The following is a 134477-nucleotide window of genomic DNA, read 5'->3' on the forward strand; positions in this document are numbered from 1 at the left end:
ATACCATCACAGTCAATTGATGTCTTGCTTTTACATTTATTCACAATATCTATTATTTTTCTCTCCTCCACTGCAGTGACAAACATGAGTTTGGATTCCTATTAATTAATGTTATTATCATCAACATTATTATTAATATATAATGAAATAATGAATAGAATATTAATAGTAAAAAATGTGCTTATGCTTTGAAAAAAATTCTCAAACCACTGAGATTCACAAAAAACAACAACACCAAGCTAAATACAAAGAGAGTAATCCAAGAAATGTAAAACCATCACAACGATAAATAATTTTCATAGATAACATATATTTAATTCATTTATTCTGTGCAATAATAACATTATCCCTGGTATATTTTATATCGCTACCAACATCATCATGCACAAATGTAAAATATTGTCACGGTTAATATATTGTTTTTATTTAATTGTCTTTGATATGTATTATTCTTATTATTGTTCATATTCATTGCTACTCTTTGATTACCGTTCACGCACTGCAGCGGCAATGCAAAATTTCCCATTGTTGAAAAAATAAAGAATCATCTTATTTCATCTCATCTGAAACAGAAAAATGTAAAACTGCAGGGTTGGCGGCCATTGTGCCATCCATCTGGTGTCTGGGCGTCACATCCCAAGCTACGGGCCACAGGATGGACCAGACTTCAGGACTCTTTTGGTAGCCCCACCTGCATCTGTGAAACTCACTCTTGACAAGACCCACAGACATGCAGAATCCCTCCAGGACTCACTGGGCATAGCTGGAAAACACTGGTTACTTGTATCTGTCATCTTGGTGGAGATCTAGACCACTGCTGCCATTGTAGATCCAAAAAGAAAAGAAAAAGACACCTATGATGATCACTGATTCTCAGAGAGCTTGGCGAGACAGAAATGTGAAACTGAGGTGTCAAAAAAACAAAAAGAAAAAAAAAAGTACAACATAGACAATGTGACTATTTTGGAGGGTGGGGGGCTGTTCATGTGTGATGCCCTCGTCCCGACTGTTTCTTCATCTGTCCATGATTTCAGATTATATCAGGAAATAAATGTCTGGATGAGGAAGAGGCTAAACTGTCGGTTGTATGTACAGAGATGAATCAGTTCCCGGATTTTATTCGAATAGAAATCTTCATTTTATCCCCTTTTATCGTCGTTTAACCGACCGGACTGTTCCTCGGCAACCGTGACGTCACAGCATCCGCCAATGGGAACGCGCGCGGGTGTGACGTTCGTATCGCGAGGTTATCACATTAGCTTGGTTAGTTAGCTAGCCGCGAAAGAGCTTGTCTTGTTTGTCCGCATTTTATTCTTGTTTTCAGACCCCCGTCGGAGCCCGGTAAGGACCGTGCACTGCTGAATTATCACGGACTTCTCACGCCCGCGAGGAACGGTAATCTCCGGAGCTTGTGCGCGCGCGGTGAGTTGTGTGAACGCGGCTAACCCGCCATGGCAGTTTGTTTTGGAAGCCTCGGAGAATTTCCCCCCCGTCTCGTTTCAGTCACGTCCGCCACCGCGAAACGCCGCCAAAGCTCCAGAAATAGCGTGTTATTAATTCAGTGGTGTTTGTCGGGAGAGCGGGTTTCCTCCATGTCCGTGTTGTGTTTTTAATCTGCGGCTGTGTGCGGTTTGTGGTCGTGCAGGTACAAAATGTGACCGAGCTGTGTCAGCCTTGCTCACGTTTTGCGGTTTTCCAATGGCTTCGTTCCCTTTTGCAGGATCCCAATGATGAGTTATGCTGAAAAGCCAGAGGACATCACGAAAGAAGAGTGGATGGACAAATTAAACAATGTGCACATACAGAGGGCGGACATGAACCGGCTCATTATGAATTACCTGGTCACAGGTGAGACAGTTCATTTCTATTCAATCCATCATCGGAATTACGATGGGACAACTTGTCATTAGTCTTCTTCATGATGAAATACTTAAGTTAAAATTCTTTCCTACTTTTTATTTGCATATTTATAGTAAACTATCTTTCTGTTGTGAACTGATGAATGGGACAATACAGTATGTTACTGGCTGCATTCAAGGCTTTGGAATACACTGATCTCTGTTTTAAAGACCCAACAACTTGGTTTTTTTGTTTGTTTGTTTGTTTTTAGTAATAAAGGCAAAAATAGCCCCTCGTCTTTTTTTCCACTATATTTGTAAAGTACACAGTTTTATGCACAAATAAAATAAAATGTATGAAAGGAACTGGCCACTTCTTGATGTCAGTCTCAGTATGAACATATATTACCAGTAATCTGGAAATGCATCGTAGTGTTACCTGCATTACAATAACGTGATTCAATTCTATTTAGTATTTATTCATCGTAACATTTGACAGTATTGATATTGAGCTTTTCTGATGTTTGTTTTTTTTCCACATTCTTGTGTAGAACAGGAGTTTGTTAATGTGTGACAGGTGAAAGTGTTTCTCATGTTTTGGCTGTGTGATCAGTTTAAAATCAAAGGTAACTGGAGAAAATCCACTGGTAATCTGGGAAGAAATAGTGAAATCACGTGATTATTATCTTTGTGTAATAGTCAGCATTTCTCCACATTGTGTGTGTGTTTTTTGTGCTTGAAGAGGGCTTCAAAGAGGCAGCGGAGAAGTTTCGGATGGAGTCTGGTATCGAGCCAAGCGTGGACCTGGACTCTTTGGATGAGAGGATAAAGATTCGAGAGATGATCCTGAAGGGCCAGATACAGGAAGCTATTGCACTTATCAACAGTCTACATCCAGAGCTGCTCGACACCAATCGATACTTGTATTTTCACCTGCAGGTACGTCTGAACCATTTGCTTTTGATTATACTGTGCTGTTCATTGGAGTGCAATCTCCTGCTTGAAATGAATAGCTCCTTTTTATAATCCAGCCTGCCATTGTGCATGATGAGATTATGCCTTTCCCAGTTAATTAGGGAATTGATGGGATATTAGATGGAGCTTGAAGCAAACATCAGCGCTTGTGTTTGGTTTTCCCTCTCGCAGCAGCAACATTTGATCGAGCTAATCAGGCTAAGAGAGACTGAGTCAGCGCTGGAGTTCGCTCAGACACAGCTGGCAGAGCAGGGCGAGGAGAGCCGGGAGTGTCTGACTGAGATGGAGCGAACGCTCGCTCTGCTGGCCTTCGACAACCCGGAGGAGTCGCCCTTTGGAGACCTGCTCAACATGATGCAGCGACAAAAGGTGGGCTGCTTTTATTTCCTAACCCGGTCCTCAAACTAAAGTCTCATTTCTTTTGTTCATGATGACATTTGTCAGAAGTTTTAGAATGTTAATTAAGAATATTTCATCACTTTAACTTCCTAATCACCCAATTTTTCTGCGTCATATCTTTCAATTTGCCCAATTCTTTTTTTTCTTTGTTGATTCTTCACCACTTGTGAAGTGATGATCACGTTCGACACACATTGACATTTCTTCTGATGATTTGCTATTAGGAAGTGTTCTAGTGCATGTTGCTATACACCACATGTGATCATTTGTGATAATGTCATTTCTGCCCCTGAAATGGATCAGTTCCCTGTCCACAAAAAGTCCAAAAGTTGGATCAGTCGAGCCAACAGGACTGTGAACATCACTGGAGTTAAGCTGAATGGCAACACACTGGTTTACTGTAAACCTTCCGTTATACCTCGTTATACTAACCACAGTGAAGTTACATCTATCTGGACGACAGCATTGGTGGTGTATTCCCAGTGTGCGTCAGTCAGTATCTGGAGACCACACTTCTTAACCTTCAGGACTTGAATCATCTGCTGGCCAGATATTACAACCTGCCTCCAGGAGTCCAGGCAATAAAGGATGTCATGGTTAGCTGTATGGCTGTATGACATTTCCTGCTCTTCTCTGCACAGCTGCAGTGACTTTAGGCCGTGAAACTTAACCAGAAAAGTGTGTTTCGGTCTGACTGTTGCGTGCATCTCTGCACAGGTGTGGAGCGAGGTCAACCAAGCTGTGCTGGACTATGAAAACAGGGAGTCGACGCCCAAACTGGCGAAACTCCTGAAGTTGCTTCTTTGGGCTCAAAATGAGCTGGACCAGAAGAAGGTCAAATATCCCAAAATGACTGACCTCAGCACGGGCACCATCGAGGACCCCAAGTGAACACAGCAGACGAGAGCAACCGCCTTCCACGTCCCCTTAATTTATTATCAGTCAGTGACTGTGTGACAACCAGGTAACATGTGTATAAACAAATGCTATGTTTTTTTTTCTTCTTTTTTTTTCTCATGTTTCATTCATAAGACACTTTACTCATTGTGCAAACTGTAAATTGCTGTATTTCAAAGTGACAGAAACTATTTAGTTTAATTAAAGATCTTGGGTTTTTAGATCTTGGTGACAACAAAGTTCAAATTGCTGTTTTATATTTTGTCTTTTTGAAACATAAACTGGTAGTATTATTTATTGTGACCGTTTTCCCAATGGAGGCTTTTATGTTGTCAGAGCGAGAGCTAATGATGTTGTAAATACTGTGTGGGGCTCAAACTGAGGAGCCCCAGGAAAGAGGGCGGTACAGCAGAGATATAATTGTCCTTTTTCACCGAAGGCTTGTCTAGATTGAGATAGTCTACTGCAGTAGAGTTTAAAATCAAAATTTCATAAACGAAATATGACTATTTTTAAAAAAAAAATTAAAAAAGGCATTTAAAAAAAAAAGAAAAAGGCTACACTTTAATGATTTTTATTTATGATGATCCAAGGCAATTTGCTATATGGTCCGCAACAATCTTTTCACGCCATGAAATTTGATTGTACGCGTAAGACGTGTCTATAACATGGGCTGCCTTGAAAATTCATCATTTCGCGTGCGTTTGAGACGGTGAAGAAAGTCCAGACAGACGGGTTTAAATCAGAGACGGCGTTAAGCCTCGGAGGCCTTTTTTCCCACTCTCCAGTGTGCACTGCCTTCAGTACGCTTGTCTGTGGCGTCCAGACACCGGGAAGTTTGGGCCCTATGAAATCCATCGACTTTCTTCTCTAATTCTGCATCGTTCTTTTATCCTTCTGAACTATTTAAGCTTATCTTGTCATCAGTGATCAGAATAAATCCCCAATGTGGTTTATTCTTCCTAAGTTTCAGGAGACGTTCAGATAATGCTCCAAACTAAATCCAACCGTTTCAATGTTGTAGTTTCTGGACTTGAATCTCAACATAAAGCTTTATTTTTATTTTTTTCTCTCTCCAGCATTTATTTCTGTTGCACTGCTTCTATATTGCTAATAGGTGTGAATGATCGCGTGTGAAGTTTTTGTTTATCCTGTGATGAACTGAACCAGTCCAGGGTATAACCGGCCTTCGCCCCGAGATATTCAGCTGGGATCGGCGCCTGCACCCCCCGCTCTCGATAAATTGACTACACAGGTGACCTCCAGTCACCGCTGTACCCGAGCGCCACCTGTACAAACCAACACGAGGCAGAAACTCTATGAAATGTGCTTCATTTCATTTGCCTTTCGGCACAGTTATAGAATTTGTTTGCGTTTCCCAGACGGACTCTAGTTTGATCTATATTTCATGAAGCATTTTCATATATATATTTTTTTTAAATATATATTTCTGAAAACATAGGGCCCTGAGTAACGTGCTGCGAGTCGCAGCGCAGCATGAGAGGAAAGATCTGCGTCACGAGATCGCAGCAAGCGACAGGGTTATCGGTTATGCGACTGAAATGGATTCAATAAAAATCTCCAAGACAAGGAGATCTTTCTACTCTGAAAGCAGTGATTCTCAGCTGGTCTGGGTTTGGACCCACCGTCGTCCCTCAACGACGAGCCACAACTTAAATCAGGAGAAGATTCGTTGAAATAAAATTGTGCAGTTTGAACCCGTGATTAATTCAAGCAACAAATCCTCCCTTTAGTAATTCCGCCTTTTTTTCTTGAATGAATTAAAGTTTCTCTCTACTGACCTGTACTTCCTCTTCAGATTTGATATCTTCCACCTTTCACCTGTCAACACTTCACTGCACAGAACGCTCTGATGTCCTCAATATCACGGTGTTTATCCTAACCGTCACGCTCGACTGGCTATGTAAGCAAGCGTCAACTTACTTTGTGATGAGCCGATGTTATGACGATTTTTATCTTGTGGTTTCTTTTAGCAGCCCACTTTAGTGTCGTGACCCACCAGTTGAGAATCACTGATCTGAAGCATCTTAAAGCTGATTTATGCCTTTCAAGAAGTTAGTCGTTCCACTTTACCTGCATGTGCTTAACTTTCTGTTTTCCACTGGGAAAACGCACTTGTGCTTCTTTTTTTTTGTTTTGTTTGTTTACTTTTATAAATATATAATATATAGATATAATTAAAAAAAATAACTTGCTGCTAGTTGTTCATCCTTAATTTATTCTAAGGTTGTATTGTCTTTATAGATATTGGCTTTGATGAATACTGAGACCCGGAAAGCTCACATCTTTTATTATTCCACATTTTTAAGATCAGATTTGCAGTTATTACAATAAAACTTTTGTGAACCATAAAAGAACTGGTGTTGCTTCGTTTATGTTTTCTTCTTCACACATACAAATACTTTAACACTAAATTCCCCAAGCTTGATTCAGAAATGCAATTATTCTCTCGAGGAATATGCAAATGGTTACGTCATGGCCGAGGAAGACCTCTACTGTTGGTACAGAAAATCACAACCAGGTTGAGTTTTGTTTCAACAAGTTTGACTTGTTTGGCTCGTCTGCCTGAGGATACGCTGTTCCTCTGAAGCAACACCTCTCAAGGGACAGTGGCACAGATCACTGCGAGGAGACCGGTGTGCACTGAATGGCTGGCAATCACACATCGATAGACAACAAGAGGGACGCAAATGGTTCTTTACAGGAGAAATATCGACCCAATTCGTCTGCCAGGAAGGACTCGGCGAATAAAGACCTGTGGCCGAGGTGAGTGCACAGGAGTAGATTTAGACGGAAACAAGGCTGCAGTTTAGTTTCCACTCCAGATTCCTGTGGGAGCATGGCTTGTAGCAACACTTCTGTCATTTTGTGTCTGTTCAAGTTCCTCTGATCCAATGTTATGTGATTGAAATACACTAAGTTGGCTTTCTGTGTACTGTACTCGCTTTAACGTGACATTCAAGGATGCATGTTTCTGCACGTTTTTAACCCTTTAGTAGTCTGACAGGATTCTGTGTGAATGTCTCATGGATGTCCTGTTTGGACGGATCCTCAGATTTGACATCAGTTTCCACTTAAAGGCCAACATGTTTGTTTGTTCTCGTGGTCCTGACAGTGACGGTTCATAATAATTTACCCGGAGCATTAACATGCACCTTTCAGCTTAGTGTCTCACATCATGCCGATGTACAGCACACGCTACATGAAGGTGTGGTGATTTTTGCATTTCTCATTTTGGGAACAACAAGACGGAAGTCTTTTATGTTCAGGTTGGACGGCATATTGTACAGTATGAGTGTCATGTTGGAGTCGAGCATCTGCTCTCACTATGAGTTGTGATGCAGCATTACTAAGAGTGCTCCTCATTTAATCAAATCAGCGAGACAAAGCTCCTCACTGAACCTGGTGTTCCTGTTTTTGTTTAGTTTTTTTGTTTGCAAATACTGACTGATCTGCTATCTTCACGATCAAAGTTAAATAAAACTCTTATGAAGAGCAGCTTGTTTTTAGGGGTAAAAGCCACAGGGGGCCACTGCAGATGCAGTGTGGTGACATGAGGCTCCGCAGGTTACAGCCCACTGACAAATGCAAATACTGCACACAGGATGTGTCTCATCCTGGTCCTGGAGGTTCCTCGTCCTGCATGAGTTTGACCTCTCACTTCTGTGAAACGCTTGGAGGTGACTTGCTCATTCAAGATTCGTCGTTTAACAGATTTAAATGTGTTTGTAGCTTTGGAGACACTGAAAACATGCAGGACCAGGATTAGACACCTCAGCACCACACTGACCTTTTGATTCTTTATGCATTATTTCTTCTCGGTAAAGCTTCTGAAAGACCTTCAAGACTTTGGAGACCTAAGAACTGATCTTATGATGAGTCTGGTTCAGACGCTTCTGGCTCTTCTAGTGAAGTCAAACTTCATCGTGTGAAAGTTTTACCCCTTTTTGTATTTCTATGCTCAAGGTAGTTCTTCAGAAACACTGCCTGCATGCAGGGGGCTGTTTTCCTCTTAGGCAGAATAAATTTGGGGGGCATCATCTTCCTGCTGCTTACCTGATGGGTCAGTATCGCACAGGACCCTAAAATGCACACATCTGTCTTTGTGTGTGCTTAAAACCACAGTATTAATATATATTCTATAATGTGTATTCATGATGGTTGGTATTGTTGCTCAACTGTTTGACCTGCTCGATAATGCTGACATTAGCGGTGTGGCCTTGTCTTCACATTCGTCCTGTTCGCGTTACATTCTTTGGAGACTGTCTGAGAAAATGTACTTCATTCAGAAACTGTATTTGTGTGTGTGTCTACTTGTCCTCACAGAGCTCTGGCTCAGAAATGGACAGTGATGCTGTTTATCGGCACCTGCCTGCTTTACTGTGCCAGGATGGCCATGCCGATCTGTGTGGTCACCATGGCCGTGGAGTTTCAGTGGAGTAAAATCGACTCTGGGCTGGCTCTGGGGGGGTTCTTCTGGGGATACTGCATCACACAGGTCCTGGGCGGACACGCCAGTGACAAGTAAGTAACTCTTTAAGCGTCTGTCTCAGTGGTTAGTACTGTTGGCTCACATCAACAATATTTCTGGCTTACGGTTACATAAACATGCAATTAACCTTGTAATTTTGTATCATGAAATCAATGTGGTGTATTTCATAGAGGCAATGATTAGGAAACTAAAATATCGAGCCGTAGGTTAAACCATACTAATCCTAAGCGTTAGAAATCCCCTTTTATCTCAATTTCAAAATAAAATCTGTGTCTGAATTCAGTCTGATCTGCCGGTGAAGCCACATCAGTCATTAAGACGGGAGGTTAGATTTTGTTTCCCACCCGCCCTGATTGTAATATCTCAGTGCATTTGTGAATCAAAGGTCTGTTTGTTGATTTGTTACCTGTCTTGTTGCTACTCAGGATTGGAGGAGAGCGGGTCCTGTTCATGTCCACAGTCTCCTGGACTCTGATCACACTTGCTACTCCTCCGCTCGTTCACCTCAGCTCACACACTCTGGCTCTCACGACTGTGGCCAGATTCCTGATGGGAGTCCTGCAGGGTGAGTGGTGGCCCTGGTTCCTGTTGCCCTGGAAGTAAAGGCTTAAAGCTTCTATTTTAGGGATGCATTTATCTGAACTTTCTTGCCTGAAGGTAGTTGACAAGACTAAAATCAGTGTGACGTAAAGACTCTACATAAGGGAAACTGAATGTTCTCTTTAGCCCGGCCTTGAGGGCGACAAACAGTGAGCAGCCAGAGCAGCATTGTGTCTAATCTGAGCTCAAGGTGCTGATTCATCATTTACATTTTTATACTGAAAAAGCAAGTAGAGATATCAGAATTCAGTAAAAATATTACTTTGTTAGACAACTAAATTTGAAGGTTTATATGCATACAGAGGACCTAGGCTTAGGTCATATCAAAATTAAAAGGTATATTTGTGTAAATCTTTAGCTTCTTTTAAGTATCATGCGCCTGTGCTTTATTTATTTATTTAGTTTTTAAATAAAGTGATATCTTGTTCTCCCAATACAGGTATAAACTGATCAAATCAAATCTAAATAATAAAATAAATCTCCTCTGTAGAGCAGCCCGCCAGTAAAATCCAATTTGACTGCAGTAAAATCAAACATGGGAAGTTGTGCTTTATTAAGAGTAGTTGCTAGGTAACCAGCGGGGATAACAGGAAGTGTGTGTGTGTGTGTGTGTGTGTGTGTGTGTGTGTGTGTGTGTGTGTGTGTGTGTGTGTGTGTGTGTGTGTGTGTGTGTGTGTGTGTGTGTGTGTGTGTGTGTGTGTGTATTTCACACTCAGATCTTGAATTAAACGTAGCTGTTTCTCCATATGTGAAATTAAGCCGAGCAGGACTCTGAAATGAATTTGTGCCAAATTAGCTGCCAAACATGAACAAATGTTCTAAAATCCTGCAGTAGTCCTCTGAATAGCGGCTCCATCACTGCCGCCGTAATCATTTTCTGTGTGGATATGTCTGGGCGGGCTCTGGATTGAGTTCAAATTTTGCTAAGATGAGGTGACGGAGTTGTCTGAGCTCACAGATGGAAGATAAATCCTCTCATGATGTCTTCCAGGTGTTTTCTTCCCATCTCTGGCCAGCCTGTGTTCACAGCGAGTGATGAAGGGGGACAGAGCCTTTTTAATGAGCACCATGCACAGTGGCTCCGCTCTCGGGTACACACACACACACACACACACACACACACACACACACACACACACACACACACACACACACACACACACACACACACACACACACACACACACACACACACACACACACACACACACACACACACACACACACACACACACACACACACCAGTTCATATTTAAACCCATATTGATTTCGGATGCCTTTCATTCTTCCAGAACATTGTTGGCTGGAGGGATTGGTTCCCTGATGCTCGACCGGTTTGGCTGGGAAAGTGTCTTCTATTGTACCGGTTTCATGTCTTCACTTTGGGTCCTCGTGGTCTGGCTGTGTTTCATAAAAGGTAAAGTGATCAGACCATAGTTTAGACAGGAAGAAGCACACAGCCTCGTCGCCTTCTGACTGAAAATGACATCCAGCTTAGAGGTCCACTGCGGCCTTTATTCATTAAATAAGCAAGAAAAATGACAACCATTGTTTTCATTTTAACAGAGAAAAGCCAAATGATGTCAATGGCGACAAATCAGAAAATATGGTCTTTCCTAAATTTTTGCAAGCCGTGGCTTGCACAATAAATATGTTATATTGACAGTACATGACAGACATAGTATCTAACGGATCAAATCTTTCTAATTCTAAACATTACTAAAACTTCAGAGTAGTTCCTGTGTCTCTTTTCAGGCAGCAATCGTTTTCTGTAGACTCCATTTAACGTCGTACCATCGCAGAATCTGAAGAAGATTATTGCTTAAAACTGTTGAGTTGTTTGTTTAGTGTTGTTAGGTGTATTAATAATAATCACATCAACATTACTGCTAAGTCGATGTGGATTGACCCAAGATTAAATTCTCCTGAAACATTTATCAAAACCTCTGACTTACCGGTATCAAACATTTGACCTTTGACCCAAAACCTGCCTCTAATGGAGCAAATGAGGCATTGTAAGAATCGCATAATGTTAAATTTACACTTTTATCACTTTTACAGAACAAAACATTCTTCAGGACAGGATCAGACAGAGAGCATCAAGCACAGTTGTAATGAAATGAAACCGTCGCTTCGTTCTGCATTCCTCAGTCCACTGTTCAATGTGCTTCAGGTCAAGTTCTCCCAGAGCAGAAGGAAGGAAAGATGAACCCTCAGCGCAGCGTGTCGAGGACTCCTTGGCTGAGTCTGTTTAAGAAGACACCTGTCTGGTACCACCGATTTCCTCTTTCATTCATTTAGAACCACATTTACATGTGCTGATAAATTCTGACCCCATCTCTCTCTCCCCCTCTCTCTCTCTCTCTCTCTCCCCCCCCCCCTCTCTCTCTCTCTCCCTCCCCCCCTCTCTCTCCCCCCCCCCCCCCTCTCTCTCCCTCTCTCTCTCTTTCGCTCTCTCCCTCTCCCCCCCTCTCTCTCTCTTTCTCTCTCTCTCTCTCTCTCTCCCTCTCCCCCCCCCCCCCTCTCTCTCTCTCTCTCTCTCTCTCTCTCTCAGGGCCATGGTGGTTGCTCATATGTGCATGTGCAGCACATCCTTTGTTTTATTATCATGGCTGCCGACATATTTCAACGAAACATTTCCACAAGCCGAGGTATTTCTGAACTAGCCCCCATTAATCAATCAATCATTGACTGACCCTCACTTTAGAGCCTTTAGACACTTCAGACACTGAACTAACTCGCTCTGTTTTTAATAACACCTCATTTGATTTGTTTGCTGTTTCAGGGATGGGTGTACAATATGGTTCCCTGGGTGATTGCCATACCGTCAGCAATATTTGGAGGATATTTCTCAGATTTCCTCCTCAGCCAAGGTATAACAGATGTGTATTTCTTCAAGCAATCCCAATTTGTTCAGTAAAACAAAGTTATGTTGACACCAGTTTTCTCTCTGCAGGTTGTGGTTTACCTTTTGTGAGAAAAACGACACAAGTAAGTGCAGGAATCCAGTCCTAGTGATGCATTGTTACTTGTGTGGTTGCTCGAGATGCCTGGAGTGCAGGGGGAGGTTTTACCCGATGTTACTGAAGAATTCTTCCAGGAATTCTTTTTACCAGCTGTTTCAAACATGTCATTACAAGCCTTACAAGTTTTCTTTCTTTGAAAAATGCGGAACAACGGTCTCCTCTGTAACGTTACGAGCTGTCATTGGAAGCTCTTATACACAAATATCCCATCTAGCCAATGCTGTGTATTTATTTAGCGATGTGAGTTTCTTAAGGAGTTTCAGTCGTATGTCTGAAGGTTTTGTGACATTGGTTTACTTTTTGCTCATAAGCTGTGCCTTCAAATGTCTCACCTGCCAATCTCTGCGTCCTCAGTTCGTTGCCATGGGTGTATCAAGTCTGTTTATAATCATTCTGGCTGGAGGAGTCTCCTTTTGCACTGCTGTGACAGTCGTCTCCATCTCTGTGGGCGCGTCAACATTCACCAGCAGGTATGTTTGATGATTTCATTCTCTGGTGTTTCATAGCAAACATAGCATGAACAAGAAGCAGGTGTAAATAGGAGTCTGAAGGCTATTGTTACCACACGACATAGAGTCGCACGAAATCTTACATTTGTTGTAAAAGTGTAACTATAAGTTAACGCTGCTGTTTCTGTTGCAGCGGCGTGTCTGTGAATGTTCAGGACCTCACTCCGTCATGCGCAGGCGCTCTCTACGGTACGTTACTCACAGGCAATCCTTCAGTTTCCCTCAAACAATCTGTTTCTTCCTTTCGTTTCACTCAAATGTTCTTTTCTGTGACAGGTTTTATGAACACAATGGGAGCTTTTTCGGGTACGTTTTGAAACTTTTGTTTATTTAGAAATCACATCAGAAACATGATCTCATATTTAAACACTGGTCGTGACCTTGAACGGTCTTTCCTCTGGTGTTTCACAGGACTGGTGTTGGTCTCGCTCTCAGGTTACCTCATCGAGGTCTCACACTCCTGGGCCACCATCTTCTCCCTCATCACTGTCGTGAACACTCTGGGTCTCGTAGTCTTCCTCATCTTTGGAGATGCCCATCGTGTCGACCTCGTTGATTACAACTCAGTAAATCTGATTTGACCTTCACAAATCTCCATCTATTTAAGTTCACTATGTCTTCTGTGTGCGTTTTGATAGGAACATTTTTAATACCTTTATTTTATTTTTTTAAACAGACCGTAATTTTTTGCAAGCAATACCAAAACTACTATGGTTTACAGTTCATTAGAAATTGTTTGTGTTGACAAGAATCTGAACTAGGTATTTTTGTGAAATACTTCGGATTTGAAATGAAGGAACTTCAGTATTCAGTAGTTTTAATTCCTGATTCCAGATTACTCTGATTGTTTATGCTTTGAGCTGCTTTGTAAAAATAACAATTGCATATTTAATGTGTTTGACTGTTTACATTTTTACATGTTAACAAGTGAATCGTAGCCAAAGTTTATAAACTCGAACAAACAATAAACTCAGGTAAAATATCAGGTAGGGATCTTTACACTGTAGAAAATTCACTTCTTACAAAGTATATACCACCAATTTGTAGTCCATTGGTCTTTTTTTTTGTCTAAATAACTCATTACACTTGATATAAAAGACAGTTATCTAATAAATATGATTTCTGGATGATGCCTGAACTCCTTTGGAGTTTAGTTTGCTAGAAAAAACAACAAATCAAGGAATGTATGGTTTTGTTTTGTTGAAAGATTATTCAATTACAAGCAAACAAATGTGGGCAATAAGCCTAAAAATAAATACTTGTGTGATGTCCAGAATCACAATTATTAGGCAAAGAAATGTTTCTTAAAGGGGAATTAACCTAATATGTAACGCATTAGATGATTTGGGGGTTTGTTTCTCAATTTCAGGAGCTTAAAAACAAGACCATGTCATGAGATATTATGATATTGAGATATTACGGCATTGATGTTGTGCTTACACTTATTAGATTACAGATGAGACTGAAAAGAACAATGATAAAAAATTAATAAAATTTAAAAAAGGTAAATTTAAGAGAAAACTACATGGATGGCTCAGCAATTTTAAAGTGTCACAATCTGTTTATCTCAGGGAGAAGTTGGGAGAGATGTGTGATTTCTACAATAGATCACATCTATATGGTATGTTTGTGAATTACGTCCCTCATCCCTCTGCTTAGAATGTTGACTTATTACTAATAGGTATATTTTTCAGTTATTTTTCCTAGAATCCTAGAATATTGAAATATTTTTGTCCCTTTGTGAGTTTATTTCATCATAAATTGTGTGGATGGGTTTTTATCAGCTCTTGTGCAGAGCTGTGGCCAACCCTGTTGTTTTTAAATGTGGTGTATAAAAAAACCTCACCAATATTAATGGTGCTGTTTTTTGTTTTTTTTCAGGAGATGACTAGATTTACCAGATACAACTTTATTTGCTCTTGGCAGTGAAATCACTAAGTACATGTGTAGTGTCGTTATTCTGCTCTGCAAATTGGCAGTTAAGGAAATGTGTTATGGTTGTCTGGTTAAAATTAACGTTTTGCAGTGAAAATTCTTTTCTTTAACAACAGTCATTAAGTTGGAATTGTGTTTTGTTTATTTGGACTTTGTTCCAAGCGTCCTGTACCTCCTGGAGGACTGGTTTTTGCCGTCCGGCCTCTCTGTCAGCAGGTTCAGTCTCGAGACCATGCGTCTCATTAGTTATTTTGGTGCCAAGTGTAAATAGAAATGAATGGGAATGTATTATGACCACATACATATTTATTAAACCAACTTTCTTTGATTTTGTCAAGTTTGGCTCTGGTCTTTATGAAATACCTGACATGATGTACATACAGTAATACCTGTTAGTATGTGATCTGGTCACAAATAAATACATTTTGAAATGAAATGTGTTATTTCATATGTTTGATAAGGTTTAGTTACATTACGTTTAGAGTGTGGTCCAAATCCATTTTGAAGAAACTATTCCTTGTTCATTAAAATGTCAATGTGATCAAATAGTGCAACACATACAAACTTATCAAATATAATTTTTCAAAAAAAACAACAGATTTTCAAAGATGTTGGAAGGTGAATTCAAGCTGGTAAACAGGTGTAACAAAATGTAAACAAGAAAAATCTGAGACTTTTCATCATTTACCTTCTGTTAACACCGTCCTTCAATCCATTCATCTTTTATATGACTTTACTGGGGACAATGTCGGCTCATGATGGGCAAAGACAGTTTGTAGGCGTCTTTCAAGGCCTTTATGGTCACTTTAGTTTAAACAGCTCACAGCAAACAGACAGAATAAATAAATCATACATTCCATATTATCAATGTTGACAAAATCAAAGTTGAGAACCAGAAGTGATTCTCCCTTTTCTACTAGGTCCCCCAACAGCCTGCTCATGGAGATAAAGCTGCAACTGCACTTTTCTTAAAGATGAAGTAAAACGGACTTTTACATACTTGGTTTGAGATGATGGCATCTTTCTCTTTTTTTTTTCTTTTACATTTTTATTTATTGAAATTTCACAGGTGAAATTGTACAATTTTACTGGTCAGTTGTGATGGTTTGTGGTTATTTCTTCTTTTTTTAAGATAAGAGAACAGAAACAACAACAAACAAAAAGAAAACAAGCATAACCAGACAAGATTAGTTGATGGCATCTTTCAGATAGATATCTTTTACTTTCCCTCCATCCATCTTGATGAACCTTGTACATGTAATTTGTTTGTGGATGTCTTTCTATGAAAGCTCTTTGTAAAACTTTGTTGTTATTCTTTATAGTTGTTGATGATTAATGCGTTACATTATATCATCATGTTCCACGAGGGGAGGTTTTAGACATCAGACCCAGCATGTAAATAACGTTGGGACTGATGCTGTGGTTGGTGCTGTGATTATGTTGGCGATGGTGTTGTGGTTGGGGGACTGATGCTGTGGTTGGTGCTGTGTTGATGTGATGCTGCACTGAAGCTTTGATTCTGAAGATGATGTTGTGACTGGTTGATGTTGTAGCTGTTGTTGGGGAGATGTTATGGTTGGGGGTGATGTTGGGGTTGTTGTTATGGTTGTTGTTGGGGGTGATGTGGTTGTTGTTATGGTTGTTGTTGGGGTGATGTTGTGGTTGTCGTTGAGGGTGATGTTGTTGTTGGGAGTGATGTGGTTGTTGTTGGGGTGATGTGGTTGTCGTTGAGGGTGATGTTGTGGTTGTTGTTAAGGTTGTTGTTGAGGGTGATGTTGTTGTTGGGGGTGATGTGGTTGTTGTTATGGTTGTTGTTGGGGTGATGTTGTGGTTGTCATTGAGGGTGATGTGGTTGTTGTTGTGGTTGTTGTTATGGTTGTTGCTGAGGGTGATGTTGTGGTTGTTGTTGTTATGGTTGTTGTTGGGGGTGATGTTATGGTTGGTGTTGGAGGTGATGCTGTGACCAGAGCCGCTCTGCAGACGCGTTAATGGGCGCAGCATTGAGCGTCTGACAGCGAGGAGCGCAGTGACGTCATGACGCTTCAGCTGAGAGGAGCGGGACGCGACAGAGACGCAAACCAGGACAAGGACGTTGAGGCTGATGTGAAGAAATGTATATTAGCATCGTGAAATCGGAGGAAATGTCTTTCTTTTTCTAGGCGTTTGACGGTGCAGCTGTGAGCGGACTGAGCGTCTGTCGGTCCGGACCGGACCGGACATCATCATCTGCGGCCCTTCATCAGCACCGCGGCGGCCGCACTGGACGGTATCTTTCGGCCTGCTGCTTCACCTCCACAGATCCACCTCAGAAAATCACACAGGACGAGGACGTTTCCAGTAAAAAAAAAAAGAAGACAGTTGCATGCTTAAATAAATAAATATTTTTTTTTATAAAAGCAGCTGCTGCATGACGACGCGCGCGAGACTCTTGACATTTAATTATGACATTAATACATCATAATTAAATCAAGAAGTAAAAAAAAACGCATTAGCGGACGTACCTTATTGTGCCATTTGTGTTATTGCTCATAATTCGTGAATCTGAATTGCAGTCTTTAGCAGCGTTGCAGTGTGATGGCGCGCGGGCCAGCCTGTTCATCCGTGCGTCTTTTTCTAATCCTCCCCCCAAAAATATGTTGTTTTGTGTTTGTGTTTTTGTTTGTATGACCAAAAAGCCAAGTGGACTCGACGTGGGAGAAAGGATGGCCGCTCCTCGTGTTCACGGCGGACCTTGATTTATTAGCCATACAATTAAGGCACGCGGTGAATGCCAAGAGAGGGATCACCTCTGCAGCCTGCATCCATCCGGAGGACGGAGAGATTTAACACATCTGCAGAGCCCCTTTTCTCCTCCACTCACAGCGAAAGCTCACAGAGCTGCAGTGCTTCTGTGGTTTCATCTACCGCATTCATGTAATCAGTGGTTATATTCTGCAGCATGCAAGCAGTCTAGTGTGTGACTGTTACATTTTAATAAGTAATGGTCATTAAAGATTCTTAAAAAAAATAAAAAATAAAATCATGCACCATTTATCCTATTTATCGAAATCTGTTGGAAAGAGACCAAAATTCTATGTATTCAATGCCTTATATCTACAAACTGTCTTTAATTTCATACACTATTCAGTACTGTCCTACAAGGTGATGTGTTGTTTTTTTTTTACAAAGTCTCATAAACATTCCTTCAATGTGTCTGTTGTCACTGTCAATAAATAGTGTCATGATTTTTCATGGTTTTATTTCTAAGTTAAATGGGTGCTCTCTTGCACTGAGGGTAAAAAATACTTTGCCAAAGAAATGGTGGTGGTGGGGGGGACACATTAGTATGTCCATCTGATTTAGTTAAAGAGAAAATATCTGCTTTAGTTTCAAAGTCATAAACCGCCAACTTAGTTCAATGTGTATCACAATTCTTTTTTCATAATATCATTGTTATGAACTCATAGTTGGATTTGAAGACATTAAGAATTAAGTTACCGAATATGGTCGCTCACTCTAAAGGGTGAAGGAGAGCTGAAACAGTAAGTGAGGTATGTAATCTGTGGACAGTTTTTATTCATTACTTTGTGATCATCTCTACCAACCACACTACACTGGACAAAGCAGTCGCTTGATGAGAGACATCCCAATAAGGTAAAGCACTTAAAAAAAAAAAAAAGCCATGTAATTCCTTCACACATTTTTAGAGCAGAGATGTATGAGTACATTATGAAAACCTGTACCATTCTGACGCTTCTGGTACAAACTATACTGACCTGTCACAAAACCCAGTCCTCTACCAACAGCACTCCGCAGCCTTCAGGCACGTTTGCATATTCACCCTCACAGAGTGGCTTTGATGCTGATGATACTTCACATGAAAAGAGACCGCTGGCATGCTGCATCTCTGATCTGTCAGCTGGGCTCTCACTGTTGTACTATATCCACTACTATGACCGACACCCTAGAATCTCTAGGACATAAATTAGTGACAGTGATCTTATTGAATGTTTCTTAGACGTTTCAAAGTCATGTGGGCTGGCTTGGACCTCCGGGCTTACAAGACTGACTCCCCTAATCCAAGCAATACCTACAAGGTTCAGGTGAGCGCTTGCAGCTCATAAGCTCAGTAAAGTTGGTACGTACACACACACCACCAGCTCCTTGGTCTTTGCCACGTTGAGCTGCAGATGGTTCTGCTCACACCAAGTGACAAGCTACTCCAGGTCCAGTCTGTCCGGGGTCTTCATAATGCGAGACGTCAGCGCCACCGGTCTGCAGTCCTCAGATCCACAGGGACGTTGTGTTTTTTGGTGCATGAATGGTGCAGGACGTCTTCCACAGCAGGGGGCCCTCTGGAGACTCAGGCTCATGCTGAAGACATGATGAAAGACTCCCTCTGTTGATGGACTGTCTATATTGTCATTCTACTCCAAACCTCTCATATTGTTCTGCTGGAGCCGCTTGGATCTTTATACACAAGATGGGTAAAGCAGTATAGTAAAATGACTATAAAACCTTAAAGTCATTACTTCAAGAAACAATGACAAAATAATGTATTACTGAAGTTATAAAACCAGATATGGACCAATTGTTTGTAGACTGAAAATATCATTTGAGAGCTTCAACTTTTTTTTTTAATCCTCAGATTCTCTACAACTCTCTAACGAACTAGACTTCAAGAATCAATTAGTTTTTTATAAACGGTCACTTTAAATAATTTTTGTTCAGGACATCTTGATCTCTGTGTGGATGAACCAGATGGAGAACATTTCTTCAACTGCTAAGTTTCACTAAACAAATGAGTTGATTTTGACTTGAAAGCAAAAAAAAAAATCGAATACGTTTGGGATGAAATTTCACAACTGTTACATTAATTTGAACATTCTGACAATGTTTTATGTCTTTATTGTCCAAACAGGAATTTCAGGCAAAGAAATCACTGACTTGATAAAGCAAAAGAAAGAAAAAGAAAAAGAAAAAAGACACAGCTCATAATAAGAAAAACACAAAGAACAGATAAGTATATCTTTAATAATGAACATGATCAAATCTAAGAATGTGATAGTGACCTCTGATACAATGGATATTTAATTCAAGGGTGACGTAAAACTTTTTTTTTTTTGCATAAATTTTCTATATTCCAATACCGTTTTATATAACTCTGATTGCTCCACAGTCATACGTACCTCTAGTTTCTTTCACTCTTGCACACACACGCATACACACAATACAGCAAGCGATTAAAAAAACAAACAAAAAAAACAAACAAAAAGTCACAAACATATACCATATAGGCTAGTCTCTGGGTTTTCATACACTTGACGATAAATCAGTTAAGTATAATGCTACAGTTAAACATTTTGAGGCGATCTCAGTTAGAAATGCCAGTACGTTAAAGCTTACATTGTCTGAGGATGAAGTGGACAGGTTATAGCAATGAAAATGTTGAGATTATAATGATATTAGGAAGGAAAAAAAAAAAAAAAAAAAAAAAAGAGAGAAAAAGAAAAACACCCCAACAACAGGCCTGGCTTGAGTTTTCAAAGCAGTTACATGCTACATCGCCTCCGGAGGTTCATCAACAGAGACCCCTGTTGGAGTAATAAGGAACAGAGGCAAACGCCTTCAGAACAAAAGGGCACAAAGCAGATTTTGTGTTGATATAACCTGAATGATTCAGCTTCTTCTACTTTTTTTTTTTTTTTTTTTTTTTTTTAAATATCCATCCTTTAAATAAGAGAAGGGGGGCACCTTTTAGAGTTTTTAGTCTCTAATCAGATTTTCCCTGAAACTCTCGCTGTAAAATCATCAGTTACAGTACTGAAAAAAACCAAGAAAAAAAAACAACAAAAAGAAACTAAGATTTTAACAATACTACTCGAAATTAATGTTAAGGCTCCACTCTGGAGAGACAAAAACCCACATTTTCTCAACATTATGATAACTTTATATCAGCCAGGTGATACGTTACTCAAAATATTTTTCTAACATTTACGCGTCCTAATGTCACAACCTTTCACGATTATGTCTATGCATACAGAAACCTTCAGTCCTCCCCTCGCATGGGAAAAAAGAAAAAGGGGGCATCCACAGAAGTTATTTTTTTGTCTTCTGATAATATAAAATACAACTGGCCACACACAGATAGCAGACATTTGTCAATAAAGTGTAGTTCACTCATTTAAGATTAACCAATACAAGCACTTAACATTTCTCCAACACACAAACCACAAAGTGAACAGTCACTGAATATCAGCAGCATGTTGTCAAGAGATTTTTCCAAACAGACGTGCAGATATTTATATTAAGTCAAGAATTTAATAAGTCCCAGGGTGGTGATAGAGATTTATAAGGCTAAAAAATACAGAAAAAACAAGAAAATAGATTATTATTGAAGCGATTCGTCTGATGGAACTGGCTTCATCCCTGCACGCATCTCAAAGATTGGGGGAACCGGGAGCCGGGGGGCTCGAAAGTTTGACATGGGCCAAGTCGACAAAATTAAATAGAAAAAAATATTAGTTTCAGCTCTGTTTTTAGCTTCAGTCCGTGTGTTTTCCATTTAAATCTAGATTTTAGCATGTCCGTCCAAACACAACCGCTGAAGTCGCCTTCAACAGTCTACTTCTGACGGTCCTGGGAATGAAAGGAGCAGAGACAGAGAGAGGATCAGATTTTAGGCTTCACTCTTACGAGGCGAAATAACAAGACTTGACTGTTCAAAAAAAATCTACTGAATACCATTTAATTCACTGCAACATCATTGTAAACAACGTCCTCAAGATTAAACATAGAACTTACACACTGCTCACAAACAGTTAAGGATATTTGGCTTTCAGGTGAAATTTCAAGATGAATTGAAAGATACACTTTAACCTTGGCAGGTGAACTTAATGTCATCTTCCCAAAACGTTTGAATGCTCATGTCCAACCGTTCAACGTTTCAGTACGACCAATGCCACTCAGCTCCAGGCACATTGAAAGGAGGTGAGATGCACCAAGCGTCACGTCAGACCAACGGAAACCGTTCACGTCAGCGTGGTCAGCGTGCGAGACCCCGAGATCCCGTAAGAGAATCTTAGGGATCAACTGAGTGGCCATAGAGGCTCCTAACTGTGTACCCTGGAACCTGAATGACCCGAGAACTCTTGATGCTCGAGAAGATATGACAGGTCATTGACACATTGGCATTTTTGTTGTGGTATACCCTCCACCGTTGGCTTTTGTTTCAATAAATTGTCTGAGATGAGGAAATCACTATGGCATGCTTATACTTAACTGCCCTACTTTCACAATATAAGATCACTGCAGAATGAACTTTTTACGATTTCCATAAATTTCACCCTAAAGCCTAATATCCTGAACTTTTTCTGAGTACTGTATAAATATACTGCTCTGACAATTTCAAGTAAATGTGAACATCATTACTTTTGAAACAGGCAGAACCGATGCACTGGAATATGTTTGATTGCACAGATGTAGCTAATAAAGAGACCAGTATGAGTAGATTCATACTGGTGCAATTTAAAATGTCATGACTGGGTAGTGTTCAAACTAAATTTATTATCCTGGATGACACGTTCCGATTTAAAAATCCTATTCAAACTAGAACGTTGACAACAACTTTGCATTGTTGAATTTTAATCTTTTAACAACATCATTATTGTAATCAAGCTGCCCAGCCCAGAGACAAAACAGCTTACCTGATCAATTCGGGAACGACTCTGTATCGAGGCAGGCTCATAGCTCTGTTGAGAAAAGACAGACACACACACACACACACAGCCTTAATGAACTGACATGAAATAATAACGCAAGCAAACACATACTATCACAAAAAGTTGATTATTTTCCACTGACGTGAGAGCAACGCGACAGAAAGGGAATATGGTTTTCAAGTAACAAAGGAAAGCAGGCGTGACAAACAGGCTCAGCTGCATGATGTGAAAATACAAATGATTTAAGTATGGCCGCCAGACAATTAATTGTACATGAGGTAACGTCTACTAATGGAATTTATTCTTGGAATTTTCAAGGGGAAAACTTACTGAGCTCAGAACTTGCATTATTAGTTTGGAAAATCTGACTAATTCACATTTGCTGTGTGCACGGGTGTTTGTATGAAATACAATGTCTTCGTAATAATAATAATCATAATAATCATAAAAAGAAATAAGAGCTGAACTTAATTCCAAAACATAAAACCTCAGTGATGAAATGAGTACCTTTTTCACCACCTCCTCTTCCTCCTGCTTCTTCTCGTAGTGGGAAAAGTCATCAAAGATGGAGGTGGTGTGTTTGTACTGGGCGATGATCTTGAGCACCTGTTTGGCCTTCTCCAGAGGAACCTCCTGGGTGTCACGTGAGTTGGTGACTGGCTTGTTGTCGTTGTTCTCCAGGCGGATGTGTCGCAGCTGGCTATTAGGCACGTCTTTTACAAACAACCAGTTCACGTCAAACTTGCCCTTCCACTTGTCCTGCGCCCACACGCCAGCGCTGGTACCGTAGTCCACCGGCGAGCGCATCTCCGCCACGCCGCAGAAATGGCCGCTGCCGTTGACGCTGAACAACAAGTAGACGGGACCCTTAGAGTTCATGGCTCTGAAGGCCGAGTCCAAACGCTTGTTTCCGTGCTCTGTGCTGCACCAGATGGAGTACTTGATGGAGCGGTGGATGTCGTCCTCGGAGTAGCTCTTGATGATGAACACTCGCCCGTTTTTCAGGTTCCAGTCGAACTCCCTGGGGTTGTAGCTGTGGGCCGCTCGCAGCTTCTCCAGCACGGGGTGGGAGTCCGCTCCAGGATCCAGGGGCACGCCGCCGCATCCCAGCCCTCCGTTACCAACACCGCCGCCACTGGAGGAGCCGCTGCTGTCCAAACTTCCGCCGCCATAGCAGAAGTTGCGGTTGCGCGGGGCCACCCATCGGGTCTGAGGTGTCGGAGCAGAGTTGTGGTTCTGGTAAGACTGCGGAGGCGGCGGTGGAGGACCCTGCATGGTCATCTGCTGTACAAGGGACTGAGCAGACTGCAGGGACTGCTGCAGGGGGGGCAGGAGGCTGGGAGCGTGGGAGTGAAGCTGGGGCTGGTGCTGTTGGTGTTGGTGGTGGTGATGGTGGTGATGGGGCAGAGGAGGGGCCATCTTGGCAGTCACTTTGTTATCCCATGTATCGATGTCGATGCTGTGTTTGATGGGAGGAGGAGGCAGCGCTCCTCCGACCATCGGAGGGCCAGGCTTGTTCTTGGTCTTTTGTTGTTGCGGCTTGGCAGGTTTACTGGCGATAGCAGCCCACGACGTTGGTTTTGGAGGGGGCATCCCAATCGGTGTGCCACCGTTGCCCGTGGCAACAGCCGGAGCTACGCTGCCACCGCCACCAATCACAGAGCCTGCACCCTTCACACCGGATCCGCTTCCTGTCACATCCCCGCCTATTTTTAGGCCCAGCATACCCTGTTCTAGGCTGTTCATGCCCGGGGCTTTGCTGAGGGTGTCGCTATGGAAACCTGTCTGTCCATCGGGGACTAAGGTGCCTCCGAGGGAGCTCGGGGGGTAACTATAGCTTCCACCATAGGCTGAGCTCTGAGTCTGCTGGCCCTGAGAGCCACTGGTGCCCCATGCTGAGAACGCTGGGTTCTCTGGGAAAAAGTTAAACCTGTGAGGGTAGATACTGCTGCTGAGCCCACCTGGCTGCCCAAACACTGTGTCAGGCATGAAGTGGTGGTCTCCATTGCTGAGGGGAGCATAGGGGGTCAGGTAGGGAATGGGTGGATCACCTCCTGTCGACCATGGGGCCTCACTGAGAGGGTATGGGAATCCAATAGAGGGGGCATAGTAACTGGACAGGTATGGGTCTGTCATGGATTGATAGCTGTTATTCTACAAAGAAAAACAAGTTGAAGATGATTATTAGGGGCAAAGACATATGGAAACCAACTAAAACAAAGTGGACTTGGAGTTACCAAAGGGTTTGATTTTTCCTACCTGGCTGGACTGGCCAGTGAGATAGGGCTCAAAGTCATTGTCATGGACTGTATCCTTCTGGTGGAGGGAGCCATTCTGGACTGAAACTGGAAAGGCTGCAACAAAACCAGACTGTCGTCAAAGCTGCGCGGCTGTGTGCACGCACATTTACAAACGTCACAATGAAGCTACATCTACCGTCAGTGTTATCAGATTTAAAACTGAACGGATGTATCTGACAGACATTGTTAATGTTGGACAACTGTTTTACATATCTGTGAAAAAATTTATGTAAAAGAAAATGGCATGTTTTTTCTTTTAAAGACACACACACACACACACACACACACACACACACACACACACACACACACACACACACACACACACACACACACACACACACACACACACACACACACACACACACACACACACACACACAAAGAAGTCAGATTAACAAAGCATCATGATGTTCATCAGTTCACTTCATAATCTCTCCAGCCATGTATAGATTATTTACTGCAAAATCATTTTGTATATAATACTTTGTGGTCCTCCAGAAAAGCATGAACAACTGGCAGGAGGCAGCAGGTGTGGCAGAGAACATAAACAGACTATTACCTGCACTAACGAGACAATTACACCAGTTGACTCCAAACCATCTCCATGTCCTCTAAACTACACCCACAAGTGTTCTGAGGTCTCTCTTTTCTCCTCCTGCCTGGCACCTCCACCTCCACCATCCTCTGTACAATATCTCCACAATCGCTCCAAAGCAAATGTTCAAACCATCTCATCCTGGCCTGTCTAATTAATCTCGAAGCTGCTCAACCTTAGCCATCCCCTTAATGTGTTCATTCTTTTAATTTTTAATTTCTGTCCATCTTGGTCACTTCCAATGAAAATGTAAGCCTCTTCATTTTTGCCACCTCCTGTTCAGCCTCTTCCGAATTGCTGCAGACAGCTGCAAAGGAGTATGTCAATCAAAATAACAGTAAACACTTTTTTATTTGAATCACTGTACCACCTTAATTTTGTGAAGGGAAAAATAGTATCATCTTGCACATGTCTTCAAAACAGCAGCATTGATAACTGTCACCACTACCTGATAGTAAATGTTCCCCAGGGAGTATGAAAACACAGTATGCAAAAACAGAATATAGCAAAACACAATGCTTGTCAAGTCTGCAACCGAGTATTGCAGATTACTTTGAGGTGTTTAACCTTTTGAAATAGACAAGGTATTTTCATAAGCTTGTTTGTTCTTCTACTGATGCAGATTTTATTATTAAAACTACAAAATTCATGGATCACATTATTTATGCAGAGGCATTCTTCAACACTTCACAGATTTCCTTCACAGCCAGAAGATTACACGCGTAAACGTAAATAAATAGATATTAGGGGGGTGGCACATATTGTGCTTTTAGTAACAGTTTCGCATCATGTATTTTTACAGATTTGCTGTTTTAGATTTAGAGTTCTCTCTCCTTTATCATAACTGAGCCAAATGAGTGTATAGTGGATATATAGAAAATGCTAAATTCATTATAATCTACAACATGCAGACAACAGAAAAGGCCACGATCTGAAAAATAATGCTTTGAAAGATGATAAATAGGGCATCATGTCCTAAGACCACCAATGAAGGGATCCTCTAAAATCTTACCTTTGCTTGCATCTTGTCCTTTAGATGTCTGCAGAAAGAAAAGGAGAGCTTGAGTGGGTCACGAATATTTTTCACAACATCCCACATTTGTACCCGAGCGTCACACGGAGATGTATTCATAACATGTACTCCGTGACCAATAACATTCACCGCCGTTTGTTTTTTTGTTTTTTGTTTGCAGATTGCCGCTGGAAGCTGTGATCCAGGCCTCGGTGTGGTACCAGCAGGGAGCAGTTCTCGAGCTAACCTCCTAGCTGACTTAGCAGGCAGCGGTGGCATCGCCTCCAGAGTGCTGGGCTGCACACACCGCACATCTCCCCTGGAGGAGGGTGGAAACGATCTAATGCCGGGAGCTTCCCCTGGCGGCTCACCTGAGGGTCAATGCTGGCGGCAGACATCATTCATCCACCAGGTGTTGAGTTAAACCGGAGCCCCGAGCAGACGATGTGAGCAGCAGACTCCGCCGTGTGGTTGAGGCTAATAGCCGGAGAAGCTGCCTCGGTGCTCCGCGGTACTTCGCTAACAGTTGAAGTCTGTTAGCAGCAGCTGTTCGCTGGAGTCTCCGCTCGCCGCGGACGGTTCGCTCGTCGTAGCCCTGCTGGAAGCACCGCGCTGCCCTGTCGACATTAATCCAGAGGGGCTTCAATCTGCTCCGACCCCCTCGCCGTTAAATTAAAATCCGACCAGCCTCAGTGGCCCTCTCACCCCAACGGCAGCTTCATCCGGGTGTCTGCTGCTGCCGGAACTGACGTCACTGACGTCGACGACGCGTCCGCGGCTGCCCATAGATACCGTAGAAATCCATAGATACAGTTAACCATGGATACTATAGATACCTACTGTTCATGGAAACCATAGAGACTGTCCATTACCCATGGATACCATAGATACTGTACCTACTATTACCCATGTATTTCATAGATACTGTACCTACTATTGCCCATGGATACTATAGATACTGTATCTACTATTACCCATGGATACCACAGATACCTACAGTTAGCCATAGTTACCTACCGTCATCCATGAACACTATTATCAATTAATACCATATATATACCTATCATCATTTGGAGATACCATAGAAACCTACAATTTTCCCTAAATACCATCCATACCACCAATACTGTTACTAATAGATGTCGTAGATATCCGTAGATACCGTTATCTCGGGAAACCATAGAGACCTACCGTTATCCATGGATACCATAGAGATCTACCGTTATCTCTGAAAACCATCGATACTACGGATGCCATTACTATTAGATACCACAGACAACATTAGCCCCCTAGTAGGGATTACCACTAATAGATACAACAGGCATCCCTACCAAAAGATATTATTCTACCATTACTCATAGATTACAACAGTTATCCAGTAATATATGTACTAGATACCATCACTTATAGGTATCATGAACACTATGATGTTGACACAAGAGTCAGTAAAACAGTTGAAATTGACACTGTGGATATAGATTAATGTTACTGCTCCATGCAGTCCGACATTTTTTTTGGTGCTGCATGGAGTTTGTTCAGGATTAATAAAGCAGTCCTCAGAGGAGAGGTGAAAAGTAACCATTAAGACAAAAACATTGGTTTCTGTTAAAGATAATTGATGGTTCATCAGCAGGCTAGACAAAAAGAGCAGCTCTGCAGGTCCCTGACTGTTTTAAAATACACTAAAGGTTACAAATAATGAGCTCAGTAATTTCAAATATGTCATTGATTTAGCTATAATTGTTAGTTACTAGTGTGCCTCATACCAACATATCTTTCACATACAATTCCCAACACTGTCCATAAATACTTTAGATGTTCTTAGATAGCTTAAATACATTTACCAGGGATGCAGTAACCTAAAGTTCCCATAAGCACCATGGATTCGTCAGACACAACCACCGACAACAGTAGTGTCAAACTCATCTTACTTCACGGTGTTAATGTTAAAATATATTCTGTTTCGTCTCTGATTTTCCCAAATCAAATAGAAACCACTTGAAGAAACCACAATGACTTGGAAAATACGGAATAGCTGTCACTTTTATTAAGAAGAAGATGAAAGAAACAGAAAAAGAAAAAGAACTTGCAGTTTATGTTCTCTATTATCTGGAATGGATTCTCCTGTGGGTCGTATCTACAGCAAATCCCAGGTAGCAGTACCAATAAAAAACACTAATACTTTTACTCATTAATACCATTGAAATAGAAAAACAAAACAGAAAAATAAAGGAGGTTGAAAGGTATAGCTATAACATCTCTACTTATAATGACTTGAAAATGAAAGAAAGATTTTTGTGCAAATTCCTCAAATCTGTCCTGGAGCACTCTGAACCAGGATTTACTTTTCTTTGTAAATATTTGATGATAGCAAATGTAAGCAACACTCCATTACAAGATGTTTTCTAGATATATTTTATACTACTGAAATATATCACACACACACACACACACACACACACACACACACACACACACACACACACACACACACACACACACACACACACACACACACACACACACACACACACACACACACACACACACACACACACACACACACACACACACACAGCAAGCTGTCACTTTTTAGTAATGAGTTGACATACATGAATAATTTATACATTTTCGAAAACATCAATAGCAACCACTTATTTACAGATTTAAAAGCACACTGTGAGGCTGTGGCTATGGCTCCGTTGGGAGTAGGTTGTCGTTCAAACAGAAGGTGGCAGGTTCAATCTCCCATCTCCTGCTGTTGAAGTGTCCTTGAGCAAGACAATGAAGCCCAACCTGATCCTATCCTGAGTGTGTTGCATATGAGTCTCCTCCATTAATATGGGTGTAAAACACTTTGGGGGCTAAATCCGCTCTATTTGAGAAAAATCCATCAACTTTAGCTGAACTTGAGTGTTTCATTATCAGACATGTAGAGGAAGAACCAGAGGACCAGTTTATTTAATAGATTCCTGAATTAACTCAAATCTTACGTGTATTAAGGCTTGGCCTAATACAGAATGTAACTTTTTTTCTCCTTCTTCCTCTGTGATATCCTGAGGTTTCCCTTCTTGAATCATCCCGGTGCTGAGTGAAGTTCAGTATCTGTGACGTGTGTTTCTTAGACAAACAGCTCAAGATGATACATCACAAGAGTCTGTGGAGTTGTTTGATCTTCTGCCCGCTTCCTTCTCAGCCAATCTCAGACTTTCCTTTTATTTATAGTCTAAACAAAAATATGAAAAAAAACCCCCCACACATTACGTATGACATGGTGGTTATCATCACATTGGTAGAAAAAAAAAAGAGGCAGGTTGTGATGCTGTGTACTTACCGTTGAATCATTGCACTAGAAGAGCAACTGAGAAGGTTTGGATGGATGATGAAATTCACCAATGAAATTAACTAAAATGAATAGGACAAAAAAAAAAAAAATCACATGATACACAAGGCAGTGTCACATAGTGTGTCAATGAAATGGGATGCTTGAATGCAAGGTGTGTGGACTCAGATCACTGCTGAGTTGGTAGAAATAAATGAGAAAGAGTTGGTATGGAATAAATGATATATTCCAGGTGAGAGAATTGAAATGAATGACATGTTTGGCTATCGTTGATTAGGAGGACACTTACAACTGTCTTCCTCCTCAGAGAAAGAGGTGGCTACGTAGCAGGCATAAACAAATCCCAGGAGCTGCAGAGATGAACACAAAAAATACCCAAACAAGTTAGCCTTTAACTTTTCAAAGAAGATGAGAACGATTTTACCAATTGTAAAACATTTCATGTTTCTTTCCAACGTAAATAAAAAAAAGAATAAAAAAAAAAGATGGTAGATAAATGGCACCATTTCTTTGCCAGCCTTGTGGACAATGGCCCACAACAAGTAAAAAAACAAAGTCGTCTTTTGCATTATGTATTGGTATAGTGGTTAGCACTCTCACCTCCCAGCGAGGTTAACCACGGTTTGAGTCTCGGCTTGAAGGTGTTTCATTTTTTGTAAGTGGGTTACCTGTCTGCACTCTGGTCTCTTCCCAGTGGTCAACAATATGGGTACCATCCCTTCACAGATATACCGATACACACATTCATCATAGACTGATGCAATGGGCTGATGTACTGTCAGAAACTCTTATTTTGCCTCCATTAGAACCACAAACTGAGTAAATCATAATACAGCAACTGAACGTGTGAATGAAAAGCTCCTATCAGTGTAATAATGTGAAACCATCCCTAAATGTTGTCAGCCTGTCTTCCAATTTACAGTTTCTGTTGCTAAGCAACCACCTCCTCCCATTCATGCAGATGCATATTTATCAATATTAAAACGATGCTTAATAGTGAATAAATACGCAGTTCAGTTTAACTTCTAAACGTCTTATGGAGAGAGGTCTGCCGAGGATTTTATTTGTCTAACGGACTGAACAGGAGCACAGACTCACAGAAAGGAGCAGCTGGGCGATGCAGTGCAGGATTTCTATGTACTGGTACTCCAGCCAGCAGCTCGTCACTGTGGTCAGCTCCGGGTTCTGCTGGTTCTGCCACCCGGTGGAGGGAAGGCTCTCGCTCTCACAGCCCGGCCCGTTGTCTTTCCACCAAGAGCGATGTGGGGATATTCCCAGTGAGAGGATGTCACTGTCCTGCAGACACACCACAGACAGGAAAATAACCTCTCAGGGTCCTGAAGATATTTCGGATGAATTAAGACTTTGTGAAGAGAGCAGCTCAAGGAGAACTGAGAAACCCGACAAAAAGCGAGGGAAAGATGTAACGTGAACATAATATGATTTTATCTTTTACTGTGCAGAGCCACAACAAACAGGTCATTTCTATAATTGTTTGCATATGATTTAATTTTATTTGTCAGCGGATGACAGATGAGATTGACACATCATATCTGTGTTCACAGCTCTGGTGTGGAGGAAGGGAAAACCTGTTGACATGTTTGAATGAAACTATTCCAACCATAATGCATATCTGTGTCATGTATCATGATTGTGAACTAGGGCAAGTTATTAGGATGAATTCGTCGAGTATTTCTCATGTAGTATCTTGAATTAACAAATGTTCTTGCAGCAAGTATAGGAGACAAATGGTAATTCTGAACAAATATTGGAACGTAACAGTGCTGCATAGCTAAAGGAAAACTCCCAGAAACAACTATCATACAGTAAAACGGTTAACTTTCTGTGTCACACACAATCAGTGGAAAATCATTACAAATGTCCAAAACAAACAAACAAAAGAACAACAAAAGAGAACAAAAACGTTTAGGATGTTTTATCATGTGTCTGTAATTGGAGGCCGATCCTGAGAGGAGCTTGTAGCTTGTATTTGAACTCTGTGTTTTGGAGCTGTGGCTGCGTGGGTCTCTAATTACCTCACACTTTAGTCTTACCTTTGAAAGCCCTCCCAAATCCAGGTAGAGACAGCTCACAAAGACATTCCAGCCGACCCACAACAATGTCCAGAGCAGGTACTGGGAGAACAAATGCGCACCATTAGAAGTTACTACAATGTTGTCATATTATTCGAGTATGTTCACAAATACACCAATGAGCTGGACAGGCTAACAAATAAACACTTGATGTCTGGTTTGGAAATTAATCTCACGCAAAAAAGTGGTTGCAAACAACACCGTGTCATTTAACACTGCCATTTCAATTCTGTTTTAAGATTTAAAAAAAGTTCTAAAGTTTCTGTTTGGTACCTCCAGTTGGCCTTTTCCACTCATTTTGCTAAACAAAGCAAAACCACCTGCTGGCTGTATATATGCAAACTGAAACCGACCTCAAATGTTATTGGTTCAATTCAACAAACATCTGTTCATATCAGCAAGTTGCAGGACCTTCCTCCACCTCGTAGTTGGCTCATGGTTCCATTAATATTTGTAATTACAAACAGCAAATGAACAACAGTACATAAACAGCAACAGTAAATTTGTTTGATTTGTGAAATCCAAAATATGTGGAGAGATTAGATTTTCATATGTTTGTCCCTACTATTCCTATTAATCTTTGTATTTATACTTTGATCTCTCGTGGAGCCTCTGTCATGAAATGTTAAGTGAAAACCAGTGCAGGAAGCCTCTCTTTACCATGATAACGTAGCGTGACCTGTACTGGACGGCTCCAAACAGGCCCAGGATGACCACGATGATGTGAAAGAAGTTGAGCATGATGGGAGCCCACTGGTAGCCCAGAAAGTCAAACACCTGCCTCTCCACCGCAGTGACCTGGAGGATCAACAGGAGCCAGAAGAGAATTTAGTCTTCATCAGACCAGTCTGATGTGCTGCGGTTTGGTCTTTGTCAGGGTTTTTTTTTTCTTTTTCTAGAAGGTTGTCAAGACAACTGAGCCACGAGGGACAAAGCATGCTGGGGGAAAAGACGGAGTTGGGTTATGGTGTTATGTCCTCTGAGGTCACTGCCCCCAGTCATGAAGAGGGGGCAGGGTGGGAAACAGAGGAGGAGGAGGACAAAGTGGGGGCAGCTCTGCTTTGTGATGTTAAAAGTGCTGGGTAGCTTCTGCTTTTCATTGGCACGTTCAGCTCTGACAAGCTAATTCTAAATATATTGAATCTAAAATACAGTCTTATCATGGCTGCTGTCAACAAGTTATTCCACTATCAAAGAATCTCTCATTTGTACAGTGTGTATGATGTCGAAGTGGTTGTGAAAAAAAAGGCCAATAAGACTCCCAAGCTCAAGGTGACATACTACTAATTCCTAATTCTCATTCCCATTATTGTCTAAAGAAAAAGCCTAAACACAAGAAAAAATATATATTCTTACAGTTGCAGGTATTAATAAAACCTAAACAACTCAAGGAGATGTAATGAGCAAGATCTGGGGTATTTATGATTTAAACTTAAATTTTTTATAAAAAGAGAAAGAAGAAGAAGAAGAAGAAGAAGGTGTCAAATAATTCAATGGATTTTGAAAATGTGAATGAGTGATTTGCAAAGACAACTCATTTCACATGTTTCTTGTGTTTATTTCCCCCCCCCCCCAAAAACCGTCTCCTGTTAAAAAAAAAAAAAGAAAAGAAAAGTTAAAGGAATTTTCACATACATAGTTTTAAAGTTGAGACCATATTAAAACCAAAAATGAACTTTCTTTCACAGCAAAGTACCTGCAGACATAGAAATGCTGATTTTAAGTGTTGCAATAAGTAAACAGAGCTGTGTTTGTGTCAATGCATCAAGTGTGATAGGAAAACATCTCACCAACTGCAGACAACACAGCAGGATCAGTGTGCACCGTGCAGAGCAGCACCCCATCTTCTTCTTCTTCTTCTTCTTCTTCTTCTTCTCTGAAATCACCAAGCCTGATGATGATGATGATGATGGTGAAGGTGGAGGTGTTGTAGAAAACAGCTGAATTTCTGTGTTTTTAAAAAATACGTTGAATCTTAAAACATGGGAAGCGTTACATCCTTTGCCAAACGTGAGAGGAAAAGCTGATTGCACTTTGCCTCGGAGGAAAACAGTGTCGGCCCCTGCGAGGGCACCAAGAGAAGGGGGAGGGTCGGCCTGTGTATGGCGGCCGCTTAGTGCCACAGCGAGCCAAGGGAAATCCTGAAGGACCAAAGCCATGTGTTAAGTTATCATAATACATGTGTGATAAATATAGGATGGTTGTGAATGTTGTTCTGTTAAATAACACTATTGTTCATCATTGTATATTTAATAGTTTATAGGCAGTTTTTGTGCTTGTATTAAGATGTTCACTGGTTCAAATCCCACCGTCAACAGGTGACCGCCGTGGGTCCATGAGCAAGGCCCTTAATCCCCTAAATAAAATGTTCAGTTTCTGTCGGGAAGGACATCCGATGTCAAACTTCACAGATCATTAGCGGCTTCAAACCTCTGGACATGAGCTGCTGTGAGGAGCAGCTGAAGTGCACCACAACTCTAAGTATTATAGTTTCATTTAAAAAATATTTCATTGAAATAACCTAAAATGGACATCACTAAACTACTTGAAATCATTCTCTGAAACAACTGGCTGCACAGTGCTTTTTGGGGGTTTAGCATGATATGTTCAGAGTGGTGAGCATTGTTACCTCACAGGAATAAAGTCCAGGTTCAAATCCCGGCTTTTTTAAATGTTAAAGTGTATTGTTCTCCCTGGGCCTCCATGGGTTTTCTCAACAAATTAGAGTCAAATTTCGACACTGACATTCCTCTTTAAGCTGTATTTACCTTGGAATCCTTCTAAAACCCTGTGCTGACTCCTCTGCCCCTGTCTGAATGAGGCACTGATCGACCGTCATACAGCAACACCGTCTTCTGCACCCTGATAGGTGGTTGTTCTTCCCCAATGCTCTGAAGGCACCAGCAGGTGGTGGTAGTGGTGGAGGCAAAGGCTTCAAAGGTATATGTGAGTGGCAAGGTTAAATCCAAAGCTCCACCAAAGAGAAAGACAAAACGGCCCCACTTTTAGTCTTTCAACATCTTTTTATAGAAAAATAGTTAGTGTTTATTACTTATACTGTGGTCTCAGGGGGAAAACAGACACTCTGAAAGGTTATTTTAGAGGTTCATATGAAGCTTGTTTATTACAAATTAATGGAGACTTCTGCTAAAAGTTGGACCTTTTGTGTTGTTTTGACAGTTTTATCTTGAGATGTCAGATCAATAAAATAGTCTCTTAAACCGACCAAGTTTCAGAAAAATCTTTCAAGTCATTGCCATTTAAGACCTCATAACAACTGTTTGTATGAATTTGTAATTTCCCCACTTAATTTATCCTATCTGACTTTTATTTTGACTGAACTCTTCAACATCTAAATGTGTCTTGTGTTTCTTTAGAATCCTTCTGAAAAACAATGTACCTCAAAAAAAATAAAAACAAAGCAAAGATATTTGAAGCAGGTGTTGAAAGACCCTCCTCGACCAGAGGCGGTCGATCCACCAGACCTACGGGTGCACTTCCCTTTCCTTCCGTGGGATGACGCTAGAATCAAAAAAACAAATTCATAATTGGGGGGGTCTCCAGCTCTGCCTGTGTCACATGGAAGCACAGTAGCCGAGCTGAGGGGATGCACGGAGAGATGGAGGGGGCTTGAGGGACTGTGGATGAGAAACCTGCGGCTCTTGGAGGTACAATCGGAGACCCAGTTGCTCCAGCAGGTCGGACTGGTCCCAGCCTCCCTCCCGGCTGAGGCGCAGAGGCGCGCGCGGACAGGGCGCACGGCACGAGGGGGTCAGCGGGCGCTCCAGAGGATGCCACATGCAATATGCTGCATTCCCGTTCCGTGAAGCCCCGGGAAGCTGATTTATCGCCTGTGAATGATTATGCTGGCGGGGAGCGCCGGGTCCGAGGGGAAGCAGAAACTGAAGGAAGCGACCGGGGTTGACGCTGCGCCCCCCCAAACCTGCGAGCTGAGTGAGTACAGGGAAGCTATAGCGCAATGCTCTGTGCCCGTGGCTGTGACAGGCTGGAGGGAGGTGGGCTGAGAGGGAGAGGAGGAGGAGGAGGAAAAGGAGAGGGGGTCATTCATATGTGCCTATAGATTGAGCTCGATAAGCCGCACAGGCAAAGTGCAGCACGGCATCCTTTATTCATCCAGCAAATGACGCGCAGCCTGTTTTTTTTCTTTGTGCTCGCCCTGCCTTCCCTTCATTTCCCCTGGCCATACATTTAACACATACAGACACGTGTGCACCCACCTCATCCTCACTGCAATGCCTTTTTTTCCTCACCCCCCCTGATTTACGATCAAAAATGACTGGATCCGACAGAGAAAGTTTATTGTGATCTGATGGGAGAGACGCGCAGGGAGCCTCCAAATCACGCGTTTTCTGGTGACTGAAGCATAAAGATCATTAACGTTAGACCTTCCCTTAACATTTGTAGCACCCCCCGCCCCCCTCCAATCCCCCCCCCCCCTCCTCCCTTTTCCTCACTCACAAATAGGGGGGTGTGGGGAACTGGCTTCGTCGTGTAAGTTGCCAGCTGACCTCAGGGACGCAGCATCCTTTACCATCCTCACTTTGATCTGGAAATTAATCGGAAACGCTTTGATGATTAGAGCAGAGAAGGAGAGAAAAAAAGAGGCTAAAAAAATCTCTCCTGTGCGCTACAGGCTTAATGAAACAAAACCGTGATAAAAGCTCACTGCATCAGCCTGATTCCCCCCCCCCCCCCCCCCCCCCATTTTCTGTGACCGCCTATAGCCTCCACCTGCATGGGCATTTTTAACCCCCCCTACCCATCATATACACACTCCCCTTCATCACCAAACGATTAAACCTCTCCCCCCCTCATCCCCAGTCCCCACCCTCAGAGGTTTTCCCTCTCAGCATCATTTGAGTGGTGGTTTGTAACCTGTTGTCACCCAGCATCACTGCAGTTTGAGGTGTCGGAGCCCAGAGGTGCAGCGAGCCGGGCGGCCAGCAGCACAACCGTCACCCACTGTGTGATTGATGCCTGCTGAGTGGGTGCCATCATGAGCCACACACACGACTCCAACCTCCCCAGATACACACTCAGACACATGCATCCCCGTCCACAGCGAGGCCGTCTTCCAGCAGTGTGAAAACACGATTACCTTTTTAACCTCCTGCATCTCCACCGCTGTTGTTTTTCTGATCACCTCGGAGAGCAATCACATGTGAGCACGAGAAACCATATTTATTCTTTTTAATTTGCTTTGGATTCGTGTTGTCAGATGGTGTTTGTATCAGAGGCAGCGCTGCACAGATAAAGGCAGCCTCTTCCACCCTGGCTTCGGCTTTCTTCCTCACAGGGGCATGGTTAATCGTTGTTGCAAGCAAACATTTGACCTAATTCACATTCTCACACAATAGCAGTCTCCTCTCTCTCTCTCTCTCTCTCTCTCTCTCTCTCTCTCTCTCTCTCTCTCTCTCTCTCTCTCTCTCTCTCTCTCTCTTCCCCCATCCATTCCTGTCTCTCTCCCTCCCTCTGCCCCTCACACACACACACACACACACACACACACACACACACACACACACACACACACACACACACACACACACACACACACACACACACACACACACACACACTGCTGTTATTTGTGTCACACAGAGGGTGAGGATTTTTTTTTTGCTCCACATGAACTCCCAGGTGGTTTATCAAAACCTGAGCAGATTGGCAGAGAGGCCACTGCTGGCTGGCTGGGGCTTGTTGGAGGGGAGCTCCAGTATATTATTAATAATGAACACACGTGCGAACCCAAGTGCGTGTTCCTAGAAAATTAAATGCCTACCGGTTGCTATCTATTGCTACCAGGTTTGAATGTGCTCCCTTAATACATGAATTTATACGAGGATTACATTGTAATTTCTTGGTTCACTTCATGGCCTCGTCAGGGGCCGTAAGCCAAAAAACATGGATGCTGTTTTTCTTTCTGTTTGAAAGAGTAGCATAGTGATCATTTGTTTGTTTTTTTTGTTTTAAAATGGAATTACATGACTTATAAAGCATGATCTTCAGATGAATGCAATTTTGATTAATGAAATGTGTGACACAAAAGATGTAATTGTTGTGATGAGATAAAAGTCAACAGGTGACCCTATGACTTGTCAGTTATCACAACAGTTCGATTTCATCTCATGGCCCTTTACATTCAAAAAATGTGTAGAGGGAAAAACAAGAAAAATACCATTTTTTTTACCGAGAAGAAACCTCCAATAGATCCAGACTCCATGGCGATGGCAGCTTTCTGTTGTACAGGTTGGAGTTAGTGAATGGTGAGAGAGAAAAGACAAGACAAAGAACAAGTTGTCGAGTTGCAGATACATTTCCTGTAATCAGTTAATGAATTGATTGATTATTTTAGCACTACAGCTGTTTTTGCTTTAATCCATTTTCCCATATATTTTGGAGTATGTGTTAAAGAAAACAAGCAAACTGATGGCGCTTATCAAACATTAACAGATACACCTTTCTCCTGTTTGTCCAGTCCACTGTTGCTTGCAGAGATAAAGACACACACACAAAAAAACACATAAAGACATTAGGTTCTGGTGCTTTATTTTTTTTTTTAATCCAACAGAACAGCTCAAAAAGTCCCCTTTGTAGCCTTTCATGCAAATCTTCAAACAAACACTGTTTTGTCACTGTTCCTGAATGTCAAGACGGAGCTTTCATGTGATATTTTAAGTAACCAAAGAGCTATATTTGAGTCTGGCAAAACATGATCAATGACGCTCCAGTTTCCTCGTTACATATGGCCTCCCCTCAGCGAGAGTCTCCTCCTGGTCTGTGAGGGCGGCACCTGGAGAATCTGCACCTCCAGCTGTTCTCTGGTAGTTTGTAGCCAGCACCACCGAGGCTGAGGGAGAGGGGGCTTTGTTAAGCAGCAAGGCGGCCGGTGGAGGGCCATTTCTTGGTCTTGCTCTGCGCGCGATGTCCAATTGGTTGGCTGAGACGAAGCAGCTCTAGGGCCAGAGATTACACTGCAGTGCTGAGGCGTCACTCTGGCTGAACACCGCAGGCGGAGGCAGGAGGGATGGAGGGGAAGAAGAATGGCGAAGGAGGTGTGGACACTCTCACTGACACGGGGACGTGAAAGGGAAGGAAAAGGAAGGGGAGGAAGGCCCGGAAAAACCTTACCGGGGAATGTGACAGCCTCTTCTCATCATTTGCTATCAGTGTCTTCAAACACCTGCCACAAGACTCCCACGCATGTCTTCCTCCCTCCTCTCTACTCCTTTTCTCTTCCTCCACACCTACACCTTTCCCCTTTCTTCTCTCTCATTAGCCTCTCCAGTTCCACACCTCGGCTCTGTTGCCACATCAGCACAGATATAATTACACTGTCGCTGTTGCATCTGTGAATTAAATGATCTTTGCCTCATACGGTGTTTTAAATCCGGCGTGATAGTCCCGGCTGCTCACGTAGAAAGCGCCGCCCTGGTTGAGGTGAAGCACCGCTGGATGATTTAGTGGCTTTAAAAGCAGGTCACAGTCAGTGGCTGCCGCTGCTACACCACACTAAATAGTTTTGATAGACATGCTGGGGAAACATGCTCCCTGTTGCAATCACTTTCCAGAGAAGTAATTATACTGGGTATCCGCAGGTGGAGAATGTGACTCATTCATAGATCATATTAATAATAATCAATGGAATTAGAAAACAAAGCGTTTGCTCTCTGGGTAGGAACTAATCTGAAGTTACAAAAAAAAGAAAAAAAATTACCCTCAAAAACAGCTCAAAATCACCAACACGTTCGTGTATAAGAAATTGGTGCAAATTGGTTTTCATGCTGTAAATACTTTGCTTCATGTCCGGATCTCAAGAGAAGGATATGCAAATTTAAGAAACTCCTACCATACAAAGCACTCTGCTTTCACACTTGCGCAAACAAAGCGGACCATCCAAGGAAGTGAACTCTCGTGTGAGAATGCCCTTACTTTGTTTGAGTTGCACAAAAAGCAATGCTGATATTCACATTGTCCAACTACTTTTGCAGGTTGGACCTCTTATACCCTCAGACTCTTCATCCTTTGACATTTGATAAGGTGATAAAAGCTTTGAGTTTGTGGTCCATATTGACATGCCAACATCACACGTAAGTAACCATTAGAAGACGGTTCACTTTGGTCATAAACGGACATACATGGCCGGCAACAATACTCAAGTAGACTGTGGCATTTAGATGCTCAATTGATTCTCTAGCGCCCAAATCTCCCTCTCGCCATTACACCACCTGAACCACTGAGACGAGGCAGGATGGATCCCTGCTTTCATGTTGTCTACGCCAATTTCTGACCCTATCATCTGAATGTCACAGTAGAAACCGAGACGCATCAGATCAGACTTTCTAAATGTCTGTTGTCCATTGGTGACTTGGTGAGCTTATGTCCATCTGGGGGTTCCTACTAGCTGCAGGGCCCTAGGCAGTCATTGCTTTGCTCCGTTGACATATTGTGGATTCAGAGAAGGTCTTCCTCATGCCTTGGATGTAACCAGTGATCATTTCAGTTATCGTTGCTTTTCAATCATCTCCAACCAGTCCATTCCTTTGTGACGTCTGTCCTCAACAGGGCATTTTGGTCCAGGGATGTTTTCTCTGTTTGTGCGTGAAAACCCTTATCGATCAACAATTTGTGAAATACTCAGATCGGTACATCGGACACCAACAACAAAGCCACATACAAAAGTCACTTAAACCACCTTTTGTCCCCATTAATATTCAGTTTCAATGTCAGCTGCTCAACTTGCCATGTCTACGGGCATAAATACATTTATCTACTGCCATGTGGCGGAATGAGTAGCGACTATTTTAAGTATTTTAATGGGTTTACCAAATGAAGTGGCTGGTGAGTAGGTTTGATGGTTCAAGGCAGACTGAAATAAAAAGGTAGATGTCAGTGGGGTGGATAGAAATATTTAATTTGATCCATTTTCCCTCAATAATATTTAAAATAGCTACATATGACTTTGCTTACAGTATCGTGATGTATTGTGTATTCAGTCTTAACTAATGTGACCGCCAATAATGTTCTGTATTATAACAGAATATAAGTTGTATATTAGTACTGTTGCCAACGTACACACGTCATGATGTCCAAACGAAGGTCTATGCATTGGACATCTTTCCCATCACTTCACAAGTTTGAGCCGAGCTGCCGTCTCATGATTGGCGAGCTCATTCATTCCACCCACGTTGTGACCCGGGGGTCACAGTAAAGGTACAGCGCCAATCTAGACTACAGCTCTGGAATAAACCAATATAACCATCACAATTCTATCATAACATCATCCTTTTTTTAAATCCTTTTACACATATGGAACTTTTGTCTGTAGTTTTTCAGTAGTAATGTTGAATCGGGCTCCAGGTAAATGGCCTTGAAGCACGAGAGAAACAATAATAGACACGAGCGTTGTAGAGTATAGTTTCTGAAGATTTCTGTACATCACACACATATTGAAGGAGGGACTAATCCACAACATGCAGTCCAGAATAGGGGGCCACAGCCATGCAGCAGGCCCAGCATGCACTCATCCAACCAAGTGAGAAATGTCTCAGCAGGCAGCAGATTTAAAATCTACTGTGAAAGGCAGAGGGATTAACAGTGTGGTGATAGCTTTAATCAGCATTGTGTGAACTCAGTTGGCATCAATGTATTAAAGTCTCAATCTGATTTTTTTCCAAAGAAAGATGATTACTTTCAACTAAAGTGTTTGCTTCTCCAAAGCAGTAAAACTCAGAATACAGATTATTCCTATGAATTGACACAACGACTAAATCTATTCTTTCTTATGCCATTCTGCATCAATCACAAATGACATTGTGGCTGTTTTCTGAGCTGAAAAAGCAAACAATACTTTGCGATCCACCTATCACCAACATGCACCTCAGCTTCTAACCTGTCAAAAGAACTAGACAAAAACAAACAAATGGATGAGTCCTGTGAAAGGTGTAATCACTGAAAAGTAAACCTAAAATGTTTATTTAAAACTTTGCAGATCAAGTCTGAATATTAAGTTACTCAAACATGGGAATTGATCTTAAAACAGATGATTGCTGATGTTTCGGGAATCCACAGGTGAGACGCGGCGTTTTGAGGTGCTTGTATCAATTATATTTTGATCAAATGTGAGACAGATTTATTTGACAGATCTGTTGAGGATATTGTAAGAGCCGCCATGCAAGGAGCTTATCCACCGTTGTAAAATTCTGGGGTCTAATACTTAGAGACCTCAGCAGGACAGTGCTGCCCCAGGGTTTAATCATATGACACTTTGGGTGAAAAAAAAAAGTAGAATAAATGGGGAATACATGGATCAGCCATGTCCCCGTAACTTATGATGCCTCACCTTGGCTGCTGAAACGTCTCTGACCCATGAAGACCCAGACTCGACCGGAGGTTGGAAGGTTTGCTAGTTTTTGTGGTCTGATCCTTTAAGACTTCGAAGCTGTGCTGTGGAATCAGAACGAATTTCACTTGTTTGTCCAGCACATCCCACAGATGCTCGATTGGATCGAGAGCTGGGGAATTTGAAGGCTACATCAACATTTGAATTTTGTGTTCTTCAAACCATTTTTCCTTGGCAGAATGCACTGTCCTGCTGAAACAGGCCTTCAGAGAATACTGTTTCCATTGTTGCGGACCATGTACTTGTGTATAAGCAGCTAGGCGCACGTAAGTGGCAAAAGAAAATCCACATGGATAATAGATTTTTTTCCTGATGAGCATCGCCCAAAGCATCGCACAGACTCCACCAACTCTTCTTCTTCCCATTGCACATCCTGGTTCCAGGTGTTCCCCAGCTCAGCGAGACACACTTCTGTCATTGTTCCAGTTTTGATGTTTGCGTGGGCTTTGTTGGTGTTTTTGGGGATAAATGAACATAAACACCCTGACTGGTCTCTCGCTGTGTAGCCCTATGCACAGCAAACTGTAATGCAATGTATGTTCTCAGAATGTTCAATAAGAATCCACGTTGACGTCAAGTTGAGAAAAAGCCACTCGTCTGTTAGATCGACCCACACAGACCAACTGCTTCCACTGCACACCACTGGTCCTGTTACCGGTTTACTGCTTTTCCTTCCTTGGACCATTTTGGAGAGATATTAAAAACTGCAGACTGTGAAAACTCCACAAGTGCTGCAGTTTTGGAGATGTTCTGACCCATTCGTCAAGCCATCACTATTTTATTCCTAATATATACCACCTAGTAACAGATGCATTGATGAACAGATAGAGTTATATACTTTACCTGTCAGTGGTCATAACACTGGACACTGTAGACATGTTTCATAACCGGTGAAACTTCCAGGTCCATTTAGGTGTTTCTCGAGGAAAAACTGAATAAAACAGATGATGTGGACAGTTTTTCTAAAATGTCAGTCTATTGGGGATTTGATGCTTGAGTATGAGGAAGAGTGGAGTAAATGGAACCAAACTACAGGGTGGAAGTGAAGAGCAGAGTGAAGAATGGCGGACACACTTGAGTTTAATCCTTCAATAACTTCTCTTCACTCTGATGCGGCGCTGAAGCTAAATTATCAGGGCCGCTTCAGATTGACGTGTTTGCTTCATGAGCAGCCCGGCTAAACGCTGTGGTTTCTCCTAAAAAGCCATCTTGAGGTGTTCAAGGCTCTGGCTGGCGCTCAGAGAGGATACACATAGCTCAGCAGACTACAGACAAACTGTTAAAGCAATTTGGTCGGTGAAGATTAAATTCTGTCTGGAAGGGAAGCATCTACGAGGAATCCAATACTAACGCACGCCGTTTAAAGAGGATGCACACATACAAAGCTCACACAGGATGAGATCCAACACAGAGGGTGTTGTTGGGAATGGGGGGAAAAAAAACCCCCAAAAAACCTGCTGCTATAAACCGAATAAATAAATGGAAATAGGGACAGACATGTAACTTTCAGCCGAAGCCGGTGCGACATTTCCTGCAGTCTGCAGCTCTGTTGTTGCTGATGGACAAGTGACAAACACACATTCACACACATGAAAACACATTGTCACTGTAGACAGATGGTGCGATTTGACTGAGATTAGGGCTTGTTTGTTTGGTCTTTTTGTTATCGCTCAGTGTTTTTCATTGTTTATTTGAAACATATTACTCTGCCAAATGTGAAACTGCCAGGCAAGCAGCGAGGAGCGAGGAGGAAGCAACAGAGATGTTTCTGTCTGCTTGCTCGGCTTTCGCACTTGTCTCCTTCAGTGTTTCAGGTTACTCTGCCTGCTGGCATGTTTGGGCTTCGCTGTGACTCATTGTACCTTCTCAATATGTACGCTTGTCCTCCTTGGGATGGTAAAAACGTAGGAAAATTGTGTTACCCATATGGAGTTGCAGCTGACTAACAGACCAGCACTTAAAAAAAAAGAAAGTCCAGAAATTGTGTTGTCACTGGTTCATTTTTGGTCATGAAATGTTTTAAATGAGTTGTTGGACAGCTGCTGTTGCTAACCCGGCCTGGATACCTGAAAATCTGCGCCGGGGAGCCGCTCTGCTGTTGATGTCTATGTAAGTGTGACACACAAAGCTCAGTAATCCCTCAAACAAGGTAAAGCAGAAGCACATGCCTGAGGCGTAATGTCTGTTCACTTCACCGCTTCAGCGCTGGATGGGAATTCACACCGTTCTTCTTTTCAAACCACTGCTCCCCCTCCTGCCTCCTGCATATTTTACTTCTGGTTCCACTGCTTTATTAACCTTTGAAATGTTTTGTAAAGGTCAGATAATTTTGTAATTAAGCGCCACTCTGCGCCTTCTCGTTGCAGATCCCAGTGAGACCGGGGCACTTCTCGGCGTGAATGAGTGTAAGGGTGTGTGTGTGAGTGTGTGAGAGCAAGTGAGCGTCAGCGCTCCCACATGGCCTCCATGCAGGACGGGCTGAACTTCACGGCTCCTCCCTACGGCAAGGTCCTGCTGCTGGGTGCTATCGCTGCTGCCTCAGCCTTTGTTGTTACGATCCTCATTGTGGTGCTCTGCGTGGGCTGCCAGAGGTGAGACACGCACACACGCATGCACTCGGCCAACAATTTTGATTAAGACACAACAGCATTCACACATGAACACATCAAAGAAAGAAATCTCCAACTTCGTCAATAAAACCAAGAGTACGAAAAGTGAAAAAAAAAAAAAAAAAAGGCCTAAAAAGTAAGATTCACACTTAATAATATCCACTGGACATCTAACAAAACTATAGTAGTAGTTATGTCACTCTAAAACATTCCAGTAATTACAGATTGTTGAAAATGCTATAAAAGTTGTTTTTCAGGAGATTGTGGAAAGAAATTAAAGGTCAATTAAAGTTATTCATTCAGTATGAATGAGACCAAAACGTTCGCTGTAAAGGCTCAAAGTCTAGCCAAGTATATGGATTCGGTTTGAAAATACGTCTAATATCAGATACAACCATCAAACAATTAGTTAATTTAATTTGACTCTACATCTTAACATTTGATACAGTTTTTACTTTTTCTGGTTGAAGTGGCATTTCGCCCTTTCTAATGCCACTAAACACCACCAGCTGCTATTTTCTGTCTCTGACATGTTAGCTGGAAGCAATGACACTGTGTTCAAAACCAGTGGTATTTGGTTTAAAACACAAACTTAACCTGCCTCGTTTCCAAAGACGAGGGTGGAAACTTTGCATTTGGTCCTCGCACCATTTCTTTTCGCTTACAGGCTTTGGTTTGTGCGAATGTCACTGCGTCTTCCATGTCTGGAGACATTCGAACATCACAGTGCTGAGAGATTCTCCTGGCACGTGTTTGACCTCAAATAGGTTTTTATCAGCTTTAAAGCTGAAAAGCTCCTCTCACCAGAGGCGACAGAGGCAGGGGCAGCGAGCGGTTAGCCGAGGGCCCCGTTAAGGAGATTCCCAATGTGTCGTTGGAGTTTGAGAGGGTTTAAAGTTGTGCTGCTGATGTCAGTGATGTGCACCATGTGTCAGAAATCTCTGGCAGGCCCCCCCTTCCAGCCAGTACACAGCCCCATTAGGATATTGCTGTTGACAGTATTGCAATAAAGACAGACATTAAATGATAGCTGAAGCTAAGAGATAGAAAATATACAGAAAAATTTAAAAGGAATATGGAGAGCAGTATACTGACGAGAGACCCTCCGTCCCTTCTCCTGCCTGTTGGTGCTTTATAAACAACAGGACTATTAACTAATAGTGTCTATTCTATTCTATTTTATTTTAAGCCATTCATTCAAATATTTTGAACATCTGAAAATGAATGATGAAAATAGCATGCACTCTTTTACATAAGGTATAAAAACACAACAGCCAAATTATACATTTGACCCAGAACGGTCTCTGTGTATAAGTGCAGTAGTACAAAAGGATAAATATTTTAAATTGGTCACTTTGGGGAAAGTCTTTCATTTAATTTTGAAACTTCAGGGTGTTTTAAATGCTGTCAATTGTGGAAACGAGTTAGTTTAGACTTGAGCAGTATGCTAAGGTTAATGTTTTATCGTCTGGTGCTGAACATGGGGTGTGGGGGTGGGGGTGTGTGTGTGTGTGTGGGGGGGGGAAACAAAACAAGTAAACCCAGTTTTGATTTATTGAATTGTTAATAATTAATTGTATTTTCTTTTAAACATGTCACATATTTTGGTGGTAATTAATTATCATCATATATTTCAACTCAATGGATTTGAATGATTCATCATCCAGCTTCATTATAACCAGTTCTGGTAGTATACAAAGTTTGAGGGCAGTTTGACAGAAAAATGTAGACACTAGTTTAGTGTAGAGAAGTACTTCATTACTGCCCTGCTTGAGTAAATGTACTGGGTTGCTCTCCATCACTGGCACGCCCGATGCAAATATACTCTGAATGCCGCTGTCACATATGCAGAGTCATAAGATGACTCAGCCACACATGTACCATGACTCAGATGCAAACTCTGACACACACAAACAAACTCACGCATGCATGCGCACAAACAAATGCATGCAAGCGAGCGTGCATTTCTTACATCTGTAAACATTGCATCAGGAGACGTTATATTAGATAACATTCGTTTCAAGCCTTCACCTTAAACATTTCAGGACTTCACTTTTGTCTCCACAATGATAAATTGTTTGTATGATGTGAGTGTGCAAACAGATTCCAGTCACACACACGAGCACACACACATTAAAGTGCATCGGTCCTGTATGACAGCTCTTGTGCTCTTGTATTAAACACAGAAAGGGGAAGACACACAATGTCCCCGGCGAGGGTGGAAAGCACCGCCTCATGGACATGGTAGGTATCAGACAACGCTCTCCTCCATGTTTTGTTTGCATTTCAGCTGAGGTAGCTGAAGCAACTCAACTCGCCAGGGAACAATATCGTTCAGAGGACAACCTCTTCAGTCTTAATTACTGTTTAACTGGGCCTGTGTGTGTGTGTGCTGTGCATGTGTGTGTGTTGCCAGGGTATACTCAGGCAGTCGAAGCTGCGGTCCATCAGTAAATCAGACACTGAGATGAACAAGATGAACTGCAATGGGAAAAGTGAGTGCGTCTTTCACATACTAATCCTGAACTGTGCTCTGTAAACACTGCCTCGCTGTTGTCAGGTAGAAACCCACGTTGTCTTTTTCGTTTTTTGGGGGGAAATCTTCTGGGCAGGACTGGTAGCAACGAGCTTTAAGATAACCAGATGTGCGATATAAGTTTCATTTTTCTCCAACAGCGACCAAGTATGAAATGCAAGAATCTAAACTTGAACAGCTCCTCAGCTTGCATGATGATACAGGGTTTGTTTACATTTAGTTTTTGTTTTTTTGATCAGAACAATGTCTGTTGGCAACATCTGACCTGAGACTCTTTGAGGAGCAGGTCTCGGTCGCTGAAAAAACTCGGGTGCAGTTCAATCAATGCCTGAAGTTAGTTTAGACAGAAGAAACAAAAGCAACCAAACAGACAAAGTGACTGGCTGGGTGGTCCTGTTTCATCCTGCACATGTTTGTTAGTGTGTGGAACAGAGTCCTTCCTGCTGCTGCCTGTTGAATTCTCAGTTTGTAAACATGTGACTACAGTTACCCTGCAAATATTGTTAGTCCAAGTTTAGATGTTCAAATGAGAAACAGCTTTTTGCGCTGCAGCTTTGTGCCGGTTGAGGCCGTGGAAGTGGACTTGGGAAGCGTAATGTATGAGTAGTTAGTTAGTTAGTTTGGAGGTTTTTAATTTTATTTGAGAAATCCTGATGAAAAGAAATAAGTGGAGGGTAAAACAGTTAGAGAGTTTGGGTATAGAGGCCCAATTATGCTTCCTATATGTAAATTAGTCTGTGCTTTTAAAACTGTTATCATTAGTCACTGCTTTTATTCTCCAGTGTGTCTCTTACATTGGTGCAGTAGTTAATCGTTACATCCAGTTGAGGACATGCATTGAGGAAACAGGTTCAAAACTCCTGCAAAAAACTGCAGTTTGTTTCCCTGGTAGGATTTCCACTTTATTTGGGAAGAAAAACAATGCTTAGAGTTAGTGGATTTATTATTTGTTCAGCAACAAGCATCGTCTTCTATAAGTTCACTCATATTTAACCGGGAACAAAGTGTTGGTTGTGATTTTTGTACAGTTTTCACTGAATTTAACATGTGATTGAAGCATGTCCTGTGTCAGGTTATTACATTTCTGTGACTCAATGTTGAAAATATAAGTGTAAACATAAATCTGAATAATATGCAACTTTTGTTTCTTTTCATCCCTGCTTTGGTTCAGACCACTGAACTGGACCACAAGTATGAACACATTGTAATTCGCTAACGTACTCACTAAGTGTTGCCTATTGTCACCGACTCAAACATCATCCGAATTCAGGTCTCTTCGTATCTGATCTGGCTCTAAATTCATGCAAAAATGGCTCTTTACTAAGATTTGAAGACTTATTAGAGGAGAAATTTACCCTAAAACAGAATTCACATTACATTTATAACTCTGTTTCATTCCTCTGGACTGTTCAGCCTTAATTTATGAACATGCATCTCTCTCTCAAAGACAGAAATCAGAGTGCCAAGACAAATCCTGGAGCTCCTTCACTGACAGTCAACAGGGAACTGCATTTGTGGGCACTGTGACAGCAGCCTGAGAGGGTTTGAAGAAATATAAGCATATGTCCTGCTTCATACTTGTCCTGCTTCCACTGCAGTGGAATGAAGCCAATTTGGATGCATATTCTCAAACATCGAAGTCAGTTCCCAGTTCACTGTCAGATTTTCACTCCTCTGAGCAGTGAGAGATTTTTTTGGTGTAGGTGTGTGTGGATTCTGTTTTACGGAGGGTAGCGGCAGCTCGGTTGGTGTAACAGCAGAGTTTAGGCGCCTTTCGGAGGCTTTGAGAGAAAAGGTCCAGCCTTCATGGACCTTCTGCTGCTGCCCAGCCGCCGGTCTAACTCTGACCTTCGTTCTCAAGGCAGGCAGCTTCCCCAGATCCCCTCTGGGACTGGAGAGGACGGCGAGCACACTTACTCTGAAGTGGGCCGGCGCTCCTCCACCTCACGTACTGACGATGCCCTGTACGCCATGGTAGGCAGGGCCGGGCAGACGGACACTCCGGCCCCTCCCGCCGTCCCTGCCAACACGCCGGCGCCTCCGGACCCAGACGGCGACGTGGAAGGAGGACTGACCGAACCCGAGGCGCAGGTCATGACCCCCCCCCACCCGCCGGAGACGGCCGAGTACGCCTGCGTCAGGAAGCTGAGGAAGGCCGACAAGGCGCCTCAGAAGAGGGACAGCGGGACAGACATGGGGGAGCCACCGGCGCCACCTCCACGACACGCCCCGCCATCACATCCAGCCCCTCCTCCACCACACCCCCACAGCACAAAGTTGCCCCGCAGAAACGTTGAGGCCTTTAATGTCCCGTCATTCCCAAAGGTCGGTGGAATCAATATTTCTCTGTTTGATGTGATAGGAAGAGTTTGACAACTTGATTTCTTCCAGAGAGTTAGATAAGAAGATTTCACACCTACATGCAAAGTTTCTCACTATGCTTTAAGAATGAAAACAAATGAAAACTGTGTAACTTTAACCCAAAACAAACTTTTCAGGGACGAGACTATCGCCGTACGGAGAGTAATCACTGGCTTTGTTTGCAGTTGGAGCAGACAGAACGTGTCATAATGGGCGTGTGCGGGGAACATATTACCTGGTTGTCTGGAAACTTCATAGAGCCCAACAAGGTGAAAACTCAGTTTACAGCTGTGTGACTGTGAAGGAAACGTGAGAAGGCTTTTAATTTCAGAGCTGCCAACTGGAGAGAGTTGAAATCGAGTGAAGATTTTATTGCATAAAGGAGGTTTAAGCAATAAAATGAGAGACTATGAGACAACAAAATCTTGTTCTGATGCTAGATTAGATATATTAGAGACATTAATTTGGGTTTCTTAAAGACAATCATAAACATTTTTCATAATACTCTAAAAATGTATGTTAAATGCTCAAATCTAATATAATATAATGAATGATATATATTTTCATTCAGTTCATGTAAACTGTAAATATTTTATAGCTGACAGATGTGATCAGATGACTCAGTATTGCCAGAATAGTTGTTACCTGCAGTGATGAAGACTTCAGATCCGGCTGGTTTGTTGATGTCTGTCGCTGCACTGTCTTCATAGTTTGCCGTCTTAGCTTATGAAGATAAGAAACGGAAAGAAAACTGAAGCTGATGTCTGATCAGCTGCTCCCTTTTATGGTTGCATACATTTGGAAAATTGCTGTTGGCAACAGTTACACTTCATGCTTTTCAATTACAGCAACAACACAGTTTTAACATTAAGAAATATATAACTAATTCAGGTTTCCCTAAGCAAATAAGGTGCTGCACTCTGTCTCTAAAGATTATTAACAAAAAAACAGGATAAGCATGAATGCTTGTTCAATTTTGCAAGTAAGAAGATTTGTAACAGATCCAGAAAGTCAGTGTTGTCCTCGGTCAGTCAAACCAGTTCAAACTTTTTCAGAATAAAATAAAAACAAACAAGATAACATAAATAGATTAGCAAGTTTTAGAGGTGCTAATGGGATTCTGTTATTTTGGGACAGAGCTGAGCAAGAGACACTTGAAAGCAGCACAAATCTTTTTTTATCTAACTCTCTGCGAGATATTCAAACAGCTGTTGTTTCTTAAAACTATTCCTTTATGAATGCACGGGATAAGTGTGTGAATGTGACACGGCCTTCCTCTTTCCATGATTTCTAAAGGTAATATGAAACCTCCTCTGTTGTATCAAGGGAAATATTAAATCAGATTATAGAAAAACAGTTTAATTTGTGATACACGGAACCAAAGATTATTCACTGGAGCTTCGGCACCGGAAAGAAACACGAGTCAGAGAAAAATGCAGATGTTGTATTTGGAGAAACTTCAGCAGGAACCGTGTGGTTTGTTTTCTGAGCTGAAGAGAAGCGAGAAAGTGATGACTGGAGGGTGAGAGGAAGCTCAAAGATAAGTCGGGTTGTTATTGTCTCCGGAGGTCCGACAGGAGCTGATGAGATCACACAAAGTGGAGTAAAAGTGAGCCGACGCTTCGTGTTGTCGAGTCAGCTCAGTCACGGACGGATTATGAAACAACTGGGCCCCGGGGCACAGTCATGGAAAAGCCCCCCCAACATTGGTCGAAGACTGAAAGAGACACAAAACAGCCACAGAGCATGCAGAGACGAGCCGCGGCGGCGACAGGGGGAATCACTTGTGTCATTCGGCGTCACGCGGGAGATTTTGCTATGAATCGTTCTCTTTTGCGTACATTTCACCTCCTTGATGGCGTTAAACGTCGTCATGGACGCATTTTGGGTTTCTTTAACTCACTTGTTGTCCTTTGTCCCTTTTTTTTCATCTTCATCATCCTCTTCTTTTTCTTCTGAGTTGCTGTCTTGGTTTTACGTCACTTTGAGGGTTTGTTGTTGCCCCTCACGTTTAGGCTCTGAAATTATGTTATGGATCTTTTCAACCTGTGATTAGTTTGAGTCTCCACTTGGATTTGTTGGTGTCCGTAGTTATTTGAAATCATTTTTTTTGTCATTTAGACTCAGATTTTAGTTTTGTTTTTATCTCCTCATCATAATTTTTCACATAATTACAATATATGTAGTTTGTGTTTTAATTTTTTTGAGAGGTCACTCTATGGCCTCAGTTTTGTGTCGTATTAGGGACATGTTCTGTTTATTCACGGTAATTTTGGGTCCGTTTGTAATATTTTATGACTCAGATTTTGGTTTTTAAGCATCCCCTTTGCAGAATTGTGTTACTTTAACGTCACATTTTGGTTCATTTGTGTCATGATTGCAGTTGTGTGGCAAATATTTGTAGACATTTACGTTCTTTGAAGTGAGTGTGACATATTTTTGTTATTATATTCCCACTTGTGTAATTCTGCACACTCCTGAGGCTATTTTATGTTTTTAGTGACGGTCATGGATCACTTTTTCATTGTTTTTTTTGTTTTTGCCATAATTTTGTCGCTTTGCCTCTCCTCTTTTAACCGTACTTCATTGCATCGGGGTCCGTTTCCTACACAAGCTGGGTGTTTTTGAGTAATGTTATTCTTATTATTTCCCTTGTGTGTCTTTTTGGGCTATACCAGTATATTTTATTTCTGTGATAAGAGCCTGAATACTCGCTTCATTATGCTTTTATAAACAATATGCTACATATTAAATACACTCAGTGGTCCCAGCATTAGTTATGCCTTGGTTTTAGCTGGTTTGACTCCTTTCTGCCTTCACATCTGTCAGCTTAGTGAACTCGTCATCATGTGCAAGAAACCAGTCTGAGATGTGTCAAAATGTATGAGACGTTGGACTGGAAGTAATGACGAGAAAAAGGAACCCTGTGGTCATGATAGGTTGTGTACATGGTCAAGAACAAGCCTAAGGAATGCTGTGATGTTCAACTCTTGAAGAAATGTGGATACCCTTGTTTATCCACCACAAACAGCATAAAAATAATCATGCAACAATCTTGTTTCAATATATATGAAATTTAAAAGAGGAACTTCAAATACAAGATGATGCAAACTATTATACATAAATTTCTGACAACAACAAAGACCTTGGAATAGACCTTCTGGCTGTAATTATATACTCTTTATACTTTGGGTAAACAGTTTTAAAGGAGAAGCCTAAGAAATAGAATTAGGGTCACGTCTACAATCATTTCATGGCCAATAGCAGTCGACATTACGAGACAGGATCTATCCATGTTTTTACATGTTGTTTACATCAAATTAGAATACAACATCGGAATTTTGCAGATAAAATTAGAGGCTCGTCATCCAAGTCAAGATTTTTCTCGTCTTCTGCTATTGTCCATCAAGGTGTCAGAAGTGGTGTTGTACTCTCCTTTGGCATTTACAGCCAGAGAACTGCTGCCTACTTTACACTTTCTTGTCACTTGTTACACCATACCTACGCTCTACATGAAAATCTCGGAAGATCGTCAGTTTTTGAAGCCATTAGTTTCTTGTTTAATTCTCTTTTAGAAAATGTTCTTGACCTTGTTTACAAGCCTTCATTTTTTGGTTTGGGAATATTTGTAATAAGAGGCTGTTGAACAGGGTTACATGTTCTGGACAATGACTGTCAATCAGATTGTTTTGCACACAAACATGCAGTTAGTGGTTCAGCCGGAGGACCTGGGCAGAATCTCTCTGATTTCCTGTGTGTTGCTACACGACTGTGCTCACATTGCTGTTTCCTCGTACGATTAGCTGCATTGAGCACAATGTTTTGATATGTTGGCACGTCTATAGATGTCTCATTGAGGTTCAGGCGGTGTTTATTTGTTCTCGGCGATAGTATTTGTGCTCTCAGCGGTGTCACCCCTTCCATATGCTCACAGCAGCAGGAGTGTGGGCAGACTGTCTGCTTTTTACTGCGGCGACGAGGCTCTGTGCACCCCTCCAGGTGACAGTGGGAGACCATTTGCTGCCCTGCGTGAGGTCAGCGAGGTCACTCTATCTGCTGCGACCCGAGTTCAGTAACACGCACAGTTCACGGGCTAACATGTGTAAGCAGTTTGCTCGCAGGCCTGCTCGCCACTGATTTTCCTGCGGATGACGCAACGTGCTGAAATTGAGTCATCCAGCATATAAGCACATGGTTCCTCACAGGCTCCACCTTCCAGGGAAAATCTATTCAGTGCTGCTGTATGAGCTCCATCCACTACATTTCTAACACTGCAGAGCTCCTTTAGAGGGGTTAAGTGATCTTCTATGGGTCCCGTTACGTCTCTATACAAAACGCAGTCTTTTACATTCATGAATGCTCATTTGTCATTGCGGCGCCATGCGTGAACACGTGACCGGCTCTGCCCAATATGTGATTTGTCGTTCTGTTGACAGGAAGTGATGTTTATGGGCAACGGGGAGCAGTACATCTGGAAGCCTCCGGAGGATGATGACATGCTCCTGCTCCAAAATAAAGCCCTGGGCCCTCTGGGTGCTCACACAGTGGAGAATATACAGCCGTCTGCTGCTGCGGTGAGACACTTGTGTTCAAGCCTGAGTTATTTGGTTAAACTGCTCTGCTTGAACCGCCGGTTCCCAACATTCAGCTCAAGATAATGCAACAAAACACAGTTTATAATATAACAATTTATGCATTTAGGCTTCACCAATGTCTCTCTTGAATACAATAAATCGTTTGAGCGCTCAGGTTAATCTAATACACACACACACACACACACACACACACACACACACACACACACACACACACACGCACACACAGAGTAAGGAAAATGGTTATATCTTGATTTTAGGTTAGTAATTATCCTAATTTAACCTTAACTAGAGAAAATTTACACATGCACAGGCAGAACACACAAACACCACATAGGAAGGTCTTCAAGTGTGACTTGAATTCTCATCACTGCAGAAAAATGGTAAAACTCTGTGATATGATATAATATTGATGTGAATTTTAAAAATACAATAATCGCAACAGTTCTGCCTGGCAGAGTAAAAACCTAAAACACTGAGAGACATAGACAGACTGACAACCAGAACACACTGACGCTGCCGAATATAAACCAAAGCCACCGGGTGACGACAATCACACAGTCAAGGCACAGGTGAAAGACATCAGGGTGGGGAACAACGATTGAACACGAGGAGGGGAAGTCAAGGAGCCTCAAGCGAGACACATTTAGAATCTCACAAAAAAGACACAATAGACAACACATGAACCACAACACAATTATTATAAAAATAAAAACATAAGTGATGGTCAAAAGCATTAATATATATAAAATATATTAATAGCAGCTGTTAAAATCAAACAAATCTCATAATGTGTTAGAGGCAGAGTTAAGCTGCCGGTCCGCTGATGAGAAGAATTGATCGGGTTGCACAATTAATATTTTCTATACAAGAATTGTATTGGTTAATGTAGAAAATATATAAAGCGCAATATAATGTGAATAGTTAATAGTTAGTCATTCATATCAATGACTTTCTTAAATGCAGATTTTAAGAGAAAATATTTTGTCTGTTGTAAATAAAAATCAGGAGGATGTGTATTTCTGGCTACCTGGAAAAGGTAACAGCTTGAGAAATAGGTTACTGTTTTTTTTTTTTTTCAACAGACTGAATGTTTTTTCATCCTCACAGTCAAAAGAGTCTCTGAGGATTTTCAGAAAAGCAGCAAGTTTTGTTAAATGTCCTGTTTTATCTTTCAGTGTGACGACCCTCTAATGATCGCGCATGAGAGACACGAGCCAGAGCTAAATATAATCATACAACGCCAGTCACCGTGATTTTTAATAGCTGAATTACATCATGTAGGTTACAGGTTCAGCATTTTATGCAATTTAATTCAGTGAAGTTTATAGATATCCCTGATAAATCTCCATCCTCTCTAGAATTAAACATGGCAAAATAAAATTGTTGTTTGAGCTTCTATTGATGATCTTGGTGGGCAGGAATAGTTAAATCAGCAGTTTAATAGTTTTATTTTAGTTATCTAAGAAGATAACATACAGTACGTGACTATTAAATGAGGAACTGGAGCCACGAGGTACATATTTTAGCTTAAAGAGTAAAGAGTGCAGGCGTGCGCGTCATAAGAGGGTGTCAGTGGCGGTCCAGTCGCTGATCTCCTGGTGTTTGTTTGACTGCAGGTGGCTGAGATGTACTCTAAAGTGTGTAAACCAGGAAAGAAGAAGAGAGCCATGCCGGGGTCTCCCCCAGCCAACCCTGGCTTCCGGACCTTGGGTCGAGGTGACCGGGACCGAGATCGGGACGGGGGTTTTAGTGTAGTGGTCAAACCCCAAACGTGGGCACCTCAGGAGGGCAAAGCAGTGGGAGGGCCCCTGGATGACCACTGCTACGAGTCCATCGGGACGGAGGAGTGCGACCTGGCCTACGACAACCTGGAGGGCGGAGGCGCCTGGAAGCGGGAGAGACCCCCCAACACGTGCGCCACCCTGCGACCACGAAGGAAGAAAGCCCAGCAGCCCCTCCAGCAGCAGCAGCCCCCTCCGCCACCGCCTACACAGCAGACCCCCAAGTTACAGCACCTGCCTGCCAAAGCCCTGCTGCTGCCAGGGGAGAACCTGTACGAGAGCATCGGCGACCTGAAGCAGGGCTCCGCCACCTCCTCCACCACCACCATCTTCACCTTCAACGATGGCATGGAGATGTACGTAACGGGGCTCTGAGGCTGCACTGTGACCCCCACCCCCGCCAACCCCCCACCCCCACCCCACGTGTCCTTCAAACAAGGAGCTGAGCTACAACCACAAGGAGTGACGGCTGAGCCCCTGTCATGCTCACCCACACATACTGTTTACATTCAAGTCATAACGTCAAGCCTTTCTCAGGCTCCAGAGGCCTTGAGGCAGTAATGTTGATCTGTTATGACCTGGGCTGAATACAAAGTCCAATCTATCAAACTTATAAGGAATCCAAAGGTAGTGAATAATGAGCACAAGACCTTTGCAGAGCAATCTGTAGGTAACAGTAGCACTTCTATTTTACTGATACATATGTGCAAAGCACAATAAAGTGAAAAAGAAAAGCTTAAATTCTTCCTCAATTCTAGCGGGTAAAAATAGTCATATATATTTATCTGGTCCGAGCAGGACTCCTGTTTAGGGAAAAGGCACAGCATTGTGTGTAATATTTTGGTAGCGCTTAGTCTGTTGTGAACAGGCCTTCCCTGTAGTTGGTCAAGATGTGATTCAGGATTTAAATGATATAAAGGAATGAATTACTAATCAAAATACTTGAAAGCTCAGGGACCAAGAGAAACGATTATGAGAGTATTATAACAAAAAATTGCACACATTTTTGCATTCCTCCTAATAAAAGCTTCGACTAATTTCGCCCATCTCCACACATTGGAAAGCCGATCGGATACTTCTGTCCATCACCTTTTGTTTCACATCACGCGGACTGAACACTGTCTCCACTGCCGTCTGTAAATGAAGTGTTTTACTTTGTTGATCCTGTTTCTGCACTTTGCCTGCTACAAGTTGCATGCTTAAAAAAGGAAGAAAAAAAAAGTGGGAAAAAAAAAAAAAATCCAACAAAAAAGTCAAGCACTGTCATGTGGTACCTCTATATGAATGTTTTATTTTCTATTGTCGTTGGTTGTTTATTTTTTAGTGCGTTGCTTTATTTCTCTGTAGCGCTCAAAGCCAGTTAGATTAAGGATGTCTTTGGCTCGGTGGGACTCCGTGCAGTGGAGAGGAGCGTTAATTTTCTCTCCCGCGCCTGCGACACACACATCACACACACACACAGTAAAGATGACATGAGACTAAAGAGAAACTGCTCGAGTCCTAAAAGGTGGAGACAGTCCACTCGACCCCCCCCCACTACCACCACCACCACCACCACCACCACCTCCCCCCACAACAGGCCTCACAGCCTCCTGCTGCTCAGTCCTCACATCTGTGGACTGTTCATCTGCGAAGTCCGTGCCTCTGTGGCCATTTGAATCTGCTTGGGTTTTCATCTTTAGTGCAGCGTGGAAAGCTACAGTGGAACCGATGTGTATTAGCAAAACGCCACGTCCCATCATCGCGCCATCGACGAACACTATCTCTGTTATCAGTGTTGAAAAATATCGCAGAAATGACAAAAAAAAAAAAGAAAAGGTGAAGCGAACGGTTTGCAAGCAGAGCCACGAGGATCCAACACACACAGACACACACACACACACACACAAACAGAAATGATTTCATTCGACCAAATATCCCCAGCAAACAATGTGATTATACTGTATGTTGATGCAATGTGTATGTACATGACAAAAGAGAAAGAAAAATAAATATATCATCAGTGTCAAGAAATCTATCTTTTTCTATTATGTTTAATTGTGGTTTTGGAATGACTTAATCTTGTGACACAAACTGCAAAACGAGCTGCAAATGTACAAATTTCAGTGTTATTCTGTTTGTTGTTTTTGAAGCCATGAAGCTACGGTGTGTTCTTGGAAAGCCCTGCTAAGTTAAATGTGGCAGCTAATGTTGTGTGTTTGCTATTCAGACTACAGGGTCTTGTACTCAAAAAGCGTGTAATTAAGTGCTAAGTGCAAAAGATTGTAATGTTTTATATCAAGAATACTATTCATGAAATGTCAGTCAAGTTTATACTTTTGTAATAAAGTGGCACTTTAAAAAAAGATCCTTATTCTCATAGTCTCGCTTATTAAATATGTGCAGAGAACAGGATTTATTTGACAAACCAAGTCGTTCCTCTGAGCTTAATAAGCTGCCTGTAGATTCACGTCTTTAGTCCCTGAAATAGAAGGAAAAAAAACCTCTGCATACCTACATACTACCATTTCAGGAGTTATATCGAGATACATGGAAATATTTTTCACAACTTTAACATCTGGAGCTGCTTTTTCTTTCAATTGTCCCTCATTTCTTTTGTGCACAACCTACAACCTCATTTCTCGAGGAGCGTGTTTGTGTGTGTGTGCGCGCGTGCGTGCGTGCACGTGTCGGAGTAGCAGGGTCTGCGTCTGAGTAGCTGTGAGGGGATGAAGGGGGGGAGGGAGTAAAAAAAAAAAAAATAGGTCACCCCTTAAAACAAAAAGCTTGCAGTCAACATCGCAACCGTCTGCTGAATTTTCATTGGCGCGCTTGTCTCCATGGTAACAGGTTAACCTTGAGGCAGTAGTCACATGGGCGAGCGAGTCTTCTGCTGTCTTGGAGAATACCGCGTGCGTCGTATGACATCCGTGATCAGTGTGTCACCCGCTCGCGAGCCGAGCAGCGCGCGGAGGGAGAGGAGGAAGAAGAGGGAGCCGATCCAAAACAAGGAGGAAGGTGTGAGGAGGATGATACGACGTCCACAGCTCATACGTGATGTGCTAGTCTCACTGTGAGGAGCATGAATGGCTGAATGAATACATGAATGAAGGGCAGGCACGTTCATTGAAGGTACACAAAGGTGAGGAGACACATGCTGCAACACGGAGACGAAGACCGACGAGGTGTGTGTGTGTGTGTGTGTGTGGGGGGGGGGGGGGGGTGTCATTTTTGCAGCCCCTGAAATCTCACCATTCTAAATGAGCAGTAACACAGTGAATTCAGTTGGCGAAATCCTCCAGCAGCCGCTCAGCATGTAAAAGCTCTGACTTGTGATTCAGGTGAGTCTCCTGCACCGCACTGAGCACTTCTCTCTCGGGGACACTGGTTATAAATCACACTGAACCAAGCTCAAGATGAACTACACTGACCCCTACAGGCCGGAGACAACATCACAGAGCGGAGCCTGTCTGTGAACTCTTCAGAACAAAGCTGATAAACTTGGTTTTCGTGCATAATGATGATCTTTACTTTACTTTATTAGGTTTTAACGTTGTTAGAGAGGAGAGCGATACGAGCAGATCTTGAAAATGTTAAAGTTACTGTACCATAATCCACACAGGAAAAAAAAAAAAAAAATTTAGACCCAGTTGATGTGCATCTCTAATACATTGTCAATACCTTTCTGAAGGAAATTCGTCATTAAACTCATGCAAACACGTATTTCCAGCATTTAAATTTGGCAGAACATCCCCGGGTTTGTTGACATATTGGGTCACGGAAACTCCAGAAGGTTCCAGAGACATTGTGTCACAAGATCCCGTTTGTACACTCGATCTCCCGAGATCTCCATTCGCACTGGGAAACAATTAACGATCAGTTTAACAACATTCAAGACTATTGTCGTGGCTTGAATACAATTTCTTTGAGAAAGTCTGGCTTTTTTTTGGGCTGAATCGGTCAAATAGTAATAGTTTTGCTTGAGCAACGCCACCTTCGATATCCCAGGAACCCTTGCACGCAGGCTTCCGAAGATGACGTCAGTCAGCAAAACATAAACACAGTCTGATAACTACAAATTCCAGTTTGTTTGTAAATATATTGACTTTGGTGTGATCGATTTAGGCAACTGCGAGTCGGAAATTGATGGAAATGAGTGGGAATGAGATTTTTTTTCAGGTAGTGTAACATTAACATTCCATGCACTTTTCCCCAAAAAATATTATCTGGAAAAGTGAAGTGCAATCTGGAAATTCACATTTCTCTTCAGAGTAATGTCGCTCAAACCCTGATCTTCTTTTTGTTGCCTTTAGTATGTTCCCAGAAGTCCCCCTCAAGCTGTGGCCTTGATGCTAATGCTGTTCAGCTTGCATTAAGACAGATAATGATTCTTGTTGTGTCACTGATCTTTTGGCGAGGAGCATTTCTGTGTCTCAGTGATGCTGCAATCCCAAAGGAAAAAAATCACTAAAGCACTTTTGGTTGTAATTGACTGTTGAATGGGAGGTGCCAATACTTTCACCTCCTCTTTAACATCTGCCTGAACCTTTGTGACCTCGCTGATAAAAAATCTAACATTCTCACACACACACACATAATCCACCAGCAGCTGTAGTGACTGGAAATTAAATCTGCAGTTGAATCATTAATTTATTGCATCATCTCAGTTTTCCTCAATGTGAAAAGAAAATTGCAATTTTACTCCAAATCACAAAAAAAACTCTCCTTTGTGATTCATCTTTAATATAAAATTTCTGACAACTACTCTACAGTAGAAGTAAGTGTACACTGTTATACAATATAAAAAAAAAAAAAAAAGTATTTTTGGAGCAGCAGAAAGTGTAAATGGATGTTCACAGCTTGTCCCCCTGAGGTCGGCCGCAGCAGCTGTTCATAAACTGAAAACGTTCTCATGTTGTGACGATATATGTGAATCCTGTGTGATTTCAAAGTCTCCTGAAACCATCAGCCTAAAAGTGCTCAAGAGTTGTGCCACTTCTTCCTTGTGAAACGGAGGAGAAAACTTTATTGCTTTGCAGAATCTCTGGACGATTATTATCATGAGTGAATAAATAATAAAAACTTTATTTCATCTTGAAGATGCTCGCTCAGGAAGCAGCTGTGATCTCCAGTCTGATTCTCTGTCAACTCTGATTTCCCTTTTCTGTCTTGAAATAAAACAGTTTGTGTGTTATTGTCCCACCATTGACACATTTGTCTTTTTCTGTTATTTTATCGGGGACCACAAATGGGGCGGGCTTTATGCTTCTGGTGTTGTTTGTTTGTTTGTTCGACCGAAATGTTAAAGTAAAAGAAATGTGATTGTTTTGTAGATGCTGTGTTTGTGTGTATGTACTTTGGAACTGTGAACAGTGAAGGTACTAAATAACATTCAAATTATTCAAAGTAAAGCTTTAAATGAAAGTGATTGTCGGCTGAAAGATTTGTGGCGGCCACCAGTCATTCTTCTTCTACTCACACAGGAAAACGGACGAATGTCCAGGAGACTCTCGGACTGTTCATCTAGCACCACCATGAGGCTGAAATCTGTTTCTTCATTAAAGCGTCTCCTTTCGAGAAACCATTTTCTGCTTCCCATAATGTCTCACCATTTCTTTGGCGTGTGCTGAATGACTTGGTTGTACTTTGGTTTGGTAACATGATGAAACGTGACCTGCTGCCCGGAGAATCACACTGAGCTCATTTCTCGCTCCCTGTTTACGCTCGCTCGTCCATCACTGTATCCTCAACTCGGACTCTAATCGCTGCAAACACGTCTGTGTGGAGTTTTCATGTTCTCCCTGTGTCTACAAGGCGCTCTGACTCCCCACGCTCCAAGGACACGTCTGTCAGGTTCATCAGTGACTCGGCCGGCTGCAGAAGCGAGTCTGTCCATGGGTGACGGTCTTTGTGATGGACCGGGGACATGTGCAGGGCGTCTGGATCGGATCCAGCTCATATAATGCCGGTATGGAACAGTAAATGGACTTCACTGATGGTGCATTTTCACCGCTTCAGCAGTTTCAGAGTGTTTTACACTGTCAGTCACATTTACCATTCTCACACACCAATGATGAAGATGCTCGACCTCCGTTAGGAGGGTTGATGAGTGTCATGTCCACTTTGACATGTGGACAAGGTCAAACCATGTGCTCCACCCACAAAAGGACATCCAGATGGTTGTTTCCTGATTTAGTTTGACCTAGATATTAATCTGTGTTTGAAACTGAAGAGCTGGATGTAAGAACAGCTGTTGCAACCCGGTCCTGCATCACATCCTTTTAGTGTGTTAATGTTATTGCATTGTTGTACCGCAAAGGCAATGGCACCGTTTTACGTCTGTGACTCTTCTCTATGAAAGTATTGGAAGAGGTCGGTGTATCCCGCGTGCACACGGCTGGACTGAGACTCGGTGGTTGAATAGGAGTACAAAATAGCATGTAGTGTACACAACGGCGGACATAGCAAAAGTTTTGTGAGTCAGTGCCTGAAGAGGAGGACACACAAGAGTGTAAATAGTCGAGTTGGGTTTTTTTTTTTCTTTCGCTTTCCTGAACCGATGTTTGAGTCAGTATGACACCTGCTCCTCGTCCTCCCCATCGCTCCAGCCGTCAGAGCCGTCCGTCCCAAAGTAACGGTCCCCGAAGTCTCCTGAAAGGACACAACAGAGACATCAGAAGGGGACGCGAAACCTAATAATATCCCCACTTTGAGCCTGAGCTCAGGGACGCTCTCTACAGAGTCTGCATGTTCGCCCTGTACATGTTGAGCTTCACTCTTATCGATATAAATAAAGAGAGTGTAGTGATGACAGAAATGACATAATCACCACTGAAAACAATAAAACAGGTTTTTTTATCTAAAGAATTACAGGAACCACAAGAAGCTTCAACATCAGTCGGCTGCCATTTAGTTCCTTTAGGAAAAAAATCTATGACAAGGCCGTGTAGTGGTTGGACAGTATTGTCTATTTCTCCTAATATGTTTGGTGGTAGTTTAACTGGGGGTGTCACACCTACGACCCCACCAGTGGGTCTCTGTTGCAGTTGGATGAACTTGCAATGTCCAACAATTTTTTTTTTTTTTACAAAAGAAACGTTACCAGACACCTTTCATAATCAATAACATTACCCGGGTGTTTCTGCTTTATTCACAAACTGCAGAAATTGTGTGTCTCGAGACACGACAGACTGCAGAGAAACTCTGCTGCTGAGATCAATTCATTTCAGCTCTTTCTGGAGATTTGGAAAAAAAAAGGTTTGATCATTTGTTGCGCATTTTGTAGTAATGAGGGTTTTTACACGTCATTGTGTTTTATGGCAGAAACGTTATTCAGTTTGTGTGTAACTGCCTAATTTCACTTCTTTTCCTTTGTAAATTTAAACTATTTCAGGTTCCACAAATATATATTTCATGAACTTGTCATAAAGCACTTCTTCAGATTAAAACAAAAGGGGAACATTTAGAGATGTTGTGGGGTACGCATGTTGTGATTTTTCTGTCTTGAGCAAATGCAAATTTAATTGAGATGCATGAGAACTCTGAACTAAAATGAGCTGTCACCCCTGGAAAAATAAACCTAAATTCCACTTCGGGTAAATACTTTTTTTGTAGTACAGATGCAGAAGGAGAAGAAGTATGATGATGATGATGGTGTGTGTATTTTCCTACCGATTCCAGGAATCACATGTAGAGAATCGTCCAGGCTTTTGTCCACCGCCGTGGTGATGATTTTGACCTTGGGGAAGGCGTAGGCCACAGAGTGGACACCGAGCTCCGCCATCAGCAGCGACACCAACATGATCTTCTCCTCCTGCACCTCGTGGTCCTGCTCGGACACACGCCAGAGGGACGGCGGTCAGGCGATACTGGACGCTCAATTAATGAGTGTAAAGTGACGTGAGAATCGATTTGGCATTTAGTTTCAGCAGATTTGACGCTGGTGAGCTCTAACCGTGACAAATGACGAACGTCTCAGGACATGAGATGAGCAATAAAACACAACAGCCTGACCTTTGGGGTGGGGTGTTGTATTGTAGCCTCACTGAGGGATGATTAGGTTAATCTCCACCTACCAAGTAGGTGTACAGTGAGAGCCTGTCACCGACGACGGCGGTCAGTCATGTCAGCAATCAAACATAGACTGAGATAATATTCTGCTGTCACCCGAACCTCTTTAACCCGACGGCTGCAATCTGCAGTTATTCGCAACAGAAATGCAGCTGAAAATCATTGCAACGCCTAAACGATGGTTTGCAGATGTCAAAGAAGGTAAAATGGCAGTACTCTTCGTTTCTAGGTGCTTTTCAATTCCATATATTCTACTGCAGCTTAACTTACCGCCTCATGCAGTCATAATAACTTGGAATAATAATCATAATAATATTAATAATAATAATAATAATGATGCTAAAATGTTGCAATGAGGCAACCAAAAATAAGAATAATGTCTCAACTGTGTATTTTTATGCGATTCTCCTTCTGCTTGAAGAAACAAAAAACAAATCTTAGAAGACATGTCAGACTTTGAGGAAGACTCGTCAGTGTATTTCACCATGTTGGTGACCGAGGACTGCCGTCGTGGTCGTACAGAGGGATAATGAGGTTAATCTCCACCCACCAGCAGGACTCGTACGGCCATCATGGCCGCAGCGCCGGTGGAGACCGTGCTGTCCATTAGGATGACATGATCCTCGCTGATGTCTTTGGGCAGTCGCAGGTAATGCAGCTGGCGAGGCCAGAGAGGAGGAGACCGGTTACCATGGTTACAGAAGCAGGAAGGGTAGTTACCACGGAGACACACATCATGTGGAAGAAATAAATAAAAAGACAAAAAAACCCAAACAATCAAGAACGCTTGTGTCCGTTTGATGTGATCTTCGAGACGTTGCACTGTGAAGACGTTTCTGTAATGTTACAGTTACTGACGACTTATCGGTAACTGACTGTGATTTTCTGTAGCCTTATGACATTTTCTTCTTGTTGTTGTTGTTGTAGTGACATAAGAAGAGATTCGAGAATGGAAACTGGATTCAATTAAACCAGATAGACTTGATATTTAATTCTGTTTCCCTGCACACGCCTCTGCACTTCACCGGTTTGATAATAATAATTTATCAATAACTTGGACTTTGACTCACTGTTCTGACTCACTTCGCTGACTGACTTACAGAACAGGACTAGAGATGAATATAATCCTCTAACATCTGAAGAACAGATTCACTATTGTCAGAAGAATATGCTTATTAGGCTCTGCTGAGAAAAACTCCACCCTGATCTATCTACCTTAAAAAAAACCAAAAAAAAACCCCCAATGTCTATTGTCATTTTTAGAGATAATTACTCCTTTCTTGTACCTCTGGCTCGCCGGAGTCGAGGTTCGTCTGGATGAGGATCTTTCCGATCCGGACGTCCTTGCACACGGCCCTCAGAGCGGGTTCCATGGTCTCTCCTGCCCGCAGGATGGACACGCCGGTGATCTGTGGGGACGACGCAGCAGAATGAGCGAAACGAGCGCAGAGACACGGAGATGAGAGGCAACAATAGCTTTGGGAAAGACAAACCCCACTCACCCCTTTACCGTTGTAACTGCGACCCTCGTACTCGTGGCCCTGAGGAGTCTGAACTACATATGACTGAGAGGAGAAGAACAAGAGTTTGTTCACTCAAACCTGCTCATTGTATGTTAATATAAAATATACTAATATAACTGTGCATTCAGTCATGTCATTATCAGGATTCATATATCTTCTTTTATATGAGTGCATATAGGTAAACAAGACATCCGGGAGGGAAGACAGGAGAACCAGGAACTCTTTCTAAGGAAACAGGTGATACGATTATCTTTAGGTGATAAGCACTCTGCCTAAAGGCTAGTCACTTGCTAGTCATGAAATTGCTGTTTAGGGCGAAATAAGTAAACCATAACAGTGAATTAAAGTCTCTGGTTCTCAAGCTTTGTTTTCTTGTGAGATCCATCAGATTTATGAAAGCTCTATGGACTCACTGTAGGGTTGCTCATTTTCCCAAACATTGCATTGAAGCCAAATACACCTCTTTCAAAAGGAGGAGCCTTGAGGTGTGCTCCATATTGTACAAAAGTGTGTTAATAGTGTTTCCTCTGAGCATTTGATCAAAAGTACAGATGAATACTATTTAGCGTGAACTCACCTGAGATGGTAGAAATGTCAGTGCGTGCTCTATGAGAAGACGCATTAATCTCTTTGAATAGAAAATGAACTCGTCTCGGCTGGTTTCTTTGTTCCTAGAGGAAAAAAAAACCAAAAACTTTTTTTTATAAACTTGTGCTGCGGTGCAGAGACACACGCACGCACGCACGCACGCACGCACGCACGCACGCACGCACGCACGCACGCACGCACGCACGCACGCACGCACAGGTACCTGATGATGGTGTGCAGGCCCCTGACCTGCGGCGTGCTCTCCAGCACGCTGAGCGTCTGAGGCAGCGGCTGCGTCTGCTGGCCAGAGGCCAGGAGCGCCCTGAAGCGGAGGGGAGGGTGTTCAGATCAGATGTTCATTTAAGAGTAAAACTTCAAGCACAAAGACAGACGAGGCACAGAGTGACGATCATTTGTGTACAATGAGTGGATGAAAAGTTTCCTAATCACAAGCAGAGGAACAAAGTCACATTAGGTATCAGCGTACCTGACACTGAGCTCACGCTGCATTAAAAAAAAAAAGGGTCAGAGAAAGGCTGAGAAATAACACAGAAGAAATTCTTCACAAGATCATCACCATTAACTGTGATTAATGACAGTATTGGGCCTCATGCAGGGGCAAACACACGCATTTTTATTCACCATATTTTATGCCTTATCTTTACATCTTTTGACCTGTTTAATGAGTTATATTTCACTCAGTTTGTTGTCTGTAATTCACTGAGTGTGGGATCAAACAAATGTATCTGTTGTTATCTTTCTGTCACTTTTGTGCAAAGGGACTGTGCAACTCTCTTAACTGTCTATATTGTGTTAACACAAAATTTAGAAACTGTATGACTCAGTCACTGATGCCTAATAAAAATATAAATATATTTTAATGTAAATAATCTTATTTGAATTGAAACAAGTTTGTTTAATATCCATGTCTTCTGCTAAAAATGTGTTTCCAGAGGGCTACTGGCACATTTTGGTTCCCATGTTTATTGATTTTAATTTTGCTGCAGAGCTCTGAAAACCTCATCACTGAGATTTCTAAGAAACATTTTGAATTTACTTCTGATCAACTTCTTTTTCCAGTTCAAGTCTCATGTTTTTCCTTCCAGAAGCAAAATAACAGGGAATTATTATGAGCATGAAGTCTATGAGACCAACTCAAAATTTATTGTGTTCACATCACACTCACCACAACTATTTGACAATTTTTTCTATTTATTTTTTTTTAATTGTTTTTGACCAGAAAAGTGTGAGCAAATGTAAATTTAGGCATCACTTCTCTAATCAGGTGCCTCAACGTTTTCCAAATAAAATTTTTCAAAATAAAGTTACAAAACGTGTGATTGAATCTGTATGTTACAGCTTTTGTACACAAGGTGGCGCCACCCTCTCTGGGTAACTCACCTCCTCCAGCTGGCTGTGCACATGCTGGACTATCAGATCGAGGGCCACCATGTTGCCGCCGCCTAGAAACAAACGTCAGTCAGACAAACTCGGACGCAGGTTCTGCTGTTTTTTCTTCTTCTGTGCAGCAGATTTAATCGTGTGTCAGAATTTACTTGATTAGGTTTATATATATTTTATTTTTTTTTTACCTCTGGGCACGACGATGTCTGCCAGCCTCATGGTGGGCTCGATGTACTGCTCAAAGGCCGGCTTCACAAACTTGTTGTACTGCTTGATGACGCCCTCAATGTCCCGTCCGCGCTCTGTGATGTCCCTGCGGAGCCGGCGGACGAGCCGAATGTCTGAGTCTGCGTCCACAAAGATTTTCATATCCAGGAGCTGCAGGTGGAAGAGAGAGTAAATGCCGCTCCGGCACAAAACGACAAGTCCTGGAGCTTCACTTCACTTGAGAATTCTTCAAAAGAGAAATAAAAGAGTCCCACCTGAAGAAGCTCTTTGTCCGCAAAAGACATAATTCCTTCAAATATGATTACACTGGCACCGTACACATTTTTCTGCAGAGAGAGGAGGGAGACGCAGGTCTTAGAAGAAGAAAGCTGTTTTGTGTGGAGTCATTTCAGCTTTTTTAAGATTAAAGCTGCAGTGTGTTTCTTTGAGAACATGTTTTTTTTTTTAAAAAGCAAACACATTTTGTTCAACTTTAATAGTTTCAGCTTTGAAAGAGTAACCCGGCAGAAGATGCAGAAAGTTGCAAGCAGCATTTTTATTCTATTTGTTAAGAAGTACCTGCGCGTGATGAATTCCCACTCACCCAGTCCTTCTGCCTCCTGTGGGTGGTGAAATCGTACACGGGGATCTTCACACTCTTCCCCTGCTTCAGTTTTCTCAAAGTGGCCACCAGCAGCTCGAAATCGAACGCACCCGGATGGTCGAAGTTGTAGTCGTTCTTTGCGGCCAGGGCCTGCTCGTCAGGGGACAAAACCTGAGGAACACCACAGATGGGCTCATACTCATGGGAAGAATACATAATGTATATGTCTCTGAATAGTTTTTAAAGTACTTCGCGGCCTCGCAACTGGTTCTTTTCACGTGGAGTTTGCATGTTGTTCCCAGGTGTAGGTTTTCTCAACGATCATAAACTAAATATATCAGCGAAGAAGATGATGGCGGATTGATGAATCATTAGAAGCTTTCCAGTATAATTTATTTTCTCATCAACACAAAGTTATCACCGCATATTCATACAAAGATCACCAAGGTACACCGTCACTGGTGCAGCATGCGTGTTTGTACTAAATATTTTACCCTGTAATTTTCAGGCAGCCTAAACCTCTTATTAAGTGGAACCAGTGACAGCTCTATAATGATCGCTCGGAGGTGCTGTCACCATGAACGCTCCTTACAAAAACAAAACATCTTCTCCCAGAGGCGACCACGTGTCTCTATGGCGAGCCAACGGATAATCCGTAATGACTCGAAACAAAAGAGGAAGGACTGACGTGTGTGACGCGCTCACCTTGTAGAAGGAATCCATGGACAACAGCACCACCCACGACACATCCAGAGCCTCGATGATCTTGTTGGCCACGGTGGTCTTCCCTGAGGCGCTGCCCCCACACAGTCCTGCAGACGCATGCAGCATTTCAAAGGACCATTATGTGTGTTTTTCGGAGTGTGTCTAATGTTGTCTACTGGCGTACGTGTGATGACACTAAAGCCATATGAGAACGACCAGGACGTAAAGGGAACAGGTTCTGCAGCTCGGAGCAGCGACTTCACAAGAAGGTAGAGGAGAAACAGTCCGACTGTCATACCGATGACGAAGGCCTCCTTCGACTGAGCACCGTGCTCGTCATACCAGGGGGGGCGGCCGGCAGTGTAGATGGTTCGGGTGCCGGTGCGGAGCAGAGGAGGTTCTGTTTTGCTCGAAGAGGTAGTGCTCTTCCTGCGAGGGGCCCCGGCTGGGGGCAGGAGCCGGTCCAACGAGTCCTCCCCACTCCCACTGCAAAACAACAAACAGCAGCAGAGCATGTCACAGCCTGAGAGAGAGAGAGAGAGAGAGAGAGAGAGAGAGAGAGAGAGACAGACAGAGAGAGAGAGAGAGAGACAGAGAGAGAGACAGAGACAGAGAGAGACAGAGAGAGAGAGAGAGAGAGAGAGAGAGAGAGAGACCCTCTGTGTTTCTTGTGTTCTGTATTCTGCAGGTTGCTGGCCACACATATCTATTAGATTAAAGCCACACAAGAAATTACAGTGCACACTTTGTATAAAAGCTGCAAAACCAAGGAAACCATCCATCTCAAGGCAGAACACAGAGTGATCACAGAGGACACCGCAAACAGCGACAGGGTAATTCACAGCCACTAATTAACTGAAGAAGTGCGTCTTCAGGATGCAGAAGGTAGAATTCCCACACAAGGTCAGGGGGAAACATGCAAACTTCACACAAAAAGGTCGGCAGCTTCGACCCGGAAGCTTTGTCAGTTTTGAGTTTGCACACACTGTCTTTCTGGTTATTTAGTTTTTATTCATTTAATGGTTGCGGTCTTTTTTAGGTGGGCGACTTTGTGGAAATATTATGCCATTTCGTGGCTGTTTGGACAAATTAACCCGTCTGAAAATTAAAGTTTAATTGTGTTTCGTTTCTTTACTTTGCTACCTTTGATTATTTAACATCACTTGCAGTTGCTCCATATCTCTTTGGAGCTTATATATAAAGGAAATAACCTGAATACTTCTGAATTGACTTTCTCTACAGCAGCCTACAGATAACCAATTATACTGTAGAGCAAATTCAGTAGCCGAGAATAAAATTAGACTGCCACAGCTCTGTTCACTACAGAACACCCAAAAGTCAGCTTAGTCTGTGCGTCACACTCGAAAGAGGACACTCCTGGATTCCTACTGGCAGTAATTAGCAGTTAAATTAGTATCTCTGCTCTCGTTCTGTACATGGTGAATAACTATGAATACGAGATGAGGCGAAGTGTAAATGGAACGGGTGACTAATGAGTGTTTTGCGAGTTCAACCGAAGCAGTTTCACATGTTCAGTAATGACACACGGCAAGGAAAGTGTGGTCTCCCTCCAAAATCCCTGCAAACTAACCTAGATCCGGCACTTCCTCTGACCTCCCAGCAACCCCTTCTTTACAGACTATTTATAGCACGCGAACACGTATCGGAGAGTTTTGAGGTGTGAGCTTTGTGGTAGAATGAAGTGAAAAGAAACAACAGATTTCAGTCCAATCTCACCTGCGGTCAGTTCTCAGGGACCAGCACCCTGAGATTCTGGCTCCAGTGCAGTCCAGCAGAGTCATGTCTGCCTCAGACGACAACCTGCTGCCCTCCAGCTCGCCTGTTGCTGTGGCAACCAACCAAAAACAACAGCAAGATGCTCTCGACACTGTGGCCGGGGGCGGCGAACGAGTGTAAATTAAAGATCTGCTCCCAGCCTGTGTTCACTTCTCACATCTGTGTATCTGCGAGACATCGGCGTGAAAACCCGGCTCCTTTCTGCCCCATGTGTCGTCCTTTCTCTCCCACGCTATGTGTTTGTGTGACAGGACGCTAAGAGGATCACTGTAACACCAAAGAGCTGCTTGGCTGGTATTAATAGAGGCACCCATAAACCAAAAGAGGACAGGACGAACATCTCGGATTCATCCGCTCAGAGTTCACGAACCGGACAGAAAAACAGCACGACAGAGCCAGAGATGCAGCGTGGTTCTTTAAACAATAAACAAAATTCAACAAAACAGTCCAGAGGAACACAGACACCATCTCTCAGTCATCACTTTCCAAAGACAATATTCACACTTGAGGTTATGTTTCAGGGCAGTAGGATGCTGTAGTGGTTAGCACTCTCACCTCACATCTACAGATAACCGGTTGGAGGCTGGGTTCGGTGTGGAGGTCTTTCTCTGGGATGTTTGCATGCTCTCTCAGGTTTTCTCAAAGCACTATTGTTTCCTACGTTTAAGACTAACTGTTGAAATGGAGTAGTTGTGACTGTCTGACTGTGTTTGTCCTGTGATGGAGGGGAGATGGGTACAGGATGTACCCTGCTCTCACCCAGTCAGCTGGGACCAGCTCCAGCCTCCTGCGACCTTAACATGGAAAGGTCACACCAAATGGATCGATGGATCACTGCTTGTTGCAGTTCTCCATCAATCTAAATAAATGTATTTGAGTCCCGTAATAAGTGATGTCCATTAGATATTAGGCAGATATAAAGCTTTGTGTTTTTATTTAGCCATTTATCCTAAAAAATATAGTTGCCCTCAAGGTTATGTTGTATTTCTACATGTAGTGTCGGCACTTTAAATGAAATGACCTGGATATAAAATGATTTTAGACTGACAATTATGTGGTAATTTCCCCCAAAAAGTAAATAAGAGTAAAAAGTGCATTATCAAGCAGACAAGACATATTAAAGGTTGTTTTGTTTTTATATAGGTTTTTCTCTTATTGACGAGTCTGTGACGCACAGCCAACCTGCTTCTGAAGAGCTCCGTGTTTGACCACATTCAGCACTAATACCAAACCTCATGGCTCAGTTATTTAAGGCACATGAGAATGAAGCTGATGTGGCTATATTAATTGATATATGGATGATATGTTGGTGTTTTGGAGCAGGAGGAAGACGAGGATGTGTCAGTATGGTTACATGAGCAGGACGCTGCTGCTGCGGACTATTGGGGGGGGGAAACGCAGAAAGCGACTGAATTATTTCGATATAAAGAATGAAAAAACAGACAATGAAATAGTAACTGATGGTGTCAGGTACCTGTCCGAGCAGGACGACATTATTTCCCCGCACGCCGCTTCTGTTGGGATCCTGCGACCTCGGAGCCGGCAGCTTACAGCCATGGAGTCGAGCTCACCCCTCCGAGGGATTGTGGGTAATGTAGTTCATCAATTCAATGACGCCCCCAGTGTGGCAAAAACACCAAAACTCGTCATCTTTTTCTTTATTAACGTTTTATTTACACCTAAAAAAAAATCTTCACAGAGAGGACAGGGTATGTTATTACAATAACAATTAATTACAGAACATATAAATTGACAAAACAGATTGTCAAGATGCTTTTTCCATCACAGTCGGTCTGTAAAGACGAAGTCTGTTGATCGTGCAGAGAGAGAGAATAAAGAGCTGCCAGCTTCCAGTCAACAACTTTATTCTGGACATCACGGCTCGCTGGATGACTTTGTCTCAATGATCACATTTCAGTCTTTTGCTGATATTTTATATGAAGATCCCACACAAGAGTCCACTTCTTCCAGCTATGAGATCTTCCCAAAGGAGCCTGCAAAAAGACAGGAAAACAAATACCTTTTTTCAGAGCTGCAAAAAGGGAAAAATAATGGCAAGAGAAAAGTGTGGAGAAGGTTTGGAGCAGGGGTGGAAGCAGTGAGATGGTTGGGTATGCATGATTTCAACCGTGACGAGTATTCGTTTATTATTTACATATTTAGTGTTTAGTTGGGTTCTGTTGTTCTCTATCATTGTAAGAGCGCTTTGAGATGTTTGTTGATGTGATTTAGCGCTTTACAAATAAAATTGAATTGAATTGAATTGAATTTATTGATGTAACAGAAGACAGATGCAGTAGGATGAATTTCATATTCTATCAGGAAATACGGTCTCCCGATTCAGTCAATTTCAGAAAACTTGATGGGAAGGCGCTTCCCAGTACAAATGAACAATGACCCAAAACATACCACAAAAGCAACCCAGGAGTTTTTAAAGGCAAAGAGGGTGAATATTCTTCATTAGCCATGTTAATCACCAGATGTCAACCCGATGGAGCATGTTGTTCCCTTGTTGAAGGTAAAACTGAAGCAGAAAGCACCACAAAGAAGGAAAGGATTGATGGTGTCCATGGATTTCTAACTTCAAGCATACATTACCTGCAAAGCAATCTCAGCCAAGTATTAAAATAGTCATTCGTGGTGAATTGTCTGCTGAAATATGGAGACTTTGCATAAAAATGGTTGCAATTCCAACATGTTTTGTCGGATAGTTTTGTTCGTCTCCATATATTGACCCTGAAGGTCTGCATTTCATTTCCATCTCATTTGGAATCCCATGAGGTCTGCTGTCTTACATTGTGTTTTTATTAGAGGTCTGTTCGGAACAGACTCCTCTCACGACACACAATTATAAAGTCTGGGACTTTTTGTGAGGAATTTGTATGTTCTGTCCTCTGTGTGCCTTTCTTTTCTCTGGCTATTCTTGTTAAATTGTTCGTGGGTGTGGATGTGAGAGTTTGTCTCTCTCTCTGTTTTCTTTGTGATGAACTGATGACCCCACCAGGCGGTACCTGTCTTCTCCCTATTGTTGAATTTCTTTTGCACGCTTCCAAAACCAACGAAATGAGAATTTTTTGATGCAGTTATTCAGAACATATCTTGCAAAATATTCATGCCCATTTTTTGAAGCAGACCAATGAGGAGAATCAAAACATTTGAAGCTTTTTTTTTTGTAATTTACCAGGTGTACTGAAACAATGAAAATGACCTCACAATCGTTGATAGCTTTTGCCACAAAACAAGTTACTGTGCAGAACTGAGGCATCACTTTTGTGTGTCTGTACTTTAACAATATTAATGCTTCTCATTGGTCTCTTTCTGTAAAATGATGTTATCACATGGAAATGTCACACCGTATTGCAAATTGTTGTTTCATTTCCCACTGTATCGTATCATAAGGTCCAAATCGATTAAACTTTATTTTAAATTACACTTGTAGGAACTGTGACAATATATTCTAACAACAAACAAAAATGTTGATTTAACTCTGTTAACAAATCAAATTTCCTCCTCAGAAATGAGAGGTTGAGGTCAGGATTCACCTCTGCTCAGCAGCTGCAGGTTGCGTCCCTCCTCCTGCACCTGCAGCTGCAGAACCTGCTGCAGCAGCTCCTGTCGAAGCGTTTCTTGCACTAAACCCATCCTCTCCAGCTTCTCTCCGTTAAGACGCAGCAGCGCGCGGCCTGAGAGGTTGAAGCAGAGGAGCGTTTATTCCTTCACACCACCGTCGTGACATTTTATACACGAGTCTCTTATTTTTAGCTCCGTCACCTGTGATGGCGTGGTGGGAGAACGCCTCCACATAGGTCAGGTAGTTGTGTGGACAGTGTTTCTTCAGCCATTTACAGACGTCTTGCTGCGACCAGAGGACGACGGGACGGATCAGGCTGGGCTGAGTCGGGCTCGTGTGATAAATCCCATAATTGTCACTTGAGCGATACTGTTGATTAACACAGAAGAAGATAGGATTAATACTGAGAGGATGGATATATTGAAGCAGACATGGACTACTGGCACATGTGGGTCTCGTACCTGTATTATGTAGCCCGCGGGCCCATTTACAGATTAATAAGACTTTTATTTTGGAACTAATTTAAATTACTTTATTGATTCGGTTTAGTTTTTCAAGGTAGAAATATCACATATACACAGTGATTAAAATGAAGACACATAATCAGCCCTTTCTATTCAATTAGCTGCTGTAATTCACAAAACTCTCACTGGCAGACGTTTGAATATGTAGTTTTGTACCAGACTTTTTTCTTGAGTTGGAAGGGTGAACTTCTAAAAACAGCTTGTTAAAAAAACAACAAGACTTCTGCAGGTGGCAAATACTTTTAACCAGTGTCTTTACCTATAAAGAGATGCAAAGTTGATATCAGCAAACAAGCCTGCCAATAGATCTTTTTTTCATACTCCTGTTCAGATTTGAGAGATTTCACTTCAAGTTTTACTCTACATTAGAGAAAGTGATTAAACTGAGTACCACCGAAAACAGCACATTTGTTCTGTGGAGTCAAAGACGTTAACATGGTCACCAATGAGACACTTATGCTCAGTCCTGAATCACAAATTCCTCCTGAAGTGTATTAATGATATTGGATAGAGATTTAGAGTTGGATTAAGGAGAATAATACAGGAACACAACTTTGAGTTTAAATACAAGCGTATTTAGCATTTTGAGAAGTAAGTTGATATTTTGAGGGTCCGATTTCACACAATTTTAAATTCAAACAATTTTAAAGTTATTTTTGTACCTTTGATTCTCAGAGACCCTCGGTGTGAAGCGGCACATTAATTAATCTCTGAGAAGCTTATCCGAATCTGGTTACGGAGATGTCAATTTATTTTCCACAAATAGAAAGGAGGCACATTTTTGGATCATTTAAAATTATAAGGCTTCCGTTAAATAAACTTTCAGTATCAGTTAATTAACTTGACGCTCAACCAAGTGTGTACCGTACTTTCTTGTGACTCAAAACACAGATTAAAAAGGAGATTTAAATTGCATTCCAACAAAGTGTGACCAGTTCATTGAGCATGCAAACTCCACAAAGGTCAATCAACCAGTATGTTCAGCCGACAAAACTCAGCCGCTGCCCCACCGTGTCACCCAATGTTGAAAACAAAATGACTGAGCTGTTTCAAGAATTCAGTTAAAATTCTCTGAATGAAAGTGAACTGTTGACTTTTACTAAACGTTGACTTACATTTGTTGTGAAGCGTATAACTTAACAAATATGGTCACTTTATCACATTAAATAAGACAACGAAAACCTAATAGCACTGAAATATTGGTATACTCGTTGCCCTTTTCAGTGATATTCAATAAATAATAATTAGTAGTTGGATTGAAAAAGACATTTCTTGGTCTTTCTAACATCAATTTTGTAATGCAGAAAATGTAAGCCTCTTTTTATGTCGTTCTAATAGTAATAACACTAATGACTTGGAAATACATTCCAGATGGCATCAGTGAGCTCAAACACCACTGAAGTAACCAAGTTACTACGGTACTCTGTTTAAAGTTGTGTTACTCTCTCATATCTGCCACTGAGTCATCAGACATCCTAACGCTACACGACGGATGAGGCCTGATTAATGAAGCATCCGTGAGGACGGACACTTTGCTTCACTTACTCACACAGCAGGTGTACACAGGTACTCCAACTACCTGAGACAAACCCGCTGAAGAAGTCCTCTACAAGAGCGAGACGGCGCTGATTAAAGCACACAGGGACGATCAGGACCAGATGTGCATGCAGATGAAACGCTCGGCGTGCATGCGAGCGTCGGAGCTGTTTGGACGACCGGCGAAACACGCCGCCGCCGCGGCAGCAGCGTCAACAAAGCAACTCCTGAACCGCGTGATCGTATGATCCGGCTCTTTAATCTTATAGATGTGCAGGATGTAAAACTGTGGCGGAAACTGTGAGGAGCAATCAGACTCAGGCTTTGATCAGCCAATCAGTTTTAAAAATTTAGCAGGCTCAGCGTTTCTCCAACTCAAGACCGTCTTCGCTGCAAGATGAGAAAAGGCTTTAGGAGTCACTGGAGGTCTGCTTAACATGCTCAAGTGCACTAATGATCTCTCTGATACAGTGGCATGTTACATTTTAATCCAAATTAAAATAAGTGTGTTAGAAAATTGACATCAAAAATTATGTACACTGACTTTATAACAAAGTAAAAGTAATCCTCACCCAAGAAAGATGTGAAGATGCAAAAAGTACGCTTATTTCTGACTTCATTAAACAAACATCAACTATTAATGACGTTCTCTGGAAAAGACGCTCAAATGGGCCTAATATCGGTCGTCTCTATAGCCAATCAGACTCATGGTCACGGGGCTGTGGTCAGCAGGGTTCCTTTTCTGAATCTGCAGCTCTACAGGGATTTTCTGTCAGGACTTTGCATGTTCTCCCTGCCTGCGTGGGTTTTCTCTTGATGCTTTCAGAACCTCCGCAGATCCAGAAAGTTGAATTTTTAAGACTCTAAACCACTGATCCTCAAACTATGGTTCAACTCTTTTGGGACCTGATATAATCGTGAGAATCTCTAACATGATTGAAACAGTACAAAACTATATAAAACGTAAAATCCACATTTCGGTTAAGTATTATCTTTCCTTCACGTTCGTCTCAATATCAGCCTGCGATGTCCAGTTAATACATTTCAGACATGATCAGCGACATGTTGAACTGTGAGTTAAACAGTGTTACTGTGGCTGGCAAAAAAATCACCCAGAAATAATCCCCATATTAGGACTAAATATGTCTCCTTTGTGAAATGCTCACCGCTAATCGGGTAAATTATACTAGTGAAGTTTTGGGAGGCTTTTCTGCACGAAGGTTGCATGATCTCCCTGTGTGTGCTTTGATTTAACCTGCCTTCATCTACAGTCTATAGCTGGTGATGAGGAGAAAATAACAAGATGGATGAAAATATTTAAAATTCCATGCAGGATGACACAAACTACTCAATTGGGGTGGTTGAAATGAGGCAAACTGTAGTAGAAAGGTTACGCAAAAGCTCTGAAGATATATTTTTCAGACACATGTGGTTGTCTGGCCTCCCAGAAAGCAGATCAGCCGACTCTGCATCAACATCACATGTCATAACAGGAGAACTGTGGTATTTGTAGCCACTGAGATTCTGGTGGAGATAAATATGATTTCAATCCCTTCATAAAATATGCATTGCTGTCTTTTCCACTCCTTTAAGCCCTTCAGCAATATCTTCATACCTCTCAGCCGGATAAAATGAGTTTAGGATGCAGTTCACAAGTGAGAAAGACGAACTCACATATGTGTTGAATGAAAGCAAAGTCACACGTACGCTACCGTGGAACACTCCTGGTTTAAATCCAACGGCTGATACGACCTTTCTGTCTAGAGTTTGCACATTCTTCCTCTTGTTTTATGATTAAAATACATGTTTGTTTGTTTTTTAATCTTATACAGAGACATGTTGTGTGCCTGATGATGTGTCGCTCTGTGTTGGACTGGTGATCTGTCCTGGATGTACCCTGCCTCTCATCCACTGTTGGTTGTGAAAGCCTCTAAATCTCCTGGTTATTATTGTCTGGATAAAAGCAGGTATAGTGTATAAGGACGGACGGACGGGTGGATGGGTGGATGTCTGTGGTGCTGCAGTGGTTACTGTTTGTATCAGTGGTTTCAGCACTGCGGAGGCTTTTTTCCCAGAGAACACGTCAGAAATGATCAGCATTGTTTTCTTGTTGCGGCACAACATGCAGTTAATGAGCGTCTAAATAATGAGGACAGAAATATCATTCAGAGTCAAAAGTTTGAATATAGAATTTCTCAGCCTTGACTTTTAAATTTCCTTTCCTTTGTTTTCACTTGCATTGCTTCAGTGTTTCCCACTGCACATCCTCTCTTTTGTAACACTTCACTGGAGATTTAAGCTCCTGCAGAGATAAACGTATTCTGAATTATCATAAAAGTAACTAATCCTTAACATAAAATAGTGATTGGTTGATAAGAAGAAAATCAAGTCACGAAAAGTGAAAAGTGTCCGTCCCAAAATCCCAAATGACATCAATTATATTGCAATCGTACACATTTTATGGAAAGAAAATATGACTCTTTAGGCTTCTTATTAATCATTTTGTTTAAAAAAGCAGGCAGTCATATAGCAGTTAAAATGTGTGTTTGTTTTTTTTACAGTCTAGGTGTGATGTAGTTGGAAAACAGAAAAGTTAGAGAGAAACAGGAGTTTTCAAAGCTTGTTTAGAGGATCACTCTTAAACCCAAACAGTGCACTGTGACTGAGAAGAGACTGGTGCTCAGAGAAAAACTGATTACAATATGTGAAAACAAACCCCAAAAAAAGTGAATACAACTAAGTGAGTGTGGAGAAGCTGAACTGTGAAAGAAGTGAAAATACTCCATACGTTTCACACCTCAGCACAAATGCGCCCAACTGATTAAGTTCACGTTTCTCCATAAACCAAAACCATCCGGCAGCCACACAAAGTGCATCCAAGAGGATTGAAGCAAACAAACAATGCTTTGTATACAACTCTGTTATCAGCCCAGCCCAGTTATGTGTTTGCAGCTTTAGCTTTAGCTCATAACAGCCTTTTAAAGAGCCTTTTATGGGGTGAAGACAAAGGCTCCGGCTCTCTGACTTGTAACCGAGGGTTTTAAATGAGGCCAGTTTGCAGCATAAATGGAGACAATGCTGTATCAGATAATGAGGAAATTTAATTTAAGCTGGAAGCAGATATGACCATGTTTCACATAAAAAAAAAAAAAAGGGTCTTTAAATAAAAGCTTGCTGCTTATTATCCTTCAACCGGAATCGCAGGATAGATGCTATCAGCAGCATTCAATATCAAACTCAAGACTCAGACTCTGTGGTGATGCAGAACGGCACCGCTAGAGTTGTAGAGGACTCGTGCTATTTAAAGCCGAGCTAAAAGGCTGTTAGAGCCCAGCGACCCGCCGGGAAGAGAGGCTTCCATTCTCTGCTAACAAAGTGCCCATTTGCAACAATGGATGGTGACCGGTTGCATTTGCCAGACGATGATGCTTTTCTTTTGAGACTTTCCTGCACAAAAATCTGATAGAGGAGTTGGTGAGCGCCAGCGAGGGTCATCTATGTGCATTCATAAATCATTAAGAAAGGAGGAAACAGCCTTCAAAGTCTTGTTGAGTAAGCATGACAACTATTTGCATAACTTTTATAAAATAATAGTGTGGAACAGATAATATACAGTTTCAAATACATTTATTTTAGCATTGTAAATGATGTCTGAGTAAACATGAGTAAGTGGTGTGCCTTAGTCTCAATCAGTAATCAAATAGTATCTTTAATATATTCAATATATGGTGATGTTTTGATTGAAAGTTTTTTTTAATATTGTTTTATGTTTAAACACAAGCATGAATGATCTGTATTCTTATGTGTCTTTTACTGGGTTGTTGTTGTTGTTCTTCTTCTTGAAAAACAGCTCATTCATCCAACTGCAAAACACAAGATGACTCTGGATAAAAAATGCCAATCGAGGATGACAGGGAGGATGAAGATGCAGAACACTGTTTAACACTTCTTGTCGGCAGGTAATTAATACGACACCGCAAATTATTAGTTGTTTTAAGTCAAACAAGTATCTTTTTCTTAATCTAGCGCCTATGTTTGAAGGATTCATGAACATGTTCTCATATTACTGCTTGTCACTGCCAGTCCACAGGAAGTGTTCCTGACATGTCTTGTAGGTGTGTGTGAAAAAGACCAATTTCCATCATTTTCAACTGTACTGTTTATAATGACTGGCTGGAATTGACTTTGGGAATAACCAAAGTGCAACATTCAACTATACAATTCAGACAAACACAAACGTTACATCAGGTCTGAAGTGGTTTAATGAGGCCTTTAACTGACAGTATCAGAGCCATACAAAACAATGGTTAAGAAGATTTTTTTTCCCACTTTCTCAAATACATTTACAGCTTTATAACTATCAAGTTTATATTTTGCTCTAAAAGATGAAATCTAATTCATGTGTGCAGTGATTTCTGCCGGCAGTGTTAACATTTCATGTTTTTTTCAACAAGTGCTGTTTCAAATGAAGGATGGAGGCCGACTACCTTGATCCTTCTCATAGGTCCTTTTCTGTTTACACTGAGTAATACTGTGACCTCGGCATAGTCTTTGTGTGTGTGTGTGTGTGTGTGTGTGTGTGTGTGTGTGTGTGTGTGTGTGTGTGTGTGTGTGTGTGTGTGTGTGTGTGTGTGTGTGTGTGTGTGTGTGTGTGTGTGTGTGTGTGTGTGTGTGTGTGTGTGTGTGTGTGTGTGTGTGTGTGTGTGTGTGTGTGTGTGTGTGTCTGGAGTAATTTAGCAGCAGAGTTTGTGCTTGTTCGAATCTCATTGAAATGACGACTGCATCTTTAGTGCCGGTGCACTCAGTAACAAGTTTAAAACACTGAGGAATACAGCGGCTATCTTCCTATTTCTGAAGAAATAACCTCACACTTCAGTGCGGTGTCACATTTTGTCAAACACCATCAGCTTAATGAGGCTCAGAGAACCACATCGCCTTGATCTTCAAGAATGAAGAAGACCCCTAGGGTCTCGTCGCACCACCAGCCAGGTGTGTGCTGCTGGACGTGTTGAGGTTGTGTCGGTGTTCGGTACCTGCAGGGCCTCTGTGCCCGGCTGCTGCAGCAGCTTCACTGTTCTGCCTCCTGCAGTTTTCTGCCCGCGCCCGTCGTGCCAGGTTAGATTCCCACCTGTCCGTCGACTCAGCTGGTGTTTGAAGTCCTCAGGCAGAGCCCGGTACTCCACAGCCGGCCTGCAGAAACTGAAGCTTGACGCAGCTGAAAAGATGAAGGAAGGAGGTATAATGATTAGCCAGTCAGAGCTGCTGACAAGGTTAAAAAAAAAAAAAAAAAAAAAAAAAAAAGAAACAGGGTGAGACCTGCCTGCACTGCCTTCACTCTGCGTGACTTGAAAACAAAAAGCAAAGTTTAACCCTTTTGGACACCTTGTCATTTGAGGGTGAGCTCATTTTGAAACACAAGCTTGGACTTGCTCTGCTGACACTGAACACATATGATGTAACGCTCAGTTATCTGAGTCTGGACAAGCTGGTGGGTAAGCCCCCGAAGTCAGCGTTCAGGTACCACAATTACTTTTGTGAAAAGCTTGTCGGCGATTGTCAGAGCTTCGAGACAAGCCACTTTCTCATCATTACGAGGAGGCCTGCAGGCAGACATCCAGGCCCACTCAACAGCAGGTGGCTTCCCAACATTCAGTAATTAAAGAGAGTGTGGAACTACAGTAAACATGCTGTTACTGGCACAGATTCTGGCAGAAAGCCACCGGTCATTATGGATTCATGTGCCAGATTGGGAGGATTTTCTTACTGCGTTTGAAGATATGCGTGCAGCTGTGTGTGTGTGTGTGTGTGTGTGTGTGTGTGTGTGTGTGTGTGTGTGTGTGTGTGTGTGTGTGTGTGTGTGTGTGTGTTAATGTGTATTCTCGCCGTCCTGAGTTGACTAAGACAATTTGAAAAGAGGACAGAACAGGAGAGACTGTCAGAGGGAGGGAGGGTTTTGAGGAGATGAAAGAGCGTGTTCGCTTTTCTTCCGTTGTCTCTCCGTTTGTCATTCAACGTCTCCCCACTGAGAGCCGAGTTGAACCGAGTCCTGCAATCATCAAGGCAAACCAGCAGCTTCAGGTTATTATGAAGAAAACTTGCTGTGCGATTTCTTTTATTTCTTTGAGATTTTACTCCCAAACCGTGTGCATGTGAATGTTTTCTTGCCGTGTTACTGATTCAGGCAGCTGCTGTAAAAACAAATGTGCCCTTTTCATGGATTTAATATGCATGATTAAGACCACTTGTCTGAGTCTTTTTGCTTTTCATTGCCTCTGGGTTTTTTTCTTTTTCCATCAATGGGAAGAAAATGTTCTCATTAACTAACACACATATAAACTGCCGGATGGGAAAACACTTTCATTAGAAGAAGGAAAATTACTAAACAAACTGTGAGGAATCCAGCCTTGCCTGGGTGCCGGGTATTTAAAGTTTCAGATTAAAGCATCTTTAATGATGTTTTTAAAAATTCGGACTTTGGCACCAGGAGCAACATATTAGTCTCTCTCTTTCTTGCACATCTGAACTTTAAAGGCAAACTTTAAGATTTCAGAGCACTATGACGTGACTAGTGTGTGTGTGTGTTTTTCCCTGTGAGCTGTCCTCTTCAGCACCATGTCTGTGTCCATCACCAGACCACCCTGCGTCCTTTGTGTCCCTCAAAAACACATTTCTATGTTACTCTGTGTCCATGCAGCACTGAGTGTACAGTTATCCCGTCAAACTATAGCATATTACTCTGTAATTTAACAAAAGAGTCTGAATTACAGCTGTTAAGTGATGTTTTTAACCTCCTACAATCTGTTCTTTATTACCCTGAAAGGGACATTTTGCTCGCAGCTGCGACCACTTTACACGCCAAACTGGCTTTGCAACTGTGGACTTCAAATAACAAACTCGTGTTTTGAAAAGAAAAGAAAAGAAAAGAAACCACGTTTCATACGGAAAGCGTCCTACCGTCCACAGCCATGATGTTTACGTGTTGGAGTGGATCTAGTGAAGGGCTCCCATCGTCTTCGGTGAGCCGCGCGCAGGCTGTGCGTCCTGCGTCTTCCTCAGCGCGCCGTCAAAAGTTTCACTGCGGTCTGGCGGCACGAGAGCCGCTCCTCGTCCTCCTCATGTGCGGAATAAAACTCCCCCAAAAAAAGCAAAAAAAAAAAAAAAAAAAGCAACAAAACAAGCGCTTTATATCCGGTGCTGTGCGTCTGAGGTCTGAGGTAGTTGGAGACAGAGAGGAATGTCTCCGAGCAGCCGACTGACCGGTTCTGCTGGTTCGTGCATGGCGCGTCCGCGCGTCACGGCGCGGCGCGGCGCGGGCGCGCGCAGCCACATTTGTGTGTGGTTTTTATGTGTCGTGAGAATCAGACGCGCGTCTTTTTCTCAAGAGCATGCATGAGCGCAGTGAGCTCAAAGTGCAGCCCCGGGCCCTGTAATTAACGCAGCCAGTGGAGAAGACTCAAGAAAAAAAAAAGAAAAGAAAAAGAAACAGCCGGATGAAAAGGCTTCTCTTCACTGCAGCATCCACCATGAGGATTTCCCCTCTGCTTCTTATTTAAAGAAAGGGAGCTCTGTGCCCTCCCTTGTGATGGACCCTTTATATGTGGGGTTTGTGCAGAGAAGCACTGTCCCTGCTCCCATCTGCCCTTTACACTCACTTTGCTCATCAGCTGGACTAACAAGAGCAGGCGGATGAGATGACCTATGACCCCCTATTCATTAGACAGGAGCTCTGAACATACCAATAAGCCAATCTATAAAATTACATCCTGTTCTTTCCCCTTAAATTGTTCATCCAATTGGTTTTCCACCCGCATGAAACGAAGAAAAAAATGTAGTTCATATTTCAGGAGTGCATAAAGAATGGTGGAGAAAAGGCAAAAAATGGGGCAGGGCAATTCCTATCGATTCATTTTAATCACTCATCCCCTCTTTAATACACATGACCTATTTCACTGGCCTCTATTTAAATGAACATTTTTGAGAATGCTTTTACTCATCTCATGCAAAGGTTAATAGCCAAGTTAAACTGAGAAAACCATTATTACCCACAAACACAAAATCATTTTTAATTAAACGTGCATGAAAAGCACCACTGAAAACAATCAAAATGACTAAGAACACAACCTGTAACAGAAAGTAAAATCTGTACACTTAAAAGCTTATATTTCACCAGTCTGCAGCACCAAAAACCCTATTCACAGCCATATTTTCATTGGTTGCCTTGACAGCGCTTGGAACAAAGGAGTTCTTATAAATAGCACAATACATTGATCCTCAGACAGATTCTTTCCAGGTCAGAGGATGAAACACGGTCTGTGTGGACGACATCAAAATCAAGAGTCAGAAGAAATGCCACGTCCACTGCAGGAGTGGAAAAAAATTTGTTTTGAAAACATAAAAGCACAATAAAAAAGACACGGAACATCGTTATGCAAACATATAAAACAGTGACATTTCGTGACGCCTTGTTAATAATGTTGATTGTCCTTGTTGAAGATTCTCTCTAACAACAGCCTGAAGGGAGGAGTTGAAATTAATTGAGGAGCAGATGTGAAAGGTAATTTAAAAGATCATCATCATAAAATTCATAACAGCATAAAAACAAAAAGTGAGTTACTTTAAAACATAAAAAAGCATCTTAGTATAATATATAGTCCAATAAAGTCACTTTGATAATCATGCATGCATAAAATGTATTTTTCAGCATTCAGATTGAGGTTATGAGGTGACAGAGCAAATCTATATCTCATATAAATCTAAATATGTTAAACACTCTTTCATATCCACTATTCAGCCTTTATGTTGTACAGATTTCAGAATGAAAAATGTAAAAAAAAAAAAATCATTATCCTTTGTCTTCCTCGCTGTGTCTCTTTGCCTTTAAGTACATCGCTGAGATGGAAACGAGAAATGCTGAAATAAAAAGGGCTTTATGGTCAGTTTGATGTTCCCCAATGAGAGAAAACATTGTTGGAAATAAGAGATCAGATACAGACTCACAGATAATAGAAGTAAAAGAAGAAGCAGGGTCAGGAGGAGGGTTTGTTCTTCATATACATGGACAGAAGCAGTTCCCCCATGATGATAAGCCATTTGAAGCTGAGGCCAACACAGTCTGGTTTTTCATTTTTTATAAGGTTAGAGGAGGAATAAACTTTCTTCAACTTTCCAGTAAAAGTACGCGGACATTTTGTAATTTCTTCCACTTGAATTCATTATCAGTGCTTTCCTTTTAAAGACCATTAAGCAAACATCAGTCACACACTGCTACATATGCAGATTTGGAACAAGAATACATTAAAAAAAAAAAAAAAAAAAGATGGTGTGTTTATTCATTCACCTCTATGAGCCTTACTGGAGATGTAAGAAGTTACAGAGGGAATTGTCCCTAAAGAGCGTGCGCTATAATACATTTACTGGATCTTATCCATATATTTATAAATATTTTATATCTTTTATATCTGGCTGCTCTGGTTTTGCAGCAATTTGGCTGGAATCAGCAAACGAGTGGCGAAAAACAAAAATATGACTCTGCAGTAGCTCGTGTTATCAAACTAAAATGAGTACATGGGATAGGGGGTTCTCTCTCTCTCTCTCTCTCTCTCTCTCTCTCTCTCTCTCTCTCTCTCTCTCAGTGCTGTGCAGTGTTGATGAAAGATTAGAAACAACAAGGTAGCTCAAAATAAATAAAGATTATGCTTCATGTATACAGTAGAACATCACATAAAGTCTGTACAGAAACAAATGATCTATTCATGACTTCTAGGTATTAAACAGTTGAATCACATATAAAATACTTGTGTTGTAAAGTTGCACAGCACGAAACTGGTATGATTAAGGAACTTTGAAGATTGTTATATAACATGTATGAAAAACTAAAATGATACTTAGAAGCTTCCTGACAGAAGAGCTGCACAGTGGTGAAGCGGTCAACACTCTCGCCCGGCAGCAATCAGGGGGCAGCTGTGGGTAAAGTCTGTCGTCTTTCAATCGAGAGGCTGCAGGTCAGGTTGATGTGTAAACTAACTGGTAGGATCGGTGGCATAAGATTTATTCATGATACTATAAATAAAACAAATAGATAGCAGCGATAAGACATTCTGAGATTTATCAGATCACCATGGATTCATGCCTGTAGTATCATGGTGGGGGTCATGGGCACTGGAACTTGACCCAGCTAAAACTGGGGGAAGTGAAGGGTACATCTGATCTGAACATTTATCTTCATCTCCCCCATCATATCTAGACTATTATTAAAAAAAAAAAAAAAAAAAGAGCCTGAAACAGTTTTGAAGTGCTCCACAAAGACAATATACTGTTATAATACAGGAAAAAACAACAACCTTGTCTTGACTTTTAAAATCTACATGGAGTTAAAATTCTGATCCTTGCAGATATAAAAAGAGTCAAAGTGAGGAGGATGCCACGAATAAAAAAATTGGGGGTAGATTTAGCAAATGAAGCAAATCACTTGTGATGACCTGTTTAAATAAATCAACTCAAATGTTCCACATTAAAAATTAGAAATCATGGAGGCTATGATTTTAGTACCAGATATAACCTGGATAACACAGTGGTTAATTCACAAGGCCAGACGTGTCCTTCTGGTGCAGTGGAAAAACAAGGTAAAAGTGTGAACAAAGCAGTTGCATTCAGAAACAAACAACAGCAGTAATTGCATTGCTTCACTTTTAGAAAATCTTTTTTGTTTTTATAACTCGGTAAAGCCTTTTTTGGACAGTGCAGGATTTAATTACTGCTCTGGGAGAGGCGGTAGTTTGCAGACGAGGTGAAGGTGAAATTCTCAGGGGAACTGTGAAGTGTTCTATTTGTAATGAAACAGTTGCTGACAGCAACAACGGTGAGGCAGTTTGTGCTAAATGATGCGATGCTCCGCCTGTCCTGATTTAACACCGAGTCTCCCCGGGTTCACTGGAACCAGAAGACACCAAGAAAGGATGTACGGAGGAGCTCCCTGCTGTTGTTGACATTGCATCATGAGGTTGATGATTATTTGAAATGATTGCGCATTCGACGACAACATGCACCAGACATCCTCACATAATCTATGCCCGAGTTTATCCACAATGATTTGCAGTAATTTTCCACAAGCAACTGCTGCCTTGTCCTGATTTCTCAACACAGCGGTCACACAGATGCAGTGTGAATTACCCAAGATACACTGCAGGCTGACCCAGCTGACTGGAGTAAGTTTGCTGGAGAGGGTGAGGGAGCGGTTTCTGCAAATGCTTGTGAGGAAAGGGATACTGCGGCACAGGGGCCTCTCTTAAACCTTAAGCCTGGACACATTTGGCTGCTTAGAGCTCCGCAAGATGAAAGGAAGGGCGTGAATTAATAGTTTCCTCAGGAGAGAACATGAAAGAGCCTCAAATATTAATAGTCCACATTCCATGGCTGCACTCAGCAGCTGGCTTTTGTTTGAATGTTTAACCAATTATCCGATTTTCATAGATTATTTTTTATGATTCATCAGAGGAAAAGAGAAAATATGTCTGTTACACATATGGGACTGTGACGCAGCTGCTACAAAACACTATTAATACCTTCTTACTTGCCGCCTGTTTTATTGCTGACAGGTGTGGTGAGACAAAGCAGCCAAAGCAGCTCTGGTGGCAGTTTGTTTGGTGCAGTGGACACTAGGGGGCAGTATTATTCTGTGGACTTGTCACACACTCCAGGCCTGCTGCTCTGTTGGTTTTTCAGGAACATGTACGACTGTTGCCCAAATTAAATCACTCGTCTTTGGTTTCTGTTCTGTTACACGTATTTGCATCAGGCACAAATGTGGAACATATAAAGAGGAAAGAGGAGCCGTTTGATTTTTGTTTCCACATAAGCATGAATAAATAAAGCAGAGACTGAGCACAGTGTCTTTGAGGTTGTTGTTTTGTTTTTTTGTTTTTTTTAATTTGTACGGGGTTTATTTTTTCTAACATATAACATCCATCCATCCATCAGATAATAACAGCAGCACAATTATTATGAAGTAATAGTATAAAGATGTGATCTTGTACATAAACATCTCAACCTCAAACATAATCAAAGAAAACAATTAGATTGAAACTTGAGCTGTAAGATGTATTTAATATAGAAAAGTTCTTTATGAAATGAAGAACGGGTCTGTAAATTAAAATTAGAGCTTTGAAATGACTTTCCTAGTTCAGTATCAATTGCAACAGCTGTGAACTGTTCATAGTCACTATACTGTATTGGCCTTGACGCTTTAAAAATACAGGTAAAGACAAGTAAATACAGATTAAGCCCAGAACAGCTAAACACCAGTGAATCAGGGACTGACCAGTTCACCTTTGAATGAAATACAGTGTGGTGAGTAAAACAATCCAAATTGCAGCTCAGAGTAGTATCTTTAAATTTTTTTAAATTTTCTTCTATCCAAGACATGAAGTATGTTGATGATTCTGGAGACGCTGTCAAAGGGAATTGGAGGATAACTATGGTTAGAGTGAGTTTATTTCATACAATTGGACCAGATTTTGGGGGTATATAATAAGACCACTATTAAGAAAATACTTGTTCACTTCTGTCAACGTATTCTTTTTCTTGCAATAAAACATCTAATCAGTAGTTTTTTCTGCCTGTCATCAATCGCAAAACTAAAAACTGCCACGCATCCAAACAGAGAAAAAGATGTCGGACTGTCTATGACGAGCAAAATAAACAGCAGGAAGGACCGAGGGGGGAAAAAAAGCAACAACCGAGGAACGCCAGCTTAGGGCAGAGGAATTCCCATAAGTATCTATAATATCATAATGTGTGTGAGAATTTGTGTTAATCTAAATGTTAAAACACTGGCATCCGCCAGGCAACAACAAACGTGTGCAGTGGCTGATGTGTGAAGTGTGCCATGGCCCCGATAATATACCAAAGAAAGTGCCTAGAAACTGATTGTAAAGAGATTGCAATGTTCTTTTTAGTCTTTAAAGAATAAATAAAGACGAAATAACGAGTCCAAAAAGTGCCTATATAGTGTCTATGAAGGTCCTATGAAAACTTATAAAGAATCGATAAAGTGCCTATAAAGAGTTTGTATGAAAGTATATAAAGAACTTCTAATGTGTCAATATAGAATCTACAAAGATCCTATAAATAGCTCATTAAAAAAAAGAAACACATGAAGTGCTTATAAATGGTCTATAAAGTGCATAGTCTATGAACATCACATAAAGGACCTATAAAATGCATATTAAAAGGCTAAAAGGCATTTACAACGAGTCTTTAAAGCACTTATAAATGGCTGATAAAATCCTTCTCAAGTGTTATAAAGAGTCTTTGAAGACCATATAAAGTGCTTACAAAGCACCAGTAAAATGTCAATGAAATGGCTATTGAGATCCTATAAAATGAAAATAGAATTCCTAAAAAGTCATTTTAAATTACCTATTGAAATGCATATAAAGTGTCTATAAACCACGTGTAAAGGACCTATAAAGTGACAATAAAATCCCTGTTAGGAGTCTATAAAATGCCTATAAAGAACCAATAAAGAGCCTGTAAAGAGCTAATCATTTTGCCATTATAGACCATTATAGGCTCTTAATTGGCACTTCATGAATTAAGCTTGTTCAAACTACCATTTTTCTTATCTAATTCCTTGTGAGCACTCTAGAATATATTTTCACAAATGCAAAAAAAAATAAATTAAAAAAGCAATATACAGTATATGTGTGCTCAGAAACCTGGATTAACTGAAACCTGGAGAACTTTTGAAGCGCACATAACTGTGGGTTTACCAGCAGAGGAAACAAGCTTCAGAACTCGTGAAGTGCTGTTTGTTCTTTAACATGCCTGTGAACACACAGGAGCGGATATAGGTCAGTCAAAAACAAACAATGCTGCAAATTACAGTCAACTTTTAAAGCCAGTTCTAGACTTGGATTGGCTCCTAAACTCGCAGTCACCCAGATAAATAAAAGCTCTCCGCACCAACATTTCAGCCTGTCAGGCCAGAGCCATTGATAAATTAGCATTCAGCTCTCAGAGATTTGGGTCAGATGTTCACAGTTGGGTTTTTATAAAGCTCACAATATCGGATTGGTTGTTTCCAGTCCCAGAAAAAAAAAAAAAAAAAACAATACAACTTTCCTGTTCTTTTGATCAGGATCCAAATCAAAGTTGAAATGATTTGCAAATACTTTAAGAGCCACTGCTGTTGATGAAGTGCTGCCAAAGTCTCACAGTCCAGTAACGGAACGACTTGAATAAACACATGAAGAGATTTGCAGGCCGGCTCAGAATGTGGAGAGCTGGTGTCAAAACTAAACAGAAACAAGGAAGAGACAAACAAAAATGAAGCCCTCCATATGTTGCTCAGACTCACACACGGTTGTTGACTTTGCCACCGGCATGCAGGCGGGCTGGGTCTCGCCCCCACGCCGCCGGAAAAGTCCACCAACAAACCCTAGTCTGACGTAAGCATCGTGACGGGCAGGTGAGTGGAGGATAAAACAGTTCGGACTGTATGACGCCATTCAAGGAAAACGCAGGGTGGAGCGGCCACAGCACGGCCAGAATAAAGCCGCGCTTGTTCCGCGGGGCCAGAGCTGCACAACGTGTGCCCTGCAACATGTTTCACAGGGTACAATGAAAGCTTGTTTACAATCGAGAGAGGGAAAGGGCCGAGGGATAATATATAGCCAACATACACACAATGTTGTGTATTCTCACTGATCCGGGTGTTTCCAGGTGAACGAGGGAGGAGCTGCGACAAACAGGGACTCAGGAAATGGACCTGCCTCTAAAGCAGGTCAATCAAGAGCTAAATAATGAGCTCAGTGTTGACCGTTTTTCAAACGTAAAGGTGTAAAATTTACACCGATTTATTCTTAAATACAGTAGAATTGTATCTGTAAGTGTGAGGTGGGAGGTAACGAAGTACTAATACTTCTTTGAATAGACTTTTTGTGTAGTCATTTAGCAGGCGTTAAAAATGTACTTCCCATACATTAAGAATGAGTATACATACTTTCTAAACTTTTTTTCGGACCTGGGTTGTTTAGTGTTGATTTGTTTTTCTTCCTTCCATAGATTTCATATGGTACGGATTAAAAAGAACTGTATTAAATGAGTAACTGATAACTGAACAAATAATAATGTGTCGTAAAAAATAAAAAAAAGGTGCCAGAATATGAAGGCGAAGAAAACATTGTGCCCAGAAAACATGATGTCAGCGACAGAGAGGAATTGTAATTACATGGCTGACATTGAAGCAGATAACATTGAGGACAGTGTTAATTTACAACTCATTCCAGGAACGTCACCTTTCACCTATTATGGAAAAAACGCTTAAATTATTCAGGGTCACACATGAACGGTAAACAGAAATTTAACGCACAGAAGGAGTTTTTACTGTTATACTTACTATTTCTACTATTAATTGAGCAACAAATTAGAATTTCTATCTTAACGGGTTCTTGATAATGAGTGATCGAGCTGAAATGGGGCTGCAGCCAAGTCCTGCTGGCACACAGTGAAGAGTGAAGTGAAGGGTAACGTCCGGGACGATCACTCACGGTCAGAGCAAAGTCAAGGTGGATGTGGCTCAGTTGGTAGAGCAGCTGCCCGTCACATGCCAAGGTTGGCGGTTTGATCACCCTCTCACTCTGTCCAAGTGTCCTTCAGCAAGACACTATTCCAATAAAGTAAAGTCATTGTTTTATTGTGGAGGAAGCCGGAGAACCCAGATGACACTAAAACGGACACAGAGGGAACCTGCAATCCCCCCGGCACTGAAAGCCTCTGGCTCGGATTTGAACTCGACCTTTCTTACTGTCTTCCAGTTGCACTCGCTGCAGTTGAAATGCTCACCACTACACCAAGAGGCCACCTCTCTGTCAAACTTTTAAAAAAAATTTTTTTTTTTACTTTTTAAGTAAGATTTAAAAGGATTATCCACATTGAAAGAGGAATGTTATCACTGTGACTTGCTCATATCATGCAGTGATAGGTGATAGATGGATGGATATCTCAATCCTCACCGGGATTCCCTCTGAAAGGTCACTCAATAAATCAGGAGAAGCAAGAAGAGAAACAAAAGCAAAAACAATATTTGCTGCAAATCTTTGCCTTCCAAAAAAGTCTGAATGCCCCCCTCTTAATGTAATTTCATTGAAACCAGCCTTTTTTTCCTACTTAAATGCCTCCTCACTGCTTTATGTTTAATTAAGGTCACAGTCGGCCTCGTGAGTCACATGATAACAAGAGAGTTTTTGTTACCTTGTAAATGAATTACATACCTATTCTGATGCTGCTTAGCATTCCTGAATGAGAAAGAAAAGGAGGGACAGATGAGTAAGAAAATTAAATGTACAAAGTTTTGAAGGTCAAAAGACTCGTTTAAAATTTTTTACTTTTATTTAAGACCTCCAATAACTTTTATATGTAGAAAAAAAAAAAGAACGTTTAGTTTGTCCTCCAGACTGTAGGTTTATTATTTCACTCCTCAAAAAGTTGGAAACTTGTGACAGTGAATGAATTTTGATGACTGCGTGCTACTGAAATGTGGCTCCATCTAAGTGGTGTTTAAGAGCAGAGTGTCCCAGCTGTGGCGGTGACCTTAATAAACCGCACAAAGACGCGTGTTGTGAATGAATGTGTGGGCTTTGTGGGGCGAGGCACTCGGGCATGGGTGTGTACTGTCACAGCCTCTAACACAGCCTATTTGTTTTTGTTTGTTCCCGTTCCTGGAGGTTTGCTGTTAGGTTTGGGGGCCTCGGGACTGTGTCGGTGGGCATGTGTGAAGTTAAAGAGCCCAAGATGTTTTACAGATTTCACTTCACAGACGGCCGGGTTGCCACATAACCTCTGCACAATGTCTGCATAGTTACACCAGCCTCAAGTACGTGCACATCATCTCCCATTGATAATTCACACTATATCAATGCGGTACAGCGATGTTGAAGATTTAAAGAATATATTTTGTATTAATGCATTTATGTTTCAGACATACCATGGGAAATCCTTTTCAGTTGTGCAGTGTAATCATGAACATTTACTTTAGTTTTGCAAATTGTGCAGCTTTAAATTTGTACCACACAGCACTAAAGAGGAAAATATTGTCCTATTTCCTTTTTTAAATGAGCATGATTACAGTTTCAGGTTTTATAATCATCGCTGACATATGTCATATGATGGACTACAGTGCCTGGCAGTTAATGAAGTGCTAATGAAGCCATGAAATCAACACGTTTGAGGAACCCCAGAGCGCAGATAAACTAGAATATAATTAGTAGCAGCCTAAAAAAGAGAACAACCTGAGTGGTTTGCACTGTTTCCTCAGAGCAACGAGAGTTGAGATTTCAAAATGCCATTACTTTACCAAACACACAGAGACATCCAAGGCCGATGCAGAGCAGCTTCTCATCGGCATCGTGTGACACACTGCTTTCTAATATGATACGACATGAAGCCAGCTTATGCCTTGACCCTCTCCACCTCCCCAGTCCTCGTTTCTCGTGTGGCCTTTTGGGAAGAGAAACTTTCTATTCATGATATGGATAGTCGTGCCCTTGACTGCATGAGGTGCAAGGGTATACGCGATGGATGGCTGGATTTAACATTGGTAATGGAGGGCTTTCAGTATGAGACATTTTCTAGATTTTACTCTCCCTTCAGGAGAATGTAGAATTCTGGTTTGCGATTTGCCTCGATGGGCTTGAATTATCTAGTCCAATAGTTCAATGATTACCATCATTTACTGCTTTACAAACAGTAAAATGACCTATTACATAGTTCACAGCATTCAAATATTGTAACTCAAAGTGTGACAGGCCTTAAGGCCTACTGGTGAGTTTGGCTCTAATTCAAACCCGTTAGAAGTGAAACTGAAGCTCCATTATTGCTATTATTTTTTGCACTACATTGTCTTCCTTGTAATAACCCCATCATGTCTTTACGTTCAGTGTGGATGACCTAACGCAGGGTACATTTCCTCAATGCTATAAATAACTACATCCCACAAGGCCTGATGTTGTGCTTACTGGAGGTGACGCTGTGTTTCCCTTCAGGTTTGCCGTGATGTCACTGTAGGAAAGCAGCACAGCTCAGACTGGATGTGAAATAAGAATTTGATTTATACTGGATGAGCATTAGAGAGCATCATAGGAATAACCCCAACTGTGAAGATGAGGGCTCATTTCTCTCCTCCGGTGTCACTCTGGTGTTACTTTGAGGAGACTGAGTGGGAGGAGATATGCAGATGAGGTCGGTGGGGCCCTATTAGTGGCGTCTGTAGTCCCCCAAACTCACAGTGGACTGTTGTCAGTTGAACAGAGTCCACCACACCCACAGCCAGCACCGGGGGCAACACTCAACAAGGTGACATTCTGCTTTACAGCACAACCACGCTCAAGACATTTTTTGAGTTGATGTGGTTGGAGATATTTTGACAGAACTAGTTGCAGTGGAATATTTAGAGCAGAGCTTGCCTTTGATGGAGGAATATTTTTTTTGCTGCGATTTAATTGTGACCTCGGGGTGAAGACTCTTTCATCTAACCTTTTTACTTAACAGAAGGATATTCAAAGATGCATTTTGCCATGGCTGTGAGTACTTTTACAGTGATGACTTTATTTCTATCACTGGTTGAAACCAAGTTCTACAGACCGGCTCAGTTTCAACCATATAAAACTGGGCTTTCTCCACACCATGATCAAGGAAATCCCACCAGTCGACACAAGTAAGTTCTCTCTCTCTCTCTCTCTCTCTCTCTCTCTCTCTCTCTCTAATTCAGCTTTAGCAAGCAATGATATTTATTTGTCACGCTTTTATTCTCTCATTTCCCCCCCCCCCCATCTGTTCTGAAAGGAACCACTGTGCATATGTCGTTGAGAAGACCGTGTCTTTCACCATGCAGGATGGGGCGGCGCCGTATGTAAAAGCTGAGTACAACAAGTGCTCCTGGGGTCAGAAATGTCCCACTCTTCTGTGAGTGAACAGCCGATTTTTGAGACAATATCAATGACAATATAAAACACTTCAGCATATGTTTCTGACTTCATGTTCCCTCAGGTATCGTCTGATGTACAAGCCAATGTTCAAGGTGGCACATAAAACTGTCACCGAGCTGGAATGGCGTTGTTGTCCTGGGTATTCTGGTTACGGCTGTATGAAGGGGCATCCTGTTTACCAACACCAAATGAGGATGATGCCGCCATTCAAGGGTCCACCAATGAAAGGACCAAGTTACAAAGGTCCCATGTTCAAGGGCCCACCTATTAACACAGATGTGAAAGCCAACCCATGGAGTCAGGCTAAAGGACCTCCCACCGGCAGCTTTAACTCCTACCCCATGCGCCACTTCGGGATTCCGAGGTCCTCCCCCTATCCAGACCCCTCCTTCGAATCTTATCCATCTGAACCAGAGCCAATGCCAGAACCAATGCCAGAGCAGCATCACACGGATGATGGCCAAGAACATGAACATGAGCACATCCAAGGACCTGAGGAGATTCTCCCAGAGGAAATCCCTCCTCCTCCCCCTGGTGGTGAACAACCCCATGAAGCGATCATGCGTGGGTTCAAATTTTAAATTCTAACATTAACTCTTTCTTCCCCACTAAGAAGTAGAAATAAAGGTACAATATATTGTATTATATATATACATTGTATATTATATATATATTGTACATTATATATACATTGAATTACCTCCACTCTTGTTGAATGTGTGGTTACGGCGAGTCACTGCTGGATTCAGTCTGCTCTCTGTCCGGCTCTAAGAGCTTTGGCAGTTTGCTGTTAGCTTGTAATTACCAGCAGCTCTGTCATATTTCCCATTCACTGGTGGATAAACCTGCTTCTTCCTATTCTCATATTGAACTAAGCACAGACTAAATGTCACAGTGTGTTTAAAAAAAAAAAGTGTAGCACATCATGATTCATTAGTATTCTGGTTTCCTTTTTTTGTCTTTTCTGTAACACCTCCTCTTTCGTTCCTCAGGCCCGGCTCTTGACAGTGAGACAGAGGAGCGAATGTACCAAATAGAAGAGGATGTGCGGCGTCTAAGCCAGGGGCTTGAGACTCTGAGAGGAACTGTGAATGGACTGGAGGAGAGTTTGCGAGCGTCTCTAAGAGAAGACGCCAACAGGATGCTGTCAGCTCTGCTAAACGCTGCCCCAGGTCCTCTTCCTGCTCCAGCTTTGGCGTCAAATCCCTCCACTGTAGGGTTTGTGGAAATTCCTGGGGGAGACCCTGACAAAGAGGGTCTAGATGGTAGACATGTCTTCCCAGACCTCACAGGACTGAATGGGCGGGTGGAGGAGCTCAGGACAGAGCTGCAAGCTAAGACAGCGGAGCTACATGAACTCAAAGCCACAGTGAAGGGACACGATGGAGCGCTGATGAAGATCTCCAGAGCAGAAATTGTGTCGGACTCCACAGGCAATCTGGAGGGAGACGTGGAGAAGCTAATTGATGCCAAACTAAGCGACGTCAGGAAAGAGATTCTTGGTAGGCTCGAGAAACACGTTGAAGGTACAGAGAGCAGGTGTGAAGAGAAAGCTGGTGACGAGCGGCGTCGTTGCCAGAGGGAACAAAGTGAGCAGCAGGAAGAGATAGAAGATGCTCTGGATAAGAGAACGACAAACTTGAGAGAGGAGTTGAGAGGTTTTAAATCAGAGATTGATGGTGTAAAGGCTGTGGAAAGCTGCTGTGGGAGGATGAGTGGACTTGTTGAAAGGGTGCAGCAGCTGGAAACATCAGTGGCAGGCTTCAACCAGTCCCAGGGGCACCTGAGGGTGGAGCTGGGTGGACACAAAGACCACATAGAGGGAATATTGGAGGGCCGTCTGGCTTATATTGAAGCCAAGCTCAATGTGACTGTACAGGGTAAGAGTCATGACTGTCGAAAGAGTGACGGTGTCCCAGACAGAGCTAAGACAGGACCGGCCCTGGAGGTCAGGCTGGAGGGCAAGTTGAAGGCTCTGGAGGGCCGTTTACTAACAGCTTTAGAAGAGCTGGGTAACGCCACGGCCCCCGCCCTGCTGGAGGGTCACGCTGTCCCCACTCTGGAGACAGAGCTTGAATCTCTCCGAGGGAGATTAGAGATGGATGTGGATCGAGTGCAAAAGCACCTCAGCAACCTCGAGGTTCTCTGCACCTCTTCTTGCTCCTCAAGCCAAACGTCTGCCGTGCAGGGAGACTCTGCAGCAACAAGTGACGACCTGGCAGCGGAGCAGGATATGAAGAAGGTTCTGGACATGCAACAAGTCCATTTAAATAGTCTCAACAACACACTGCAGAACATTGTAAAGAAAATGACCCTCAAGCACCAACAGGAACGAGCAAAAAAAGAATCTCCAATTGAAGGGGAGCTGACAATCATCCAGATAAATATGCGATCAGTCAACAGAACTGTGAAGGGCCTCCAGGACTCACTTGGGGCTGTGGTTCACCAGGTGGGACAAGCCAATAGCTCCTGGCACGAGCGAGAGGCTCGACTGGCTCAGCAAATAAAGGGTGTTGTCCAGCTGGTTGGACATCAGGCTTCCATGCTCGGTGCAGGTGAGCGCAGACTGACCCGACTCAAGGGAGAGCTGCAGGAGATGAGGAGGCGTCTGGCTGAGGAGGTTCGGGGGTGCCGCAGCACTGCCATGGTGGTGAAAAAAGAGGTGACTGAGGTCGGAGGCCGTGTCGCCAGCGTGGAGGACCAGTGTAAGGGCCTGAACTACTTGGCAGAGGACCTCGAAAGAATCCGAGACGAGCTGGAGAGACAATCGAATGGCCTCCTGCTGCAGGTCAATGGGACTCTGTCCAGCCACGCTCAGCAGCTGTCGGAGCTGAAAGGCGAACTCAGGAACTGCAGCTCCAAGGTAGAGCCAACGCAACAGAGTTTAGAGATAAAGACAGAGGAAAGGCGAGGGGACACCTTCACTTTGAATTAGTTCAGTTTATTAGGACCATCAATTATAAACATGACCATAGAAAAGAGAGGAAACATTCTGCAGGCCCGATGGAGTTCCACTAAAACATTTTGATATTTGTATTTGCAAACATGTTGAACCTGCACTGAAATAAAGTTGGCTTTTGTTAACTGACAATATTCAACAACAACAATAAAGGCAGCTAATTCTGATAGCATTTACAAGCTTAAAATGGAGATCATGAAGGTGCGCCGGTGAACTGGTTAACAATTGTAAGGGAGTAAATGAGAAAAGGAAAAATAACTAACTGCACCCGTGTAACTGTACTGTCTCTAAAAGGTGGATTTGGACATTTATCAGTGTTTACATTTTTTGTATTTCTTTTTATGGCTATATCTTTAATGTTATATGTTTTTTTTAATATAAAACTCCAACTTTTGAGACTTAGTTTTTTCTACTTGTACTTCTGAATAAATGTGACAATATCTAATCGTGATGTTTCTTCAAGGTGTTTTCAAAATCCACAGAACACATTTCTTTATAACTATTGTTTCTTGATTACATGCATTTCAGAAAACAACTTTAAAAAGCATAAATATATGCAAATAGAAACCAAAGAAGACAAGATTATTGCATTCAAGTATGTGTAGTGTACCAGTATTAATAGTCCTCAGTTTTAACATGAATATTGATTATAACATGATTCATGAAATGATTACCATAATAACAGTACACTCACTCAAAGTAATGTACAATAATACGTAGGCAGATACTGATGGCAATAAAGCCAGAGGCTGTTGAGAACAACAGTTTTCTAGCATTTTGGAATAAACTGAAGTATATTGCAGTGGTTATTACAAAATTCTCGAATTCTACTTTTTTCCAATCGAAATGTAATATGTTGCTTTTGTAATAATCATAACCAAACAATGTAATCAATAATAAAATTGATATAGATAATAATGTTTATTTAATTCACTCTTGCATGAATTCTATTGCTTTAACTCAAATTGATAGTCTGTCAGCATACTAATAATATGAATGAGCCAAAACTACATCAGACATCACTGTTTTTTTCATTTTACCATAATGTCGTGATCAACAACACTGTGCATGTGGATGTCAATTAATTTTTTTTCTAATATTCAGGCAATTCATTATAAAATGCAGCAGATTAGTAAAAACATCTTATGTCATTAATTAATGAAGTGGATGTATTCAATTTGGTCCAGTTGTTATTTAATGACTTGCTATTATGTAAAGTGAAGTCAGTAAATGTAAAAATCCCTGTCCTCTCTGATCAAGAGTAAAGCGGCTTGAAATCATATTGTCTATCACTGTAGAGCTTCACAAAATGAACTACATTGCATTGCTTGGAGAGCTTTATGCCATATGGATTCTAAGATCTCTACTATATTTAGAAAGAATCTTTGTATTCGCTTTTTTGGGGGGGCATTTTTAAATTTTAGCGAGCCTTTGACATATTTTATTTATGTGAATTTGAGGAGAAAAGTTATAGGCCTCGTGCTAGAAAGTGAATTTAATAAGCAGATCACTTGTACACAGGAAATAAATAGAGCTGGTAGATGTCAGTATAATTGAACACCTTTTCAAGTTTCTATGAGCAGAAAAAATAAAATACTTTTAAGATCTCTATGATAATACAGAACATGAAGTTTAAGCTCGACTTTTATTACTATCAATATTTTAGAAAGTTCTTGTACTTCATAAATGCAAGGTAGTAGCACAACCACAAGAGGGCAGTAGAGAAACATTAAAAATGGTCAACTTTAAAGACATTGATGTGGGCTAAAATATGCCAATTGAGTCTTACAAAAAAAAAGTCCAGAGTGCTGCTGGAAGAAGACACATTTGTTTTCACTCACTACCAATGTGGTCTGAAGAAAAGACAAAGAAAGACAGCAGTGGAGCACTTCACTACATGTAATTTCTCTCTGCAGGCTGCAAATCCACTAAAGTGAACCCAGTTTGCTCAACTCTCATTGGACGATACAGTTGGACCAGAGGTGACCTTGCTGATAACCCACCCTGTTAGCTCCTGTTCCCTTATCGGACAAACAACCATTAAAATGACAGCTATGTGGGAGATGAGCCCACTGCTGTGTGAAAACGTTTCAGCCCGAGACATGTGGTGAATAATAACAAGGGAAATGCCAGGCAGGAAAAGGAGGGCAGACAGAGGAGATAGACGGTAGATTTATGTAGGTTTGAGGAGGTGAGGGATGCAGCAATTTCAACATGCAAACGGAGACCGAGATAATGATGCATGTTTGTGCATCCACATACACAAAGTGTGAGAATATGACAGGAAAAACCTTTCACACACAAACACGGAAAAACTACCGATTCTCACACGGCTTGGTTGAAAATGATCAACGTCCATCTTCCAAACAACTTTACCCAACTCGTGGTCATAGGGCGCAACTGCTGATCAACAGTGAGCGAAGGCAGGGTACAAGTTGCAGAGAGAGTCACACACTCACATAATGTCACGAGACATAATCACATGAATAAAGGTGTAAAATTGAAGATATTAGATGACTCACTACTTACTATTTGGTACAAGTCTCACTGAACTTCTCTCATCATTGTTTTGGTTTACTCCCTTCTTTTCTGTATTCCTCCAATGCTTCTGTTAAGTTCAAACCTCACACGAGCCCAGACAACAACACATTAATCTTGTTTGTTTCCAACTCACTTGGGCAGAAAGGGCAGCCGGGGCTCTGGTGAATTTGTCTCCTCTGACTCTCTTTGCTGCTCACTCATGGATCCGATGTTGAGTTTACACTCCCCCGCACAGCTCGCAGACTGTCACCGAACTAAGAGCGTGCCCCCAAATCACAAAAGGCAAAAGCTGCCTGGCACAAAAACAGAGGACGGAGGATATTTGGGGCAAACAGACGGTCGCGGTGGGTGTAAATGTGAATCATCCTATGTAACACCCTTGGCGGAAGCTTAAGGTGAAAGGAGAGCTTTTGTCCTCATTAAAGTGATGGCCAAAGAATGGACGGTGTTGATTACAGTCGGCGCACACGGGACAAAGGTCAGGAGGCTGTTGCCTTAAATCAAGGACTCTGAGCTTCTTAGTAATAAGCCCCAGGATCTGACAGTTTCCAGGAAATCAGCAGCGTGTGAAGCTGTATTGCCTCTGTTGTCCTCTGTACAGAGAAGTTAATCCAATGAAAAAAAAGGAAAAGCTTGTAAAATATTGTGAATCTTTTAGACCATAGCTAAAACATCAAGAAGGTGAACCACTGAGTCTCCACTGACACAAGAGGAGTGAAATACAAGTAACTTAACTGTAGTTTGGCCGACTCCTGAAAGCATTCAACACATCACAAGGATGAATTTGTATTTATTTATTTATTTTATCTTATAGCACTGTATTAATTCCCGAGGGGAAACTCATATCGATTGACCCATCGGTAGCAGCCGCACAGAGCAGCGCTCAAGGGGAGCTGGGGGGGCTAAGGGTCTTGCTCAGGTTCCCCCAGTGAATGAGGATAATGCAGAGGAAATTAATTCTTGCCTGTGGAGCAAAGCTCTTTCCATAAACATGAAGCTTTTATGAGCAGGAAGTGCCCAAAGGTCAGTGAACTATATATCGGCGGACTTAATAATTTACATTGTGCATGATATCGATGTTTGGAGCATCAGGTGCATAAAGGTCATACTCAGAAACATCAGCTCAAGATCTCTTCTCTTTCAAACATGCAATTAAACTTGAACTCATTTACATCATGTTTGACTTGAAATTGTCATTTTTAATGCTGGCTTGTGATTTCTAATGTTTACGTCTGAAAAGAACCCATATGCCAGCATTATGTGTCGGCGGATTCATCAAACCTGCCTACAAAGACGATGCAAGACGATAAACATGGAGATCCGACATGTTGTGTCAGATTCATGAACTTGTCTGTCTTGCAGGGCTGGAAGCAATTTGTGGTTCAGTGTCTTGCCTAATGACACTTTTGATATATGAGCATGGAGGAGAAATTGCTCCACCACCTGAGCCACAGCTGCCCCAAAAAGTCAGGATTTCAAAGCTTTTGTCGTTTAATATTCTCTGGAGGTGCGTCATGATTGGCTGTTTCCTCAAAAGCAATAATATAGAATTCTCACGTGTGTAGACGAATGATGCTATTGAGGTTTTGAGCAAAGTAGCTTTTTTTATACATCACTCTCCTTCTACACCCGTTTTTATTTTTTTTTAATCAAAGTTAAGATCCTTGAGAGTCGTTGCAGGGCAAAGTACACCCGAAGAGATGACCAGTCAGTGGAGCGCACGTAAACTTACATTTTAGAGTCACATATCAACTGAACGAACTTTGGTTTGTGGTAGAAAGAGCATAGAAACTCATCATAGTAAGACCAGGGCCTTGAAGCAAACTGGCTCTTTTTTAAAAGACATTTATCTTCACGAGCATCTTCGACGTGCCACTGAGGGGTCAGCGTTGGTTCCACACCAGACCTCTCTGAGAGGTTTGCAGCCCGAAATAAACAGCTCAGAGGATATCAGTGTCAGTGCTCTGACTCAGAACCGCTGTGACCACATTGTTATGGTCAGGGCGGATTTTTTCATTTCACGATCTCCCCACCAGGGAAAAGAGGGAAACAGATAAATGAACCATCATTACACAAAATGAGTCTCCAAAACACCATTTAATAGGGAATCGAAGTCGAAACCAGCCAAAAGCAGCCAAAACACAAAATAAATGCACTAGCAATAATTCTATGAGCTTTTCTTGATGTCTGGTTTTGCAGGGTCGTGGTAACTTGTGTGACTGGCAAAAGTTATTTAAAATATTAGAGGAAGATTTCTCATGCTGACACGGTTATCTTGTAATGGATACAAACTGCAATAACTCAATATGAACTAATTACACATTTATTTAACAGACACTTCTTTTATATTTTCTTTTTCCAACTCATCTTTGGCCTGAATGGAGATTTCACTAATTGGAACGACAGTTGCTGCATTAAAAACAGAAAAAGAAATAATGTTTTGATGTGTGAGAGATGTTTACCACTCCGCATTCAGATTATTCACTGACGGGAGGCAAGCCAAAATTTCCAGCAGTGCCAATTAATCATTTTGCAGTTGCTTATCAGATGAATTCTGCTGCCTGAAGCTTTGTAATCCCGTCTCTTAACGGGCTGAAAGACGGTCTCCTCCTTCAACTGCCACTTCGAACTTGACGGAGGGCTGGAAGCTAACTTTGACTCCATGTCGAGAAAAAACAATGTGCCTAAAAGTCATGCCTTCACTATAACTTACAGATGTGCATGGATCTCTTCATGAAGGGTGACGGCAGATACATTCCCAACACCTGCTCACACAAACACTTGTGATGAACAACAGGCCAAAAGTCTCTGGAATATTTCAAATGAAAGGTTCGATTTCTTTGAAAGTTCAAGCCGTTTTTCATGGTTCACAGATGATAATATCCCTTTGAACTCCACGAGGACGAGAAAGGATTATCACTCTTTTACATCGCAGCATTACAGTTGATTTCAGCGCTCAAGGTCACTTTATTAAACTGTGCTTAATGCCTCGTCTCCAGAGGCAATGCTTATGCGTCCCTGAAAGGGATAACTGTACACAGCGAGGTCTGTCAACCTTTTCAAAAGTAAATCTCCCGTTATTCAGTTTCTGAACATACAGTACCTATGAGGCCCCACTGATATTTGACCTCTGGAGTAAATATGAAAATACCATGAATCAATATCTTTGGACTACAACCGCAGTCAAGAAGTCAAGACAGTCAAGAAAAAGAATTCTAAAGTACATTTACATTCACTGGACTGTAAATACAGACTGTAAATACAGACTTTGCGGCACCAGAAACGCTGAGTTATTATTTGAAGAAACAAGTTTTTGTCTATAAGTACATATAGAATTTCCACAGACCTTACAAAGTTTACTACAATGAGTATTACAATACTGTTGATACATTATTTGTAGCTTCATTGAGTTCTAAATGGTAACTTATCAACATGACTAATCTCAACTTCAAATCAGTGAATCAACAGTGAAGGACAACATTCAGCTCCTGCACCTTTGAGACGTCCACAGGTTTGCGTATCCATGAATAGAAGCTGAGTGAATTACAGTCCTGGAATATTTAAAACTGTGACGCTGTATTTGCCCTGCGACAGACTGGCAAACTGTCCAAAGTGTCTCCTGCCTGCCTCCATAATTACTTGGGATCATGAAGTACCCATGACCTGAAGATGGTTTGATGGTAATTATTGCAATTACTTTGTATATTTCTACCAGTTTCTATCAGCAGCTTTTTTTGTCCCTCCTGTGAAAATAATTTCTTCACATTAAACCCGAACTATTTCCAGGAGCAGAAAGCTCCTACCGTGCGGGGCCACCCGGAGAGCTGCTGGAGGTCAGGGACCTTGCTCTGCGACCCACAGCCAGGAGCTGTCAGCTGTGGGATTTGAACCTGCTCACCTGGGATCAGGTCCGCTTCTCTGACCTCCAGGCCACTGCTGCCCCAGATGTAAAGAACAGATGTGATAACAATGCATTCTTTTTTGTGGTATTTCCAGTCATTTTACAGCAACATCGCAACAGATTCAGAGAGAAATGTCTGTAACAACGAATGACTTTTAGCAGTATTTGCCATCTTCTCTGTCGACTCAAATACTATGATAAAAGTCTGGGTTAAATCTGCAGCAACACACATACAGTGCTGTGAATCCATGGGATTGTAATAAACACAATGTTTTTCATTATATTTCTGCTGAAACTCGCCTGATGCTTGAATCCACGATACCACACTCTTGCACTGTGTAACATTAACTTGACTCGTCAGCCACACAGGCTCGTCTCACTGCCCAGGTGGAAAACGACTCCTCTCATGTTCAAACATTCTCTCCAACGATTTCAGCTCATTCTGATCATTCTCCGCCTGCTGCCAGCTGTAATAAGTCAGCGAAGAGGCTTGGTAGCGCAGTGTGATGTGGCTGGCCGTGACACTAAGTTCATCGAGACGCATCCGAGCGAGTGGCCTGAGAAAGAGCAGGACCCTGTGCCGAGGTATTAATGTGACAGTGCTCTTCTTTGCAGCCCTGACAGCCTGCAGCCTCGGCACAGCTCAGCCAGTGAGCCCACGCTCCCTTAAGCAGCTTTCTATGACTGTCAGTCTGCGAGCGATGCTGCTCCGAGCAAACTGCATGGGTGGGTATGATAAAGTAGGATGACACAGCGCCTGAGGTTCAGTTCAAATGCTGGGACTGGATTTACTGTGTGACCGCGGATGACACTTTATTTTCTAAAGTGGTTGTCATGTTCTTTTTAGACTTCCAAATTAGGCACAGCCGACTGAATCTCATTGAGGGTGCAAATTACACATTACATGTCCAACATAACAACAGGCATGGTGTTAAAAAAAAAAGAAAGAAAGAAGAAAGAAAAATCATGAGCTCTATAGTTGGTGATAAGGCATTCAAAATGAAGATATTCAACCCGCTGGTGTTATTTGAATATATATTTCAAGTTAAAGTAATTTAGTAGTTTAATTTACAGTCTTACTTGTGTGTGTTACATACAGTCATACACATATGTCTCTGCTCCATTTTAAATATAACAAAATTGAAATCTTAAACTGAGAAAAATATAACAATTTTCACATTAGATACTGTGATATATGACATGTACTGGCACATTGTGCTATTTGCAGCACAGGAGGCTTCCAAAATGTCACTATCCACATTAAGGATGATGTTTATGTTGTTGAAAGTGTACTGGATTTCTTGGATTTTCAGCTCGCACGGTTTTAGGATAACTGCAGAGCAGGCATGTGTTCAATAATAGTGTTTTACCTTACTCACTAATATCATTACCCAACAATTAACAAAACAGAAAGACAAACTTTTATATGAAAATGGAAACTGTTTATGATTAAGAGCATATGGAGACCCATTATGAATTTAGTTCAGTCTGTCCTCTCTATCTGTGCTAAAGATGTTTATTATTTATTCTTAGTGATGCTGTTCAACATAAAGTTTCATTTATTAAAAAAAAAAAAAAGTAATTAGATGAAGATTCTTCTTCTTAATATCTCCGTTCTTTATTCTGATGCGTTGGCAAAAATTTTTTTTTTTTTTACAATAAATCTATTGTGATTTTCTTTAAATTTTTCTTTATTGCCTCAATAGTCATTATTATAAAATCTAAATTTCAAGAAAAGTTTGGGAAAAGAGGGAACAATATAGACTGCAGGTTCTGTCTCTATTCTGTTAACCAGATACTCAATGAGAGCTGAGTCGTGTGCTTTCAACTTATTACCAGGCATTGAGACTCAGAGGAGCAACACCACTCACCTCTCCGAGGAAGGAGTGCAGCAAAGTGCTCAAGGACACAACCAGGAGTCTCATCGCCACAATGAGGATCCAACATGTGACCTGCTGTTCATTAATTTAACCATCTCACCAGCTGACATGGAGATCTTTCAAATACGATCAATTCCGCCTTGACACTGTTGCATTTTCAACTATAAATGTATAATGAACTGCCTTTCTTTCTGCCCCCAGCTCTGATTTCAAGTCATATTGATAATCATTTGTAGATACATGCATTCAATATACAAATAAACTAAATAAATGTGCTTTTTCCAGGAGTTAGCAGCGGCGTATAATAAACATATGAAGGCTGATTTGGGAAATCCCACCTGACATGCTTGATTCACACGAATGATTCATTCACATGCAAAGAAGAAGGGAATAATCCCGAGTGTGAAAACAAATCAAAGCAGGGGGGATGTGGGTAGCAGGAAAGCAATTGGAAGTAAGACTGTATGGAGGAAATGAGGTAGGGAGTGGTACTTTGAGTCATCAGCGACACTCGCATCTTGCCAGTTTTCTGCTGATCCCTCCCCCCCTCCCCCCCTCCTCTCTCTCTCTCTCTCTCTCTCTCTCTGCATCAGTGGGATTCAGTGCTTGTCCACAGTGATGGTGGATGAACATGTGTGACAGAACCAAGTGTGCGTCCACCTGGTCAGTAGAGTATGTAAGTGTGCTTCACTGAACAAGAGGAAGACACCTGAACCGGACTCTTCAGAGGAACTTCAAGAACACCCAGTGCTCCTCTTTTTCTCTCTCTCACTTTCTCCTGTTCACCCTTTCTCTCTCTCTCTCTCTCTCTCTCTCTCTCTCTCTCTCTCTCTCTCTCTCTCTCTCTCTCTCTATTCTGTCTCTCTCCCTCCTTTGACTGCCCCCCCCGCCCCATCCACTCTTCGTCTCCCTCTCGGTGGCTGGCCAGGCTCCTCTCCTGTGTGTCCTGCTCTTCACCTGGCCTCCATGAGTTTAACTGGGGACAAGCCATTCCTCCCTGGAAGGTAAGCAATTCGACTGTGGGTTGTCTGTTTCTGGTACAATACAAAGAGACGAGTCAATAACAACAACAAAAAGGCGCATTATTGATGTTGAGGCATTTGTTAGAGCTCTCAAATGTTGCTCATGCTGTTTTTCTTTCCTGTGGTTGCTTGAAACAGAATGTAAGATAAGCTAAGAAAGGCTGAGAAATATTCATTCGGTTTATCTTGATCTCTACTTTATTTTCTGGGATGTTTTTTTTTCCTTGAACTGCAGTTTTTCCTGTGATAACATCTGGTTACTTAAACGGATGTTTACTGAAGGGCATTCAGTCAAGGTTCAAACACTGTACCAAGAAAGTGAATATGGATTGGGCCGTCTGTGGTGCTGATGAAATGAACGAACAGACCCCACATCTGACTTGTGGGATCTGTGGCTGGATTAGTGATGAGATCCTTTCATTATCCCTCTCTCTCTCTCTCTCTCTCTCTCTCTCTGCTTTTCTTTGTCTTTTTGTGGAAGTTGGTGCAGTGCTGACCATTTTCAACGCAGCCTGTCGACTTGATCTCCATGTTCTTTCTGCGTGTTATTGTGTCTCTGGAACGGAGGTTGCCAGGACACACATTGTGCTGGCTGTTCCCTGTGCAGACATATTTGTGAGTGACAAGTCATTCACCGGTGCTCTCTCACTTTAGTCTCACAGCGGAAGATCGATACATGTGGACAAAGAGTGATTGTGATGCTCCAGTGTGGCGTCTCTCTGTTGTACGCAACATAATTTAACAAAGTGAGTGACCTTCAACTTCAGAGTCGAAGGCAAAGGCGTGAAAACATCTGTTTCTGCACATCTGAGTCATAAATGGGAAGAAGACTGATGTGTCACTACATTTTATTTACAGAATTGTTGTTGTTAGCTGAATTTGTGCCTGCTGTTAAAATTGAACAGGCACAATTTAAATCCTGATTAACGTTGAGGGTAGTAATACGTGACAAGTAATATAAATAACTCAGATTCTTTTTCATTGAGCTTCTGTATTAAAGGTAATTCAATTAAGCGTAAAGGCAATGCCAAGTTACCCCAGTCACTACTGTTTGGGCCAGACGTTTTGCGATGAAATGTCTGTGTGACAATCAACTAAATGGAAATCTCTCAGCTCTGCTGCCACATCTGTGCCAGAAACCCTCCAAATCCTCCAGCATCTCTCCTTCTTATTTCCTCTGTCTCTATCCCTTCGGCTTAAAAAAAAAAAAAAAAAGAAAAAAACAGATCCGCAGTTAGTTTTTAATTATCTCTGCGCAAAAAAACAACAACAATTGAAACTGTGAATTTGTTGTCGATTCTCCACAAATCTCAACAATTTTCTACGAGCCAATGAGGAGTGTTAAAGATTCTCCCCTAACAAATGCAACAAATGTGGACGACGAGAACATGAATGCAGTTGATTTATATAACGATGTCCAAACCTGAAGACTTGCAATACTCAGTTGACAAATGATTCACCATTAGATTTACCATAAAGCTCCGATGGTCATCTTAAACACACCATGCAGGGCGTACGCCGCCCATGTGACCGTGCTCCCCGGTGGTTATGTAACACATGTCAGAGCGTGCCCTGCAACGCTGGACACAGCCGCCTCCAACCACACTGTCATGCGGCTAAAACATTGTGTAAATGTTGCACCGTGTAGGCATTTACTTGTCACTGTCAGTCACTCTCAGATCAGGAGGCAGAAACACACAGAGGGTGAATACAGTCCACTTCAATCTCACAAATGTCCTCGTACACGGACCCTCAGGTTATGTGCCACGCGCCATGTTGTGTGCCATATATGCTGCTCTAAAGGGTGGCATTTAAATGTTATACAACACAGTGAAACACGAGTTTGTATTAATCTGAAAAGTTACTTTCAGAAGTTTAGAGAAGAGCTATACAATGTGAACTCAATGACACCCATATTTGATTATTTGACTTGATGCTTCCGATTAAAAAAAGAACCAAAGGAACTTCCTCAATTTTAAGGGGCTTTTCTAACAGTGAAATATTTTTGACATTTTACAGATGAAACAGTCCACTTATTTATAATGTAAATGACTGGTTCATTCTCTAATAATGAAATGCAGCCATTGTTTGCCATCCTAAATTATTATAAACTGCTGTAAAAGTAATACATTTCAGGAAATTCTTTTTCTTGACAAAATTTTTATAAAAAAGCAATTAATTATATCACTGTGAGAATATGTTCCAATATGGACAAAATATACAATTACAGACAAAAAATGTGCAGTGACGGGAAATGATCGGTTTTTATGAGGTTCCCATTTGGTGATTCTCTGTACACTGCTCTCTTCTTCACATATTTGGCCTGACTCTGTTTTGGCAATTTTACCAAAGTTGACTTGTCTAACAAAAGGTAAATGCTACAGAACCAGTCAATAAATAGTATTGTGTAATAATAATGTGGTGGAAGCCTAATTTGTGAGGTCTTTGTTGTAATGAGCAGAGTCATTTCGAAATATATGGAAGGGTCACAGCGTTTTCAGGTTATCAAACCTTCCTGAGTGTGGCTAAGTAGCACCGCCAGCAGCAGCGATTGTTGTACTGGTACTCCAGTTTCCTCCCACAGTCCAAAGACAAGCTTATTTGGTGAATTTCGTACCTGTACGTGTGTGTGTGTGTGTGTGTGTGTGTGTGTGTGTGTGTGTGTGTGTGTGTGTGTGTGTGTGTGTGTGTGTGTGTGTGTGTGTGTGTGTGTGTGTGTGTGTGTGTCCTGTGATGGGCTGGTGACCTTTCAAACATGTACCCTGCCTTTCACCCATTACAAATTGTAATTGACTCGAGTGCCTCAGGATCCTAAGTTGGACGGTGTGATATAGAAGATGGGCGGATCGATCGGTGACGTTCTCCAAAAACTACCTTTAAATACTGAAATAAAATCATCTACAGTGTGAATCTGTGAAAATCTCAAACAGGTTCTCCGTGACGGTCATCAACTCTGAATAAATCCAAACGGAAAACTAGATGTGACGCAGAGATGACAGAGTTCAGATTACCAAGCAACCTGGTCTCAGTAAAATCAACCGACAGTGAGACAAATTTGGATTAATCTGCAACATGAAAACTCACTGCAATGACATCCAACAACATGTGAAGTACAGAAAACAGAAGAGTGCTACAGCTAACTGTGGTTCTTTGTTTTAAAAAAAATATGTAGCACTTCTGCACAAAAAAACATATAAAGTCTTAATCTGTAATTTACTGTAATTGTTCTTACAATATAAAGCAGTTTTACTTAAAAAACCTACTGTCAATTCTTTGCAGAGTACTGTGCACATCTGTATCAAACTCTTGTGGAATCAGCACGAAAAAAAAAAAAGCAAACACTATTACAAGTACACAAAATCCATAAAAGATAGCAGCTTCTCCACCGGGTGTTTGCTCTTGGTCAGCATGTTTTTTTTATTATTAAAAGGCATCACTAATTGTCCAACACAGCTTTGAAATGCTTCGATGGGATTCTGTATAAGCGCTGGAGGCACAGCGCTGGTCAATCAAGCCAAGCAGACAAGATACAATTTGACACTTTGCACACAAGAATGTAAATATTTTATGATTCATCATGTCAAAGGCAAAAAAAAACAATGGCTGTGAACACAACATCACAAGGAATGCAGTGGAGAGCAATTTATCTTTATCGATACTGTTGGCAACATTATTCTATGTACACATGGGACCGGTCGTAGTATTGGTCTTTGAAGACGCACGGGTGATTTTGAAACATGCATGAGGTTCAGACACAAGTCAGATACTGAGGTTGCCTGTCAGTCAGTGAAAGCCACGCAGACACTGTGACATAGTCGCTGTCACAGCTCATGAGCTCATCCATGTGGTCTCTCTTGCTGTAGCGCTTAGATTTCCCGATATTCCTGTCAGTCTTTAAGCGGCTGCTCGTCTACGTTGACTGCAGACATTTAAAGGTTATGAGTGGCGGCTCTGGTTTTACTGGCAGCACGACTTACACGAGTTCTGAAGACTTGCAGCGGGGAAACTTGTCGCAAACTCACACTTCGTGCAGATGACGTCTGTAAACTGCAGATTGAGGACGGTAACTCTTCCACTCAGTAAATTACTTTTCCCAGGATCAAAGAAAGAAAGGACAAGATGTAAAAACACATCAGAACGAAATAATAGGGGACACTGGCAAGGTCAGCAGGCTATAAACACATGGTTTTCTCTCCAACAATTTCATCTGGAGGTCGGAATCCTCATACCAAAAGCGGCGAATTAATCTCAGTTGAAAAGAGTAATTCAGGCAGGCTCAGTGGTGTCATAGCTAAGCCCTTCTCAAAATACTCAATCTATCACAGCAGACCAAGGACACAGTTTAGCTGGATAAAGTTCCCTGGTTCAGCAAGACAAACCAGTTATCCTATACCAGGGTTTTTTAACCTTTTTGGACCAAAACAGCCATTACACCAAAATAAAGTTTATCTGGAGCCGCAAAGCGTCTGTGAAGTTAAGTGAGACTATTGTTTTCCTTCCAAGACTTGTTTTTATTGGGAATTAATTATGGTTACTTTACCAATACATGCATTTGGAAACGTAATATTAATCACCTGATTGCATGTTAGGATGATTTGAAACATTCTTTAAACTAATTATCCCATCTGTCACCTTGAACTGCAAGTTAGGAATCCTTCTGAAAGGTAATAGTGTGCAAATAAAATGAGTAACGTGTCATTTTCTGAGAGCTTGAAGTGCGGTACTGTGTTGGGTTCACTTATGATCTCAGTGAAACTTGAATGCTTTGTGTTCTTTGGGGTTCAGATCGCACACTAACAATAATAATGCACCGTTTCATTTTGTTTTTAGTGGCAAATGTGAATACAGTTTCAAGCTACTTCAACTTAATCTCTTGGGATGAAATGAACAACACAGCGGACAAACTTGTTTGGCTTTTTTAAAGTCTACTATCTCCCACCTGTATATATGGGAGAGTGAAGGTGGTGGAAAGCGGGACAACAAACATCTCTAATGAGGAGAAAAGGTCCAGCATGCACTGTCTTTTTCTCGCGAAGCTGAAACAGGCATTTCTTGATCACTGCTGATGGATTTCTGTTGGTGAGCCAGAGGTACAGTGGAGGACAGGAATTATCTGGTGAGGGTGGCAGAGCACATCATAAACATACGACCTCACCTCAGAAATATTTACACTATAGATAGCTGTGTTTTAGAGCAGGTTATGAACTGATTTATAGTCAGGATCCAACGTCACTACTTGATGATGTGAAACAAATTCGGGAAAATGTATTAATTGAAAATATAGGACAGTTTGAACTATGTCACGACTAGACTATGACAGTGTGTCGACACAACAAACCAACATAACCATGAAGTGGTAATACCAGAGAGGGAAATATCGTCTTTTACGCTCTATCAGCTGAATTCCAACAGAAACAATTCACTTCATCTTCTGCCTTTTTTTCTTTCTTTACTAAACAGATTAAAAACAGTCAGTATGTAATGTCAATAGACACTACGTTTTTTTAATACCCAGACAGAAAATGTCTTGTGACCCACACATGTTGACAATCACTGGTTTGAAGGAACCAGACCTGGATGCCGCCTGTTCTCCCTGCTGCTCTCTGAATGAAGATAAGGTCTCTTATAAAAGCTTCAACAATTACACTTAAAACAACTTCTACCCTTAAAACATACACAAAATGTCATTCTAATATTTTACAGATGTTCCAATTAGAGTTGCACAAACTTAAAAAAAATAATGCTTGTAACTCATTTTCTATGTCAGCCCAGATTTCTTTTGTCTTCCAATCAGACGTTCATCATGCTCGATGGCCTGAGCTGAATGAAATTTTTCAAGTAAAGTAGTTTTTTTAACTGAGGAAATAAGCAAAGCTGCATAGTCCAAATTGTCTTTAAAGTGTTGCTGGATTTCCATGTTTGCAGACACAGAGACCACGCAGCTCTGGAGACGGGACGATATCACTGTCAGTCAGTGTTGATAAAAGACACAGCAATATATTATTTGCCTGAATAAATATTGGTGATTTATCTCATTACCATTAAAAAAAAAAAACAGACACATTGCCATCTCAATTAATGTGCGGGTTTTAACATTGTTGAGAGAAGCTGCTCACTCAGGCTCTGTAGAGTTGCTGAAGCTTATAAAATCAGCGCTCTCAAGAGGGAAGTATCTGCACACTCAGATCTATGCAAAAGTTGTTTTGAGTAATGGGAGCTGTAACTCTTCCAGACGTGAGACTTTCTCACTCAGAGCTGGCGCGAGATAAAGCATCTTTTCTGCAACATATGAGTGCACCGACATCTCCCTCAGACCATAAAGCCATAAAGCACAGGTAACACGCAGGACACATCCACCCACCAGCTGTGTTGTTTGTCAGCATGAATGTAAATACAGTAATGGAAATAAGTGTCTGTGAAAGGATCAAGTCTGAATAGACAAAGGTTTTATGCCGTTTCTTTGCTGTAATTAACAGAAAACTAAGTGTTGGATCTGAATTTAATGTTTGATTACATAGACGGCTCTTCTCAATATTATGAATCATGTATCTATCACTGTGCCGACACAGCAATGGCGTCCTTGGATTGAGCGTCATGAAAACGGGACATATCTACTGTGCCGAGACTCCTTCACTCACACTGACTGGACATTTCGTCATTGACTGGTGTGAAGACTTGCATATTAATGAAGTCTCATTCTTTATCCTGTGTGCTCGCCAGAGTCCTTGACAGTCGGTGTTGCCTCTGGATCCTCTTTTAGCTCTCATGCCTATTGCTCCAAATTTGCCCCTTGCGTGCTACTTTCCTCCTCCGAGTTCCATTTCATTTGGTAGTTTTTCCATCCAGCAAAGTGGAGCTCTGAATAGCAATCATCATCTTGTTTGCAAGGAGATGCCGATTGCCTGAAAAAAAAAATAATAATCCAGCTCACAACAAGGAGCATGAGTGTCTCAGACGTGCTTCAATAAATGCAATGGTTTCAAAGCCCTTCTAACAACATATTGGTTTAATCTAACATCTCTCTTAAATACTTGAATGGAGCACCTGTCAGTTCTTAGTCTCTGCTCATTATGAACCTATTTTATACTTTACAGGTCTGGTTTGTATTTGCGCACATCTACTTGTTCTTGTCGGCCTCCGGTGAAGCCCGTAGGACCCACACTGTGGCAACACAATGGTTTTCCAGCGCATGTTGTCTTTATCGTAATTGTTTTGTTCTCCAGCACATCTCTCATGATCCCGATGTAAATCCTGAAGGGCAGCGTCTTTCTAATTCCTTCCATCTGTCAGTCCTGCTTTGTATATTTATATTTAATACGAATGGTCCTCATCTTTTGCAGAGGATTATGATTATTTTCTTCAAAGCATTTTCATTTATTTATATATCTGATCCAGTTGGCTGGAGATATTGCACAACAGAGACAGTAGGGAGGCACAGCTTACACTGCAGATAATAGGGAGTGTCTTAAATGTATCACAAAATTGGCAGTGATTTCATTTCAAATATTGAAACCTTACAGCAAAAATGTGGTATTCACATGCATAATTTAACACACATTCAACATTAAATTTGATCTCCGCTAAGAAACTTCATTTAGGCCTCCTCTATCATGAGTAGACAGCGAGTTTTGGTAAATTCTTCCCGTCATTCGGCGCATTATTAACAGTTAACTCATCTGAGTGCTTGTGTTTACATTTTAGATGGGAAATGATTCAGACACATCTGCTGTGTTTGCCTCCACCATCTCCAAGGAGTACGACATCCTCATGGGTTCCCTCTACAGCGTGTTTTGTGAGTGCCCAAGCCGAGCCAACCGCTGCTGTCTTTGTGTTTACGTTAACTTCATGCATCTTGACCCTGGCTCGATCTCTTTCTCTCCTCAGGCATTCTGTCTCTCATAGGCAACTGCATTCTGCTACTTGTTGCTTATCACAAGCGTTCAACCTTGAAACCAGCAGAGTTCTTCATCATCAATCTTTCTATAAGCGACCTTGGAATGACGCTCACTTTATTTCCGCTGGCTATACCATCAGCTTTTGTACACAGGTATCTCTAAATTCGTTTTTGTCTCATCTTTGGAATTAATTATTTCTCTGAGAACATCTAATTGACTAAATGGAAACTACTTTGATTACAAATAATGATTTAGTAATTTCATGGTAAATAGTTAATTAGATATTGAGCAAATGTTTTCTGAGTGTCCGAATCTTGACCTGCGCTCTGTGACTGTGTGTACAGGTGGCTGTTTGGAGAAACTACCTGCCAGCTCTATGCTATGTGTGGAGTGCTCTTTGGTTTATGCAGCCTGACAAACCTCACTGCCCTCTCCTCAGTGTGCTGCCTTAAAGTCTGCTTCCCTAGCCATGGTGAGCAGATAATCCCAGAATATTCAAATGTTGTCAGCCAAACTCAACAGCAGTGTGTTTTTTAACCGGTCCTATTGGTATGGGGTAGTGGGGCTTAATAAAATCACCCGTTTGGGTCACTAAAAGTATGAAAGCAGCAGTTTAGAGATGCAAACAGATAAAGAATAAATTGGCAGAAAGAGGAATATAGATCTGGACCTTTTAGCTAAAAAAACAAAAAACAATAAATAAAAAGAACGGATTAAAAAAAGGGAATTATTGCAGGTAAGAGTGTCATGTTTGCCTAATTCCATAAATCAATCCTCCCAGAGAAATAGTTTAACAAGTAAGCATACAGGTTTTAAAATAAGCCTTTGTGCAGATGTGAGAACCTTGATGTTGGAGCTTCACTACTCATATGCAAAGACTGAAAATGTTGTCCCTCTCACATGTGCTGGCCTATTTGTGAACAGCAGGATAAAATAGACATTATGTCAATCTCTTTATAGTCCAATTCAATTCAATTGTATCTAAGTAGTGCCAATTACAGCATAGTCTCCTCAAGGAGCAAGGACAGGGGACAGAGGAAAGGAAAAAACTCCCGGTTAACAGAAAGAAACCTTTGAATAAGCAGCCTCAGAGGTGGAGGCTTTCTACTGATCCAGTTGGGGTTAGAAAGAGAGAAAAGTAGAGGAGAGACAGCAAAAAGCTCTTTGTTGCAATCTTGATGACGTTCCATCATTCAATAATTATGACACAAATTATGATTTTACCGAGCATAACAAGAGGCTGGCTCTACTACACCACAGAAATGAAGATCAACCGTCGATTGATCTGATTCCCAGACAGTGTACAATACAGATCATGTCTATACGTGACAAAGAATCAGTTCTCTTTCTCCTCCCTCATCAGGTAACAAGTTCTCCTCTTCACACGCCCGTCTCCTGCTGGCTGGAGTCTGGTTTTATGCCTCTGTGTTTGCTGTGGGGCCACTGGCTCGGTGGGGACGTTACGGCCCTGAACCCTATGGCACGGCCTGCTGCATCGACTGGCACGCGCCCAACCATGAGCTTCTGGCTTTATCTTACATTATCTGCCTTTTCGTCTTTTGCTATTCACTGCCCTGCACCGTCATTTTCCTCTCCTACACCTTCATACTGCTGACCGTGCGGGGGTCCCGTCAGGCCGTGCAGCAGCATGTGTCACCGCAGACCAAGACCACCAACGCCCACGCTCTTATCGTTAAGGTCAGAAGATATGAGTGTGTTGCTTCAGCATCACTGACTTCAGGTTTTACAGTTGAGAGCATATAAGTAGGATATGAGACGATACATTTTTTAGAGGCTATAGCAATGTACTGCTGATTCTTTTCTCTATCTTTGCATTATTCTCTCACGCATATGAAGCAGTCTCTGCTACACCAGGACAAAATGCTGGAGTAATTTTCTTCATCAGCATCATTTATGTTTGTTTGCAATAGTGTTGGTCATAACAAAACACTGAGAATTGAGTGATATATCAGTGAAGCTACAGTAAAGTAGCATTAGCACCAAAGCCATACTATGTGGGTGATTTGAGGTCTTGTTGCAGCTTTGGTGTTATATGTGTACTCATGTTTGTCCGTGTGTGTGCGAATGCTTCTTTTCCACAGCTATCAGTTGCAGTATGCATCGGATTCCTCTGTGCCTGGACTCCGTATGCTGTGGTGGCCATGTGGGCTGCTTTCGGAGACGCCACAGAGGTTCCACCGACTGCATTCGCCTTGGCAGCCATATTTGCCAAGTCCTCCACCGTCTACAACCCAATGGTCTACCTGCTGTGTAAACCCAACTTCCGCGAGTGTTTGTACAGAGACTCGTCCATGTTACGACAGATGATCTACAGGGGAAGCCCCCAGTTGGAGCCCAAAGAACATTTTGGATCCACCTCGCAGCGCAACAAAGACACGAGTGTCTCCACGCGCTTCTCAAATGGACAGCAGGAGAGCTACGGGACCTGTCTGCACTGCACAGAGAGCACAGCACTGTGTCATGTGACTCCGCCCCAAAGGACTGCCTGCATCCTGACCGGTTCCACCTACACTGAGGTGACAGTCAGCCGCCTTTCAGTCGAACCACAGGCTAATTTCCTCTAGTGGCGCAACCACCGCTATTCATGACACAAACGAAAAGGGACACGTTTTTCAAAAAGACAAATATAGTACAACTTGTGGTTTCCACAAGATGCCACAGCATGGTAACAACACAGACTCACAAGGACCTAAGATTGCATCTCCACTAAGAAACTGAAAGACTTTTTCTTGGGAAACGCTTGGGATTCAAAGAATCTGCACTCTGCCTAGTTCATCTAAGAAAATGTGCCACAGAAATTCACATTTGTAATGTCTAGAAGGATATGCCGGTTTGTTTCCTGTTTAATTCAAATGCTCTGACATTCAACTGAATTCTAGGGGAGCAGAGTGTATGACTGTGGAACCCCTGCTGCTCCAAGGTTAATTAGTAAAATATCTACTTTTGTATGCAGCATGGGGTGAAATGTGTTTAATATCTCACCAAAGCAAACAAAACAAGAAGGGGTTCACCACTGAAAAGTATTTCAAAGAGGATTAGGAAAGTGAAGGACATGTGTAACTATATGTATGGAGAGTGGTTCCATCCAAATCAATGTACTCGCCCCCTGCAGGCTCAACTGTCTGCACTGATGTCCTTGTCACCAGTGGGATCTATTGTAACAGAGATATGAAATCAATCTGACAGCCACTGTTTCTCCAGTAAGAGTGAAACAGCCAACTTTTAGCAGCCACTACAGGGGTCGAGGATTTGATACCGAAAAGATTTCGACAGATTCAGGTGGAGTACTACTTTAGTGCATGGCAGCGCTTCCCTGGAACATGTAGCCAGCAGTCATTTGTCTATACCAAAGACAGCAATCTAAAAACATATTAATAGAACACCAACACTGGTTACTTTAGCCGCGGTCCCAACCAAAGGTGCTGACGCTCCTCTCAGTGACAGGAGAGGAGGAGATTCAACAGGAGCTGGACGCTGCTGTTCAAAATGACAGAGTTTAAGCTCACAGAGAAAGGAGGTTCAAGGCTTTACTCAGACAGCCGCCTGAGCCGTGTTGTTCGTCCGACTACTGTTGCGTAATGGCAACACATACCTGCATCGTTCACAATGACGCCTACGTTTTAAACGTACTCTCTGGGGACCGCGCAATAGAGTTGGGTCTGGGTGCTTTGCCGTACCGTACCGTTCTGGCCCGCCCCGCTCCAGCACGTACTGCAGGGTGGGACCGCAGCTTTTGTTTTCTTCTGTAGGGTTAGTTCTTTAGGCCCTGTCTTCTCTAGATCTCTGGCATTTGAGGTGATTTCAGCTCAATTTGATTTGATGAGAAATTACAGTAACTGGAATACAACAAGATTTTGCAGACTGTGGAAGGAGTGTACTGTCCTTTTTTTCAAGAAAAGAACAGGGGAAAATGTTTTTTTAACGAACACCATGAGGGTCCCTGATCGCAAATATTTATTTCTTGTTGATGCTCTACACATTTTGAATTGATTCTCAACGTATCTGTATACAAAATTCTTAAGCCCTTTTACACTACATTAACCCTTATATTCCCATCCTTTCACAGCTGAAAGGATTTACCATGCAACATTAAAATTACTCCTGGACATTTTACAATATCAAGAAGATGTTTTAAAAAAAAAGAAAAAAAAGTAGAAGAACGGCCAGCAATAGAGCTTTGCACCCATACATGAGTCATTTCAATGGTCCCCAGGACATCCACAGTAAGTCCATCCAGTCACTGTCAAGATTCACCACCATTTCAGACTTTTTAACAGAAACTCAATGATATTGGGTGCATTTTTATTTTATTTTTATTTTTTTTAAAGCACTTATTCATTTCCCACTTTTAGACAATTCTACGTTCATTAAATCAACACAAGTCTGTGCAGCCTGAATACAATTATAGGCAAAAGAGGTCATTAAAAAATGTTAAAGGTGATTTTAGTTTTTATTTGACTATTTTAAGTCTTTATTCCCTGTTAAAACTTGTACAATTGTACATTAACTGTCCATTTGAATACATACAAAATGAAAACAATGCCTCTTTGGATTTAAATCAATGATGGTGACAATCAAGTCTTATCCTGCATGTCAGTAACAAGAGTAGTTCTAAAAACACAAACAGCACTGTGCTATAGTGATCTGCTCTATCTTTGATGTGCTACTGTGCTGTGTGGTTTAATGTGTATATATGAAAGCGTAAAGTATGTATTTGTCATCATCCAAACTGATTTTTGTGAAGCCTTAATTACTAAAGATGTAAAAACATTCAGTAACTGTTGGGTTTTTTTCTTCCTTCTTTTCCTGGAACAGAATGCTGCATTTTCTTCCAGGAAACCTTTCAAACTGGAAAGAATGCCAGACATGAAACAGCTGTAAAATACACTAAAGCAGGTGAATACAGAATAACTTTTGTGAAAAGAAGACACTTTTTTTGCCCGTTATTTCTGATCATTTTCTTGGAGGAAGTGTTACTTTGAAAAATGTTCATTAACTTGAGAGCACAGCGGGTTTAAATTCACAGGCGATCTAATTTTCTACAAAAAGGAGTGTATTGACATTACAGGAGGCACCATGGAGCGGTCTCCACTTAAAATTCCTCGGTTGATCTGCACCATTTCCTCAGGCTAAAAAGAAAACTGCTCTCACTTTTTCAACAAAGGCAAAAAAATATATACCATTTTTGATTAAACCATATTGAATAATTACCATAAATAGCAGCAAGTTGCTCTGGTTTTGTAATCATCTAATCTCCGCAATCACTTATTCACATAAAAACACAAAAATGTGTTTTTGATGCGTTTCTAGCCATTCATTCGAATTATGTTTAAATTAATGCTTGATTGAACAAGATGGTATACATCTGCATTCTGAAGCCCAGATGGAAGATGGTTCTATGTTAAAGTCTTAGAAAATACAAAACATTGAAATCTATATCTATATGACGCAAAGCTATCTTTTGAAGTGATCCACTTCTATCAGAGTTGGAATGAAATGAAAAGGCGAACCTCCTGCCAGCGGGGAGCATAAGCAAATATGCGTGAAGGATCAACTTAGATGCAGAGAAATGTATTTTCCCCCCACTTGAAAAAAGAAAAAAAGAAAAGAAAAACAGGGATATGGATAAGCGTTTCATTGGCAACCATTACAAGTAGGCAGTGAGAAACAGCCAGAGGAGGAATTGAAAGGAAAATAATGGCAAACATAACATTGTGAGAAACTTGTGGGAACTGGCAGACTGGTCGAGGGCCTTTTTGAAACTTACTGCCAATCCAAAAATAATGATCACTTGAGAGTATTGATACTGAACTGTACAATTTGATTTTAGAGGGACAGATGGTTTGAGTTCAGTAAACACTATTACAGCGTACAATGCGTCGCTTTTTCTGGAGTTTACCCAAATATATAAATAAGCTGAATTTCAGCAGTGATTTCTCAAATAAGTATTGTTCAGTTTACCCCCTCCCATATGATGTTTTTACACATATTGGCATATGTCCAATTAAATTTTTTTTCAAAAAACCTTTTTTAAAATGAGTTTCAATAAATCCACATCATGACATGGAATACCAGCTGCTCTCATACAGGACCTCGACCTCTGGCACACAGTTAAATGATCATTTACTTTGGCATGTTTCAGTCTCTGCGTGGGAAAGAGGCAGAGCGTAAGAACCATGGGTAAATGAAAAGAGAGAACAATGAGATCAGAGGACTTCTCTGGGCTTCAGCATCTCCACCTTACCTTCAATCTGAGGCACCTCCAGTCACGTCTGGTGGCTTCAGGCTGACGTCAGCACAACACTGTTTTCTATTGATCGAAACACAGTGAGTTATCAGAGTGTACTCCTGCAAGCTGTTAGATTTACAATAATGCGAAGCTAGAAAAAAACTATCTGAACATGGAATTCACATGAAAATATAAAGCCTCTCCCGAGTCAGATCAGAAAACTAATTTCATTTTGGCCAAAAGAATTTTGGAGTTGCAGCTTTTCAATTGCAAATCTTAATATCATTTCACCATGAAATTATCATCGTATAAGTGTAGACATTTCAAAATGTGGCCTGTGTACCAGGCAGCAGTGCAACCTCCCTCTAGAGCTACGGAGAGAAAGGTCTTTTATAGAAAACCTCAGAACCAGAAATATGAAAGATGAAATCCATATTTTTACAAAAACTATTATTCTTGTGCCTGCCTCTTTAAGAGGGGAGGCACAAAGATTACTATCCTAGGCTGCAGTTTAATTGTATTATTTTTCTGCCGTTTTTTTCTGCACTGTTGAGAGCATGGACCCAAAAAGCACATCAGAATGTGCAGAATCTTTGTGAATATGACCTTTACTAACGATTCGACCTACCTTTTCCAAAGAAATTCCAAAAAACTCTGAAAAAATGTCACATGCTAAGTGGATGGGAGAGGCACCTCATGGAGGACATCAGAGGAGAGGCAGGCACACAAAATTTCCTTTGTAATTTTCTAGTATTTACATCATGTTTGTCTCAATATCAGCCTGCTTCATCCACTTCAAGCACTTATTGACTTGACTATATTGCTATGGCTGGCTAAAATTATTAATAAACAATCCTCACATCATAAGTAAACATATCACCTTGGTGAACTGTAAATAGGTATACAGGTAAGTCTCCACTAATGCATGTTCATGTAGGTCATTGTGGTGCTAATTGGAGAGGTGAATGTGAATGTGACTGATCATGTAAAGCCTGTTGAGACTGCTCAAGTAGCAAAAAGGTGCTATGTTATACAAGTAACTTTAATTTACACATCATATAATAAGTCATCATTAAACAATCTATTCATTGCTCAATAATCACAATAACTTCTAATCGAATCCCCCCACTATTGTGACAACCACTTGCTGTCTGTATGTATGTATGTATGTATGTATGTATGTATGTATGTATGTATGTATGTATGTATGTATGTATGTATGTATGTATGTATGTATGTATGTATGTATGTATGTATGAATGAATGAATGAATGAATGAATGTATAAACATAAAACTTTGACTCAAGTCTGTAAATGTTACATATTTTACTAAAGCCCTTGCCTTAAACTGGCACTTCACTCTTGGTCCACCTTTACAAATCCACATGGAAAATTGAGGGGCTGCAAAAAAGTGTAGTGGCATCATAGAAATGTCAATGATTTGACTTAAACTTTCTATGTGATATTTGTATGTTCCACCATTACATGGGTGTATTTTCTCTGGGTATTTTGGTTTCCTCCACAGTCCAACAATCAAGAAAGTAATTCTATTCTATTCTATTCTATTCTAATCTATTTTATGTGTGCACTGCCATGTCCAACAGTCAGCTGAGATAAGGTCCAGATCCACAAACCTGATTATAAAAGATGGATACTGACAGCACAGGTGATATCTTCTTGGTGCTTGATGCCCTCTAGTGTATACAATCAGAATAGCATTAGGCCTTTGGGTCTTCCCTTGAGATGATTCATAGAGGATTAAAAACGTCTCATCCCCTTTGAAAGTGCGTTTAAAATGCCCGAGACACCTTAACATATATTCTAAGTTAGTCTGGTTGATCATATATTTACTCCGGTCAAAGTTGCACTGAGAATTGAATGAAACACGACGCGTACTTCCAACCTTCATTGTGGATCTGGTTCGAGTCCCATTTAAAACGACAATAAAAATCTCAATAAATATTACATTACTCAAAATTGTGTTTGATATCGATAAACTGAAAAAAATGTAAATAAAAAATAAATTAATATTTGATAGTCGTTCCCGTGTTTTGTGACGTTTCCTGGTTACCGCCTCCTCGCGCCAGTGGTGTCAAAACGCGGCATTTTCAAATTTAAGGTAGGTGCTTTCTGACGTTTTTTTTTTACACGACATGTTTGCAAAAACAACACTTTCTGGCTTTAATGGCCTCATGAATATCACGCAAAAGTATGTGGCATTTGTGTTTATGTCTGAATATCGGAGGAACTATGGCTATTTATTATTTACCTTTGAGCTAAAATTGACCCTGAAAGCTCAACCTCATTTAGGCCCATTTCAGGTGTATTAGCCTTACCTTGTGTAGCTGAATTGCATTAAAATACACCGATATGTTTGTAACAGGTGTCCGCGACGAGTCCACAATGTTTTACACTCAGCTCTTCACGTCCAAGCGAGGCCCATTAGCTAAGATCTGGCTGGCAGCTCACTGGGAGAAGAAGCTCACCAAAGCCAATGTGTTTGAATGCAACCTGGAAACAACCATCAGAGACATCCTCTCACCAAAGGTAAGTCCACCCTTCCAAACCATATGCATATATATATATATATATATAAAAATAACATAAGTAGCACGGACTAAGACACAACATTGGATGTCTGTATATATTGTGAATTATTATATTCCCTTTGTATAAAAACGTACACTTAAAAACTGGGTGTATTTAGTTTATTGGGAAGCTCAGGATCTCATTGTTTTAAGTTCTTTTGGAAGTAACCTTTGCAAAGCCAGTATTTTCTAATGATTGGGACTGCCTGTGCACAAAGAAAGGATGCATCGTCTTTTATTCATCAAACCAAACGTTTAAAAGGTCCAGTGGATGCATTGAAACTGTGGCCAATGGTAATGATCGTAAACATTTTCCTGTCGTCACTCAAATATTTTCTCAATACATTTTCTATTGATTGACTGATTTGATAAGCTGTGTGACAGCTCCAATGAGGTGTGACTTTCGCTTGCCTTTGCAGATGAAAATTGGTTTGAGGACATCTGGACATCTGCTCCTCGGTGTGGTCAAAATCTACTCAAGGAAAGCAAATTACCTGCTCAAAGACTGCAACAATGCCCTGGTCAAAGCTAAATTGGCATTCAGGCCAGGTAACACACCCCATTTGTTTTGTCAGTGCCAACAAGCATTGAAATGTGAGTAACACACAAAGATGCCACAGGTGGCAAAATTCTGCTCATGGAACTTTTTCTATACATACATACATACATACATACATACCTACCTACCTACCTACCTACCTACCTACCTACCTACCTACCTACCTATCTATCTATCTATCTATCTATCTATCTATCTATCTATCTATCTATCTATCTATCTATCTATCTATCTATCTATCTATCTATCTATCTATCTATCTATCTATCTATCTATCTATCTATCTATCTATCTATCTATCTATCTATCTATCTATCTATCTATCTATCTATCTATCTATCTATCTATCTATCTATCGATCGATCAAAAGGTATGGAACACTATTGAAGGTGATGTTATTTCTCTCAAGATTATTCAACGTGTACAGATTTCGTAAAAAGATATGAAACTAAATGTAGATGTTTTCATAATTTATTTGCGCTTAAGCAAAAGGAAATGTTTTAAATGTAACAAAATGTGTATTGAACAGTTAATATCCTTCTGTTTTACTGGTCTGGCTCACTCAAGATTAAATTGAGCTCCATGTGCCCTCATTACTGAAATGGTTTGGCACCCGTTTGGATGGATGGACGGACAGATGGATGAATTTACTAACGACCAACAGAGGGTGGTGAAGAGAGAAACTTAGCCAGTCTATTCTGTTGTAATTGTTTCAAAATGATTTACCAAATCTTTATTAGATCAAGCAGGCAGTTAAAACAGAAGAAAAGTAAAAGGAATGAATAGTAGTGCAAATCAAAACTAAGGGCTGTTGGGTCATTGTACCTCAAGTCTTCAGAAGAAGTTGTGTAGTTGGAGGGGACCAATTCGGCTGCTACAGCCAGAAGCTGTTTTCTATCAGCTGTTTGCTAATTCACTAGTGATTTTCATACTTAACATCCTCAGAATGACAGAACACTGTCTTGTTAGTTTTTATTGAATCTCTTAAGATGGATCACTTGTTCCTCTCAAACTCCTGAACACAGAACATTTCTGCATCATTTTCATCTTTTCGTTTAACACTCCAGGACAGACCGATTTACCTGAAGAGGGACTAGAAGCAACAATTAAAGCAATTACCTTGGTTGAAGGTTTTAATACTTTTGACGACCAGCTGCCACTCAGGTAAAGTTTGACAGTAGTTGAAGTGTACTTTTAAAAAATCCTCATGATTATAAATGCAGATTGATTATCACCGATGTGAAGATTGTGTCATGAATTTGTGAAGGATGGATAAATGTTTTTTATACCTAATGAACAAAGATTGTGTCTATGCTCACCCTATGTTGACAGCAACACCGACATTGCCGAACATTTTTCACTGAACCAGAGTCGATCAGAGGAAATCACTATGAAAGAGCAGTTTGAAACCACCTTATTGACCGTCAACGATTTTGGTAAGAAACACACTGCTTTTCAGACTGTTAGAATAATCTGAAGTCTCTTGTATTTTATTGCTAATCTGTCTTGCATTTAACCTTTCACCCCCATCATCTCATGATGAGCAATAGTAAATAAAGGAACCACTGTTTCGATGACTCATGTGATTTCACACTATAACGGTTCAGGGTTTCCTGCCAATGTCTGACACTAACTTTGTGATTTTATTTCTTTTTTCCTCTTTTCTCTTTCATTTGATGTCCACTAGAAGAGCCTCAAGGCTACACAAGCAATCTGCTTGACATAAGCTTTCACAGCTTCACACAACATGGAGATCAATTTGGAGATGAGGATAGAGAACTGGATCTTCTTGGTAATCTTTTGATTGTATACAAGCAGGTCTTGTTGTATATTCTAACAACTTCTGGGTTTCTGACTTAAGGCGCGTTTACACATCGGCATGGTGAGTTACGAAAGTCATTTTAACGTAATTCCTGGCACATTCCTGACATTCTTTATGTGCCGTAATGCATCTGAATATGGGTCTTAAATGAGCGTGTAGGTGAGTGACATTCGTGGAGCATGTTTTTGGCTGCCACAAGAATCTTCGAAGAATATCAAGAATCCTCTGGATTCGTGAAGATTGCAGCTCAGCGTGTCGATTAGTTGTGATGTGTGGTGTTGACAGCATTCACTTTGCTGAATGACCGCGGGTCACGATATATATATTGTGATCCGCCGTCAGGAATTGAGATTCGTGCAATTCTAGGATGGTCGTCGTTATGCGTAAACGCACCTTTACTTAGGTGTCAGACAGTAATGCTCCATTGGTGAGTATCTTTACAGGGGGAAACATTTTAAAAATGACTCATTTTGTCAGTTTCTGTAATGAACAAACTAAATCTGCTTTCAGTGTCGTACATCACTGGTTAGAAACCCCCAGCATCTGCAGTTACTTTACAGAACACCAGGAAATTTAGCTCTGTTATATTGAAAAGGTGATCAGTGAAGCGTTCTAATTATAAACTTGTAAAAATAGAACTTATATTCAGATTTTTTTCTGTTCAGAACATATTTGTGTTTATTTGAATAATAATTGTATTATTCATTTTAGCTGTACTGATGAAGAACTCTCTATAGTGCCACTCAAAATCATTTTCATTAGTCAGTCCTGAGTTTTGTTTTGTTTTTTTGCATTAGTGATTTGCACTTGCAGCTCAAGCCAGATTTTCTAACCCAGACTTAAACCTTGCGACTCATTCTTGACAGAAGACTGAATGGAATATAATTTGGGCCTGACACATTGACAAGGAGGTGGTCTGAACAGTAGCACTACTATAACATTATTCCAGACTGCATGTTATTATTGCTCACTTTGCAGACTTTTTGACAAACTCCAGTGACCACCCCGCGCTGACGCACTTCATCTCAGAAGAGCCTCAAAGTGTGAATATGGAGCACGACGCACAAAATGATCAACAAGGTGATTGAGATGTTCACCTCCACGTGAGGAGCAGCTCTGTCGTGATGGTTTTGTTTGATGTCACAGCAGCAAATAATTTTTGATTTTTTTTTTTTTACTCTTTAAAAAAAGAAGAAGAAGGCTCCATGAGATATCCAGAAACTGAGAGCAGACAGCGTGTAGTGATGGAGACTCCCACAAGCCACCAGATGACACTGCTTGCTAATGAGGAAGAAGCTTTTGCCCTGGAACCGGTCACCGTCACTCGTGAGCACTTAAATTCTGATTGTTGTTCTGCCCCACACACACACACACACACACACAACTGAATAAATGTTTCATTCTGGATACTTGAAACCGAACTCGCTCTGATATTGTCTTATCTTCAGCAATCTCTGAGAGAAAGAGAGGCAAAAGACGACGTAAGTTGGTGGTGGACAACGTTAAAGAGCTGAGCAACGACTTCATCGCACAGCAGCTGAGTGACTATTCAGATCTGGTTGCTCCTTTGGAGCTGGCTCCTCCGACGGCGGAGCTCATGCACTGGAAGGAGAACGGAGGAGCAGACAAGCTGTTTTCACAGCCGTGTTCATTTATAGTGAGCCCATACACAAAGGAGGTAATAGTCTACACGAATGGCTGCGTCTTAAAGAAACAAAACTGTTTTGTCTCAGTTAGAACGATGAACATGTTTAATTCTTCCCAGTTGAGAAAAGGAAACTGAAATGTCAAATTCAGGCGCTGATGTCATTTGAATTGACTCGGAATCCAGTGTTGACGAAGGATTTCACTCGGCATTAAATCCATTAACAAATTGTGATTATTACTTTTATAAAGTTGAGATGTATTCGACCAGCAAAACGAGAGGTGGCACCCGATGATATGGTTAAGAAGTGACTGTCATATATAAACTTACACTTCTTTACAAGCACTCATCTTTTAGTTTTTGTTTTAATTCATATTTAATCATTCAAATCAATCAGTTTGACTCACATACTACCAACCTTATGACAAAGTTGAGGCGAAACAGACATTAACTTGTTGCATTAAGTTTGTTGAGTTTCTCTGTTAAAAGCACCTAGAAATGACTGTTGTATGTGGCGCTATATAATTAGTTGAATTGGAGTGTTTTTAAGGACTTTTGAGGAAACACAACACAACTAACTATATACCACAGTTCTTATTGTGTCCACACAATACATGTCACTGCACAAAACCCCCATAATAACATTTTGCCTTTGCAGTTCTTCTCCCACAGAGTCTTTCAGATGAAATCTCACAGCGTGTGTGAGGAGGTGGAAGAGATGCGTCAAGAGGAACAAGAAGGTAGACAACTTTCTTTTTGATGATCCATTCAAAAGATGTTTTCTAATAATTACAATCTTGTGTTTTGTGCTGCCTTTGTTGGGTTGTGACATTGTAGTGCCGAGGAATGCAAGCTCCTTCATCACCAACATCAGTGAAGTTTCTTCTGTCAGTCCTGAAAAATCCCACATGACTGAGCCGACGGTCCTCGATTACACCGACTACCACTGCCAGGACAGTGTGCAGTTTGACCAGGTGAGCCTCAATGTGCCTGGTGAACATCAGTAATGAAAGGAAAAGGCGTTTTCACCATTTTATTGTCATCATGTCGTCCCGCTGTCTTGCCCAACAGGACGAGCCCAGTTCAGACGGGTCTCTTCCAGCACCTCCATCCGAGGACTCGCTGTTCGTCCATCCATCAATCATGAACCAGGATACTCAGTCCACTTCACTCCTCACCCAGGTGCGTCTGACCTCACACGGAGAGAAACAGAGTCACAAGCTGCTGTCACCTCAGCATCACTGACTGAAGTGTGTTGTTCTTCTCACCTGCAGTCTCTTCTGAGCAGCGAGGACTTTGAGGAGAAGAGAGCCACCAGACAAGCCAAGAGGCTTCTGACGACTCTCAAAGTAAGACTCCAACATTAATGTAAATCAACAAACCCGTCATCTTGCTTTTACAACGTGTTGGCGAAGGACACAAGACTATTGACCAGTGTTGTACCACATAATGAAAACACCCCAGTCAGAATGAACAGTCAAAAAAAATAAAGTCTGTTGGATTAACCTTCATTTTCTCCTCAAGTTAATGAGATTTATTAGCCGTTGACATACAAAATAATGACCTTTTCAGGTAGAGGACCCGCTGGCTGCCGCACCATCAGCTAATATGGAGAGTAGATCTCAGACAAATACATAGATTTCTTTTTTTTCCTATGTATAAACTAACTGTCTATATTATTGCTCAAGATTAAGAAATAAATAAATAATATTCAAAAGAAGTGTTTACATTTCTTTGTTTAACTTCTCTACTACATAAACATCTACACGGTTCACTTGAACAGTAACTTATGGTGTGGCCAAATGTTTTAGTTTTTTACCTGCATCTTCTTGCATATTATCTCCATTTCAGATAATAGTTGGTTTGCCGCTGTATGACCAGAATACGACACATATTTTGTCACGTTTCTCAGTAAATAATTGAATTTAAAAACGATCATAAAGACCCAGGTGTGGTGATTTAATTGATTTTTTAAGTTTTAAGATTTCAAGACTTTGTCTTCATCAATCATACACAACAAACATAATTCATTTTCTTTCTTGTAACAAACCTTTTTACCTTGTAACTTACTGTGTTTAGTAGTCTGATAGTGCTGGTGGTTGTGACGTTTGTTTGGTATTTTCTATTTAATCGTCAGTTCAGAGCAGAAGTGTTAATTCTGCATTCAGTTGTTTGCTTGTCACAGAACTGCTCCGATCAAAAACACAAGTAAACACAACACCATGTGAGCTGTCATCAATGTAGGCCGCTTAAATAAATCTTCAATCTGAATGAAAGTTAATCGGAGAACCAGAAAAATGTTTACTTAATTCGTCCCGGGATTTCACCGAGGTTGATGCTTTGAAATCAAACAGTCATGTTGTGTGTTTTACAGCAGACCCGGAGCGGCAGAGACCCCAGCTTCAGCCTAATGGCTCTCTGCAGAGGAAGACTTCGTTCAGTGGCTGCAAAAACCTTCTTCTGCTTCCTCCTGCTGAAGAAAGGAAAAGCTCTGGAGCTGCACCAGAACGCACCCTACGAGGACATCCTGGCCACGCCGGGACCCGCTTTCTACGAATAATTAAAGCAGAGATCGTTTCCATTAAATGAGTGGACGTCCTGGCTCTAAATAGAGCTGCTTTAAAAAAGAGCTGGCGCGTGTTCTGTTACTGAAGCAGGTTCCGGAATCTGATTTGATTCTCAAAAAAAGAAAGAAACTTTATTTCTGTAGCGAAACTCTTAATATAACGTTGGCACTTTTTCTCAAATTCTTTGTCAGACTGTTTTTGTATGAGATATAACAGATGCACCTTCCTGCAAGGTTAGTTATGTGTTTGATGCAGTTTCTTGATTCTTTTCTCTTATGTCACACGGTGGATGCCTTAATTTAAATATATCAATATATACATAAAATTCTTTTATCAGAGCTGAATATTGCCAATTTCACTTTAATATATGTTATTAAAGGCCATTAATTTTTCATTGTTGCCATTGAGCAAAGCACATACTGAGAATAATATATTAAAATCCCACAAGGTGCTGTCACCTATGTGTTTAATGCCTGATGGGTCACTTCAGCAAGTCAGAGCTCAGAAACACGACGTGTTCAGCAATAGTATTTATTTGTTTTTACATTTCATAATGACATATTGAGGGTTAAGAGTGGAAGTTGTTTGTCTGCTATCTATGTAAGTGTAAATATGTTGTGGTTTTTGTCGTTGTGGACTGTAATAAAAGATGAATCCTGGGGAGTGCCTGTCATAAGTGAACAAACCGTTTCAACTCTGTGTGTGTGTGTGTGTCTGAATGATACTGAATGATTATTTTTATTATCTTGTGAAAGGATACAAACCGTTGTGAGATTAGACTTGGTGCCAAAGTGCCAGGAGTGGATGAGACGCGCCCAGAGTTTGCTCCAGTGGCTGACTTGATGCAGTAGGAACTGTGGATTTCTTCCTCACATGATTACAAATGAGAAAATATGTGATCACTTAAGAGAATCCATCGTTCCAGAAAAATCTAACACACATTCATAATCTCCACATGAAGGTCTTTGGACTGTAGGAGGAGAACATGCAAACTCCACAGAGAAAGTAAGATCAAAACTGCAGTAAGAATAAGCATTTTTATTTTGGTATTGACAGTGATGACGCAACATACGATAAAGTTTTTTTTCAATTCGACTAAAATCGGACTTTGACTACAAAGGTAATACATGTGTCATAGAGGTACTTTCATCCTAAACTCTACAGGATAGTTGAAATCTAATGTGTCACAGTAAGTAGTATTGCTCAAAGATGACAAACAGAAAACAGCATATCGGGGTTCTTAAATCCCCATGTAATCTAATCTATACTTTTATATTAAAAAAATTTTAAATGCACAGTTTAAGCATGACACCAGACAATCACAGGACTTTGTCCCACACAGTTCAGTTAAACACGTCTAGGAAAGTGCACCTCTGCATCAATGTATATAATATTTGAGGCACCATGAAATACATAAAGCATTTTGCCTTTTCGCTTCTCTCTGCCTCCGTCTCACACGATCTTCTGCCTAAACTACTGTTATCATCTCCCACATCCTGAGTCCAATACCCACTTTGTCTGTCTAATCCATCTCACCCTCATCTGTTCCTCTGATCTAGATTAATTCACCTAACATCGATCCAAATGTATTTGGTTGCGTTCTACGACTGCTATTCATCCTGCCACCTTGTATGATAAGAGTTCATGTCAGTTGAACGGTTTGCTTGAACATGCTGGCAAATGATCATCTGTGAAGAATGATGAACAGAGCATCTGCAGTATTCACTTTTTCTACATTTCGTGTTTCAGCCTTATTCCAAAATGCAGTACATTCATTTTCCCTTCAACCTTCTACACACATAAAACCCACAACAACATGAATACATTTTATTCTTTTTCTTTTTTAGATGTTTGCAAATTTATTAAAAACATTTTTTTTTAGAAATTACATATTCACAGCCTTTGCCATGAAGCTGAAATTGTTTGGAGGAAACCGGGCACTGCTCACCACCAGGCCAATACAGTACTGTCACTACAGTGAAGCATGGTGGTGGCAGCATCATGCTGTGAGGATGGTTTTCAGCAGCAGGAATTGGGAGACCAGCCTGGATGAAAACCTGCTCCTGAGTCCTTTTGAATCATCTTTCAGCAGGACGAACTGAAACACGCAGCCAAGATCCCAAAGGAGGCTTCAGAACAACTCAGTGGATTTCATTCAGTGCCTCAGCTGGAACTCAGACTTAAAGGGGACATATCATGCTAAATCCACTTTTTTAGCCCTTAAATGCATTTTGTTGTATATTTAGAGTGTTTAGAAGTACAGAAAAGTTCAAAGTAGTCTCTTCAGGTGCTCCGTTGATATCTTTATATTCTGTTTTGGTCATATTTTGCGATCGGTTTCGATTTTTCTATTCTCTATTACGTTTTTTGAACAATGACGTCACAGTATTCTCAGCGGAACTGCCAAATTAGGACATCGACATTTCGAGCAATCCGCCATTTTTGTTTCTCGCTGCGATTTTGTAGTCCAACCGAAGTTACGAGAGGATAAGTCGAAATGTTCGGTTGTTGGATGTAGTAACCCACAAGCTTCGTTACACCGTCTCCCAGCATCAGAACCTTTTCGAAGTGCCTGGTTGAGTTTTATTTTTCACAGAAATGTACCCACATCTGTGGGTAAGGTCATTTTTGTGTGCGCGAAGCACTTTAAGGACGACTGCTTCAGCAACCTCCGCCAGTATAAAGAAGGATTTGCCGAAAGACTTGGTCTGATTGAGCGGTCAGATCCTTCTATCTATGGAGACGACGAACAGAGCACTTCGGTAAGCTGTATATAACGCTAAAAAGTGTGATGATAAGACGTCCCTGTCATTGTTTTGTTAGCATTAGCAGTTGCACCGTCTTCATATGTTAGCGCTGTGTGCTCGTTTTAGATTATAATGTAACTTCTGTGTTAAATAGTCGTTGTAATACAGGCAGTATTGTAGTAGTGGGCATGGATGGAGAAGTTAGTGTAAATATAGTAACACACCATTGCGTTACATCCATATGAAGACGTTGTTCTGTAGGTGCATCATCGTCATTTTCATCTCGCTCCGCCGGGTCCGACTCTGGCTCCAACATGTATGGCTGGATGGACAGATCTTCCGTTGTTGACATTTTGTAAATAATGTGTGAATATAAAGTTTCTGCGCCGCTAGATAATTGTATCTGTTCTATCAAACTACAAAGATGGCCGAACAGGGTGGCGTTGAACCGAGTGTCACCTCTGCAACCTGGAGAGGAGGCGGGGTATGAAGTGTCTCATTTGCATTTGAAGAGACCGCACCAAAACGAGTTGCTCTCAGAAGCACATCAGAAAAGGGGTAGA

General features: G+C 41.5%; 10 protein-coding genes across 15 annotated transcripts; 6 read left to right on the plus strand and 4 right to left on the minus strand.

The window, feature by feature from the left end:
* The first annotated feature begins 1223 nt into the window (after positions 1-1223).
* LOC308113801 (glucose-induced degradation protein 8-B homolog) lies at positions 1224-5176 on the plus strand. Its single transcript, XM_080470278.1, has 5 exons — positions 1224-1422; positions 1721-1848; positions 2581-2777; positions 2985-3182; positions 3930-5176. Exons 2-5 carry the CDS (start codon positions 1728-1730, stop codon positions 4101-4103), a joined length of 690 nt encoding a protein of 229 aa, XP_080326404.1. The 5' UTR covers positions 1224-1422; positions 1721-1727; the 3' UTR covers positions 4104-5176.
* A 1513-nt stretch (positions 5177-6689) lies between these two features.
* On the plus strand, positions 6690-15126 carry LOC308113276 (voltage-gated purine nucleotide uniporter SLC17A9-like). Of its 2 annotated transcripts, XR_013935549.1 has the most exons (14): positions 6690-6896; positions 8457-8654; positions 9048-9187; positions 10214-10313; positions 10516-10640; positions 11397-11493; positions 11778-11874; positions 12009-12096; positions 12180-12214; positions 12604-12719; positions 12892-12947; positions 13035-13064; positions 13170-14108; positions 14346-15126. XR_013935549.1 is itself a non-coding variant. In XM_080469382.1 (13 exons), exons 1-13 carry the CDS (start codon positions 6778-6780, stop codon positions 13337-13339), a joined length of 1371 nt encoding a protein of 456 aa, XP_080325508.1. In that variant the 5' UTR covers positions 6694-6777; the 3' UTR covers positions 13340-15126. The 2 variants fall into 2 exon arrangements, 1 of the variants encoding a protein (XP_080325508.1); XM_080469382.1 differs by having other exon boundaries at positions 6694-6896; positions 13170-15126.
* A 5181-nt stretch (positions 15127-20307) lies between these two features.
* ythdf1 (YTH N6-methyladenosine RNA binding protein F1) lies at positions 20308-27050 on the minus strand. The gene is made up of 6 exons (XM_080469381.1): positions 26675-27050; positions 26304-26331; positions 24653-24747; positions 22901-24547; positions 22379-22423; positions 20308-21311 (listed from the first exon to the last, which is right to left on the minus strand). The coding sequence occupies exons 1-6, from the start codon at positions 26702-26704 to the stop codon at positions 21297-21299; spliced, it is 1860 nt and encodes a 619-aa protein (XP_080325507.1). The 5' UTR covers positions 26705-27050; the 3' UTR covers positions 20308-21296.
* A 2602-nt stretch (positions 27051-29652) lies between these two features.
* On the minus strand, positions 29653-33583 carry nkain5 (sodium/potassium transporting ATPase interacting 5; the record flags this gene model as incomplete). Its single annotated transcript, XM_080470181.1, has 6 exons — positions 29653-29708; positions 29936-29996; positions 30745-30942; positions 31701-31781; positions 32400-32537; positions 33530-33583. The coding sequence occupies 6 exons, from the start codon at positions 33581-33583 to the stop codon at positions 29653-29655; spliced, it is 588 nt and encodes a 195-aa protein (XP_080326307.1).
* Positions 33584-35311: 1728 nt separating this feature from the next.
* Positions 35312-57847, plus strand: LOC308113784 (uncharacterized protein). 4 transcript variants are annotated; one of them, XM_080470249.1, is made up of 8 exons: positions 35312-35693; positions 44529-44753; positions 46958-47015; positions 47188-47266; positions 49286-49632; positions 49854-49937; positions 54105-54242; positions 55883-57847. In XM_080470249.1, exons 2-8 carry the CDS (start codon positions 44620-44622, stop codon positions 56420-56422), a joined length of 1380 nt encoding a protein of 459 aa, XP_080326375.1. In that variant the 5' UTR covers positions 35312-35693; positions 44529-44619; the 3' UTR covers positions 56423-57847. The 4 variants fall into 4 exon arrangements, with proteins under 4 accessions (XP_080326375.1, XP_080326373.1, XP_080326374.1 ...); XM_080470247.1 differs by having other exon boundaries at positions 35314-35693; positions 49169-49632; XM_080470248.1 differs by lacking the exon at positions 49854-49937 and having other exon boundaries at positions 35317-35693; positions 49169-49632; positions 55883-57248.
* A 2812-nt stretch (positions 57848-60659) lies between these two features.
* uckl1a (uridine-cytidine kinase 1-like 1a) lies at positions 60660-72481 on the minus strand (the record flags this gene model as incomplete). Its single annotated transcript, XM_080470343.1, has 15 exons — positions 60660-62677; positions 63698-63854; positions 64647-64754; positions 65383-65505; positions 65599-65661; positions 66197-66290; positions 66431-66529; positions 66695-66711; positions 67609-67670; positions 67800-67989; positions 68094-68165; positions 68423-68593; positions 69128-69234; positions 69426-69613; positions 72399-72481. 15 exons carry the CDS (start codon positions 72479-72481, stop codon positions 62595-62597), a joined length of 1617 nt encoding a protein of 538 aa, XP_080326469.1. The 3' UTR covers positions 60660-62594.
* An 87-nt stretch (positions 72482-72568) lies between these two features.
* On the minus strand, positions 72569-84207 carry samd10a (sterile alpha motif domain containing 10a). Of its 2 annotated transcripts, XM_080468767.1 has the most exons (6): positions 83510-83851; positions 81589-81770; positions 74696-74864; positions 74467-74607; positions 73523-73576; positions 72588-72918 (listed from the first exon to the last, which is right to left on the minus strand). In XM_080468767.1, the coding sequence occupies exons 1-5, from the start codon at positions 83520-83522 to the stop codon at positions 73536-73538; spliced, it is 546 nt and encodes a 181-aa protein (XP_080324893.1). In that variant the 5' UTR covers positions 83523-83851; the 3' UTR covers positions 72588-72918; positions 73523-73535. The 2 variants fall into 2 exon arrangements, with proteins under 2 accessions (XP_080324894.1, XP_080324893.1); XM_080468768.1 differs by lacking the exon at positions 73523-73576 and having other exon boundaries at positions 72569-72918; positions 83510-84207.
* A 10628-nt stretch (positions 84208-94835) lies between these two features.
* Positions 94836-98937, plus strand: emilin3a (elastin microfibril interfacer 3a). Its single transcript, XM_080468766.1, has 4 exons — positions 94836-95267; positions 95396-95515; positions 95600-96102; positions 96531-98937. The coding sequence occupies exons 1-4, from the start codon at positions 95116-95118 to the stop codon at positions 98471-98473; spliced, it is 2718 nt and encodes a 905-aa protein (XP_080324892.1). The 5' UTR covers positions 94836-95115; the 3' UTR covers positions 98474-98937.
* Positions 98938-115542: 16605 nt separating this feature from the next.
* Positions 115543-119884, plus strand: LOC308112937 (opsin-5-like; the record flags this gene model as incomplete). The annotated part of the gene is given in 5 exon segments (XM_080468771.1): positions 115543-115699; positions 115702-115888; positions 116081-116208; positions 117100-117434; positions 117839-119884. Coding segments are annotated over 5 exon segments (1290 nt in total). The 3' UTR covers positions 118322-119884.
* A 4505-nt stretch (positions 119885-124389) lies between these two features.
* On the plus strand, positions 124390-131844 carry rad21l1 (RAD21 cohesin complex component like 1; the record flags this gene model as incomplete). Its single annotated transcript, XM_080468548.1, has 11 exons — positions 124390-124533; positions 124994-125123; positions 126201-126297; positions 126466-126569; positions 128147-128281; positions 128404-128633; positions 129259-129340; positions 129438-129574; positions 129672-129782; positions 129875-129949; positions 130978-131844. The coding sequence occupies 11 exons, from the start codon at positions 124390-124392 to the stop codon at positions 131158-131160; spliced, it is 1428 nt and encodes a 475-aa protein (XP_080324674.1). The 3' UTR covers positions 131161-131844.
* Between the last annotated feature and the right edge of the window lie 2633 nt (positions 131845-134477).

The sequence above is a fragment of the Lipophrys pholis genome (genome assembly GCF_963383615.2).
Source record: "Lipophrys pholis genome assembly, chromosome: 8".
Classification (NCBI taxonomy): domain Eukaryota; kingdom Metazoa; phylum Chordata; class Actinopteri; order Blenniiformes; family Blenniidae; genus Lipophrys; species Lipophrys pholis.

Excerpts from the sequence above, each read along its gene's own strand:
- LOC308113801 (XM_080470278.1), top strand. The coding sequence starts at position 1,728 with ATGATGAGTTATGCTGAAAAGCCAGAGGACATCACGAAAGAAGAGTGG. Across the intron at positions 2,778-2,984 it reads ACTTGTATTTTCACCTGCAG|CAGCAACATTTGATCGAGCT; the intron begins GTACGTCTGAAC and ends TCCCTCTCGCAG. Across the intron at positions 3,183-3,929 it reads ACATGATGCAGCGACAAAAG|GTGTGGAGCGAGGTCAACCA; the intron begins GTGGGCTGCTTT and ends ATCTCTGCACAG.
- LOC308113276 (XM_080469382.1), top strand. The coding sequence starts at position 6,778 with ATGGCTGGCAATCACACATCGATAGACAACAAGAGGGACGCAAATGGT. Across the intron at positions 9,188-10,213 it reads CCTGATGGGAGTCCTGCAGG|GTGTTTTCTTCCCATCTCTG; the intron begins GTGAGTGGTGGC and ends GATGTCTTCCAG. Across the intron at positions 12,720-12,891 it reads GCGTCAACATTCACCAGCAG|CGGCGTGTCTGTGAATGTTC; the intron begins GTATGTTTGATG and ends TTTCTGTTGCAG.
- ythdf1 (XM_080469381.1), bottom strand. The coding sequence starts at position 26,704 with ATGATGTCTGCCGCCAGCATTGACCCTCAG. Across the intron at positions 24,548-24,652 it reads TCACTGGCCAGTCCAGCCAG|AATAACAGCTATCAATCCAT; the intron begins GTAGGAAAAATC and ends TTTTCTTTGTAG. Across the intron at positions 22,424-22,900 it reads AAGAGGAGGTGGTGAAAAAG|AGCTATGAGCCTGCCTCGAT; the intron begins GTACTCATTTCA and ends TTTTCTCAACAG.
- LOC308113784 (XM_080470247.1), top strand. The coding sequence starts at position 44,620 with ATGGCCTCCATGCAGGACGGGCTGAACTTCACGGCTCCTCCCTACGGC. Across the intron at positions 47,267-49,168 it reads GATGAACTGCAATGGGAAAA|GCAGGCAGCTTCCCCAGATC; the intron begins GTGAGTGCGTCT and ends TTCGTTCTCAAG. Across the intron at positions 49,633-49,853 it reads ATGTCCCGTCATTCCCAAAG|TTGGAGCAGACAGAACGTGT; the intron begins GTCGGTGGAATC and ends CTTTGTTTGCAG.
- samd10a (XM_080468767.1), bottom strand. Across the intron at positions 74,865-81,588 it reads CGGGCACAGAGGCCCTGCAG|TATCGCTCAAGTGACAATTA; the intron begins GTACCGAACACC and ends GTTAATCAACAG. Across the intron at positions 73,577-74,466 it reads CCTGCAGCTGCTGAGCAGAG|CAGACAATTCACCACGAATG; the intron begins GTGAATCCTGAC and ends TCCATATTTCAG.
- emilin3a (XM_080468766.1), top strand. The coding sequence starts at position 95,116 with ATGCATTTTGCCATGGCTGTGAGTACTTTTACAGTGATGACTTTATTT. Across the intron at positions 95,516-95,599 it reads CAGAAATGTCCCACTCTTCT|GTATCGTCTGATGTACAAGC; the intron begins GTGAGTGAACAG and ends ATGTTCCCTCAG. Across the intron at positions 96,103-96,530 it reads ACCCCATGAAGCGATCATGC|GCCCGGCTCTTGACAGTGAG; the intron begins GTGGGTTCAAAT and ends TTCGTTCCTCAG.